Source organism: Camarhynchus parvulus, chromosome 1, assembly GCF_901933205.1.
Source record: "Camarhynchus parvulus chromosome 1, STF_HiC, whole genome shotgun sequence".
NCBI lineage: Eukaryota > Metazoa > Chordata > Aves > Passeriformes > Thraupidae > Camarhynchus > Camarhynchus parvulus.
In genome coordinates, this window is record NC_044571.1 from 5,325,654 (window position 1) to 5,467,684 (window position 142,031).

Sequence of the window (142,031 nt, forward strand, 5' to 3'; positions counted from 1 at the left end):
GTGGCCAATCTCTGGGAATCATCGAGACTGACGGAAGTCCTAATTGAAGTGGTCCCATGTCTTCGAGGACTTCATTGATCTTTCTGAGATCGTGCAACAATCTCCATGTGCCTGATACTTTCTTCTTGATGACAAAGACTGGAGAATTCCAAGGACTGTTTGTTGGTTTGATGTGTCCCTTCTGCAATTGTTCTTGGACCAGGTTTCTCAGCGCACTCAACTTTTTCTTTTCAAGGGGCCACTGATCCACCCAAACTGGATCATTCGTCTTCCAAGTCAGCTTCAGTGTGGCGAGTGCCGCAGTGACCCCTATGAAAAATCCACTTCCAACTTCGTTCCCCATTGTGCCAAAAGATCTCTCCCCCATACGGTGATGGGCTTCTGCACAACGAAGGGACGAATGATTGCCGTCTTGTTTCCTGGTCCTGGTCCTGTGACAACGATGGCGTTCTCACTCTGCAGACACAGAGAAACTCCCCCTATGCCTGAGAGAGATCCCAAGGGCGCAATCAAGCTCCAATCACGAGGCCAATAGATGTAAGATATTACTGTGACATCTGCCCCCGTGTCGAGCATCCCTCTGACCATTATTGTTTTTTCTCCACAAGTCAACCGACAAGTAACCGTGGGTCGATCTCGACCTATGTGTTTTACCCATGTGGTATGTACTTCAACATGCTCCTTTAAAGGAAGCCCCTCTTCATCAAACACTGGCATGACCTGTTCCATGGCGTGTGGTGGCAAGGCAATAGCTCTTGCTACCGGAGTATTTTCTGCCACAGTCATTGGTGGACGAAGAGCTCTTGCCAAGACTGTCAACTCTTCAGTCTTGTCTGCTGAGACGATCGAGGGATAGACAACAAGTCCAAGGATGCTGCTTCTGTCTTGACCTATAATTAAAAAATCTTGTCTCCTGGCTGAAGTCCCGTTGACACCTGTTGGTATCACTGCATGACTTTCATCCAAGAAACACACTAATTTGGAGGCTGCCAGTGTGCACTGCGCTCCTGGTGGGAGAAGTTCTGGGTCACAGGGGAGTCTGCTGACGACTTTGCTGAGGGCGTCTGCTTGACGTTGTCTGACAACTGTCCTGCCTGCTCTTGTGTCATGGCCTTCACTTGTGTCGTGGCGCGTTGACGATGTCCCGCGCTCTTTCCTCCATTTCCTGGACACGGTAAAGGATTTCCTTCCACGTCCGTTTGAGAATAACATTCTTTCTCGGAGTGTCTTCCTCTCCCGCATCGTGGACAGAGTGGCCTCACTGGTTTTGGCGCATGCATTTGTACTTGTGTTTGTGCGTGAGCTTGTGCTTGTGCTTGTGGGCAATTCTTCTTCATGTGTCCAAATGCCCCACATTTGTATCATTGTCCTCCTGATCAGTTGTTCTTCTTTTGAATGCTTGCAAGAACTTTGTCCATCTTCTCCGTTTGTTGTTGATGAAATTTCTCTAACATTTTCTCTTCTGACGGTCCTTTCAGTTTTTCTTCCCATTCTCCTCGCAACTCATCCTTCACGATCGACGCAACATGCTGAGGTGTTCCCACCTTGTTGCATGCCTCCACCATTTCCGCCAAGGATGGTCGTCCTGGCATTGCGGCAATGACCCGTTGACAATCTGGGTTGGCATTGGCATAAGCTAAATTTTCTAAGAGTGGTCTCTTCACTGCTTCATCGACTATCTGTCGATCCACAGCTTGTGTGAGTCGATCTATGAATGATGAGTATGGTTCTGTGGAACCTTATCTGACGCCTGAGAATGGAATATCTGGAACTGCTGCTGGAGCAATTTGTAAAATCGCTCTTCCTGCTGCTTCCTTGATGTCTCTCAACACTTGCCTTGGAAGTCTCACTGCTTTCTCTGCTGGATTGTCATCTGGAGGATCTCCTGCTAACTGTGCCACTGTGAGGTTTCCATTTGGCCCACCTTGGTATCCATTTCTCAATTCTTCGAGATACCTTCTCCACCTTCTGTCCCATATAAGATTTTGTGTGTCTGTGAGCATCATTGACACAAGGCATCGAATGTCGTAGGGTGTAAAGTCATACATATTGAAAGTTCCTGTCAGCGTCTGTTTGAAGTATTGTGATGTCAATCCGTACTCTCGGACTGCCTTTACTAATTCTTTGATCACCTCGTGATCCGTTCTTTCCCACCTTGGATTCTGACCCTGTGCATCGTAGGTGACTGGCATTGTGAGATCTGCTGGACCTTGCAATAGGCCTCTCTCTTTTGACAATTCTTGTCTGATGTTTTTCCAATCCATTGTCTTCACTGGCCTTTCTTCTTCTTTTCTTCTGGAAACTCCATTGGTATTTGCATGAACAGTGGAGTTTTGGAAGTTATTGGTATCTCTGAAGTCCACACCTTTCTCTTGATGAAGTCTTTGGCCTTGCTCCTAAATATTCATATTGAAATTCTGGTTGTTTTTCTTCTTTGCTGTATTAAATGATCGCAGGAAACGCTTTGCTGCTTCAGCTGCTGAAAACATCCACGCTGGCCCCCCTTCTGATGCTGTGATGTGTATTAATTCTTCTTGTGGTTGCGCTTCATCTGAGGTTTCTTGCGCTTCATAAAATTCCGAAGCTGAAGGATATCCTTTTCGCTGAGCTGCTGTTGATTTTTTTGTTGTTGTTTTCTTTTTATATATTTTTGGAAAAAATTGCTGCAATGTTGCAGTCCCACCAGCAGATGGCGCTGTGGCTTGGCCAAGCAGGTTCAGCATGTCCTGCATTGTGGTCATCCCACCACAAGGTGTCGCTGTCGCCCGCCCGGTCGACTGACATGGCGACGCGAACTCGCCTCGTCCCTGCTGCTTTTGTTTGACGGACTGAAATGCATGCAGCTTTTCGTGAGACAAGGATCGGGCTGCTTCTAGCTTTGCTGGCATTTGGGGTTGGACACGCGAACGCCTCCCTGGGGCGACAAAGGTCTGACCCGAAGGGTTGGGAACCGGAGGAACCGAGACTGGAGAAGGGGTGGAGCTCCCCGAACTCGAACCCTGAGCCCGCCTCCTCCTTGCCTGCGTCATCGCAGGGGAGCGGACACGCCTCCGACTACGCCCCCCCCGCTCCTGCCGGGCTTGCGTAGCCTTGGGCACGCCTCTCTCCTCCCCCCCGCTGACGTCACTGTCTCCGTCCCGCTCCGCCTCCGATGTTCCCTCCTCCTCGGACTCCCTCTCCTCGCCCTCGGACGCCGTATCCATGACTCCCGACGGCGCGCGCAGTTTCCCCCCCGCCTGTGCCTCCTTTTTTGCCGCGATCCTGGCAGACCTGCGCGGTTTGACTTCCGGGTGTGGGGTTCCCCCCCTGCGTTTCCCCACGGGAGCCTGGAGCTTTGCAGCTACTCCGGCTTGCTTTCCCCCCGTATCCGACGCAGTGGAATCGAACTCTGACTCCTCCCCGGGTCTCCCTGTCTTGCCTCTCGCGCGCACTTTGGGCACGGCTCCACCGGGGCCCGCTGCCGCCGCCGCCGCTGCGCATGAAGCAGTTTGAAAATCCCTGCCTCCCACCATCTCCGCGGCCTCCCCGCCTCCCGGCCCCGCCGCCGCTGCCGCCTTTGCAGCGCAAACGGGTCCGCCGCGAGAACGGCCTTCCCCCTCCCCCTCTGGCATCTCCCGGGTCCCTCTGCCCGATCCTGAGATCTCCCCCCTCCCCTTTTTCTCCCGCGGGCCGGTCAGATGTGCTGTAACAGCGCAATCTGATTCCTCGATCCCGCTTGGAAGTGAGGAGATATCAGAGTCAGACCCTGAAACTTCTGAAGTGTCTGAAATTTCCGGGTATTTTTGAGGTCCCGCAGCCCCTTGGGATGAGAGAATTGCAGATGGTGAAATCCCCCTTTTATCGGGGCCTGCCTCTTTTCGGGCAGCCGGGAGCAGAGCCAATCTCCTTCTCTGGCTTTGCTCCTCTCCTTTTTCCTCTGTCAGAGATCTGACAGATTTCCGCCGGGCAACTCTTTTAGAGATTGCCTCAAGCATAACCCTAGCTGGTGCTAGTAATTTTGTGGCTACTTCATCCCTTTTAACTGCTGAGAAGTAAAGATGTCTATTTATTTCTTGCCAAAAACCAACTTCAAACAACAGACGCGTCTCCGTATAAGGATAATTGCGTCTGACCCAAAGTAAAAGATCTTTGAGCTCCTTCTTAGAGATTGAAGGGGTTTGTGCTTGTGCCACGCCCTGTAGGGCGGATAGAATGGTCAGTTGTTCCTGGGAGAGTGTCCCCCCCATGTTCTTAATTCTGAACCTTCTTACCAAAGCGAGGTCGTCAGGGCAGTCTGGAAGTCCTGCTCACCGGCCTGCAGCTCACAGGAGGATGGATCCCAGGCGCGCCTCTGGGTCCGGTCCAGGCTGTCCTGCTACGAGTTCTTCTTCGGCGAAGGTGGGAGTGCGAGTTGACCTTGCGTGGCTGCCTGCTTTCCGCTGCTTTGGCTGCTTCCCAAGGAGGTTTATCGGAGCCCTCCTGGGAACGAGTCCAGCTCTGGGAGCTGCCCACTCGAAGTTTTTCTTCGGGTCCTCTTTGAAGCTGATCTGGAGCTTGTTTCGGGTCTTCTCTGGGTGCCCCTTGGGCGCCGCTGCCCTGGCTGCCCACCCAGGGACGCCAAGTCTCGGGGTCGGCTGCTGTTCTCTGCCCCCGAGGTGAGTTGGGTGGTCCAGGGAGCAACCCCAGGCTCTGAAGAATGAGACTGGACTCTTTGCTGTTCAGTCTTCAGGTTGTTTATTAAGTCTTATCTACAAAATTTTCTTCCTGCCAGACAGAGGTCTGACCAGCAAGGCAGCCACGATGCTCTCCGACCACCCCCAAGGCTGCTCCGTCTCTTATACCACAAATTACGTATATCATATTTACTTTTACCTCCCAATACCTATCACCCATGTTGGACAGTGCACCCCTTCCCCAAACCAATCCCTGAGTGCCAACACCACAGCAGAAGATGGAGAACAAGAAGAAGAAGGAAGAAGGATGAGACACGCCCTGTCCCCTCCATCTTGTCCCCATTACCTTTATACAGAAATTTTTAAAACTTATATTTCCACCCTGTGTACACCTTATAAAAACACCCTTCAAACCTGTGACACCTTCCAGCCCTCATACCAAACTGGCAATTCACTTGCAGGATCGAAATCCAGCCACCAAGTGTTCCGGGCATCATGCCAAGATCTCCGAGCCCCCTGACGGGGTTTCGGCTCTCGACGTGGTCTCGGGGGACTTCTCACATCCGGAGTGATGTGCAGAGTTCCCACACCCCTGCCCCCAATTAAAGTCATATTCATATGCAATGGAACTAATTTGGTTTTTGAATCAATGTGATTCTTCTGCGAACACAATTATTGAAACTTTTTTTTCGCTCTAACCCAAAACAGGGCTCTCAGCCCAACTTTTTCAATATTCCTGGAACAGGCAAGGCAATTTTCTGTTGTTTTTTTTTTTTTTAACTTTGGAAGCATTGCAATTCAGCAAATCAATTCCAAAACGATCAGGAGAAGTTTCTGAATGACTGTTACAGAGAAACAATCACGTCAGGAAATACTCAGAATCAACTCTGGCTCTGCACAAGGTTTTCTCCATCTGGATTTTGTGTCCCAGTGGAGTCCTGCCGACCTCGGGGAAGCTCCACACGGATCCATGTCAGGCTCATTTGCCTTCTCCTGGTACCTGCTCTCTGTCAGGAATATTTGGAGAGCCCTCCAGCTCTCCCTTGCTGCACACCTGGGTCTTTTCCAGTGGAAGCCTGGGTATGGATGAAGGGCTTGGCAGAGCAGGATTTCATGGCGAGCTGGGGTGCAACAAATAAATATTTTTGATGTTCAAGATGCAGCCAGGAGGCAGAGCTGAGTGAGGAATTGCAGTTCCTGTGCTTCCAAAGCAGCTTTAGGTCCATGGATATTGGAGTGGAATAGGAGCACATGTGGCTCAAACCCCAGCTCCTGGCCTGAGCTTGGCTCAGTTGGTCAGAGATTGGTGCCAGTGACACCAGGGCACAGCTCTGATCCCCACCTGGGCCATTCCCTGGGGAGCTGGACTCCTTGTGGGTCCCTTCCACCTCAGATATTCTGTGAAATAATCCATGGATTTGTTTCTGGAAGAATCACCAGCCCACCTTCCTGACTTCAGGAACTTGGCAGCCCATGGGATGAAACAAAGCCTTTCCAAGGGATGATAGTTGCACTTAAAACAAAAATCCACAACACCCCAGTGTTTTGAAAAATTGGAACTCATGCATTTAATTGTAATTAAAGTTGATTTAACATTTTATTTTCTGAAGCTGAGTCGTCTTGGGAGAAAAAAAATGAATAAGTATTTGTCTATGCAAGACACAAATGTCAAAAATGTGTGATTTACCCATCTTTAGGTACTGTATTGTTATTGTCCTTCTGCTTTCTGTTCCTTTGATTAGTCTCTTCAACCTTTCAGCCTTATATTTGGCTCAGAGTTGAACAGGCAAGATGTAGTTTTGAAATCCTGTTGGAAATGTAACTAACCTTCATTCCCTCATGAAAATCTCGCATGTTAAACAATTGAGTGAAATGTTTTGGTTTCCTAATAATAAATTCAAGCTCTCACCACCTCCTGAAAACAGCAGATCCATGAACATGCACGTGTGACTGTGGTGTGCAAACCGCCCAACCAGCAGCTGGATGCACTTTGCTCTTCCCCCAGCTGAGGACAAAAGCAGATTCATTTTGCCAAACTCAAATTCAGCATGGATTCCTTTACCCCCTCCCCTGCCCTTGGCATGCTCAACTCCTTCAAAGACCTTCTGGGCTGTTTCAAGTCCTACAGGAACCTGATGGTCCAGTGCAAAGTGCAGTGAAATTGGCACTGATGTGTTTTTTGGTGATTGCCCAAATCAGGTAATTTGTTCATTCCTGTCACCTGGAAATAAAAAATCCGTTCCTTTTCTGTGACTTAGTTCTTTAGGACCTGCTGAGTGATCACAGTTGGTTTTGCCAGAGAAAAGCAAGGTGTGAGAAGGCAGGGAATGCCTTTCCAACCTTGTAGACACCCATAAAGACTCATAGTTGGTGTTAATAAAATCCAGAGTGTGAGGTGGTGACAGAAGCTGCCCCTGCCCTGCCCAAGGATTGCAGCACTGGGTCTGTACAATTGACAATCTTTAAAATGTGAACCCTGTAACTTTTCTCTCTTTGGTTGTTAAGGGATTTTGAAGCAACTGATCCATCAAGGGATGAAATTAAAAATGAGAATATGCTTCATGGATGATTTATTTTTACACTGCTGCTCTCTGTGAACAGCAAAAGCACATTTTGGAAGCAAAGCATTTACATTGCTTTAACAGTATTGTTTGGCTGAAAGACAAATACGTTTTCAGGAAATCTTGAGCATAGTTTCAAACTATTTAACCAGTTCTTGGCCAGGGAAAATCCTTGGCCCTTGTATTTGTTTGGGGTTTCTTGTTTATGCAAATGAAGAAAAATGTTTACTAGTTCTTACCAGTGTGGGGATTTTTATTACACTTTTGTAATGCAGGAGCAGTTTGGATGAAAGAAAGAATTAGCAGGTAAATAGTCCACAATGTTTGTGACTTTGGGGTTTTCTTTTTGTTGTTGTTTCAAAATTATTAATTAAAATGGCATGGACATCAAACTTCAAGGAATGGTTCCAAGCATATATGGTAGTGACTTATTTGAAAACACTTCCTCTCTGCAAATCCCACATGTTAACTTGTTTAGCCACATGTAACACATTTCTAAAATTATCATGTTCTACCGAATCAGAAACCTTCAGGAAATGAGCAGCTCCTTTGTTACAAGATTCTTCTCAACTAAGAAGCTCAAACTCATTTCATATCCAGCGAGTTCTGCTCAGCAGAGATTAAATCAGATGTAGGTACTCTTGGATTTACTTTTGTTGAGTACTGGAGCATCATTTATTCCTGCTGGAGCATTATTTATTCCTGCTGTCTCTTCCCCAGCATCTGGCATGGTGACACCCACGAGTGCCTCCAGAAGGGAAAAGAGCAGATTTTGGATGATGTTTGTGGTTAGAGGGTTAATCTGTGGATAGATGAGCAGTTTGTGCTCTAGACAAAGGAGTATTTATCATTTCCTTGTCTGGCATTAGAGGGGTGTCTGAGAGTAGTGCCAATAACTCTATAACTGGAAATAATTTTAACTCCACTGCTGCCAGGGAGCAATTTTTTCCTTAATCTGAAATGAATAAACAGCCTAACAAACAAAAAAAATCCCCCACCTGTAAAGTACAAAGGGGAATGGCTTCAGACTGAGAGGGAGTAGGGTTAGATTGGATACTAGAAAAGATTCTTCCCTGTGAGGGTGGGCAGGCCCTGGCACAGGTGCCCAGAGCAGCTGGGGCTGCCCCTGGATCCCTGGCAGTGCCCAGGGCCAGGCTGGACAGAGCTCTGAGGAACCTGGGACAGGGAAAAGTGTCCCTGCTATGGCAGGGGAAGTTGGAATTCGATTAAGGTCTATTCCAACCCAAACCATTCTGTGATTATATGATTATGTCAACTAAATTAGGTCCCATATTGAGAATTTTTAGTTGGATGGTTTCAAATTCCCCTGAGAGATGAATCCCCTCTTCAAGAAGCCATTACAGGAATCAGAAGTAAATAGCTGTAAATAACTGGTGACCTGCTTTGCTTTTGTGGAGCATCAGTTTACAAAGTCCTTGAGTCTGCAGCTTAGGGCTGTTCCTAAATAACTCTCTTCATAAAAACCAGAGCAATACCCTCAAAACAAGGAAAAATAAACTACACACACAGTGTGAAATGAGGATTCTGCAAAAACAACCCAGCACTATGGCTGGGACACATTAGGTATTTACTTATCCATATATAAATTCATGCAAGTTCAGAGTGTGTGAGGTATGTGGGATTACATCTGTGGTGTATTTAAAACACAAAATTAAAAATCACCATTTATTTACCCTCCTAAAATCTGAAAGCAATGTGACCTGTGCAGGTGAAGTTTGGTTTCTCTTCCTGATGCAACTGAGCTGTGGTCTAGGGCTTGTGAAGTAATCAGGGAACATCTGTGGGTATTTCCCTTCTCTGTTGGACTTCGGGGTCACCACTGGCACAAAGCAGGAGCTGAGGCCCTTGGACCCACTCCTGAAAATTATTCCTTGCACATTTTTCATTGACTTGATCCTGAATCCTAAATACAAACTGATGCATACACTAAATGTGACTGTGGTAATAAAATTAATTTAGATAATTTTCACTAAGATCCAAGAATTTTTCAAGTTAGATTTTTAGTAGTCTTGAAGAAATATGCAGATCATACTGGGCAGGGATTGTCCCTCTGTGCTGGCCCTGCTGAGGCCGCACCTCGAGGGCTGGGTCCAGTTTTGGGTCCCTCTGTGCAGGAGGGACCTGGAGGGGCTGCAGCATGTCCAGGGAACGGAGCTGGGAAGGGGCTGGAGCCCCAGGAGGGGCTGAGGGGGCTGGGAAGGGGCTGAGGCTGGAGCAAAGGAGGCTCAGGGGCCCTTGTGGCTCTGCACAAGTCCCTGCCAGGAGGGCACAGCCGGGGGGGTCGGGCTCTGCTCCCAGGGCACAGGGACAGGAGCAGAGGGAACGGCCTCAGGCTGGGCCAGGGCAGGCTCAGCTGGGACAGCAGCAAAAATTTATTCAATTAAAGGGTTATTAAGCATTGGAAGGGGGCTGCTCAGGGAGGTTTGGAGTCCCCATCCCTGCAGGTGTCCAAGGAAAGCCTGGACAGGGCACTCAGAGCTCTGGGCTGGGGACAAAGTGGGGACCAGGCACAGCTTGGACTCAATCTCAGAGGATTTTTCCAACCTTCTGTGATTAAGTAACCAGTGATTGACTTTTCATCTCCAGGGTTGTGTGTGTCCCTCCTCCTGCAACCTCTCACTATGAGCTACAAACTATGGGCACTTCCCTTAATTTCTTAACATTCATCAAATTCTGTTTCCTCACATTTCTGCACAGCTCAGTTCATGGCTCTGTTGGGTCTTTAAGGTTTAGACTCCTTGTTCTCATCAGAGAGACAAGACAAGGGGATTTATTGATATGTGCAATTACAATAATTACAAATTCAATTACTGTGCAGGTTCCAATTTTTCTAAGATACTTAAAGTATATATAGTTCCATGGGCAGGATCCCAACTAAGGCCAGGAAGAAGAGAGAATATTTCTGTTGCCTTTTAGTTTTTTTTTAAATACACAAAAGAACTGTTTTGCACAGCTGATTCTGATTAAGTTTCTTAACTCAGTACTGTAGCTGGGTCAAGACCTGAAAGCTCTTGAAAATTTTAAGCATCATCACCAAATGAAATTCAAAATGGCAAAATTCCAAAGGTTTTGAGGAACTGGGTTGGCATTTGTTAGGTAATGCCTGTGCTGCTCTCCCAGCTTTCCAGATGCTGTTCCTGACTCACTTGTACACACAGGGACACTTTCAGCAGCTCAGGAAACAATAATTTTCCTCTAAGATCCTCCATTCTGCTTTCAAACAACTGGCTTGGCATTCTTATCCTTTTTTCCTTTTTTTTTTTTCCTTTTTTTTTTTTGCTTTCCACTACCTTTCTTTGGAAACTGGCAACAATTAATCTTTGATTACATACCCTGGACTTGTTTTTTGTGTCTCTTGAACTTCTGAACTGTGACTAGCCATGAATAATGACTCTGCAAATCACTCCAGGACTCAAAGCCAGCTGCTGGAAAAAGCCCAACAGCCTTGGAGAGCTGAGCTGTGGGTGCTGCTGTGGATGCAGTATCAGAATGATTTTTAAAAAGCTGATTTTAGTGTAGATGCACAGTGCTGAAGCTAAATCATAGAACAGAATCAATTAAGCTGAAAAGACCTCCAAGAGCACATAGCCCAACCTTTCACCAATCCCCACTTTGTCCCCAGCCCAGAGCACTCCTATTAAATCATAAAAACCCAAATACACTTGTGTTTGTGTGCCTCCCATCCCTGTGCAACTTGCTGTTAATAAATGCACTGCACCTTTGGCATGTCAGGGCAGCTTAAACATTCCTATAATGAACACATTCAAAAGTGTCAAATGTTACCTCTCTCCTTTGCCCCAAATTTCAAAGACAAATTATTTCTAGGGGAGTGTGCTCAGTCCATTACCAACAGTGAGTGACTGTGTTCTAATTTAATCAGGGGCTCCTCTAGGAAACCTCTGTTCTCATCCTGATCAGAAATCACCTGCCATGGATGATTTCTGATCACTGAAGAGCATAATAACTAAGGAAAAACCAAATGGCAAGCAGCCAGCCCCCCACACTGGGCTCTGCAAATGTAGTCTGGGTGCTAAAGCTGTCTGGTGAGCCACACCTGAGGAATTCACTTCTGGCAGGCTGCTGGAAAAGGTGGAAGGACTTGGGCAAACACTTCAACTTCTTAGCATAGCTGTGCCCAAAGGAAGCCTCCTGATGGGCTTTCATTCATGAATATTTGAATGTTTTACAGCTTCACGAGGCAGGACCTGAGAGGGCTCATCTAAGGACTGAGGGCTAAAGCATGGATCTATTTCAATCAATCATTTTATGATTAACAAATGAAGAAAGGCCCTGTTCCTTCCACAACTAACTAAACATCAGTGATGATCCTTTACAAAAAAACCCCAGAACCTGATTGCTCTGCGTGCAAAATGAGTTCTTTTTAGGAGCTGCAAATTTCAGCTTTGGTTTCAGTTCTCAGGCTCATTTAGGGATGCACAGGAGTTTGTGTTGCTTTGATCTTGAGAAACATTTACAGTCCTTCCCTGCAAACACGTGCCTGGCTGTGATGCAAAGTGACAGTGACCATGGGAAGGAGTAGCCACAAAACTCTATCCCTGCCCAGATTGGGGAAAATCTGACCTGGAAAAATACAAATAACACCAGCAATACTGTGTCCAAATTGCAGACAAAGCACATGGGGGATTAATACTGGAGAATCCAGGACATCACCCATTCAAACAAAGCATGCCAAACCCCAGGACATTCAATTTAAGTGAATAAATTCTGACAACTGATCACCGTGAGTTTCTAATTTTTTCCCTGTGCTGTTCATGGTAAAAGTAAAATAATTCAGCTTTCAGTGTGGTGAAATGCAGACAGAGATCCTGGAGACAGAAGGTATTTCACATCAGAGCTGGGGGCAGAGCAAAGAAACTGCACCACCTCCAAGGAGCAGCTTGCAAAGGAGCCAACAGGGACCTTTTTGCAGGGATATTTGGCCAATAACTCTCTCATTGTCCCCGTGCTGACACTGGGCACAGCAGACAATCCCAATATTATGCAGGGGCTGCCCATCTGTCGGTCATTCCCCCTGCTCCAAGGTTATCAGTCACACAAAGCAGGGAGCCCTGAGACAGATAAGATGTGTGACAAAGGATAAACAAGCCCAGGCAGCCCACCACCCTCCCCAGGCAGCGAGGAGCCTTTCCAAATCCCTCCTGACTCCCTCTGGATTATCCCAGTGCTTGCAAACCCCATCACTGCCCTTGCAAACCCCATCACTGCCCTTGCAAACCCCATCACTGCCCTTGCAAACTCGTCCCGATCTCCTTAAATTCCTGGCAGACACAAAAGGGAGCCAACCCCATGGATTCAGACACCCTCACCTCACAAGGGCATACAGGACGTGTAAACACCTGGACAATTTGTAAATTTGTAAATACCTGGACAGCAGGTAATTAGAAACCTGCCATGGGAAGAATTTCTTGTGCTGCTGGTGGACACCATGGGATGTCTGGTGTCTGTCTGGAAGGTGAACAATGAGCTTTAACCTCACTAAAAACTAAGATTTTTACACTGAATGGGGAAGGGAAGGGAAGGGAAGGGAAGGGAAGGGAAGGGAAGGGAAGGGAAGGGAAGGGAAGGGAAGGGAAGGGAAGGGAAGGGAAGGGAAGGAAGGGAAGGGAAGGGAAGGGAAGGAAGGAAGGAAGGGAAGGGAAGGAAGGGAAGGAAGGAAGGGAAGGGAAGGAAGGGAAGGAAGGGAAGGGAAGGGAAGGGAAGGGAAGGGAAGGGAAGGAAGAGAAGAGAAGAGAAGAGAAGAGAAGAGAAGAGAAGAGAAGAGAAGAGAAGAGAAGAGAAGAGAAGAGAAGAGAAGAGAAGAGAAGAGAAGAGAGAAGAGAAGAGAAGAGAAGAGAAGAGAAGAGAAGAGAAGAGAAGAGAAGAGAAGAGAAGAGAAGAGAAGAGAAGAGAAGAGAAGAGAAGAGTTTTCATTTATTTTTGGTCAAACCCCCTTCCCTGCAACAGATCATGGAGCAGCTGTGCTGTGAGGAAAGGCTGAGAGAATTGGGATTGCTCAGCCCAGAGGAGAGAAGGCTTTGGGGTGACCTCCTTGTGGCCTTCCAGTGCCTGAAGGGGCCTACAAAAAACATGGAGAGAGAGAATTTCCAAGGGTCTGGCGTGACAGGACAAGGGGGAACGGCTTCAAGCTGAAAGAAGGGAAATTTATATTATATATATGGAAAAAATTCTTCACTGTGAGGGTGGTGAGGCCCTGGCACAGGGTGCCCAGAGCAGCTGGGGCTGCTCCATCCCTGGAAGTGCCCAAGGCCAGGCTGGACGGAGCTCTGAGGAACCTGGGACAGTGAAAATTGTCCCTGCCCATGGCAGGGGAGTTGGAACTGGATGATCCTTAAGGTCCCTTCCCCAGTGGATGGAGACCCCTGCTGCATCCCAAAATCCAAATTCACCTGCTTCCTCCAACCTTGTCCTCACCCTCCACCTGAAACCCATTTGCTGACTGGGTTTTTTTGGCGGGGGGGGAAGGGGGTTGGGTTTGGGTTTTTTTTTTCAGCCAAACAGCATCAGACAGAGCAGAAGAGAAGAAAACTTAAATAATCCAAGAGACCTATTTCATTTAATGCATCCAGCTGTACCAGCAGCCAAGGTGGTTGGAGAGAGCCTTGTGTGGCCCAAGTAGCACTAGCTAACACAAGAGGAAAGTATGTGTGTCTTTATCAGTAAAGTCTTCAAAAGTTGACTGGTAACAATTATTTTATTCAATCCGTGAACAATTAACAATTATTTTATTTTATTCAATCCTTAAACAATAAGACAATTATTTTATTCAATCCTATTATTAAACAATTAACACATGTTAATAACACAGCCTGATGAAGCTGTGGGGTTTATATGTAGATATATTTAAATGTGTGTGTGTATTTGTAGATGTCAAAGCATTCAGAAGATGCAGCATTCTGTATCCTGTGTCTGTATCCAGAGCACACAGGCACTGAGACACATTGTGGGGCATTCCTGCTGAACTGGGACTCACAGTGGGGTCAGCCCTGGGTAGGATCAAGGTGGCTGTGAAGGACAGAGCCTTGAGTGCCACCATCCCCATGTGAGCCGAGGCTTTGCTCCGGAGGATGCAGACAGGAGAGGGGTTTATCTCCTAAGAACCCGGAGCTGTGCTCACCCACCAACTCCTCCCACCTCATGAAAAGGTTGGAGAGAAGGTGTCAGCCAGCCTTCTGATCTTGGTCCCACCGCATGACAGAGTTACAGGAACAAAAAGCCTGGCACCTGGGAGGAAGCTCATCCAGCGAGTTTAATACAAACAGCCTATATAAACACAAACACATCCAAAAGCAGAATCACCTTACAAATAAATAAACAGCTGTGTTTGCTCCAGTTACACGCTAGCAGCAGCCACTTTGTACCTGTGGAACAAACCTCACAAGCAAGCAAGCTCAGCCCCTGCAGACACCTTGCCCTGGCCTGTGAATGACAGAGAATGTGGCATCCCCCCTGTCCAGAGGGGAGCAACCCCCAAATCCTCAGGGACCCTTTGAAGCTGTTCAAAGGGTCCAAAAAGGAGACAGAGGAGTCCTTTTACGTTATTGGAGTAAAGGAAGAGGCCATGGGGCATTACCCTGGGATCTCTCAAATTTTTGGAGGACACAGCCTCCTTTTTATCCCAATTTCCCGGCCTCTTTTCCCTTCTCCCTTTCCCCATTGGCTGAGGTACTTGAGAGGTACAGACTGCCCAGAATGCTTGAGACCAGAGATTTCCCTCTAATGTATATTTCCCTCTATAACCCTCCTTTGTAGTTTTTAATTCTTATGGAACTTAGGCTTTCCCCCCATTGTTTCCTTCACCTTTCAACGCCCAATTTCATTTATCCGTCAACCCTAAAGTTCATTCGTAAAAGCAAAATCTCTTTTTCCATTCATCAATCAGTGAAATCCCATTCACCAACCAGTGGAACCCTCCCCATTGTTTATTTCATCTCTCAGTGCCAGTTTTATCTACCAACAGACCCACAGCTTGTAAAGACAAAATCTGTCATTCCTCTCAAAGCCTTTCAACGAGGATGCCCCAAAGCCAAGGAAGGTTTTGTGTAGCCATGGTATTTTTTACGAAAAATCCTTTCCTTCGGAGTTTTTCTCCTGAGAAGCTGAGAGGCCTCAGGAACAAAATGTAAACAATGATTATCTGCTGCTGTGGAATGCAACAGGTGGATCTGTGATTGGTCTTACGTGGTTGTTTCTAATTAATGGCCAATCACGGCGAGCTGGTTTGGACAGGGTGTCTGAGCCACAAGCTTTTGTTTTCATTCTTTCTTTTTCTATTCTTAGGATTTCATCAGAAGGCTTAGCTTTCTTCTATTCTTTTAGTATAGTTTTAATATAATATATATCATAAAATAATAAATCAAGCTTTCTGAAATATGGAGTCAGATCCTCGTCTCTTCCCTCATCCTCAGACCCCTGTGAGCGCTGTCACAGGCTTTGCTGCCGGAGGGAGCCGGGGAAGGAGAGCCTCACTCCTCGGGCTCTGCGCACTCCATCTCCCCGCCCAGGGCAGGGCACCGGCACTCCCGGGAGCCGCTGCGCACGGAGGACCCGGCGGGCACCGCCATCCCCTCGGGGTCGTAGCACACGCACCGGGGACATCCATCGGCCACCGGGCTGCCCAGGGCGCGGCAGGCGGGCTCGGGGCGCGGGCAGAGCGGGCTGCAGGCGATGTCCCCGCTGTCCCCGCAGCGGCACAGCCGCCGGGCGAAGTCGATGTAGAAGGAGCGGCCGGCGGGGACGCGGCCCCCGGGGAAGCCGTGGAGCTCGCAGTCGCTGTGCAGGTGCGGCGGGCAGGGGCACGGCAGCGGGCACGGGGGACAGCAGGCGGTGGCACCGGGGGCGGGCGTCGCCTCCGGGTCGCCCTCGGGGCACGGCGGGCAGGCCCTGGGGTCGCAGGTGGGTTTGGGGGATGCGCTGCGGAGCAGGAGGGAGGCGAGGCACAGGAGGAGGGCGGCGGGGAGAGGCATGGCTCTGGGGAAAAAGGGGAAAAATGGGAGCGGGTGTCACACTCAGGGTGGGCACACGCAGGGAGTGTCACACGCAGGGGTGTCACACTGAAGGGAGTGTCACACGCAAAGAGTGTCACACACAGGGTGGGTACACGCAGGGAGTGTCACACGCAGGGTGTGCCACACGCAGGGAGTGTCACAGGCAGGGAGTGTCACACGCAAAGAGTGTCACACGCAAAGAGTGTCACACGCAGGTGTCACACGCAGGGAGTGTCACACGCAGGGTGGGTACACGCAGGGAGTGTCACACGCAGAGTGCCACACGCACGGTATGTCACACTGAAGGGGATGTCACACACAGAGGGTGGCACACTGAAGGGGGTGTCAGACGCAGGGACTGTCAGACAGGGAGTATCACACGAAGAGAGTGTCACACTGAAGGGAGTGTCACACATGGTGGGCACACAGGGAGTGTCACACGCACGGAGCGTGTTACACGCAGGGGAATGTCACACTGAAGGAAGGGTGTGTCACACGCTGGGAGTGTCACACGCACACACAGAGTGTCACACGCAGTGTCACACGCAGTGTCACACGCAGGGAGTGTCACACTGAAGGTCCCGGGCCCCTCCACAGTTCAAAGCCAAGGGGATCAGCCCCAGCTCCTCGAGGAGCCCATGGCAGCAGGTTGGGTCACCCAGAGCTGCCTGTGCAGATTCTCAGTTCGGTCAAAGAAAGAACAAAGAATTTCTCCCAGGCCGAGCTTGGGAATCTTAGAGGGAAGAATTAAAACAATTATCATCTCTCTATCTCTAGCTATTGTTCACAGTTATGGTTCTGCCCAGGGTGCTATTCACAGTCACCAATGGTGTGAGATGTTCCTACTCTGAGGCCAATCAAGGATCACTTTAGCAAGTCACATTATAAAAAACCCTTTCCTTTCGTTAAAGTGAGCCCTCTGATCCACCTGAAAACTGGAATCTTTCTCTCCCTGATTCAACAGTGTCAGGTACCAGGGGGGTTTGCTCTAAACCAGAATCTCTCGTCCCCAAAGCCCACCCTGGCCGAGCCACAGTGCCCTCCATCCCCAGGGTGGGCACTGCTGGGCACAGCCCACCCTGCAGCACTCACTGAGCCTTGGCATGGCTGCCCCATGGCAAATGGGACTTGTTCACCCTCGTGTTGGTGCTAATAATTTACATTCCAATGAGTAATTAGTTGCTCCTGGAAGGCATGCAGGGCTCACAGAAGCACTGTCTGCTTTGGTGCTTTGTCCTGTGGCTGCTCCAGGCTCCAGGTGTGGGTGTCAGCTCCCAGCCTGTCCTGCTGTGCCCCTCACTGCCTGCCTTTCCCACCACCTCACTCCTTCAAAGGAAGCCAAGGGGGTCACTCCATCTCTATTTCAACTGCAAAAACCTTTTTCCTTAAGGAAGATGTTTCCAGTGTTGGGCATTCCTGTGGGACTCACCTCTTTGTTTTCCCCATTTCTTTGGCCAGCCTGTGTTCAGGGAGTCAGTCCTGGCATGAAATCCCCTCCCTGTGCCTGCTCCCTCCTCCTCTCACACCTTGGGTGCCCATGCTGAATCCTGTTCCTATTTAAAGGCTGGGAACGCTTTTTTTTTTCTTTCAGCTTTTCAAGACCCAGTGTTCCCTTTAAGTGCATTTTTTGGATCCCTTCCCTCTGTCTGAGTGCCCTTATGTCCTGGTGTATTAAATACATCTTCCTCCTTCCTGCACTGGGTCCTTCCAGCTCTGGTCTCTTCTCCCATTGCCACCTTTGATTACATTTCTGTTATCACCCTTTGATAACCCCAATTTCCTACTCTTGCAGGCATGCAACTACTTGCAGTTATTTCTCAACATCTTCTTAAACAAAAAACATTTGCAAGTTGCATAACCATTAAAAAAAAACTTGAAAGCACAGACCCTGTCTCTTATCAATTTGAAAAAAAAAAAAAAAGAAGACTTTTGAGCTTTTCTGGTTTTAAAGCAAGCTTTTGCTAGTTTAAGTTACTTAGACCTGTTTTGTCTTTGCTGGAGTTGTTCTGCCCCTTCCTTTCATTCACACATTTTAATCTGGTGGTTATTTGACTGCCATTCCCTGAGGACAGACACAGAACCCAGCTGTCACAGACATCTTTTATGAAAAATCCTTTCCTTGGGATTTTTCCTCCTGAGAAGCTGAGAGGCCTCAGGAACAAAATGTAAACAATGGTTATCTGCTGCTGTGGAATGCAACAGGTGCATCTGTGATTGGTCTCATGTTGTTGTTTGTAATTAATGGTCAATCACAGCCCAGCTGGCTCAGACAGAGACCCCAAGCCACAAGCCTTTGTTATCATTCCTTATTATTCTATTCTTGGCTAAGCCTTCTGATGAAATGCTTTCTGCTATTCTTTTAGGATAGTTTTAATGTAATATATATAATAAAATAATAAATCAAGCCTTCTGGAACATGGAGTCAGATCTTTGTCTCTTCCCTCATCCTGGGACCCCTGTGAACACGGTCACACCCAGCCATGCTCCCCATGGAAAAGCTGCTGCTGGACAGGAATTTCCTTCCCCAAGAGCTCCCTCCTGGCTGCCCCTGCAGACAGAGCAGGACACCCCCACCAGCCATCACCGAGCCTCACACCCCAACCTCACCAATCCCATCCATTGCCAAAACTTCCCACCCCACCCAGCAGCGAAATTGGGCGCCTCCAACAGAGCCAGTTCCCAGCAGAACCGCTCCATGGGAGCAGCATCACCGGGCTCCCGCTATGCCCTGGGGAAATGTCCATCCTCCCCTCCCTGCTGGGGGATGCAGGCTGGCCCTGCCCCGTTCCCCGTGGCCCCCGGGTTACCTGCAGGGTGGGACGGGCGCTGGGATCCGCTGGGATGCGCTGGGATGCTCTGGGATCCCTTGGGATGCAGCCCCGCTCCTGCCCGCACCTCTATTTATGTGTCTGCCCGGTGGAGCCCTGGCGGGGCGAAAAGGGAGGCGGGGAAGCCTCCAAGGTGCGGGGCAGGGCCAGCGAGATGCTTATCTTGCTCCTGGTGTTGGTTCTGTCTGAGCTCAGGCCAATCCCAGCCCCGTCCTGGCTCCCCACACCCCTCTGGGCAAACCTCACCGGGGTTTGTGAAGCACCATCAGCCCCCTGTGCTTCACAGACTGCTGGGGACAGGGACACCGGGGGCCACAGGGAGAGAAAAATGAGTTCAAAGCTCTGGGAAGGCAGAAATTCCCTCCCTGTGCCTGAAATGCAGCCAGCTCTGGGGTGATGCACCCCAAAATGCAGGAGCCAGGGGTGGGCGCTGACCTTCTCAGGGCACACACCGTCCCAGGACAGGGCAGCTCTGCAGCCTTTAAAGCCCTTGGGGTTTGTTTTCCTCTGGATTGAGCTGCAGGGAGCCAAGGCTGTGGATCTCAGTAGGGAAGGGATGCACAGATTTCGTGTGCCCTGACCAGCACGGGCAGCCTGAGCTTCTCCCCCGTGGTCCCTGCTGTGGAAATGTCCTGATGTGCTCATGATCTCCCTGGAAATGTGCCCCCAGCCCTGCAGAACAGAGGGGGCGGAGCAGAGGCATCTTGGGGCAGATGGGGCTGGAAAGCAGTGAGGGTTGTGGGGGCACACACGGCTCACCCTTTGGAGAACAACACAACACACACGCTGCTGTTCTCAAGATTGTTGGGAAGGATGAAAGTTTGACAAGAAAGTCTCACAGATATGAATGCTTGGCAGAAAGATTTTTCAATGTAGAGTCTGATGAAGGAATAGAGATGGAAGCAAGTTTTGATATAGAAGAAAAGAATTGCTGAGCCAGTCTCACTGGATAACCAAGGAGGCAAAGGGTGTGCTAGTTAGAAGGGCTTTTTATGACTTAGAGCAAAGGATAAACCCACCCCAAACAAGAAGATGTTTTTACCAAGCAGAAAGAGAGCACAGGCAAACAAGTCAGCAAAGATGCAAGTAGAAAAAAGGTCTCAGAATTTTCCACTGCAAGAAAACTGAAAAACAACTTCTAGCTTAAACTGTAATGTACTGACTTTTAGTGATTGGAGAACAGTAACATGAATATGGTAATTCCAGTAGTTATGATAGGCTATAGATAAAAGTTAAGGGATAGATTGGTTCTACTGTATGAAGATGCTCAGCAAAGTATAGAATGCAATGTAACCAAAACCAAAGGGTCTCCAGGGCTGCCTGCAGCTGGAGCTGACAGCTGTAGGCACAGCTCTGTCACCCACCACCCTGGACTGCTGGAACCTCTTGGATGGAATAAACTGCATTTTGGAGAGTGCCTGGAGTCCTGCATCCCTCATTATGGCTCTTACACAAGATGAAAAAAGAGGAGTTTATTTTCTGACTCTAACATTTACAGGTTTCCAAAAGTGACAGCGGATTGGAGGGTGACAGTGCCACCTCTCCAATGACACTGGACAAACCAACAGTCCATCAAATTTCTTCCATAAAAGAATGCAAAACAATGAGTTATTTAGAGAAAGTGTGTGAGAAAGTTCATTACAAGAATGTCAGCATCCAGAAGGCTTAGAAAATCTTAGAAAATCTTAAAAAAATCTTAGAAAATCTTAACAAAACAAGGTGACAGAGCAGGAGGTGCTGGCAGAAGAGCAGCAGGGGTGGACCTGCAGGTTGAGGGAGCTCTGGAGCTGGACTCTGCACTCAGGACAGTGGGCTGGGATGCTGCCTGGCCTTCATCCACCTCCTGCTCCCCTCTCATGGCTCCTGAAGCCTGGAATCCCCCATCCCTCTGGTCCAGAACCCCCACAGAGCTCCAGAGCCCCGAGCTGTGCGAAGCTGGGCAGCTGCCTCTCCCTGGAGACATAAAATACTGACAGGGACTCAATGCCAGGGGAAGGAAAAGGAACTCCAAGGCCTGTTTATCCAGAGGGGGTCATGACTGCCAGAGGACAGGCCCAGGGATGTGTGGGGAAGGGACAGAGGGTGGTGGGAGGGACACTTGGACACGCTGCTCCTGCCTCTGATGCTGTATGGGCACGGTGGGATGGTTCTGCATGGTCCTGCAGGGATTTCTGCAGACAACTCAAATGAAAACTCCTCCCTTGCCTCCTGAGGCATTTTCCACGCCAGAGACATGGTGGGCAGGATGGCACAGCCCTGTGGGACATCCCCAGGGTCACAGCTGGCAAACACCAGGAGACACAGCACCAGCATCCCTGGGCAGGGCAGTGCCACTGCCGGATGTGCCTGCAAAGAGCAGCCCCAGGGACAGGGGAAGGGGGCCCAGGAGGGCCTTGGTGAGCCCAGGTGGAGCAATCCTGGGATGTCTGGAGCTCACACCCACCTTTATTAGCTCCCACACTCATAGTTAACATAGAGAAGGAGTTGTAAATATTCGAGGTGGATACTCAGCGGTTACTTCACCTTTGCTGGAGTGCAGCTGCCTGTGCTGAAGCCTGTCTGCAGCTCACTGCCCTGCAGCCCTGCAGCTGCTGGAAGCCCTGAGCTTTGGGTTCATCCATAACAGCCAGGCTGGTTCAGATTCAGACTCAGTTCTGGGCTTCATGGAATTATGGGGACGTTCAGACTTACTCCTGTGAGTTTGGAATACGTGCATGGACTAACAGGCTTCACTTTGCCACAGAATTGCCAAAATAAATATGAAACAATGAGGGTTGAGCTAATCAGTTTGTTTTTCTGGACAAATATGGTTATTGCTCAAGCAAAAACTCTCAGAAAATCTGATAATAGCCCATGTCACTGAGGAAACAATGGACAGCAGAGACACTTTTCCTAAATGTAAATACTTCAGCATTTTATAACTTAATAAAAGTCTCCTACAAACTAGATTAGATTGAGAATTTGGAGTAGCCACTTAGCTGAAATTGAAATTGGTTGCTGCCATCTTGGAGCAGCTCCAGAAACTCATAGAAAGATTGTGAACCTCTCTGGGTCTTTTGAGAGCAATTCCCCCAAACTGGGTTTCAATGGCACCTCAGTTTGCTCCCCCAGCCCACTTTTGGCATTTGCTTTCATTTAAGTTTTTTGGTAGCCATGGCAAATGGCTCTGCTGACCATCATTGTCAGTCCCCAGAACACAATGGCCTGACAGCAGAATTAGGACCAGACCTTGCCCTCCCTTCCAGCCCTTGATAAGGAGCTCTGAGGATGCATATTCAGGGATGAAGCCATGGCCCCTCTCACTGTTCTGTCACTGAGTCTCTGCTTCTTGGGTTTGGGTTCCCTTCATTGTCCCCTCCCCATGCAGTAGGCACCCAGTGCCACCAACTCCCCAGAGGTGAGGAAGGTGCATCCCAAAGCCCCCATTCACCACCAACCCAGCACCTCATCCCCTCTGCTCATCACAGCCCCTGGCTTTTCCTTCCCACCCCTCCTGCTGACACCTGTCACCTCCTGTGCTCTGTGTCCCTCCCTCCCTGTTGGAACCCTGGATGCTGAGAATTTTGGGCTTTCTGTGCTGCCAGGCATTGACCCCCAAGAGAACACTGCATTTGACCTAAGACCTGGAGAAGCTTCCAAAATGGAATGATAGAACTGGGATTGTGGGTGTGGAGTTTGAATAGAAGTGTGCAATATCACAGGGTGGAAAACTCAGAGTTTAAGGGTTTAGAATATAGTAATGTAAAGCAAGATGGAGGTTTTAGGGCAGAGCTGGTCCTTCTTCTCCACCTTCTTCTCCTTCTTCTTCACCTTCTCCTCCATGGGTTTGGGTGGTTTTGTGTCATTGGATTAAAAAGTCCCCATTGTGGGCACGGGCAGTTGGTTATTGGGTTAAAAGTAAAAATAATTTAGGTGTCATTTCTTAATTGGACACTTTATCCTTAAAAAGCCATGTAGAGAAAGAGATAGGGCTCCAATTTTAGTTGGTTAAAGTGCTGCAGAACTCATGGTTTGTGAGACTGTAACAGAGACAAGAGCTAATAAACATCTGAGTCAGAACAAGAAATACCATCTCACGCATTTATTCCCGAGCCTGGCAATCAGAAGTTGAGACTCCACACTCTCCTGCTGCCTTCTTGGAGGCAAACACGCCCAGGGCTGAGGGGGAAAGGCTCCTGGGGGTGCCTGCAGCCTGCCTGGGGGGCAGAGAGGGGCAGGGGGTGCAGCAGTGCCCTGACTTGCCCCCAGCCCTGCTGCTCTGTGGCAGAAATGGGCTCTGGCCCCGAGGAGAACCCTCAGCAGCTGCACCAGGGGCAGTGCACAGGTACCTGCAGCTGCCAAACTCACCAAAGCTCCTCCTGCTAAACGCTGGGCAGGAGCAAGCATCCCCTTCCCATGCTGACCTTCCCACATTCCCTGCCCAGCCCTAGGAAGCTCCATGGCTGATAAACACAATTTCCTCAGTTATCTCCTCTTTAGTGACACTCTGGGTGGCGTTTGGCAGACAAATGTAACACATCACAATTTTCTCCTGGGCATTTTGAGAAACTTTTGGTTGCACTGGGCCAGAGGCTGCCTTGCCCAGGGGGTTTGGGCTCAGGGGGACACCCGGACCTGCTGGAGGAGGGGAGGCAGCCGAGCTGCTCTGCTACTTCTTGTCATTGCTGCTGACAAAGGTGAGGAGATCCATGGATGTGACCACACCGAGCACCGTCTGCTTCGTGGAGGAACTGCCATTCCCACTGACTGGAAGCACAGAAAATTCCAGTTTAGTGGCAAAAGAATCGAAAATAACACCACCATCACCCCCACCCTCACCACCTTCCAGCTGTGCAGAGGCTGCTGTGCATTTATTAAAAGAAAACCCTAACAGGGACAGCGTCTGCCTGAGCTCTACCTCCACAGAAATGATGATGGAGCCTCAGTCAGGTCACTGTGATCACACCAGAGAGGTTTTTGCTGCAAATAACCCACCTTTCCCAGAGCAGGAAACTTAATTTCCCAGTTGTTTTTAGCCAACCTCTGTTCCAGTCCTGCTCCTATCACCACAGAATTTTTCAGAGCAAACTAATGAGACTCTCTAAAAGCAGCAGTCAGGCACTTTTCTGCTCTGTTCTCATAACATCCTACACCACCATTAATGAAACAGCACTTCAATAATTGTTTTAACTGTCTGATAAATGTTTTCTTAAATAAAAATAAAACTAGCCACCAGAGCCCAAACACAAGATAAAATGCAAGCTCCAAAGGTGTGGGAAGAAAGTAATAAATAAGGGGGTAACTGTGACAGCATTAAAACAGCAGCTCTGGAAAAGCAAGCGGGTGTTGTTTGAAAATCAGAGCAAGAGCTGCTGCAGACAGCTGGCTGATATTTTTTGATGGGTGCCATTTAATTTGCTGATACCATTTAATTTATATCAAAACGTGATACAGAAGGATATTCCTTATTTTATGACAACACAGCTGAGAAAGGAAACTCTGCCTGGCATTAGTTTTGGTGACTGAATTGGAAATGTGCATCAAAGGCAGTTTTGAGTGACAGATTTTTGTTTGCAACCTGATGTGGGAACATGGATGGGCTTGCAAAGCTTCAGAGCTGATGGGGCTCTGGGGGAACAGGACCTGAGAGGGAAGGTTTGGGATGTTTGGGTTTTGGAGGCCCCAAGTTGAGCAGGCAGCCACCCACTGTTCACCTGAGGGATGCTTGGCATGCTCAGTGTGCAATCCCATCAAATCAGCATAATTACACCCTTCAGCCCTAATTCACAAGACCTAAACTTGGCTCTTCTGACTGCTTTTTGTGTTGCTCATTTTCCCAGCCAAGGCCAAATCTGTGCTCCTTTTGTGGTGTAATTGCACTGGGAAGGTGTGCCAGGTCAGATGTGCTGAGCAGCACCTGCCACCACACCTTTTTTGGCTCAGAGGAGGCACAAGGGGTGATCCCTGCTGCCACTGATGTGTCAGCAATCCTGATGCTGCTGCAGGTGACACTGCTGGGCTGGCTTGCACACCAAGGGGAAGGTGGCTGTGCAGTGGATTGAGAATAAAACCAATAAAACCTGCTTTAATGGTGCTGCCAGACTGGCACAGCATCCCTCCACCCAGCCATGGTCCAGGGCAGGCTCACACACAGCTGCCCCAGGCTACACCCAGTGCCCCTGGTGATCCACAGGGCTTGCTCATGGCCCACCCCAGTTTTCTCAGCTTTCTCATCTTAGGTGCCTGAAGTCCACCCAGGCTTTACCTGATGTGGCCAAATGCTCCTTCTGACCTTGCCCCTGGGCTACAGAACTCTACAGAGATCTCAAATTTCCCCCTAGCCAGCTTTGCCCCCTCTATCCTCATCCCTGTGGTGTCAGGAGGAGTCGTGGGTGAGGAGTGGGCAATTCCAGGGCTGTGCAGAGCAGAAACCTCTGGGGGCTGCACAGGTGCAGCAGCTGCACTGAAACCTGCCACAATCAGCTTGAGAATTTCCCTCTCCCCTCTCAAACACTTGTGCCAGGCCCGTGGGGAGTTCCTGCAGGTACCTACACTGCATCTGCTCGTGCACAACGATGGCAAAGTGGTCGTTCTCCAGGAGGCAGGAAAGCTTCCCAAGGTTGTCCTCCAGGCTGATCTAAACAGGACAAAATTTAACATTTAACCTTTCACTTCACCTGGCAGTGGCTGAGCTCTGATTTTGGAGGGTGCTGATTCCCCAGCTGGATGAAATCCCCTGTCAGTGCTTGGTGGGAAAAGCTCTGCAGGGCTTTTACAGGTGTTTGTCCTCACTCTCATCTCCAAGACGTCACCATGGCCCTCCCCACTCCTCTCTGCCTTCTCTTCTCCCAGCTCCTCTCACACCCCTGGTGCTGCTGGTGCCCCTGTCCCTCTGCCCCTGTCCCCAGCCAGGCTGACACCATCCCCAGCCTCAGTGGTACCTTGGAGAACTGGTCGTAGGTGACCTTGGTGACAGGGTCTGACAACTCCACATTTCCATCCTGCACAGAGCTCAGGGTGTTGCTGAGGGTCACCATCCCCAAAATAAGCCTGTAAGGGAACAGGGAGTTTTCCAGAAGGTCAGACCTGAGGTGGAACACACATTTTATGCAGGGGCTGAACTGCTCTGGTTGAAGTCAGTGACCAAATTGTTGCTGCAGTCAGGGGGAGGCACCAGGTTTCTCCTCACTTGGGCAGAACAAGGAAGTCTTTGTCCTCACCAAGCTGTTGGTTTCACAGCAGTTAAAATCTGCTGCTGCAGTCCAGGATTTAGCAGCTGGGAGAAGGAAAACCCGTGGGCTCTCCAGCTGCTTATTTGTGTGGGTTTCCTCCAGCTCTCACTCCCCTGGGCTCCCCTTGCCTGTGCACTGACCCAGCATCTTCTGCTTTGGTGGGCACTGGACTGGGCTTCAACTGGATCTTTTACAGGAGTTTTATTGATAAATCTTCCCAAGGAGGCGGATGATCTTTTTAAAATTATCAGAGTCCAACACAAGAGCTCCTGCTCTGAATGAGTAAATGGGACTTGAGCTTCATAATGACAGATTTTTCTGTACAAATGCCCATCTGCAGTGAGCAGAAATAGTTACCCTGACTCAGCAACAACAGGAGCTTGGTCATAACCCTTCTCCTGGAGGATCTCAATTGCCTTTTGACAGCTGACTTCTGGGAGGAGGATGAGAGGGGCCGAGAGATTCAGTTTCTGCACCTTGATGTTCCACCACCTGTTGGGAGACAAATGGCAGTGCTGAGCTCTGACTGCTGCACAGCTGTGGCCTTCAGCAGGGGACAAGGCCAGAGGAGATGAGGGACAGTCTGTGTGCCTGAAAAGCCAGCCCCACTCCTAGAGCCAAAGCAGAAATGCCACCACGGCCAGGTCTTGTTGAAGCCAAGCTTTCCCTGTGCCCAGTGTTCATGCAGCTCCAGAGGCAGGGATGAGACCAGCAAGCTGCTGAGCTGTCCTGAATCCAAGGAAGCTATTGAGGGCTTCACTTCAAGCTCAGAAATGGGTGACCTACCAGTTTCACTCCTTTGTTCTGTATCCTTGGTCCTCACAAGGCAGCATTTGCAGCTCCTGCAGGAGAGAGCCTCGCAGAGATGCTCGTGGGACTTATGAGGGACAAGCTGAGCTGGTTTGTGGGGCAGCACAAGCAGCTCCCAAACATCTCAGCCCTGAGTCCTTGCAGAAAAGGCAATGCTGGAGCCTGGAAAGGCCAAGAGCAACTCCAACCAGACACAAGAGGCCTTGGAAATGTGTTAAGTTTTTAGAAAATATTTTACAATAACTTTTGGTAAAGGAGAAGGTGACATCAGTAATACCAGGTGTCTTTAGGGTGAGACCAAGAGCTTTTCTAAACTGGCATTTGCCCAGCCACACATCAACTGGCATCAACAGTTTGCCTGTGACTCCCTGCCTGGAGGGGTCTCTTTCCCCAGGGTGTCCAAGGGACAGCAGAGTTGGCCAACTTTTCTCGCCAGCAGCTCTGGAAGGTGAAAATTTCCTGTTTTATGCCTGAAAAGAGCTGCAGAGCTGTTTGAAAGGGGGCTAGCTACAACAGGGACCCACCTCCCCAGCAGCCTGATGGTCTTTTGAACATCAGATGTGGAGTAGAGAGAGGTTTCCAGAGGGTTTAGGTGGCCTGGGCTGCCACGTGGGAGTGGATCAACTCCTTTGGGACAGAAACGGCTCCTTTATAGACTTTGATTGGAGAGCTGAGAGATAACCACTCAAAAGAGAGGAGCTGACATTACAGCCTCCCCAGAGGGGTCTGGACTTTACTGTGTTTTCCCTAAACACTAAAAAGGAACATTTTCCTTTGAAGATAACGATTTCCAGACTCAGAAAGCTGATTCCCTCAGCACAGTTTATCCCAGCAGAAGTTGTCTTACCAAGGCTTGTGCTCCTGGGCGTCATTTAGGAACCCATTTTTTAACATCCACTGATCATTCACAAATTTGGACCTAGAAATCAGCAACAAAGAGCAACTCTGTGAGGCTTCCAGAAGAAGTTTTGTGCAGCACACCACAGCACTGCCCCCGGGGCTCTCATGATTTTTGCAGCTGGCTGCTCTCAGCCCCTTTTAAGGTCAACAGGAGCATGGGGTGCTCAGTAACTCTTCGAAGCACGCCAGCTATTTGCCTTCCTCACTTTAGGCATGCAGGCTCAGAAAGTGCAGCTTGGCTGAGTGCTGCTCTGTGCAGTGAGTCAGAGAGGAGATAATAAAGAGGAAATAAGCCCCAAGTGTCCCAGCACCCATCCCCTGGTGGCTGCCACGCTGATGTGCTGTGATCTAGCTGCCCGAGGGCGACTCCCAGCTCTGGGCTCACTCCATGTGCCTTGCTAGCAGATTTATTGGGGTGGTTTTCCAGAACCCCAAGCACCTGGGCTCAGGTGCTGTCACAGGAGGCCCTGGAGCTCCCCCCCCGGTGCTGGGAGCAGAGGAAGGAGCAGGACACTCACATGTAGTTCCGGATGGAGTCGGGCAGGATGACAACGCAGCGCTGGCCCTCCTGCAGCTCCCTGGCAGCTCTCACAGCCGCAGACATGGCACTGCCCGAGCTGCCCCCTGCAGGGACACCAAGGACAGGGAGACAAGGGTCAGGGCTGCCCAGGGCCACTGTCCTGCAGTGGGAAGCACCGCACCTCTGTCCCAGATAAGGTGCAGAGGTGGCACCTCGCTTGGGACACTGGGATGGGAGGACAGTCAATCCCAAAGCCTTGTAGGGTTTAGAGTCAGGCAGAGGTGGGGACTGATGGGATGTGTTCATATGGTGGCTCTTGGGCTTTGGAGGCAGCATGAAAGTACCTCATGGACTTCATGAACCATTTCTTGTGGGCAGACCAAGAAATGGAGACCTCTTCTGAGAGGTGCCATGCAGGGACATTCAGAACACGCTGCCCACACCACACCCTCCCTTTGCATGAGCAAAAACCACGCCAGTTCTGGAGCTTCTGGCTGACATACTTGGCAGCCAAAGACTGGCTTTAAATGCACTGTAAAGACTGAAAAAAACCTCCCATAAACATTTCATTCATGCTTGGAATACCAGGCCAACATGATGGGGAGGCCTGAATGCTGCCCGTGTCTGTGTGCACGCATGTGGCTTGCTGCACGTAGGGAACGCAGGTCCCTGCTTTACAGAGGCAATTCCTCCAGCACCAGTCTGAGCACTGGAAGTCAGACACGTTCCACTATCTGTGTGCCAATTACAGCCTGCATTCAAGGCAGCACGTATTTTACAGCAGGTTAATTATCCCTGGGTCACATTTTTCAAACAAACGAGGAACGGCCCTGAAAAATGCAGCTCAGGGAACACGGAGCTGTTCACAAATTATGGTTGAGTTCAAACAAGTGGTTTCTGTTGAAACACAGTGACTCCCTGCCTGCTAGGTTAAATCAACATTTAAGTGTTTCATTATATATATATATGCTGATCTTTTCCAAAAGTCCCTGGATATGAATGCTCAGGGCTTTTATCAGCTGTAACTATGAGCCTACGTGGTGTCTGCTCCTGGGTGCCAGCCTGTGTCTGTTTGCTTGGCGTCAGGGAAGGCTGAAAACAAGGCTGATGATCTGTGGAGGCTCTCAGGGTACAGGCAGGGTCTGTCTGAGGGCACCTGTTCATTTTGGGAAGCCAGTGGGATCACTTACAGCTTGTTGGCACAGGGAGAAATACTCAGCAAGAACATCTCACACTTTCTTTGCTTTCAGGGCTTGCTGGTCCAAAGCTGGCACCTCTGGTGTGGCAGTGACACCGAGCACGGCCTCACAGAGCTGCTGGCAGAGCCCACCTGTCCTGCCCTGAGCCCCACTAATCCTCCCCTCAGCCTCTGTAACTCTACACTGCCTGAAGATCCAGTTCCACTGCAAAAGTGCTCCAGTAAGGAGAGAATTATTCCTTCTATAATTACTGTGGCTGGTGAGTCAGAGCACAGACCAGACTGGGGGACACACCTCTGGAGCCTGCAGTGACCTCTGCACAGCCCCAGGCTCAGCCTTTCAGCCCTGCTGACCCAGCAGACACAAAAATGCAGAGGGCACCTCCTCTGGAGAGTTTTGGTCCCAAAAGGATGAGGTTCAGAGGGTTTTGAAGGGGACAGACCGCTGTGGCTGCACTGTGCTTACCACACAACAAGCCCTCCTCTCTGATCAGCCTGCGGGACATGAGGAACGAGTCTCTGTCGTTGCTTTTGTACCACTGATCCACCACCTGGAAGGAAAGCATGGAGCATGAGGCTTGGAAATGTCATTTCCACGAGTCTTGGAAATGTCATGAGTCTTGGAAATGTCATTTCAGGCTGCCCTGACCCTCTGAGGCACACCATGGTGCTGATGCCCACAACATCTGGCAGCTCTGAGCTGCCTTCCACACTTGCTGAAAGCATTTGTCAGAAGATCCATGGGCTGGACTTCTTGCTTGCAGACACCCACACCTTTCCAGCACCCTTTCCTTGGAGAGTTAGGGGTGCCTGACAGGTCCAGAGTTAGGATGTGGAAGGGGATTTATGCTGTCCCAGGCCAGGGTACATTAATGATTCAGAATTTGCCAAAATGAGATCCATCTACAAGAATCAGTGTGGATTATTAAGGTGACAGCCCTACAGCCAGGTGCTGACAGCAGGGATGGAGTTAACACCTGGAAGCAGAAAGAGTCTGGGCTGTGAGGGACCTTTCTAGAATGAGGCCAGGGCAACACAGGCAGCCTGTGTTAGGGATTTAAAGCTCTGTGGCAGCTCATACACTGAGAGGGAACTTGACAAGAGCTGCAAGGTTCATGTTCTGCTGTCTTGCTTGGATCTTGTTGTAATCAAAGTTACTCAGTCCCCCCACAGCAGCTTGTTCTGCACTGGGAAGATACATTGGGGCCACCTCTGGCCTTGGGAGCAGGCTGGATGTTGCAGTGCACTAAATAATTTATTTAGCTGTTGTTTTGCACTGGGTGATTGGAGATTTGCACTGAGTAGTCCTGACAGCTGGATGCCAAGGCAGAGAGCAGGCAGAGGCCCCTCCTCTCAGGGTTACTCACTGATCTGTCGAGGACAGTGGGGATGAAGTCGTGCCCAATGCCCTCCACCTCGATGGTTGTGGTGTTGGTTTTGTTCATCTCGCTGGGCAGGGCAACGATGGAGCCATCAGGGTCCACACCAATGATCTGGGAGGGAAAGGCATTTTGTCAAACCAAAATGGGAAATCAGAAACTGCCAAGTACAAAACTCAAAGCAAAAGTTACCCACACCCTTATAGATGGAGAATGAGATGATTGGCTCTCACAATTAAAAGATAACTGTTGTGTGAATATTAATAAAAGCTTTAGTGATGTATGGTTATGTTATTGTGGTTTAGATGTCCTCTGTTCTCCCCACAGTTCCCTTTCCCCCTGTGTTGTTGCCATCACACAGCCTGGGCTGTCCAGCACAGGTACAAAGGAGCTGCACAGGTGTCCCTTGCATGGGGCAGCTGGGAATGGAAAAGATTGGGGGTGCTTAGGGGGTGAGGCAGGGCAACCCCTGAGCTCCAATGCAGTGACAGGAAAGCAGTTTGCACTGATAAATGGCAAAGAAGAGCTGACTGACAGACTTTGGGAGGGGCCAGGGCTGATGCAGCCCCCAGGGGTATAACAGACTGAGCATCCATCCTGAAGATCAACCAGCCACGTGGTGTGCATGAGGGGCAGTTCCCAGCACTTCAGCTTTTTCCTTATGCAGTCCTTTGTTGTATTTTTGTTAAGGTTTAATAAACATTTTTATATTTTCAAAGTGAGCAGTTGTTTCTCACACTTATCAGCAGTGTTTCCTTCCCCTGATATTCATTAATATTCCTAATTGCTAGCAGCATGGAGAACTTCCAGGATAAAAGGGTGCTGGTTTTCACTGTCTTCTTAAATAGATCCTAGGTAGCCTTCAGCTGTTGCACAAGTGACTGGTGGCTTAAAATGTTATCACTCTCAAGGTGTTTGTCATCACCCCCTTGGCAGAGCCTGCCACTTCCAAAGCCCAACCCTGAGCACAGTGCCAGAGCTCCCTAATCTGCTCTAGGTGAAGGCAGCAGTGAGCTCCAACCTGTGGAAACCTGTGGATGCACACATCCTTTCTGGATCCAGCTGTGCTGGCTGATGGTGATTTCTGGTGATTTTCCCTGGATATTTACAGCTTTGTGTCTGGGCTGAGGTGCCTCCCTGTCACTATGATATTTTCTGAAAAATCCTCTTTGTTTAGGATTTTCTTCTGGGAAGCTGAGAAGCCTCAAAAAAGAATGAAAGCAATAATTATCTGATTGCTTAGGAATGTAGTCTAGAAATCGTTTACCAACAAGTAAAGCATCTTTGATTGGTTCAATGTGAATTGTTTTTAATTAATGACCAATCACAGCCAGCTGTGTCAGACTCTGAAGAGTCAGTCAAGGGTTTTTATTATTCATTCTTGTTTAGCCTTTTGGTGTATCTTTCTCTTTCTTTAGTATAGTTTTATAAGATAATATAATATAATAGCATATAATAGTAAATTATATAATATAATAGTATATAATAGAATAGAAGTGTATAATATAATAGTATAGTATATAATATAGTATATATAATATACTACAGATAGTATATAATATATATATATAATATAATATAATATAATATAATATAATATAATATAATATAATATAATATAATATAATATAATATAATATAATATAATATAATATAATATAATATAATATAATATAATATAATATAATATAATATAATATAATATAATATAATATCAGCCTTCTAAGAACATAGAGTCAAATTCTCATCTCTCACCTCATCCTGAGAACCCCACAACACCACACATCCCTCAACACAGCTTTAGGTGCAGAAGCAACTACTGCCTCAGGTGAGCTGTGGGGTTAGGCAGGAAATGACATGCAGGGACGGGACAAGGGGGAATGGCTTTGAGCTGAAGGAGGATAGATTTATACTGGATAATAGGAAGAAATCTCTCATTGTGAGGGTGGCGAGGCCCTTCTGCCCAAGTTGTGGGTGCCCCATCCCTGGAATTGTTCAAGGCCAGCTCTAAGCAACCTGGTCTGGTGGAAGGTGTCCCTGCCGATGGCAGGAGGGTGGAATAGGACAATCCCCAATGTCCCTTCCAACCCACACCACTGTGTGATTCCATGAAAACCCCAGCAGTCCTGCCTCCAGCCTTACCTTGCACTCTGGGCACTTCTCCTTCAGCTTCCTGGCCACACCAGTGATGGTTCCTCCTGTGCCAGACCCAATCACCACCATGTGCACCTTGCCTGCAGACCAGGGGGCAGAGAGGTTTGCAAGGGCTCAGCACAGCCCCCAGCAGGATCTCCCCTTTACTCAGAGCCCTGTGTCCCCCAGACCCCCTGTGAGCAGAGGTCAGGCAGAGGGATGATTAAATTTCAAATGCCATAAAACACTGATGAAATCTGCCAGCTCAAATGGAGCCCCTAAACACAGGTGGGGGCTTCACCAAACACATGGTGGCCACAGCCTGGTCCTGTGCAGAAGCTCAGATGAGCTTGCAGGAGCTGAGCACAGCTGATCCTGCCTCACTGCAGGCAGCTGAAGGTGACCTCCAGATACCCCACTGCAGCTCTCCATGATTTCTGCATCTTTGGTTCTACTGAGCAGAGGGAACAGCATGAAGCTGTGTCAGGGGAGGTTTAGGTTGGATGTTAGGGAAAGGTTCTTCCCCCAGAGGGTGGCTGGGGACTGAACAGGCTCCCCAGGGCAGGGGTCACAGCACCAGCCTGGCAGAGCTCAAGGAGTGTTTGAACAAGGCTCTCAGTCACATGGTGTGACTTTTTAGGTGTGCAGGACCACAAGTTGGACTTTGATGATCATTGTGGGTTCTCTCCAACTCAGGATATTCTGTGATTCTGTGGCTTAAAGGGGAGGGAATATCTCAGCACATCCACCCCTTCAAACCACAGCTTATCAAAGCAAGTCACACACATGAATATCACTGACAGGCACAACCTGGCATCCACAGTGGAGGGAGGGCTGAGCTCTGCCCTGGCACCTACCTCTGTCAGATGCTGCCCCACTGACATGGATTAAATTATACAGATTTAGGGCTGGAAAGAGGAGAATTGGAGTCTGGCCTTCAAAACCTGATGCTGCAGCTGCATTGGGAAAGGGGGACCTGCAACCCACAGCTGGCAGCCAGCTGGAGCAAGCCCTGACACTGTGGAGGAGGCAAGGCTGGGACTCTCTTGTTGCCATTGATATCTGACTGCTTTACAGCTCTGATAACAGCTCTCCAGTTAGAACACCCAAGTCCTGGTCATGCTTTTGCAGTGCTCCCAGAACTGGCAATAAATGTCACTTCTATCTGTACAAACGTGGACTGGGATAGCCCTTTATCCTCCCCCAGCCCTCACTTCCAATGGCACTGTTTGGGAGGTTTTGATTTGCAGATGAGAGTGCTGGATCAGATGCAGCCTTGCCATGCCCTGGTGGATTTATATTCCCTTCCAAAGCCTCATGGGACCTCTTGTGTTCCCAGCTGGCAGGTCACTGTGGCCACCAAGAGGCATGTTCTGTCTCCTTTAGGTACAACCTGAGTTTCTTAAGCCTCTGGTGTCCTCCCCCAGGTTTTGCAGTGGGAGGGGAGAGCTGGGAAGCCCTGCAGGCTGAGGTGGCTCTGGGGTGGATTACGAGAGGTTGCCACATTCTGTGTGTCAGTGTTATTAAGATAATACTGCCTGCCCCTCCAAAGGCCCTTTGGGCTGTTTCTAGACATTGAGGTCAATAAATGATGTAAATGAAGCCTCTCAGGGAGGATTGCAGCCCTCAGCACAGACAGTACCTTCACACTGCTCCAGGATCTCCTCGGCCGTGGTGTCGTAGTGAGCCAGGGGGTTGCTGGGGTTTCTGTACTGTTTATTCCAGCAGAGAACAGCAGGGGTTACCTTGTGAAGAGCAGGTCAAATACCAACCCAGCAACAGCTCCTGACAGAGCTGTACCCAAAGCATGCAGCTGCCCAGGGGAAACCCACCCCACCAGGACAGGTCACAGGTGTTCCTCCTGTTTGTCACTTTGGCACAGATTTCCAAGCCCACTTGGGAGGTTAAGTGTTCCCACAAACACTCACTCTCCAGCACTTGGCGTCCATTAGGTGTGGGGAAGGTTCAGAGGCTGGGAACTGTGGCTGGAGAAGCTGTCCTGATCATCAATCAGCATAGATTGGCACAGATTTCCAAGCCCACTTGGGGTTTTTCCACTCTGGGAGGTTAAATGTGCCCACAAACACTCACTCTGCAGCACATGGTCTCCATTAGGGGTGGGGATGGTTCAGAGGCTGGAGAAGCTGTCCTGATCATCAGTCAGCTCTCATGCACAGAGGGACTTTGCAGCATTGATATTTGTGCCCCCCACGTTCGCACCCATGGACCAAAAAATGAACTGAAAAACTCATCCAGTCGTTGAGCTACTTTTTTTTTTTTCTCAGAAGGAAGGAGCTTGCCTGACTTTCCTGCACTCCAGGGGCTCCTCACTCAGGGGTCAGACCAAGTGCCCTCCTTGGTCCCAAGTGGACCAAGTTCCCTGCAGGAACCTCTGGCATGAGTCACCACGGTTTGCCCTTTACAACATGAGGTTTATTTTTGAGGCTGCTAGCTAGGCTTAAAAAGTGGGATTTTTTTTCAGGTCAAAGTTAAATCTGAAGCAATTTGAGGAGTCTCTGAATTGTGCAATAAAACCCAGCCTCACCCACATCCAGGCTTTGGCAGAAGTGTTGCAGGTTTGGAAGTGTCCCTTATTTTGTTTCTGTCCCCCTGTGCTTTGCAGAGGGGTGATTAAATTTCACATGCCATAAAACACTGATGCAATCTGCCAGTCCAAATGGAGCCCCCAAACACAGGCACACTTGGAGAACACCCTATAAACACTTTTGAGAAAGGCAGCCAGTGGAGGGATGGCCTTTACCTGGTCCAGGATATGAGAGTTTGGGATTTGACTTCTCAGCTTCCAGGCCACGCGGACGTTGGACTCGGGGGCATCAAAGCGAGTGCACGGCGTCCTGACAATTTCAGCACCCAGGGCCTTCAGGATATCGACCTTTGGGATGAAAAGAGGAGCTGCACACAGCTGATCCCACCCAGGGGTGGTAACCTGAGCCTGCAGGCCCAGGGCAGTGCCAGATGCCAGAGCAGCTTTGCATGTGGGAGGCATTTATCATGTGGAGATACAATGTCCAATTCTGGACTCTGCTGTCTCTGACAAGCTCCAGCAGCCCAGGGCCTCCTGCCCGAAGCTGGCACATGGATTTGAGCCTGGCCTTGTGCCCTATCCTACTTGGAGGGCAGGATGGTGACAGGGTGGAGGGAGGTGACAGTGTGCTGCTCCTTGGGGGCAGAGAGAAATGGACAGGGAACAGGGTCTCCTGTGTGCTGGGACTGGAGCCCCAGCATGCAAAGGGGAGATAAAAAAGCTGGTTTTGCCCTAAATCTCTTCTCTCCTCTCACCAAAATCAGGGAAAGAGCAATCAGCCCCTGGGAGATGGGGCTGTCAGTGGGACAGGGGAGTGTTGGGACACCTGGAGATGAAGCCCACAGCAGCTGGAGGTGGCATCTGACCCAGACTGAGATTTGGGTTGAATTGAGGGTGACTCTTTGGAGAAGGGCTTATTCTTGAGCCAGGTCAGGGTGCATGTTTGGCTGCACTGGCATGAGTTCAGCTGAGCTGTCTGTGAGGCCCTTGGCTCACCAGTGAGAGATTTCTGCCATCTCCAGGATGCTCTGGTCACCCGACCTTCAGCTCTCGTGCAAGTGACTTGAGACACCACCCTGAGAAACAGCTCAGGCAACTCTGAGTGTCTCCAGGTGAAAGAAAACCGTAAACACACAGAGGGGCCAAGTGACCTGTCAGATGTCAGAGGGGCAGTGAGCAGGACTGGCAGGGTAGCCCTGGCAGCTGCCTGCCTCTCCTGCTGTGCTTCACATGCAGCAGAGCCTGCTCTGTCCCCTGCACCCACACACTGTGTTTGGCTCTCCCAGCTGCACTTCTGACACCAGACAGCCACCAGGCCACCACAGGCTGCTTTTTTTTTTTCTCTCAAGAGGCAAAGTTCTGAATAGCAGCTGTGGCAGTGTGTGTGCAAGGCTCACAAGGTTCAAAGGGCTCCAAGGAGGGAGAGGTGGAGAGAGAGGGGGAGGAAGGAGATGTTCCCTGGCCATGGGGTAAAACCATAGAGAGAGCTCTGACCTTCTCCATGCTCATTTTCTCTGGCAGGACGATGATGCAGCGGTAACCCTTGAGTGCAGCCACCAGTGCCAGCCCGATCCCTGCGGGGTGGGGAGCACAGGGAAGTGGTTGGCACCACCAGAATTTGGCAATTTGGCAAGAGCAGCCCTGGATGGAACCATGGAGGGGTCACTGACCAGCCACAGGTGAGGGCATCCTCCACGAGCCCCCTGGGAGCACCAGGGAGGGTGGGAGGACGGGCTGACAGGCATGTGGAGCTGCAGCATCACTCCTGCTCCCAGGAGCTCCTCATTCTCACTGAGAGAATGAAGAGAGCTTTTCTCCCCCCACCGAGGCTCAGCCACCTTCCTGTGAGTTTGGAAACTCAGGAGAGAGGTGATTTTGCTTCAGGAGTGCCTTCCCTCCCCCTCAGTTGTGGGGGGACAGACAGACAGGACTCTGCACGTCACTCTATGGCACCTCTGCTCCAGTTTCACTGGGGTGATGGATGGAGCCAGCTGCTCCCAGCTGGAGCAGGAAGGTGAGGCAGCAGGAAGGAGCAGCCTGTCCCTCTGCCAGGGGCTGCAGGGAGCCTGGTGCCATTCCAGCTGCCCCAGGCAGGCAGGGAGCCAGTGTGATCCATGTGGGACACAGCTCTGGGGGAGCACAGACCCCCCTGGCTCCCTGTCTGGGGTGACACAGTGTGGTGGGGTGACAAGTGACACCGACAAGGGCAAAAAAATCACAGGAATTCTCTTCCAGCCCATCAGAAAATGGTGTCTGGAAACCTCTGAGAATTCAAAAGCTTCCCAGCCTGAAAACACCCAGGGTTGCCCCAGCCCCTGATGCTGTCTGCCTTGGTACAAGGAAACCTTCCAGACACATCTGTGCAGGTGTGGGACCCTCACAGGATCCTCAGGAATTTCAGCAAGGGATTTCACCTCAGGATTTCACCTCAGCATCCCAGGAAGCCCATGGCCACCAGGAGGGGAGCTGAGGGGAGGATGGAGCCAGAGCCCAACCTTGTAACCCCAAATGCAAATCCCTGCTCCTCAGAAATTCCCCCCTGCCCAGTTCCCAGGCAGAGGGAGCATCCCTGCCCTTCCCACCTGTGTTTCCTGAGGTGGGTTCAATCAGGGTGTCTCCTGGTTTGATAATCCCAGCTCTCTCTGCATCCTCCACCATCCTGAGGCTGATGCGGTCCTTCACGCTGCCCCCTGCATTGAAGTACTCACACTTGGCCACTGGAAAGGGGAACAAAGGGGAGACTCCATCAGGCACCAGCTCCCCCAGGCCTCACTGCAGTGTTAGGACACCTCTTCCCCCTCTGCAGGACTGTCCTTTGCTCATGGGAATGCATCCACCATCTGCTTGTCTGGGATTATCCATCAGCACAGAGTCCTTCTTTCCCCCATATTTCCTCCACCCAGGATGGGTTTGAAGTCAACCTGGACATGGTCATTGCATGGTGGGAGGTCCCACACTGGCACAACACCCCTTGAGGACTCTTCTGTGGGCAAGGGTTAGCAGCAGGGTCTCACTGTCTGTCCTGGGGCATTGAGGTTTCTAACAGATATCTAAAAAGCTCCCCTCTTGCAGGGGTGGGTGATCTGTAGTCCTGACTGAGGTGCCATAAAAAAATCCCAAACAATAGAAAGAACCTTTTCAAGTGTCAGGCCAAATGACAGGGGTTTTTTCACTGAGCTAGCAACAAACTGAGTAACTTTCCAAAGCACATTCAGATTGCAAGGCAAGGCCCATCTCAGTCCTCCCTGGGGCCTCCACACCACAGCATTCTTCTCACCAAGCCTTTGATGAACATCTGCAGTTGAACTGGTGCTACTGAGCTGTTTTATGGACAGCAGGGAGAAAAGGGGATTTCCAGGGGTGCTTTTTCACTTCACCCTGGCAGAGACAGCAACCTGAGGCTGAGAAATCAGCCCTGTACCTGAGCAGCCTGGACAGGAAAGGAAATCTTGTGCTCATCATTACACTTTATAATGCAAAGTGCCACAGCTCCAGCTGCACGAGGGTCCCTGGGGGCACAGAAAACACCAGGCAATCCCATCCAGCTGTGGCTGCTTCCTTTCATCCCTGTGTTTGCTGGGAAGGGGCTCTGTGCTGACACAGGACCGTGGAGCTGCTCTGCCTGTTCTGCTCTGCTTCCCCTCCTGTGCCAGGGGAGGGAGACACCATCCCAGAAAATGGGATCTGCCTGGTTTTTCCAGCACCTAAAGCACCAGCCAGACACACTCCAGAGGTGCACCAGGTGCTGCACATCTGTCCTCCCACCTCCATGGTGTCCTGGTGTCCCCTCAGCTCTCATTGTGGGCAGGGTGAGGCAGTGCAGTGTGCAATAGCAAGCCATGACTAAGAGCTGGAATCTTAGGGGAAAACCATCCTCGGTTTTCCAGCGTGGAGGCTGCAGGGCTGGTGGCCCAAGGATCCCAGATGCTGAGAAGGGATCAGGTGGGAAAGCCCAGGGTGCTTTCCCTGTGTCTGTGTGCTCAGTGGGGTCTGGCTGCCCTTATAGATATTCATGGTTATTTAATTTAATCATGTTTATTTCATAAATAACTGTGTGGTTCTCAGGTGCCACACAGCACTGCAGGGCTCTGCTGTGCCATTGCATTAAGGATGAGTGCTCAGCAAGTCTCTCCTTACTCAGCTGTGTGACACTCCTGGCACTCTCTGCCTCTCAGAATTTGCACTTCTGCCCAATTTGGATCAAATTAATTATTAGGGTTAGGAAATATAGGAAAGGGAGACTGAAAATTCCACATGCACAGATCTGAGTTTATCACCCTTGTGATTGTAGGGGACCAGCCTAAAGCCAAGCCTTACATGAGACAGCACCAGCAAACATCTCCTTAGGGAGAGGACTGAGATCCAGCCCCAAATTTAGGCCAGCTCTGCTCTGAGCTTATGCTGCTGTTATCTGGCAGGAGAGATGCCTCACTACCATTGCCCCCCTGCTCACTGCTGCTTGAAACCCCCTGTTTGGCCCAAGCAATTACTGCCTAGCAAGCAGGAGAGCCCAGCATGAGCCACATCTGCCCCTCCCCACCTCTGTTCCTCTCACAGAGCCTCTTCTGAAGCCCCCTCCAGCACCCCTCACCCTCACCTCGAGGCATGCAAAAACCTGCTGGCAAGGGGACACTCACAGAGCTCACACTTGAGCCCATAGGACTTCCCAATCTTGTTGATTTGGACCATCGGGGTGCAGCCAATTTTCTTGAGGATGTTGGGCAAGATCTTCTTTTCTTCTGTCCTGAAATAATGCAGGGAAAAAAAAAAGTCAAATCAAAGCTATTGTTCTGCAACATGAACCAAGAGAAAATCTGAGTGAGGTTTCAGCAGCTTTATCAAGGCCACCAAAAGACACCCCAACTAGGAGAAAAAGTCCCCATCAACAATTAGTGGCACCAGGAGTTAATTACAGTTCTCCATCATGAGTTATTAGGTTTTTAACATGAAAAGTAAGCTAATTAATTTTCAGGGTTGTTCTGAAATGCCTTGCTCTGCAAAACCAGATCTGTAATGAGTGAGAAGATGCTGGCAAGCCTGAGGATTTTATGCTGTGGGTGAGAAAATCAGGACACACAGCACGAGGCTCCTCCTCTTCTTCCCATCTTGCCCAGCCCCATCTCTGCTCCCCACATTTCCAGCTGCCTCTGGGCCAAGTGCTGCTGCCCAGGACTGCCAAACTTGCAAGGATGGCTCCATCAGAGAAGCCCAAACCTCAGAGTGTTTTGCAAACAGTTGAACCCCGCTCTGTGATCAGTGAAATCCAGCTGCCCACATTTGCCACTCGCTGTCAGGCTCCAGCAGGAGCCAAAAACCACAGCAAGAGCAACCTGAAAAAAACCTGTTTGCCCAAGACACTTTGCCAGGGAACTCACACCCCTGAGCTCTGTCACAGATTGACAAGGGCTGTGTTTGTTTGGGCCACATCCTGGTCACAAGCTGTCATGGTTTGATGCTGGTGCAATGCCAGCGCCCCCATGAAAATATATTCTCCCCAGTGGCTGCTGTGAGATGTGACCAGGAATAGAGCAAAGCAGGCTCAAGCTGAGAAATAAAGAAAAAAACTTTATTAACCTACAAGTACATGGAAAAAGGAACACACACACAATTCAGAATGAAAACCTTGCAAAACATTCCTCCTCCCTCCACCCAATTTCCAACACAGCACAGTGAGACAAAACCTTGGATTCTGCAGGTGTGATATCAACACCTCCTGCCCTGCAGGAGTGCAGGGGTTTAGTGAAGGTCTTTCCTACCAAGAGGCTCCAGGCTCCCTGCATCCCTAGCCCAGAAATGATGGGATGTGCTGTTACCCTTCCCTCTGTGGGAAGTGTTTGCAGTGGCAGGCTCCACTGAGTGCTGCCAAATGTGAGGCAACACTACAATAAATGAGCTTCCCCCACAGCTGCTCCAAAAGCCACTTTTGAAATGCTCAGGGATTTATTTTGGTGGGGCTGAGCCTTGGCCCCCTCAGGTAAGGTTTAACTGAGCCTGGCTCTCTTGAGAGTGACCTGAGTTCCTGCATTGCACATCTGGATTGCATCCTGCAGGTGCTGATGTCAGCTCAGGACAGCAGACAAGGATGGTTTTCCCCTAAGATTCCAGCTTTTAGTCATGGCTTGCTATTCCTTGAGATGTCCAGGGGAAAACCAGTCCTGGCAAAGGAAAGGATTCCTGCTGAGGTTATGCTGGGTCAGAACCAGCTCGAGGGGTGGCAGGACTAGTCTACCTCTGTATCTCTCAAAAGAATTTAAATATTTGATGTTCTTAATTAAAATAACAACCTGTCTCCTCCCTCTTTTTCTACCCCCAAAACTCAATCAGATTTCACCTGGGAGTCTCAGGAAGTCCAGAGATTTTTGCTCCATCTGTGGCTTACCCAGAGCAGGGAAACCAAAGCACCTCTCCCTCCACAACCTGCTGCAGAGCTGTGATGTGTCCCAGTGTGTTTTTTTCCCTGCTACACAATGGGTTATGGTTCAGCTCCTGCCCCAGCAGGGCTGTGTGGGCCCCCTCAGCCAGACTCCATTCCCAGAGCAGTGTTTGGGGAATGTCTCCCCACCTCCTGTCTGGGGGTGGGATGGGCCCAGCCACTGGTACCACCATGGCACCCTGATGCTAAATTGTTAAAAAAATATAATTTTATCCTGCTCAGAATGATAATTGAGTGGAAAAAAAATTCATTTTGACTGAAAATTATTCTCTCCTCGGGCACCAGCTGCAGGGGTTGCACTGAGCCATGCCCAGCTTGCTGGATCAGCTCCAGGGCTCTGCATTCCATCCATTCCTGCCTCCTGCATGGGCCAGACCCAGAGGCTGCTCTGGGCTACCCACATGCTGGTGGCTGTGCCCTGGCCTTGTCCTGCCTGGCACATGGTCAGGCACGACCATGCAGAGCAGTGCTGCACCTCCCATGGCCTCCAATCCCCGGAGCTGCATTCCAGGAGTTTTACTCCACTCGCTGGAGCTGGATCCCTGTTTCACATCTCTGCACTGCAGGACGTGTCTGCAGTTCCTCTGACATTTATGGGACAGCCTTATCTTTAGTAGCTTGTCTGTGTCTGGTTTGCAAGGTCATTAAAGCACCTCTTGTCAGGACTAATCTGGGCCCGCACGTCACCCTGGGAGGGAACCTGCTGCTGTGAGGGCAGGGACAGCTCTGAGCAAGCACTTTTCTCTGCACTGGGGCCATTTGCTGCTGATATAACAGCCCAGGCCCTGGTAATCCATTTTTGTGAAGACCTCTCAGCCATCTAAAATAAAATGCCCCAAACAAGGAGGTGCTCTGAAAAACACAGAGCTGTGACTTGAGCCAGCCACATCCTTCTGCAAAAATAAAAGGGAGTGAAAAAAGTCTTCTTGGAGATGGCAAAAGAGAAAAACTGCTTTTGCCATCTGGAAAATAAACCATCATTAACACAGCAGCTGGCTTCTGGCCATGACCATCCTGGTGTAACAACAACCTCCAGGAAAAGGTGCTGAGCTGCAGGACCTGAAGAAAGCAGCACGGAGGAATTACTTACAAGGGAACACAGGAGTGTGGAGACTTGCTGGCAGGAGTTGTGGCTGTCCATGTGCACCTACTGGGCAAGTTGGGAAGGATCCAGGTGCTGTCCTGACCATTGGCACTCCTGCCATTCACCAGGGGGCACTTCTTACCCAGCTCCTGTGGGGTGGAAACAGAAGTCACAAGTCACTGACATATTTCCTGAAAAATCCCTTTGCCAGGGTTTCTTCTCCTGGGAAGCTGGGAAGCTTCAGCTTCTCCCTGTTTTGCTGCTTTGGAATGTGATTTGGGGAATCGTTTACCCACCATGTGAATTGTTTTTAATTAATGACCAATGACAGCCAACTGTGTTGGGCTCTCTGAGTCTGTCACGAGTTTTTACTATTCATTCTTTTCCTGGCTTCTGTCTGTCTCTTTTCTCTTTCTTTAGTATAGTTTTAGTATATCATTTCTTATAATATAATAAATATGATATTATATGATATATAATATGATATGATGATATGATATAATATGATTAATATAATATTAGCCTTCTGAGAACATGGAGTCAATTCTCATCTCTCACCTCATCCTGGGGACCCTCAAAACACCACAACAATTAATAACCACAGTTACATAGACAGCTGGGAGAAAAATAGCTGCAGAAGGGGAAAAAATGGCATTTGGGTGTGAAGGGAGGGCAGCCAGGCTGCTTGGAGTATCCTGCTGGCATTTCAGCCACATGGATGTAGGTGGGTAAGGAGGTTGTAAGGGTGGAAGAAGATGAACAGATGAAAGGATGTTGTAGTGAGGTGACTGTGAGTCCCTTCTCCCACAGAGCACGAGGAAATGGACTCAAGTTCCCCAGGGGAGATTATACATTAGGAAAAAAAAATAAAATATGCATTAGGAAAAAAATTTCATGAAAGGGTTGTAAAACATTTGAATGGAATTCCCAGTGAAGTGGTGTAGTCACCATCCCTGGAAGTGTTCAAGGCTCCTGAGGAGATGGCACTTGGGGACACAGACTCATGGGGAACATGGTGGTATGGGTTCATGGTTGGACCTGATGATCATAATGTTCTTTTCCAACCTTAGCAATTGCATGATTCCATGATTCCATGACAAAGTTGCTCTTTTGGAGTGGTGTGCTAGACCCCATACATCATCTGAGCATCTTCTCCAGTACATCTTCTTCCCCATCTCAAAACCAGCACCTCCACTAGGAAATTTTATGCTCCTAATTTAATTATTTGGTCAAGAACAGCTTTTTTCACCCTAGCAGTGAAGAACCTGCAGGTAAATCCATCCAGCAATAATTGGAGAATGCTTTTATGGTGATGGTGGCACTTAGAGGTCACCTCTGCTCTGGCATCCAAGTGTATTAAAATTGAGAAAAAAGAAAAATAAAACAGCAAAGGGCAGCAAAGGTGCTTGGGGTACTGAGCAACTCCCACAGTAAAGGAGCTTAAAGAGAGGAGGATTCATCAGGCTGGAAATGAGACAAGAGGCTGGTGCTGAGAGCAGGCTCTAAAGCCTGGGGGAGTTGGAGAAGGTGCATCAAATAATCAGCAATAAATAATAAGGCAGAATGGAATTATCAGGAACAACTACAGAGGCAGAGCAGATAAAAAGTAGAATGGGAAAAGGGTTAAACAAGTTAGAAAGGGTTGAGTTCAGTAGCAGATTTTAAGCACACAAGCCCTGATGGCATCAGTGCTCTGCAGGAAGGCAATTTGCTGTGCTGTTCTCTCTGTATTGCTGGTGCATGTACAGACAAAAGGAGGAGTCTGGGCTTAAAGTTTATTTTCAGCATTTGCTGCTGAACAATAGCAGAAACAAATAAACCCAGAAAAGGGTTACATGCAGGTTTGGTGTGACCTCTCTGCTCTGATCCTCTCTGCAATCCATCCACCATGTGTGTGCTAAAAAAAAAAAAAAAAAAAAACAAAACAAATGGAGAAAAACCACATGAGTTTTGGTATCTGTAAGTTCCTTTTGTGGCTTGTTCACAGATGAATTTACCTTGATTCAACCATTATTGAATAAAGGGACCTTGAAACTCCACAGGATCATGGATGGAGACTTGTGTCTCATTTAGACTGATGATGAAAACTGCTGGTGGGCTGCTTAGTCTGCCCTGTCTGTCTCCTTACACCTCTGTGGTGGTGCATCCTGCAAGAGCAAGTCTAACCCTTTCCTTACCTTTGCTGCAGCAGAAATGGTCAAAGACATCATGCTAGACATTCCTTCTGCATTTAACTTCAGACTGAGAACAGGGACATCATTTTGCCATTGGACAGGACCAAGCCAGTGACTCAAAGAAGAAACATCTCATTTCTAAACACAGAGAACTGCCTGCAGCAGGGCCACAACTGCTGCCACGTGGAGGGACCATGGAAAATCCAGTTTAGTTGAGGAGTTTCATCTCCCCCCCAGGCCATAAAACCACAGCCCTGTCCTCCCTCAGCCCCTGGGCTCCCTGCCAGTAGCTGTGGCTCACAGTTATAGAATTGTGCTCTTTGTTGATGGAGTGACAAAACTATCTCCTTAAAAAGGAAATAAGCCCAGAAGTTTCTTTTCAATTAGGTGAAAAGGCATCTCATAGAACTTAAGAGATTTCACCTTAAACTTAAGGATAGCTAATTGGACAGAAGCCAAAAAGTCCTGCTTGGGCAATTTACTAGAAAAAGAAGAGAACAAAGAAATTATTGGCTTTTGTGAGGGCTACCAGGGACAGGAGGCCCTCTTGCACTTGTATTGGTTTTTCTCTGTAAAGAGTTTTGTTGTTTTGCCTTTTATTAAAACCTTTTTGTTTCCAACACTGCCACAAAAGCTATTCTGCTAATTTTATGCCTTCTAAGGTAGCTGAGCTATCTCAGGTGTGAACTATATCTCCAAGAGCTTATGAGACCTGGCTCACAGACACTCCTATTTCACACAGTGGCCAGCACACTGTTGTGGCTGAGTCCTGATTATCTGAATTCTTTGTGGCTTGACATATGAGCCCATGGGCAGCCTTAATTACCATTTCTGCCATCCTCCTCCTGCTTGCCTGCTCCTTTCACCCTCCTGGTGGGAGTTTCTCTGCAGCAGCCTGGCAGGACAGCCTGAGGAGGTCTGTGCTGTGATTCCTTGGTGGTTTCCACGCTGGATGGGGCTGGGTTTGGTCCCTGAGGGCTGGGCTCTCCCTGGAACACAGAAACACACCCCACACTGTTACTTCAGCAACACCAGAGGGATGGAACAGCCTGTGGTGAGTGGCTGAACCTTCTCCTTATCCAGAGGCCACACAGCATCTCTGAAATTGGAGGTCAACAATTCCCATTGCAACCTGGCCCCACAGCTAAAGCAGACAGAGAACTCTGGTTCAGCCCCACACCAGGTCCTCAGCCACCTTTTCTTCTCCAGAGACAGCACCCCCAGCCTCAGAGAGCAGCAGGAAACCATGAGGGTGCAGGGCAGGCACCCCAAAATGCCAAATCCTGCAGCCAACAAAAGCTCTCCCAGCAAACTTTGCCTCCCAGTGCTCATCCCCACCACTGCTGCTCACGGAGAAGGATTAAAGGGGAAAAAATGGTTCATTTCCTTGCAAGCCAGGATTTATGCTGGCCTTGAGTATATCTCCCAAAGCAAATCTGTGTTTACCTATCAAATTAGCTGGGAAGGAGCAAAAGTCACCTGTGGGTAAAGAAGAGATAATCCACAGTGTATCAGAGGTGGTCAGCAGGCTTTCACAACTGAGCTCACCAGTTACCACCCAAAATGCTGGCTGTTACAATTCCAGATATTGAGAATTTTAGATTTTTTCTGTTGAAAGACACAGGCTGTCAAGAGAACACAACATTTAACCTGAAGCTGTAGAGAAAACTTCCAAAATTGAATAACAGCATTAAGATTATGAGTGTGTAGTTTGAATAAAAGTGTGTAATATCACATAGTAGAAAACTTGGAATTGAAAGTTTTAGTATCTAGAGTTTATAGAATATAGTTTATAGAATAAAGTTTTAGAATATAAAGTTTATAATATACATAAAACTATAGAAGATAGTTTTTTAGAGAGATAGAAGTTTAGAGCAGTAGCTAATCCTTCTTCTTCATCTTCTTCATAAGTTTAAGTAGTATTTTGTAATTAGACAAAAAAGTCCACATTGCAAGACATAAGTAATTAGTTATTAGATTAAAAATAAAAATAGTTTGTCATTTCTTAATTAGATAGTTTTTCCTTAAAAGACCTTGTAGAGATAGATAGAGAACCATTTTGTAACTTGTTAGTGAAATAGTATAGAACTCACAGATTATAAGACTATAATATAAATAAAAAATAATAAACATCTAAGTCCAAACATAAAATTCCTTCTCAAGCACTTCCAATCCCAACCCTAACCCCCTCCAAAAAAAAGATAAAAAATCAACAGCTGGCAAAATAGATATTATGGGTGTATTTTTTTCCCCCCTTTTCCTGGTGATGCCCATCTCTACCATAATCGTGGTGGGGTGGAAAGGGACAAGGCAGGAGGGTGAAATTATTGGGGCTGCAGGGCCTCACCACACAAGGCCCCTCTCCCCTCCAGCCCTGGATCAGGAGGGCTTCAGGGAAGGAAGAGCATTGCTGGCTCCCACCTTCTAAAATGAGGTTGCATTCTCCTCACTGTGTTCGGTTTCCCTGACCTCTGAAATAAAAATAAGTCAAGAATGGGGTTTTCATTTATTCTCTCACCCAAAGTGAATGCAGACACATTCTCTAGACACCCAGGGAACAAAGAAGCCAGGGCTGGCCTTTGACTTGTCAACATCTACACCCCTCTCTGCTGGAGAATGCCTCGTGTGTCTCCTTAAGGGCTGGGCAATTCCTGGTGCTGCAGGAAGGGCATGAATGTCCTCCTCCCATTACAAAACACTCTCAAATCACTGCATTTCTGTGCTCAGAGCCTGGATTCATATTTACATTAATATATGTCAAAAACGCCACAGTGGCTCTGAAGGGAACTTTGAAAGCTGCCTGAAGTGCAGAACCCCCAGAACAAGACAGCAGATGGCCTGAAATGGCACCAAAGGATGGGAAAAATCCAGGACTTTTGGAGGCCTTAACACAGCACTGGTTGAGTTGGTCCCTTGCTGCCAGCCTCAGTGACATCCATCAGCACAGGCTGGGTGGGGTGTGAGGAGAAAGGACAGCCATGGACTGCAGCCAGGGATGGCTGAGAGGAGCAACATCCAGTGCAAACATCTCCCCACGCTGCCTCCAGTGCAGCTTTAGATCACAAAGTGAAGACACATCCTCTCTGGGTTACCAAAACTCTTACCTGTGTCCCAGAACTCCTCCCAATCCCTGGCTGAAGGCTCAGGTGTGATCTGGTCAGCCAACAAATACACCTGAGCCACTGCTGTGTCCTGCCACAGCCCCGTTACTCGCTGCTGAATGGAGAGTCTTGAGAGGGCACAAGGCTGGGCAAAGGATAAATGGAAATCTCCACTGGAGCTGGGAAGCAGGCCAAGAGACCAGGAATGATAACACCCAGCTGCTGCTACTTAATGAAAATATATGACAAGGAGCACAGGCTAACGTTTACAGAGCACTCTGCAGATAGGAGATTGCAGTTATCAGGTTATCAGCCTGCTCTGATAACTTCAAGGGGGAGAAAATCGAGATGCTCATTAAGTAAAGTGAGGGAACGCTTAGATGAACTCAGCAAGGCAGAAAGCAATGCAAGCTCGCTCCATTAGAACCAAAATGCCTTTTCCTTGCCTTATTCTGAAGAAATAGCATTGCTGCCATTGAGCAAGACAAATGCAGCATCAGTTTAGCAGAATGATGGAGTGACCCAGGCTGGCAGGGACCTCTGGAGGTCCCAATCCAGCCTCCTGCTTAAAGCTGGGGCACTCTACATTCAGCCCAGGCTGCTCAAGGCTTTGCCCTCCTTGGACCTTGAAAATCTCCAAGGATGGAGTTGTACAATCTCTTCAGAAGACCCTCTCCACCACCCCACTGACCTCGTAGTGTGAATCCAAACCCTCCCTCTTGCCTGATTCATTCAGGACTTACTGAAGGCACAGCCGCCCCCCAGGTGAGAATCAGCATGGGCAGCAGGGGAGGCCAAATTCCAGCTCTCCCCACAGCACTGAGGGTCCCCATTTCCCAGGGAGGGGACAGATGAGGCACTACTCACCCCTGCAGCCTGTCAGGCAAGTGTCTGGGCTGAGCCTGAGCCCCAGTTAATATGTGCTGGTGCTGGGGACACCTGCGAGCCGCGGGAGGGACGCGATTGGGTCCTGCCCCACACCTCGCTGTGCCCAGCGCCTGATTGCTCTGCAAGGGGAGGTGACTGGGGCATAAAAGAGCAGATAAGCCATTTATTGTTTGTTTTAATACGTACTTATCTCCAGGAGTGCTCTGAACCCTTCCCCCAGCAGTTTGGTTGTAGAAATTTCTTGCTGTTTTGGTTTCGTGTCTTGCGCTGGAAGTTAAGCCCAGCTCATCTGTGTCAGCGCGGGCCTTGCTGAATCAGGCAGAATTGGTGACAGAAATGGTATTTGGTGTTAGGTGCTGTCTGGTGGGGCCTCTCTGTGTCCCCTGGGGTCCCAGGGTCAGCCTCTGCACCACCTCCAGCCCTAAAACCTCTGTCTCCTGCTTCTCTTGCAACTGCTTTACTATTAAATCAGCTGAGAGCACTGAACAGCTTCTGCTCCATGGTGATTCCCAAACACCAGCTCCTGGGGATCAGGAAATTGCTTGGATGCAGATTTTGCTTGAAGAGGAAGAGCCCCTGAGGATTTTGGTCCCTCTTTTCCCCACTCCTCCCCAGAGCCAGGGCAGCACACAGAGCTGCCTGGTCCATGCTGGGGCTGTGCTCCTCCAGAACACAGTGGTGAAGGAGACTTCCCCACTGCTGATGTGATCAGGCAAAAATAAGGCTTGTCAGAGTGCTTATTTTGGAATTAAACTTTTGAAGACAAGACTGGTGTAGGTAATAGCAAAGGGATGACTTTACCTTTGGTCTTCTTGCAATAAATGAACTCTCTGGAAAACATTGCCAGAGATAATCCATCACAGAAAACTCTTGTGGGCTGTCTGATGTGACAGAGAACATGCAGCTCTCCTGTGAAGAATCTGCAAATAACCCCAACCCCAGCAAGAATTTTGTTTTCTGGGCATTGTAGTTACAGAATAACCCAGCCACCCCTTCCTGGTTGTCTCCTGCAGCAGTTTGTGCTCAAAAATAAGATTATTCCCTTCGCTGACCAAACTGCAAGAAGTGGGATTTTTTTCAGCCTGAAAGGAAACAAGATTTAGATGGGTATTGGAGGGACAGAAGACAATTTTGAAATAAAATGCTTCCTTTAGAGAAATACATTTTTAAATTAAATATTAAGAAAGAGAAAGAAAGAAAGAAAGAAAGAAAGAAAGAAAGAAAGAAAGAAAGAAAGAAAGAAAGAAAGAAAGAAAGAAAGAAAGAAAGAAAGAAAGAAAGAAAGAAAGGGAAAGAAAGAAAGAGAAAGAAAGAAAGAAAGAAAAGAAAGAGAAAGAAAGAAAGAAAGAAAGAAAAAGAAAAAGAAAGAAAGAAAGAAAGAAAGAAAGAAAGAAAGAAAGAAAGGGAAAAAAGAGGGTCTAAATGGTAAGTTTGGGGACTTTAAAAGAAAAAAGTCTCTTTTTTGGGGGGCAAGGTTAAAGCTGTTCACTGCATCTCACCAGAATGCTCAGGCTTACTTGCTGGCTGGGTTTAAACCACAATATTTTCCCCACCACCACCATCCCCAGAGCTGCTTTGCACTTGGGCTCTTCAGCATCACCAGCCCTGTGGTCACACACACAGGTTTTTTGGGTGTTTTGAGGTCAGCAGGTATTTTGGTGTGGGCTTTCCTGCTTTGCCTGTGCCTGGGTTAAGAGCAGAGGAGGAGCTGGGCTGGGGTCTGCACTGGAATCTTGGCCATGCTCCCACCCACACAAGAACACCAGGTATTTCACAGCCTGTACACATCAGAAAATCCAATTTTACCTTGTAATCCACAGTGCTGGCGTCACTAAATTTAAAAATCACAAGGCAGCACAGGGCACAGGGGCTCATTCCCCAGCAGGCTTGCACTGCCCCATCCTCTACCTGAAGAGCTTCTTTGCAGCATTTAAGCTGCAGGATTGCACTGGTTAACCTCAGCATCCCCAGGCTGGGAAGCAACAACTGCAGAGAGCAATCAACCAGCCAAAAAATGGGGGGAGGCAGCTGAGAACACTGGGATGGCTCTGGGCTTTCCTGAGAGGCTGTGACACAAAACTCCATGCCCAGGGAAAGGGACTCTGCTGTAAAAACCATCCAAAAGGCTCCTTGCAGAGGGAGTTTTAAAGTTCTCACCTCATCTTTACTGTGAGGGTGGGGAGACCCTGGCAGTGCCCAGAGCAGCTGTGGCTGCCCCTGAATCCCTGGAAGTATCCAAGGCCAGGTTGGATGGGGCTTGGAGCAGCCTGGGATAGTGGAAGGTGTCCCTGCCATGGCAGGGAGTGGAATGAAATGAACTTTAAGGTCCCTTCCAACCCAAACCATCCCCCTGTGGGGATGCAGCACCCAGGTTTTACTTTTGGGCACTTGGGAGGAAAGACCTGTAGTGATCACAGTCACCCCCCACCAGTGGTTTTTTTCCTAGAAGAGGAAAACAACCTGGTTTTAAAATGTTCCTGATTCTGCTGAACCAAGTGGGAAGAAATCCACATTTTCCCTCCCATGCAATTTAATATTCCAATTTAATATCCAAAATGGCTTTATCAAAGCAGTTGAAGCTCCATATCAAGGCTTGACAAGATGACAGGAGAAGGATTGGCAATGTTTTGGGAGGGCCTAGCAAGTAATTCAGGGCAGAACAGGCTTTCCTTGGTTATTTTTGGCCAGCAGAGAAAAAACATCTTGCTGTGAGGGCATGAGGTTGAAACTGCTTCTGGTTGAGCAGAATTAAATACTGTGAGTTGGAGTACTGGTGATGGTACCTGCTATCTGAATAATGTGGGAAAACTGGGAAAAGGGGAGGTTCTCACTTGCTGTTAAAAGGTTTTTTTACCTGTTCAACAGTGCAAAATGATGGCAGCTGAAACAGGATCCCAGCTGTCCCAGGCCAAGGCGGGAATAGGTTAGAAAAGTTACATTTTTGTTACTGCCTTGGAGCAGCCAATCACACCCACCTGTTTCAGGAGAGGTCACCACTTGCTTTTACTGATGCCTTAGGATTTCAGTTTTTCTATTTTTCATATATTTGTAATTCTGCAAATCTTCAGTGTACAACTCTAAACTCCATAGAGTGTTAGCTGCTGTCTTCACATTTTGGTCAGACAACACAATTCCTCTCCAGGCCTGGGGATCAAGGACACCTCACTGTCTTGAGTCCTAATAAATGTAAACAAAAGTGAGTTGGGGGTGTAAACCTGGGACAAATTACTTCATTACCTGATGCTGTTATTGGAAAATTAACCCCCAATGTGCAAATGGACCAAACTTGAAAAAATGTGAAAATTTCTTGGATGGACCCCACATCCATTTTGGGCGTAGCCCCTGGGGGGCTTTGTCTGCCCTAAATGTACCTGAGGGCCCCTCACTAAATCTAACTGCTTTTTATTCCCTTAATTTTGTCTGGCCTCTGTTTTTAGGTATTCCCAAAAAGGCACCAGTACAACCCCTGGAGTGCTCAGTACATCTGAGGAGCCTCCTGTGATGCTGCCTCTGCTGCTGGAGGCGGCACAGACACCCAGGGGGAGCAGAGCTGCTGGCAATTCCTGGAAGGAGCTCAAGGTACAAGCAGCTTGTGTCCTCCCAGCTCACCCTGTGTCCCCCCCTGCACTGCCAGACCGGCTCTGGGGCAGATCAGCTCGCTCCTGTGTCCTGCTGCACCCCCAGCAGGGTCTCACTGTGAATCCCCTGAAGCTCTGCAGCTTCCCCAGGGACCTGCAGGGTCTGAATGAAAGTTCATTATAAACTTCAAAATCCCCATCAGCCTAAAAATAGACTTCTACTCCCTTACCTTCTTCCCCACTGCAGTATTCGTATCATGATCTATCCTACAATTTACAACATGATATATGGCCTCAGACCCCTACATTGCAGGGCGTGCAGGCCCAGCTGGTGCCCTCAGAGCCCTGGCCCTGTTTGGCTGGGCGCACAAACCCAGCTGGCTGCCCCTGCACCAGGCAGGGAGCTCCCCAAGCAGCTGTGAGAGAAGCCATGGCACATTTTTAGCTCCTGGGAGAGCAGTGAAACCTGCAATGTGAGCAGCACCTGGCTGTTCCTCCAAGCTGAGGTGGATTTTTCCACAGGCCAGGGTGGTGGCAGGTGAGCTGGCTGCTCTCAGTGCCCTGGAGCCAGGTCCTGTGGGCTCTGCCCTCACCCTGCATCCTCCAGCACGTGACAAAAGCCAGCAGCACTTCCATCAGCAACACCAGCCTGGCTTGGTGCTTGTACTTTTTTTTTTATTTTTATTTTTTCTCCTCCCCCAAAGGGAATTTATTGCTTCCATAAGGCACCTTCCTGGACTGAAGTCCTCCCTTTATCTGCAGAGCCAGCACAGCTGATTGTACCCAGTAATTTTCCTGCTGGTGACCCAGGAGGAGGGGCTGGGGGACAGCTGGGTCCCAGGGCTGTCACCAGGCTGTGACTCAGCTGCCAGCAGCTCTTGTTGCAAAAACGGGGTTTGGGCAGTGCCCTGCTCCCAGCTCCAGCCTGGGGGTGCTGAGGGGCCCTGAGCCCTCAGGGGCTGCAAGCAGAGCCTGCTGTGGCTCCCCAGGGATTTCTGAACCTGCTGCGAGCTGGAACTTGATCCCTCACACTTCCTGCAGCTCTCTGTGTGCTTGGGCAGCCTTTGGCCTTTCGCTGAAATGGGCTCTCCACACACGGGAGGGATGCTGGCCTGCTGCCCTCAGGCTGGCACAGCAGGATCCCTTTTCCCCCTCTGTGAGTGTGTCCCCAAATATCCTTCATCTGCCTCATGATTGTCATTGGGGGACCACTGAAGAAAAGAGCCCCCCTGTCTAAAATCTCTGGCTCTGAAGGAGAAAGTTACACATGCCAACAAGGCCCTGAGACCTGAGGGCATTGCTAAGTTACTGTTTTCACAGGTGTATTTACTGTATGTTACACTGAGCTCAACAAGAAGAAGAAGACATTCTGACCTTTTGCAACAATAGCTCTGGGATTTTTCCCTACCTCTCGGCCTGGCTGGACTTCTCCTGAGTTTTGGGTGGTCCCCCCACAGAAGACCCCTCTCACTCGTTTGCAACCACTGTGACAGACAGACTGAGATGTAAGAGGCCTCTCCATCAAGGACTGAGACATGAAACCCCCATGTGGAAAGGCCTCTCTCCTCCTTCCAAGGACTGGGACTGAAACCCCCAACTCGGGGAGGTGTGTGGGGGGAGCAAAGCTCCCAAACTGAGATGTTTGCCTGCAGGATGTGACCACTGGACCAAGAAGACAATGGCTCTCGCTTACTGCTGAGAACATGGACTACCTGTTACATCTATTCTTTATTGTGTCTGTTTCGCCCTCCTCGCAATTTCCAATGGAGTTACCATAATAAAAACCACTGAGGTTTCAGGATCTCCCCGGATGTGACCTGGTAAGCTCCATCGGCTGGACATCTGTCACAGACATCTTTTATGAAAAATCTTTTCTTTAGGATTTTTCCTCCTGAGAAGCTGAGAGGCCTCAGGAACAAAATGTAAACAATGATTATCTGCTGCTGTGGAATGCAACAGGTGGATGTGTGATTGGTCTCATGTGGTTGTTTCTAATTAATGGCCAATCACGGCGAGCTGGCTTGGACAGGGTGTCTGAGCCACAAGCTTTTGTTTTCATTCTTTCTTTTTCTATTCTTAGCTAAGCCTTCTGATGAAATCCCTTCTTCTATTCTTTTAGTATAGTTTTAATGTAATATATATCATAAAATAATAAATCAAGCCTTCTGAAACATGGAGTCAGATCCTCATCTCTTCCCTCATCCTAAGACCCCTGTGAACACGGTCACAGACATTGAAGGACTTTGCCGCTCTACGTTTGGTAGCTATATCCCCCTCTTTCTCTCTCTCTCTCTTAATCCCTCTACCACATTTTGCTGTGGTCACTCAATAAAGGTGCATTTATTTTGATTATTACTGCAAACCCCTTGTGCCGCGTTGGTTTTTTTTGCACCCTGAGATTAATCCACGAACCATCACGAAACCCGTTCGTGACACGCTCTGAGGGGGCTGCCAAAAGGAAAAGCAGCAATCTGCCAGCAATAGCAGCATTTCAGGTACCACATGAGAAGGATGTGCAGGATGGAGTCAGCCCATGCTGCTGGACTGGGGTGAGGAGAGGAAGCTGAGGACAGACCATTGTGTGTGTGGGGAGGCACCTGAACACCCAGCATGAGGGCAAGGAGCTCATCCTGGCAGCTTGGAGACATGGAAAGAACTGCAAAGCCTCACACTGACAGCCAGGGGTCTTTTGCACAAATTTCTTACAGTCCAACACACCTACAAGCTTGAACTGGCATTAAAAAAAAGCAATCTTACAGTCTTAACACACTTAAGAAGCTTGAATTGGCATTAAAAAAAAATCTTACACACTTACAAGCCTGAACTGGCATTGAAAAAAAACAACCTTACAGTCTCAACACAAAGCTTGAACTGGCATTAAAAACACAACCTTACAGTCTAACACACCTACAAGCTTGAACTAGCATTAAAAAACAATCTTACACACTTACAAGCTTGAACTGGCATTAAAAAAATCTTTCTTACAGTCTCAACACACAAGCTTGAACTGGCATTAAAAAAAAAAAAAACAATCTTACAATCTTAACACACTTACAAGCTTGAACTGGCATTAAAACACAACCTTACAGTCTAACACACAAGCTTGAACTGGCATTAAAAAAACAACCCAGAGCCATTCTGCAATCAAACAGCTTTTATTGAACTCTTTGTATGGTAAATTTGTGAACATCTGTGCAATAAATACAGCTCGTAGTGGTAGCTCATTTTTCCCAGCTCCTTGAAGCATAAGGAGTCTTCCCTTTCCCTCAGTTGACACTGCACAGTAAGAAAAGCTGTTGGATGACAGGGGCAATGTCAGGAAACTTCTGACAGTCAGCCTTGTGTGAGATTTCCAGCAAACAGAAGTTCTCAGAAATGAGCTTGGTGGGCAGATGAGATTGGTCTGGCTGCTCAGAGGAGCCCCTGCTAGCCAGAGTTCTGGAGTCAGCCACAGCTTGTACAAGAAATGGGAAATAACACTGGACATGACAACGTGAAAATAAACCTTAAGTAATTGCCTGGTAAATGCTTGCAAAATATTGTACAGATTTTACTGAACAGCTGTCTTCAGGTGAGAAAATAAGAAGTATTTTTTGCAGAGCCAACATTAGGACTGATAATCTCTTACAGTGACAAACAAATACAGCATAAATTCTTGATAAAAATATCCATGTGCAAAATAGTTTTCAGGTTTAGTCAGTGCTTGCAAAAGCAGCAAAGGTAAACAGAAGATGCAGGCACTCACTTTAGGAAAAAAAATTAAAAAATACAGTTCTGTTCAGGCTCTGGCCTTCAATTTCAGGTAAAAGACTGAACAAACTGCAGTGTCTTTCTTGGTCTTCAGAGCATTTGAAATAAAGATAAGCCCAGTTTTAATCAGCCCGACCACAACTAACCAGGACTAGGCCAGCAATGAGGTTCTCAGACATGCAAAAAAGCATCACATTTAGAAGCTTTTGCAGAGGAACTTCAGCCCTGCTGGATTCCCTGTCCCCTTCCCTTTGCTGCTTTCACTCCTGCCATGGGAAAGAGCTCTGGAAAGTTTTCCAGTTGTGCAGCAATTCCATTTATTTACCCAGTTCCTCTGGTCTCACCATGGGGAATAAGAAAAGCCTTCTCCCCGCTGTGCCAGTGCAGAGGAGACAGCTCCTGTTCTTAGCAAACCCCAGGGGAGAAGGTGAATTTCTCTGGATCCTTTGGCTTACTTGGGATGATTTAGACTCCCACCCCCTGTTCCCCATCACTTCTAACCACCCCCTGTGCCTCACTCCACAATACTGCCAGTTTCCATGGCACAACAGGGATTAATGTATGAACAGTGAAGCAGAAAAACAAATTAAAATCTTTATACTTCTTTATAACTGACTAATTTGCTGTCCCACCTTTAACTCCCCTCTTGTGCTGCCCTGAAAAGCAGCTTTGCGAACCTCCTTCTACCATTTTCGTATTTCTTGCTGAATTCAGTTAGGTCAGGTTTGACAAGGGAAAAGGACAAACCTCAGCTACTCAAGCACCTCCCTCCCTGCTGCTGTCAACAAAGGTCAGATGGAAAATGGGGGGAAAAAATCAGATAAAAGCCAGTAAAGTAAATATTCCAAGTAATGCCAAAATCTAGCAGCAGTGACATCTACCATGGCAGAAGGAAATTCATCACTCTTTAGAAACTTTCAATTACTATTGAAGTTGTACATTTTTAGATTTATAGTAATTTTTTTCCCAGCGCCTTGGGAAAAGTTGCCTTAAATCTTAAAGAAGTGCATGAATTTAATGGCAAACCACAGTTTAAGGTAAGGATGGGTCACTTGCCTTCAGCAATAGCCCTAATCTGAAGGGGTAGCCAATTCAGGGCTTTTCTCCTGGAATGAGGCACTACAGGGTAGGAGCACCTGAACAAGACTTGGAAGAGTTCACAGCTCCTCAGAAATTATCTTTGGCTCTCCTGAAACAGGTACAAAAAAGGCACTCTGAGATAAATGGAGAGGGAAGATGAAGGTAACAGATGAAACAGCATGATTTAAAACTTCAGGCAAGATGCTTGATCTCACCTTTTAAATCTTTCCTTACTTGTGCTTACATATCAGGATACCATTGAGAAAAAAACCAAGTCTGTCATGGCAGGGAAGCTGGTGCACTGTGTAAAACAGAGTCACTGGCTGATGTTTGTCACTTCACTGCCATGCTTCTACTCAAACCAGCGTTTCCTCAGAGCAGAGCAAGTCTCAGCTTCAGCCCTGAGGATTTTTTCTTGTTTTACAATGATGCCACCAAAAGGGAAACTCTCCCTTCTTCTCCCCATGCCCCAGTCCCAGTTTTGTCTCCACACAGGTAATATCTAACTTAACACCCTTAAATGGGGGGGAGGGGGGGAAATCCAGAACTTTCCAGAGCTCTCTTGGGCCTCTGCTTCAGTAACTCTTTATTTCAACACATTATATGATTCTGAAACAACACTTTGGGAAGCCAGCCTTTAGCCATAATAAGTAAGGAACAAACCACTTAATTTAGGCAATATTTTTTACACATACATATATATATATAGGTAAAAAAATAAATTGTCTTGATAAGAAATGTTGCTTAGCCTGATTAAGAAACAAGATCCCAGAAGCTGGGCAATACAGCAGGACACACTGGCTGGATAGCTGACAGCAGGATGGCTAACTGCCTATTTTCAGAATTTAAAAAAAAAAAAAAAAAGGAAAGGAAAAGAAACCCATTCTAGTTAAGACATGAACCTGATTCTTCGTTTGAGGCTGCAGGATGCTGAGGAGGCTCCAGGCTGCTGCTGCCTTTAGTTGGATTTCCTCTCCCTCTCGCGCACGGTGACGAAATTCAGGAGGTCGATGGCTGTCACAATGCCAAACACCATCTGCCGCTTGCTGGAGGAGCCATCCGTGTGATCTGCAGGGGAAAAAAGGGAATTCTGGCTCCAGGAGGCACAAACAAACCCCCTCCTGTCTTGGTTTTAGTGTTTGTGAAATGGGGGGCTGAGCCATCCCAGCTCCACGAGCCTGGAAGTGTCGGGTGATCCTGGCACACAGAGCGGGAACACAAAAGGCACCTTTGGCCAAGAGTCACAGAGCAGTGACAAGGATTTTCAGCTCAGAAAGGCTCCTCATCAAAAGGGACACTGGAACTTTATGGAAGGAAGGATAAGGATCCAGTGGATTTATTGTTCTTGACACAAGTGTATTTTCCTCAAACATTAATTACTTGAAACAGCTGCAAGTGGCATTACTCCACTGGAACCAGGGGCCGCCTGCACGGCCCAATGGAACCACATTTTGAGGAAGAAATGTGACACAACCATCTTCCTCCATCCCTGTCAACAACAGAATCAGTATAAAACCCACAATACCCCATTTATAGCCAAAAAATGCACTAACCATTTAATCTTTGCTGCATTGAGAGCACAGGTTCAAGTGATTTTCTCATTGTCTTGGGACTTGACTGGGGAACCAAGTGGCCACACGACCTCTTGCCCTTTATCAATTGTCTAAATTCCAGTTCTTAAAGTCTGCCTGTACTGAGATGTTTAATCTACTTCTATTCTCAGTTTTTTCAGTCAGCTGGACTGTCCTGGGCTTTTTTTTTAACTCAATCTCTGTTTCACTGCAAGCTTCCAGTGAGACTCCAGGTTTATAAATGGTCAGCTCATAGCCAAGAGCACATCCTTATTGAGATTATCAAGAACAACCCCAAATCTGATGGCTTTTCTTTTTCCAGTTATAACTGACAAACTAAAGACAAATTTATCTGGCATGACTTAATATTGTTTTCAGTCTCATTTCTCAGTGTTTGTAACTTTGCAAAGTTGTCTCCTACTAGGAAGATTAAACAGGACAAAATGTTATTCACAGATAAGAGTAATTTGAATATTTATTTAGTCTTACTAATCCTAGGATGGTTTGGGTTGGAAGGGACCTTAAAATCATCTTGTTCCACCCCTGCCACAGGCAGGGGCACCTTCCACTCTCCCAGGTTGCTCCAAGCCCCATCCAGCCTGGCCTTGAACACCTCTAGGGATGCAAATCAGGCTTAGTAGCACATATTTAGACACAAAATGAGGATTTTGCTTCTTCAGAGCTCACTTTGTAATTCACACTCTCACTTGCTTCTTGTTGCCACTCAAAGATTTGCTCTCTCAAGGTGCAGCACTTTGTACTCACATTGAATTTGTTCATGAACCACCAGAGCAAAGTGGTCTATTTCCAGGATGTGAGAGAGTTTCCCCAAGTTGTCTTTCAGGTTAATCTGAGGAGAGAGTTACAGAACTTGAATAAAACAGTCCTTTCTATGTTTAGCAGTCAATAATCCCCATACACTTTGTACAGAGCTAAAATCAATACATCAGCATTTGTGTTCTGCTCCCACCTGAAGCACTAGAAAACACCAACAAATCAAGGCCAACTTTAAAGATCACTTTTCTTTGTTTCTGATTTCCAAAAAGCACTAAGCACCACATGAAGTTATTTCTTCTGGTTCTGTAAACAGAATGAAATTAATGAAGATCTGAAAAGTGCTAATAATCAAAGAAGGTCAAGCATTCCATGTGTCTCAACAAAAGAAGTGACCACGAAAGTCTTTATATTTGGTGATTTTATTCTAAAAAGATTGAAAAAGTGAATGAATCCGGCTGCCAATCACTGTGGAAGTGAAACTGATCTGCAAAGGCAGACAAGCCCAAACAAGCCAAAAACAAAACCAAGGGTGAAAGATTGCTCAGCTAACACAGGGTTTGGGTGCAAATCAAGGAACTGAGATTTAATAATTCATTTTCTTTGTGAAGCTCAACTTTGCTACGACTGAACAAGAAACCACCCTGTGTCAACTCTGAAAAAATACAGATATTTCCAAAACACTTCAGTTTCTGCAATCATTTTAAAAAATGCCTAAAACTGTTGAAACATGAGTTAAGAGATGAACGAAGCAGCAGCTCCAGGTGACTCTCCCCAGCACCCACCATCTGACATTCTTTTATTAAAGGAACTCACAGCAAAGAAGAGTCTTGTACTGCATGTTCAAAAAACCTCTCTGTGAGAAATAAATGCCACAGCATGAACAGTTGGGCTGCACTGGAGCACAGAGCTCTGTGTCCATACTGGGCGTCAAACACAGGCTGCTGGGAATCCTCTAAGAGACCTGCTATAGGAACCAATCCTTAAACCTGGCGGCCAGGAAAGGAAGGACGTGGGAAATCTGCCACGTGGAGTCACCCATCAGTCCCAAATCTGTCTTCAGGGACTGGGCAGGCCACAGAGAACCAGGACAAGCACTCAGCACTGGGACAACCATGAAGGCATAAAAATGCCTGGAGAGGCTCAGTGGAAATTTAGCAGAATCCCCACAAGAGCCTTCACCTGCTTGTTCAAGCTTCTTAAACATTCTGCCCATGGGTTTTTCCACATTTAGGCTTTGTTTTTAAGCTTACTAGGTCTCGAGGCAGTGAGTACTACACTACACATGACTGGGAAGCCAAACCACTGGAACTAACACCTGACTCCACAAGGATGGCTCCTCCCTCCACTAGCACTTGTTTGGGTTGGCAAATTATCCTGTGACTAGTGTTCCAAATCCCTAGAGCACAACTGGTACCAGGGACTTTCAAAAAAGCTCTAACCATCCTGCTTCCATTATAAGAATTATCATAAAATAATGAGGTGATCCTACCAAAGCTGGCTGCCCATGTTATAAAATCACAGAATGGTTTGGGGTGGAAGGGACCTTTAGGATCATCCAGCTCCTCTGCCATGGACAGGGACACCTCCTATCATCTCAGGGTGCTCAGAGCTCCATCCAGCCTGGCCTTGAATACCTCTAGGGATGGGAAATCCTCAACATCTCTGAGCAACCTAAAAAAGCCAAAACACCCATCTTTCCAATCTACTTTTGCCCTGGTTTGCAGGCTAAACCTCTTATTTGATGCAGCCATGTAGGATACCAGAAGTGATTTTGGTGACACAGATGATTTATTTTCCCAATTTCACTCATAAACAAGCCAAATCAGCTTGACTAAAGTGGCAAGAAAAGCAAAACCCACAATACTTCTGAGGTTATGTGCATTCCACCACGTTTCTCCATTAACCCATCAATTCAAATAGAAAAGAACCATTTTTAGTTAACATGTCAGCAGTACCACAAGCATGTGTCACTCCCCTTCCAGCCTCCACCAAAAAAATACCAGAAATAAAGGGAGAAGAAATGGTTAAGCTGTTCTTTGCTAAAGAAGCCTTTGAGCTGCCCATGGCAAGAGCCACAACCTCAGAAGTGCAAAGAATTGCCTGATGCAGCCAGCACCAGAGCAGCCCCAGACACCACCCCACACCACCAGCCCCAGAAACTCCTGAGGTGTCCAAGGGAGGCAGAACATGAACCAGGCAGTTGTGTTACCCACCACAGGTCCCCTTGATGCTGGATTATCTGTCTGGGGAGGAAAAAATAAATTCACATTTGTCCATAAAGAACCAGCACCCTTTGGGTGGCTCACAGGTTGAACAGAAGCATTAAACACCACTTCTAGAACACAGCACTCAATCCACTTTGGGACAGTGCTGGAACTTCAGTCCTGGTGGAAACTAAGTCAAGCATTCCATGGTTTTAAAAGGAAATTCTGTGCTCAGTAACAGCTGCTGGCTTGGCCCCAGGTGAACCTCACCCAGCCTGTGCAGTGTTTGCACACCTACTCTAGCATTGCAACCAGGAGCTGCAGAATACACCTGCCTACCTGCTGAAATTGCTTGTAGATGACTTTTCTGACTTCATCAGAAGGCTTAACTTTTCCAACCAGCAGCGAGGAAAGCATGTTACCCAGGGTAACCATGCCCAGGATCACCCTGGGGAAGGAGAGACAAGACAGGGATAAACAACACAAAAGCCTCAGGTGCTCCTGTAGAAAAAAACACCACTCCCAGCCAGCCTGGAGGAGTCAGTTCAGCTATTTCATGGTTATAATGCAGGATTATTGATGGCACACTTGGATTTTGTGTGTCTGCAGGAGAGAGTGCAGCTCTCAGAGGTGCTGGAGACTCACACACAAGGCAGCAGGTGCTGCAGGTCCTTCTAGCACCAGGACCTTTTCACCTCTGCTCCTTGCAGCTGGAGAGAGCTGCCTGCAATCTCAGAGAGCTTTTGGAAAGCACAAACTACTTCATTTTTTCACACTCCCATCTGTCCTTTTGAAAGGTGTGACAGCCAGAGACAAGCTCACCCCAGTTGGGGTCATTTCTCTTCTCCCTGTGAGGATCTACAAGAATTCATCCTTCAGGTCAGCACAATTGAGCAACTCCTCAATACTGAGCCTGTCTGCAGGAGGGCTAAAGGGTGATAAGGAACATTCCAACTTGCTGGAAAATCCTGGTTTATGGGGGTCACTGCAGCCCTGCACTGTAACACAGTGTGCTGAAGAAAGCTCTTATAGACGTGGGCACATTTGGGGTTGGTTGTTTAAAACAGGAATTTTTGCTTTTTTTAAGTTAAACTTGTATTATTAAAATAAATTAAATTATTCTGCAGAGACACAATGAGTAAGTAAAAACAATTCCTGTGTATTGTTTTTACTTCATGAGCAATCACCATCAGCTGTGTCAAACTCTGAAGTCAGTCACGAGTTTTTATTATTCATTCTTGTTAAGCCTTCTGTCTGTATCCTTCTATTTCTTTAGTATAGTTTTAGTATAGCATTCTTTAATATAATATAATATCATAAAATAATAAACATTAATAATAATCATTAGAATCATGTGAAGGCCAGGATAATCTGGCATGAAAACACCAAGCCCAGCACTGGTGTGTTCAAGGCAACACTTCTGAACTGTGTTAATAAATGAAAAAGGATGGCTGAGAAGACATTTTATTTCCAGCAAGCATTTAAAAGACATCCCTGAGGACCTGCTGAGGGGAGTGATAGAAATGGATGAAGAGTGATAGATGTGCACATACCCAGATTCATCAACAACTGGTACCTGGTCGAATCCCTTCTCCCGGAGGATTTCCACAGTCTTGGCACAGGTAACAGTTGGAAGCACAGTCAGGGGGGCAGAGAGGCTCAGCTCCTGAATGCTGATGTTCCACCACCTGGGGATGGAGTGAAAAACAACCCCATGAAAGTTTTATGGAGAACACAGAACCAGCCCTTGGTGCACAGTGGCCTCCAGCAGCACAGGAATGACAAAAGGCTGCAGGGAGAGTCAGGATTCAGCCAGAGTCAGTAAAGCTTCAGGGCTCTCAGGTGTTATTCCCAGCATCAGAAAGTCTCTGAAGTGTGAGATGGCTTGGAAATCAAAACCCTTTTCCTCATTTCATCTGCTTTCTACAATTACAGATAGTCAGTGGAGAGCACTGATCTCCCCAGTTTCATTATTTATCTCTCACACAGAAAATTTTGCACTTCTACTCAAAGACCCATCTTTTTTTACAGTTATCATAGACAACAATTTAGGGAAAATTCCCTTCTAGCTATGTAGACCTGCAGTGCTTTGCACTCAAGAACTCTGATTTTGGAAGGATTCTTTGCATATTTCCTTTTTTTTTTAATTCCAGATATAACGCTTTTCGTTAAAAAAACCCAATCATTGAGTACCAAATTTTTTGCTGCTGCCATACAACAAGGAAGGATGTCAACTAATTAAAACAGATTTGATTAATAGCTGCATAAGACAATAGCATGGAACATCAGCTAAATCAAAGGAGAAGTGTAAATTGAAATGAGCATTAAATTAGCAGCTGCCATAAACTCTATGGAATAGACTGATGGAAATCCAGATGGATCTGACTGGCTTACCAGGGTTTGTTGCCAAGGTCTTCTTCTTTCATGAACCCTTTCTGAATCATCCATTTGTCACTCAAGAACTTGGACCTGCAGAGCCCCAGGAAGTGAAAAGCTCATTAGCAGAGCTTGAACATCTGACAGCAAACAGAGGCAACTGTTCACAGCTCACTGCCACCAACAGATAAAGTGGAATTGGAAATTGGACATCACTGGCCATCCAAGCTTGGGCAGCAGGGACATGGAGAAGAAATACTCATGGGGAGAAAAAGGAATCCCACAGGAAACAAAGCTCCAACTGCATCAGTCCCTTGCAATATAACAGAGGCACAGCCTGGAATGGTGAAGTGTCTTGTCTGCAGCTTCTGTTTGTCTAATATTGAGCTGGATGTGACATGGGTGAGGAAACTCGGCTAAAAATACCGTGTTTTGGGGTATGTTTCAATGTGATTGGAGAAAAACTTCTCAGCACAGCTCAAAGCCCTGACATTTCCACCTGCAAACTCACTCTGAGTGGGGCTGCTGCTGCTGCAGGACTGCTGGATCCTGCTGTGGGCACAGGAACCCTTCCAGGACTGGGATAACCAGTGATCCCCACAAATAACACAGTGAAAGCAAGGCCTTTGCTGTGAGAAATGCTAACCAGTGATGATCATCTACTGAAATCAGAGCTCAGATTTAAAGGGGGAAAGATCCTCCCTGCTCCATATGCCAGACCCCTTTTAGACAGCTCAGAACTTGTGCCCCAGAGACATTCCTTGCTGGGATAACTGGGTTTTCCAAGGTCTGAGGGATTCCCTCAGCCCTCCCCCAGAGAAGAAGAGCAGCAGGTCCTTACATGTAGTTCCTGATGGAGTCAGGGCAGATGACAACACAGCGCTGACCCTCCTTCAGCTCCTTGGCCGCCTTCACAGCCACAGACATGGCACTGCCCGAGCTGCCCCCTGCAGAACACACAGCAGGGGCAAAACCATCAAACCACCTCATGGAAGCCAGCAGAAGGGAGGAGCAGACAGAACAGAGGAGCCCAGAGCGAGGAGGACAAGATGTGAAGTGGAAGGAGGTCTCTGATGTGCATCAGAGGAAGGCAGGGGGCTCCTGCCTGCTCTTACCACACAGCAGCCCCTCCTCGCGGATCATCATCCGGGCCAGGGCAAAGGACTCCTCATCATTGCTCTTGTACCACTGGTCCACTGCCTGGGCAGGGGCAGGAGACAGAAACAAGGCTCTGTTTAACTGGGGAGGGACAGGGGAACTGCACAAGCAGTGTGGGTTCAGCCCTGGCTCTTTGAGGGAACAGCTGAGCCCGGGGTTTCCATCCTCCTCTGAATGCCAAGGTGACATGATCTCTGCCAAGGTGAGATGATCACATCAACACAAGGGCGCCTTACTGGAACCCTTCTGTGAGAGCAGCCTCAGACAGCATCAGCTTCCTCCCCTCCTGAAAGGCATCCCAGGGACACAGGCTCTGCTCAGGACAGTCTTAACCCCTTTGTCCAGCAGGGGCTGGGATGCTCTGCTGGAAGGTTTGGTTTTGTTGCTTTGTGGGTTTTTTTGTGATTGGTAAGTTGGTGTTCTTTGCTGTGTGTCTGTTTTATGTCACTGTGATTTTTTCTGAAAAATCCCTTTGCCAGGACTTCTTCTCCTGGGAAGCTGAGAAGCCTCAGAGAAAAATGTAAATAATAATAATTATCTGATTGCTGCTCCCGTGTTTGCTGCTTTGGAATGTAGTTTGAACATTATTTACCAACAGGTGCATGTTTGATTGGTTTCCTGTGAATTGTTTTTACTTAATGACCAATCACCATCAGTTGTGTCAAACCCTGAAGAGTCAGTCTCAAGATTTTATCATTCTTGTTAAGCCTTCTGTCTGTATCCTTCCCTTTCTTTAGTATAGTTTTACTACAATAAATATAATATAATATAATATAATATAATATAATATAATATAATATAATATAATATAATATAATATAATATAATATAATATAATATAATATAATATAATATAATATAATATAATATAATATAATATAATATAATATAATATAATATAATATAATATAATATAATATAATATAAAAAATAAAAAATAAATTAGCCTTCTGAGAACACGGAGTCAGATTCTCAATTCCTCATCTCACCTCATCCTGGGGACCCTCACAAACTCAACAGTTTTATTTTTATTGTGTGTGTTTCATGACTGGTTTTTTTTGGGTGTGTTTTGGGGTTTTTTTAAGCATGAAAATGTGTGTGTTGTAGGAAAATGTTATCTACTCACAGCATCTTGACCTAGAATTGTAAAACTAATGTGGCCAGAAGCCTTTCAAGAGCTGTTTATGCTCATGTAAAGAACAGGAATAGTTCTGTCTGCCAACCCTTCCATTTCAGCTCAAAGAAATCCTCCCCCAAGTTCTCCTCTGCCTTTAACCTCAGTCCTGCATCCCAGCAGAGGGCAAACGGCAGTAAACCCAGCAATGTGACTTACAGATCTATCCAACACTGTGGGGACAAAATCATATCCAATTCCTTCCACTTCATACATTGTCTTGTCAGTCTTGTTCAGTTCTTCTGGTTCAGCAAGGATGGAGCCTTCAGGATCCACACCTATAATCTGGAGAAGATTTCCACTCAGGCCCCCAAGACACACAGCTTTGGAGAGCACAGCCCCTGTGAGCACTGGCCTTGTCACAGCTGCTGGTGGCACACAGCCAACCTGCTCTCCTGTTCATTTCCTCCTGGCAATATTCAAAGGTTTTGCTGCTCCTGGCCCCCTTGGAAACCCATCCCACCTCCTCAGGCTGATGGCACCACTTTTTCCACACATGGGTTTTGCTTGATTTAAACAGAAAACTGGCTTTCCCTGAGACATGGTTGTCCTCATTCACATGCCAGGCATCATCACAGACAACTCATTTTATGCCAAGTGCAAGCAGATCAGTTTTATTTTCTTTACCACTCCCTGCCTGTGTAGGAAAATTGAAGATTGAAGAGGGATCCCAAATTCTGTGAGGAAATCTCACATATCACACAGGAAAACACACAGGGCTGGTGTGTGCAGACACAATTCCACTGGGCAAAACCAGAGCTGCTGGGGAAGGCAGAGCCAGGGAGGAAACCCAAGGCTGCAGAGCACAGAAGAAGAAACTTCCAGAGAAGGAAGTTTCCCAGGCAGAAGGAAGTTTCGCAGGCACCCCATGGAGTGATCTGAGTGTCAGTGCTCATCTGCTGAGCCAAACCTGAGCTCTGGTCACCAATGGAACCAGAGCATGATGATTTTAGACACTCTGAAACCCTCTCTGCAGCCAGAGCCACCTTTTAACTGAGAACACCCAGGAGCTTCCCACAGAGAGCCTTACAAGGAGTGGGATGTGCCAAGGGGAGCACTAAAGGTAAAAGCAGTGGGGTTCTCACTTACTTTGCAGCCTGGACACTTCTCCTTCAGCTTCCTGGAGATGCCAGTGATGGTTCCTCCTGTGCCAGCTGTGGCCACCACCATGTCCACCTTTCCTGTTTAAGGGTGTGGGAGAGAAGTGTGAAATCTCCAGCAGAAGGATGGATTGAAAGCTCACTCCTAAGGATGGACTTTCTTCAATAAAAATGCACAAAGTGGCTGAAAAGGGCAGGGTAGGATTCTTTGCCTTGAAACTGCATTGCTTAATCATCATTTTCTCCAGCAAGGGTTTTGAAATGTTCACCCAGAGCTGGCAAGGCACCAATCTGTGGCACTTTGGACACAGCTGGATGTGGCCCACAGAGCTGACAGCTGCAGTTTTCCTGGTCCTGTATCTGCTGATACACATAACTCATTCTCTGAGCTAAACTGAGCAGCCCATTATGTTTGTTAATTAACTGAGTGAGTGCCAAGAGCGTGGGACAGGCAGGCATCCCTGGAGAGAAGTGTTAACACAACTACTCCCTCATTTTCATGTGAGAAAGGCTGTTTTGGTCACCAGCACTCAGAGGGAGTGTGGATATGATAGTTCATCCCTGTGTCACCACCTACAGCTGCTCTGGTGCATCCACATGACAGCTTTGTTAATTTAAAAAAAAATAAAAAGGATTTTTAAAAGGTTACCACACACAAAATCAATTGCTTACCAGCCAAAAGAATAACACCCCACCAAGCAGGGGTAACTGAACAGTGCCTGGGCTGTAAGGGGAAGTAAATAGAAACAAGAAGCCTAAATCTGGAACTCATCTGGACTCTCAGTTTGTGGGAGCGCTTGTAAAAATGCCATCAGTTTAACTCCAAGTTTGTCACAGAAAGACAAGGCAAATCCTCTGAACAGCCAGAGGAGAACCTTCCACGTGGTCCTCACCTTGATGTGAATGAATTTAATTGTTGATTTTCTTATCTGAAACTGCACTGTTTAATAAGGCAGGTCTGGAGCCTTCTTAGGACTCCCTTCTGTGCCCTAGGGAAATGCCCACATGCTGCAGCATCACAGGGAATGTCTCCAACAGCTCCCAAAGCAGTCCCTGAGCTGAGAACGAGCCCAGCTGAAGCTCAGCTGCCCAGAGGCAGCTCTGGAGAGAGCCCTGAGAGCCAGAGGGTGCTGCTGGTGACAGCTGTGGCACAGAGCAGCCTGGGCTCATGAGGAGCACACTAAGGAGCACACATCTGCACTCCTAAGTGAAGATGCTTCCAGTGTATTGGAGTAGTTGCTCTGGGAATGTTAAAACACCTATTTCTGTACTTGTGATCAAAGAATGACCCCATTCCATACCAGTCTACCTAAAAAACAAAGAATTCTCCATTGATGGAAAAAAAAATCATTACTATGACCACTTGTCACCATTATATTTTCTGAAAAATCTCTTTGCCCAGGATTCTTCTCCTGGGAAGCTGAGAAGCCTCAGAGAAAAATGAAACCAATAATTATCTGATTTGCTTCTCCTGTGTTTTGCTGCTCTGGAATGTGTTTGGACATTGTTTACCCACAGGTGATTGTTTCATTGGTTTCTGCTGTGAATTTTTTGACTTATTGGCCAACTGGGGCCAAGCTGTGCTGGACTCTGAAGAGACAGTCACAAGTTTTCATTAGTATCTTATTAGCCTTCTGTCTGTATCCTTTCTGTATTCTTTAGTATAGTTTAGTATAGTTTAGTATTCTTTAATACATGTATATATATTATATATATACATATATTATACAATATATTATAATATATTATAATATATACATATATTATATAATATAATATATATGATACAATATATAATATATTATAATATATTATAATATAATATATAATATATAATATAATATATATAATATATACATATATTATATATAATATATACATATATAATATATATACATATTTTAATATATAATATATTAAAGAACATTATATATAATATATATTAATGTATAATATATTGAAGAATATGACCTATATAATGTATATTAACATATAACATATTGAAGAATATGACCTATATAATATATTCTTTAATATAATATAGATTATAAAGTAATAAATTAGCCTTCTGAGAACATGGAGTCAGACTCCTCATTCCTTCCTTTGTTGGGGGTCCCAGAAAATACCACAACCACTGAAACAAGGTAACTCTCTAACAACACACAGCACAGTTATGGGGTTTGCTTCACCAAAATCCATGATTTTCTCATCTGAGGGCTCCTTCTCCAGGCACATAGGAGCCAGGGGCTCTTGGGAGGGGTTTGGCAGCAGAGCAGACCTACCATCACACTGCTGCAGGATCTCCTCAGCTGTGGTGTCGTAGTGGGTCAGGGGGTTGCTGGCATTGCGGTACTAAATTCAAAGGCAGATCAGAAGTACAAAAATCACATTTTGAGCGAGTTCAAAAACATTTCAAACAATCCCCAAACCCCAAAACACCTAAACATGCTCTCTGCAGAATGTTTCATTGTGCATTATCTGGAACTAGGCTTCCTAAGTGACCTAGCTCAAGCGCAGTCCTAAGGTGCCAGCACCCTCCCATGTCAAAATCAGCTCTGTCTGTGGGACAGCACTCCTAGCAATGTGACCCCTGGGTCCATTCTTCCTCACAGGATTGCTAGCTCAGTAGAAATAGACACCCTGAGTGCTGTAGTTCTGGCAAACACCAGCTCATTGCTGCTCTCTAGTGACTGTAAAAACTTCCTTTCCTACAACGTGGTGACTGCTCAGCTCCAGCTCCAGATTTGGGGCATCTTCTCCTCCAGAGACAAATGGAGAGTGTTGGACAACCCAGAGCCTCCTTCATGCTACACCTGCACCTCTGACACCCTGGCTCCCACCTGGTCCAGGATGTGTGCATTGGGGATTTCATTCTTCAACCTCCAGGCCACTCCCACGTGAGATTCAGGAGAATCAAATCTGGCTGTAGTTGGGGTCCTCACAATCTCAGCACCCAGAGCTCTCAGGACATCCACCTGCAGCAAATAAAGGTGGTCACAAAACCCCAAAACACCCTCAACAGGCCCCCTTCACCCCCGCAAGGCCAGAATATTTGCAGGATATTCAAAGCTTCAGCACTGTCTTCCTTCACGCTCTGCTCAGCAACAGACAGCTCACCTGGAGCACAGGTAACCATTTCAATGTGCCAGGCAAACCTCAGACTGTCTGTTTTTAAAACAATTATGGGAGTTTTCAAAGTGGCAGTGCTATGGGGATGAGTCTCTAAGACATTTTCTATCCATGGCCAGCCAGCCTGGATTTCTCCAGGCACAGGCAACAACACCTCAGCAGAGTTTTCCCTGGCAAGAGCCTGCACCTTTGTTGCTGAAGCCCCAGCACTGATCTGCAGCACAAGCAGACATGTTTATGTTTAAATTCTTGCAAGCAGAGGCATCTCTGACCTTCTCCATGCTCATTTTCTCTGGCATGACGATGATGCAGCGGTACCCCTTCACTGCCGCCGCCAGGGCCAGCCCGATCCCTGCAACAACAAAGGCACACAGAGCCCTCAGTGAGCACCAGCAGGGCACAGAACACACAGGGCCAGCTCTGGCACGCCCTGCCTTCCATCATTTCTACCAGAGGGGTGGCAAAGGGGATGTTTCTGCCTGTGGGTTTACAGGAGCCGATCCCTGTTTGAGGTTCACAGCCCAGAGAAAGTTTAGCCAAGGGTGGGGGAACTTGGCTTGTGCAAACTGCTGGCTTTGCCACATCACCTTCCTCCTCTCTCACCCACTTCATTTTTCCAGATGTAATTTGGGAAAGGAATGTGCTTTAAGCTGGAGGAGATGAGAGGAATCACTTTGATTCTGCCAAAAGGTCTGCAGAGCCTCTATTGACTCACTGCTGCATAAATCCCTATTTGTAATGTGCTGAAACTAAGCCCTGTCTAAAAACACATTATTTAGATGCTGTTGGTGGCTGAGGGTCTAAAACACTGTGTCAGCTTGCTGCAACAGTGAAGCACCCTGGCTGTTGGAGACAGACATCTCATTTCCACTCTGAACATCTCCACCTCCATCTCTGACTCCTGCCTGCTCACCTGAGGGCTCAGCAGAGCTGTCCCTGTGGGACAGAGGCTCACACCTGCTATCAGGTCACCTCTCTGTGCTGTCCCTGTGGGAGAGAGGCTCATACCTGCTATCAGGTCACCTCTCTGCTCACACCTGCTATCAGATCACCTCCCTGCTCACACCTGCTATCAGGTCACCCCTCTGCTCACAGCCGCTATCAGATCACCTCCCTGCTGCACAGCCTGAGCTGATCAGGTTGGCTGAGAGGTGTGAGAGGTCAGGCTGCAGCTCCCCTGCTCCTCTGGGCACCAGCACATGCAGCTCACCCTACACAGAGACCTGCTTGTTCAAAGCTGCCTCTGGTTTTGTGTGGGAGAAAAAATCCCCCACCCTAATCATCTTTAATTATTCCTGTAAGAGAAGCATAACCCACACCTAAAACAACTCAAGTACTCAAGTAGTGTTTAATATATTGGGAAGGGAAAGTTTTCTCAGTATATTATAGATAAATATGGATGACCAAATACACAAATAAATAAGGCAGCAGCAGCTTCATTAAAGCCAAAGGCTGAAGAGAAGTCATCCAGATCTTCCTTATGGTCTGTGATTAAGAAAGGATTTTGAGACCTGAACTCTAATACTTTGTACTTTCTGCTACTGACCTGGAAATGCAGCAAAACATCAAAACAGGACTTTGGCTGAGGGAGAACTGGGATGCAGAGAAGATAAAAATATAACACATTAGCTCTCACACTCAACACACCCACTAACTCTGAGCAGTAGAGAGCAAAAACCAATTCTCTCAGGTTACTGTGTGCCCTGCTCTTTGCTCTTTTGTGACAAAAAAAAACAGCTTGCTGAAGTAATTGCCCTGTATCTCCTACAGTTCTGCCTTTCTGGATTCTGTGGCAAGTAGAATCATTTATCAGGTACTGACCCAGAGAGAGGGATGTCACGGCAAGACCTTGGAGACTGGAGGAATGCAACACACAAGGATATTTTCCACTCCAGGCCATGGTTCAGGCAGAAGCTACAGCCACACTCACCAAGGCTTCAGCTGCCCTGAATGGCCCCAGAATCCCCTGAATGGCCACAGAAATCCCCTGAATGGCCCCCAAAATCCCCTGAATGGCCCCCAGAGCAGCTGCTGAGCCAACAGATGGGACTTCCCAGTTTCCTGCTGCAGCTGGGGAGCTGCTCACAGATCAGCTCATCCCCTCCAGTCACATCAGAACAAAACCTGCCTGCTCTGTCAGGAAGCAGCAGTGAGTAGAAGTCCAGAGAAGAGCTCAGGAGCAGGACCAGGCCCCTCTCCTGAGCACAGCAGGCAGGAGGGCAGCTTGGAGCTCACCTCAGAGGAGGCAGTGTATTAGACACTTAACTATTTCTATTTAACTGTATTATTAATTTTATATTTGACTCCAGGGGGAATATTCCAGGTGTGTTTGACTCCCCATGAGTAGAGCAGCTTAACACAAAGACAACAATGACACAGGAGCCCAGAGTTAACTCCAGACTGCTCAGATCATCCATGCTCTGACCTAAGGGGGCTGTTCCTTCCTCCAGCCCTCCAAGGAGGAAATGTGAACCCAGGTGGAATCTGCTGCCAGTCCAGGTGTGCAGGGGCTCTGGCAGGCAGTGCTGTAAGGATGCAGCTCCTCTCCCATCTCCTCTGCACCAGCAGGGAAAGGGCTGTTCCTCAAACCTGACAGAGGAACCATGGCACTTCCCCAGCTGAAAGAAGGGGAAGATCCAGATTCCCTCTGATGCCTCAGGTTTTAGCTTTTATGTTTTTCAGATTCTGTGCTGCTTTAGTGTGTGGGTCTGAGCTACATATGAGGGGATGGTGAGCTCTGTGCACAGAGCAGGGAGACAAAACAATTCCTGCTCCAGCTGGGTACCAAGGACAAATGATCCAAATCTCAGCCCAGGAGCACAAACACCGTGGGCTGCAGAGAGAAAAACAAGCAGGGTGGGACTGCCTGGGCTAAAGCTGGAATGGGACAATGAACTGCAAGGTGCAAATGGAGCAGAACTGATCCCAGGGACAGACCCCGTGCCCGGCCGTGCATTTTGGGGCCATTTTGGTTCATCTTGGGTGCAGCCCTGGCTGGGCTCTGGTGCTGCCCAAGGTGCATCCATGGAGGCCTTTTAATAAGTCCCTGCTTTATTCTTTAGCTCTGTTTGGTCTCTGTTCTAGGTCAGCCTGCACAAGGCATCAACACCAGCCTTATGGGTGCTTTTTTCCACAATAATTTCAGACTGACTTGAATTCCTGAGGACTCCTGCGAGTCTGGCCTTCCTTTCTTTAAATCAAAGAGGCTCTGCAGTTTAGCAGAACTCCTTCCCATCTGCTCTGGTCAGCAGAGACAGTTCAGAATTGTTCCAGGTGTGAGGTGGAAGGGGCACTGCTCCCTGCACCAGGCAGGAACAGATTCCCTTCCCTCCCTGCACCAGGCAGGAACAGATTCCCTTCCCTCCCTGCACAGGCTGCAATCTCAAACCTGCCTTTTCCAGGAAAACCACCACACCCTTTCCTCAGCCTCTGCACACCCTACCTGTGTTCCCAGAGGTTGGCTCAATGATGGTGTCCCCAGGCTTCAGGATCCCAGCTCTCTCAGCATCCTCCACCATCCTGAGGCTGATGCGGTCCTTCACGCTGCCCCCGGCGTTGAAGTACTCACACTTGGCCACTGCAAACACACAACCAGCAGGGCTGCAGGGCATTTCACAGCTCATCCAGCTCCACACCCTGCCCTGAGCACAGACACCTTCCACCAGAACAGGTTGCTCCAAGCCCCATCCAACCTGGCCTCAAACCCTGCTCTTGTTCCTTTCCCCTCGCTGTCTTCGTCCCTTCCCCTTTCCTGGTAAGTTCTCCAGCCAAAAAAGTTCTCATCAAACTGAACTTTCTCTCCCATCACTCCAGAACTCCCAGCATTAATCCCTTCACCACCTTTCAGCACTCTGATCAGAGCCTCCTAATATCTACAGTATTAATATACAGTATTGGCTGGGTTTAAAAACCCAACCAAACAAAAAAAAAAAAATCCACTGACCATTTCACCCCTTTAATCATTTCCAGTGATCTTTACTGATAACTGCAGAGCTGCATTTTGCACACACTGATGAATGCTCTGAATAGGAGAAGCAGTCAGAAACTTCACACAACTGCTTTAAATTTAAAAAATTATTTTCTATGAAAAACACTTTTGTGTTTTCTACAGAAATGGAAAAGCTGCAGGAATTGTTCTCATGAGGTACAAACTGAAAGATGTTTTAGATGACAAAATCCTAAAAACCAGAAAATTTGCCAAGGAAAACCAGGAATTTTTCCTCACCATTTCCTGCCAATCACCTGCACTCCTGTGGCCAGGTTATATGACACTACTAACCCAAGCTACCCAAGTTTCTGAACCAGTGTTTGTAGCTTGTTGTCTGCGTGCAGCAACTCACAGAGTTCACACTTGAGCCCAAAGTGCTTCCCAATCTTGTTGATCCGCACCAAAGGTGTATTGCCAACTTTATTCAGGATGTTGGGCAGGATCTTCGGAGGCTCTGGCCTGGCACAAACACAAACAAAGTCAGTGTATTCACAAAAGGGTCACACAACAACCACACAGCATTTATTGCTGTTATTTCTCCTTTTGTGGAAACCCAGGGCACCAGGAATATTTCTGTGTCTGCTCTGGGGTGCCCTGACCCCCAGGGCAGCACTGACTCTGACCCTCATCCATGGAGAAAGTTTCCCAGACTTCAAGATAGACTGGAATCCACAAAAGTGTGAAATAGATTATAGAGAGCAGTGTAGGTGTACCACTTGGTGAGAAATTTAGGTTTTGGGATTTCTAGTATGTTGTGGATGGAAGCAAGATGGAGGGCACAGGGTGTTGTCCTGGGTTTCTTCTTCATGCTTCTTCTTCCTTCTTCTCCATGGGTTTGGGTGGCATTTTGTAATTGGGCAGGAAAGTCCCCATTGCAGCTCTTTGGGGTCAGTTATTGGGTTAAAAGGGAAAGTAATCCAGGTGTCAGTTCTTCATTGGATAGTTCAGTCTTAAAAGACCTTGTACCAAGAGATTGTTGGCCATTTTGTGCCTTCTAATGAAAAGCTGCTGAACTCACAGTAGTGAGACTGTTTTACTGATGAGAAATAATAAACACCTGAGTCTGAACATGAATTACTGTCTCAAGTGCCTTCAATGCAGACCCAGAGAAACCCACAACTGGAACCACCACATCCTTTATCAGGCTGGTTATTTTAGCTATTTTAGTTCAAAGGAATATCCACTGGATACAACATCGCAACACCAAGTCCTTGATCCAAAACATGGATTAATCAGAGCGGGATTTGTGCTGAAAATCAGCAAATAAGGCAACACTTACAGGGTGGCATGATGATGGGGGGAGGCAGAGAGGGGCTTCCCGAGCTTCCAGGTGCATTTGCTGGGTGTGTCAGGGCGGATCCACTGCCTCTCCTTCTCATTAGCCTTGCAGTTCTCAGTGTCCACCCCACCAGAGACAAAATACTTGGCAGCTGCATGAGGGCACGAGTTGGTATCTGGCTTCTTCTGGGAAGGAAGAGTAGGGATTTCATTCTTGGGGGGAGGGAGAAGGAAAAGAAAAGGAAAAAAAAAAAAAAAGAAAAAAAAAAAAAAGGAGTTGATGTTTCCATGGTGCTATGAGGATGGGGAAGTGTTTCAGCATCACCTTGATTCGCCAAATCCTTATCACCAACACCAGAACCTGCACTGCAAGTCTGGGAGCAAAAGCTCACCACAGTGCTCTGCACAAAGACAATTTAAACACACGTGGCTCACTGCAACCAGCCTGCACAGACACAAAAAACCCAGGGCTATTCTCATGGGAGACTCCCCACCCACACCAAAAGCTCTCTGAAATAAAAAACAAAACCTCCCCATTCCAAGCAGACTGGAACACAGCGAGGCTGCTCGGTGGCCAATTAGAAATCTGTGCCAGAGGACTCTGCACGGCTGAGTGGCCACAGAGAACTCTCACAGAAAGGTTTCAGCAGCACCTTCCTCCAGCTCAGAGCCCTGTCCAGCCTGGCCTTGAAACCTCTTTGTCTTGGCCCTTCCCTGGAAAGTTCTCCAGGCAAAGAGAAAAATGGAAAAAAATTGGTAAAAATGGCAATTTCTCCCCTTCTTCAGCCTGCACTTTCACTCCAGTACTCCCAGCATTAATCCCTTCAGTTTATTTTATTTATTTTTATTTATTAATCCCTTGAATGGGGGATTAATAAAAGGGGAAATCCAGAACTTTCCAGAGCTCTTGGGCTCTGTTTCAGTTATTTCAACAACACATTTTATGATTCTGAAACACCATTTTGGAAAGCCAGCCTTTAGATATAACAAGTAAGGAACAAACCAGGTAATTTAGGCAGCATTTTTTACACACACATATACATACATAGGTAAAAAAAATAAATTGTCTTGATAAGAAATATTGCATAGCCTGATTAAGAAACAAATATTCCCCAAAGAGCTGTGAGTACCTTAGAGACAGGAACAGGCCTTTCTGATACAAACTTCTCCATGGTTTTTGGTGGGGGTGGTGGCAGAAGAAAACTGGATTTTCTTCAGGAGAAGGACTGCTGTGGGTCACAAGACTGGAATCCTCTTCAAAGCTGCAGATCATACAAGTTAGAAGGAAAAAAAAACCTATCAGGAAACTCTCTTACAGGAGCAAAACACACACATCTTTTTCATGGGGGGAAAAAAAAGAAGCTGCAAAAAAAAAGTGAAGGTGACTTTTATAAACAGGATTAAAAATAAATCAGGCAGCAGAGAAATTGTGTAGGATTGATGGGGGGTGCCCTGACCCTGTCCCTCCTGCATTGTTCATCTTCCCTCTGCCCTGTCCTCCACAGTAAGCACAAAACACCTTTTATCAGACCTTCTGCAACTCCAGGAGCTTGAAAGCCACAAAAAGTAATAGGGAATACTTCAGCTCACAGGAAATGCAGTCCTAGAGATACAAAGGGTGAAAGGGCTTCATGGTGCTGTCCCCAAAAGACCCTGTACACAACTCTGGAAGACTTTATCCAGGAACAGAGGCCTCTCCACCCTCAAGTAGAGCAAAATCTCCAAAGTTCCTGCCCAAAATTAATTAGTGTTGTATGCACAGCTTCAGTGATGCTGCATAAAACACACACAGCAAACACTTCATGCTTCTAGCAGCTTTTAGCTCCAGAAATTAGTAAATACAAAATAATAATCTCATTTCTCCTACCAGTTGTTCACAGAGCCTGGCTGCTTCCTATCAATTACAGACAAAAACCTGGCTGAAATCTTGGAAAGCATGATGGTTTCTTTCCCCTACTATTTGTTTTCTTCATCACTGTTTTGCAGCAAGGTTCAGCTCTTTCCATTACTGAATTTTGCTGGGAAGGGTCCCTGGCCTCATCCTCATGGCAGATGCACACAAAACACATATTTAAGACCTCACAGAGTTGAGAAAATGGGAAAAAAATCTGGATCACAGCATCAGTGACCTTTAGTATTTGATCCTGCAAGTTAACCCAGGCCACTAACCACTGCTGCTTTGGGCACTGCAATGCTTAAAGCATTTAAACTGCTCTCCTCTAGGGGGGAAAAGAACCCAAAAAAACCCTCTGAAAAGATCAACTTTCCAGACTAAGACTTGAAATAATTTTCCTTCAACAAAAAGATTTCCATGTCACCAAAATGATACAATTCAATTTAATCAGGTTAATACATGCCCAAGAGCCAAGATGGATTATAATAATCTGTCATAGATGGATTATAACCTGTCATAGATGGATTATAACCTGCCACAGACTACTGACCAGGGTTAGAATGAGAGACACCAGTCTAAAAAAGCAAAGATCCCATAAATACACAAAATATAGCACCAACCTGTCTTTGCTACCAGAAATCAGCTTACTCCCAGTTCCAGATTGAAACCCAGCCCTCATTTCTCTTTCTAGGATGCCTCTGGTTCACAGTCCAGAGTATCAGTGGGGGTTTTTTTGGGAAAGGAAAAGTACTGGAGGATTTTCAAGGTTGGCATGAAACACTGACAGTGCCTGCCTGTGCCACAGGTAACACTGACAATATTGACAAAGTCCAGCTAAAAAGGGGACCTTGCTGCCAAAGGGTCAAATAATTTCAAAATACAGGAGAAAAGCAGCAAGGGTTTAGAAACAGAAATCTGAGTATTTTGTTCTGCTTCCAAGTTATCATAAAATAAGAGCACAAAACCTTTAAAAGCTTTAAAACACCAGCTCTCAGTGTCTTTCAAGAGTGTCCAAACACTGAGATGAAAGAGGGAGAAATTCACTGCAGTAAAAAAAAAAAATAAAAATAAGAGGTTTACAGTATTTGTTCTTTGTATTGACTGCAGGAAAGAAATTAATGTGGCTCTCAAAAAGCTGCCTTTTGGGCTGGGCAAAGCAATAGCAAAAAGGCAAAAAAAATTAATAATTTACTAACAGCAACTCCCATTACTTCTTGAACAGCAGAAATTAAGGAAAAGCTGTATTTATTGCCCTCAAATAGGCTGTGAGATTCTCCCATATTTTCATAATGGCAATACTTGATGTTTGATCAAAGCTTCAATAATGGGGCTTCAATTCTGAACAAAAACAAGGAGAAGGACAAAAAGCTAAAAAACCTGTCACCAAATACTAATCTTAAGCAACATAATTAATTTCTTACAGCCCTAGGTGACACAAACTCAGCAAAACAGGGCCAGACATGGTCTAGGACATCCAAATCCCCACCCTGATCCTCCCTACAGACCCAAAATAGCACTTTTTGGGGGGAAGCAGGACAGGAGGATGGCAACTCTGCTTCTGCAGCTGAACACTGCTCAGCAGAGGCCAAGGGAGATAAACTGCAGGAAGAGCTGCTCATCTTTAGGAAAAAAAATCTGTCAGCCTGAATTTAATTTTCCTGTAAAGGGGAACACTCCCATAACCAGCTAGGGGTGTGGGTAGAGTCCAACTAGAAAAGCCTGACTAGCTCCTGCCATTATATCTGCATATCACAGAATCACAGAATCAGGAGGTTGGAAGAGACCTCTGAGATCATCCAGTCCAACCTGTGCCCTAACACCTCAACCAGACCATAGCACCAAGTGCCATGGCCAGGCTTTTTTTAAACACATCCAGAGATGGTGATTGTACCACCTCCCTGGGAAGAGCATTCCAGTACTTTGTTATTCTTTTGGTGAAAATTTTTTCCTGATATCCAACCTATACCTTCCCTGACGTAGCTTGAGACTGTGTCCTCTTGTTCTGTCAGAGACTGACCCCACCTGTCTACAGCCTCCCTTCAGGAAGGTGTACAGAGCAATACGGTCACCTCTAAGCCTCCTCTTCTCCAGGCTAAACAGCCCCAGCTCCTTCAAACCTCCCTCACAGGGCTTGTGTTCCAAGATCACATAAGGTAAAAAAAAAAAATAATTAATCAGAAAGAGAATTTACAAAACCACTTAAACCTAAGTCACAAATAGGAGTGGGACAGAGGGATGAGATCCAGAAAGCCTCATGGGCAAGGCTCACACTCCTGGGTCCACCAAGACCTAAATTATTTCTCAGCTCCTCGAGAACAGGACTGAGGGCCAGTGAGTGAAATCCTGAGCAGCCTGAGCTGAACCCAGCGCCCAGGTGAGTGAGGAGCTGCAGTTTCCATGGCTGTGCACAGTGTGTGCTCTCAGCACCCATGCACTGCACTGTTCAAACATCCCCTGGGCAGCAGCAAACAAGCTGAGCCTGGCCTGGAGCAGGGATGAAGCTGTGTGAGGCAGGTGTAAGAGCTGAATCTCAGGGAAACGCTGCTCAGGCTGGGATGAGATACAGAATTCTGCGTCTCACCCCTCTCTCTGCTGCAGCTGAGAAAGGGAAACTTGGTGATGATAAGCAGGTACAAATAAAGCACTGCAGAACAGTTGTTCTGCTCAGCCTGAGCACCACAGGGTATCTCTGTAGTAACCAGATGCAGCAGCACCCATCCAGCCTTTAGAAACACCACAGCTGGAACATGTTTTGTGGAGGTGACTAAAAACTCTACAACTTTGTGAAAGTTGTAAAGCTGGTATGTTTATTACAGTGCTGGGTGCATGTGGAGATTACTCTCCTTAAAAGACATTTGTACTTCTAGGAACTTTAGGGGTTTTTTAATCTTCTTCTCAAATGCATATGCATACAATTTCACAATAGGTTCATACATATTCATTTTTACGAATTTCGTGTGACATTTGCTGCTAGTTCTTCTTTATCAGAAACAATTCTTAGGTCAGGTTGACCTGCTCTCACAGCAGTCTTTCTGTTTCTTTTTATCACTTTTTGTTTCTTCTTTTTTTATTTCTGTCTTTCACTGAAGCAGTTTCTCTGAGTTTAGGCTTTTGCAGTCAGGCTAAATGGCTATGTTTTCTAACCACAGACTTAAAGATGTACATTTCACCTAAATCAAAATTGATTTCTACTCTGGGGAATTTTCACTTTGTTTCAAACAGATTAAGGAGGAAGTCAAACATTTGGGTTGTTTTGCTGCTGTGGTTTCTCTGTGAGTGTGTCTGTGTGTCCTTGTCACTTCCTCAGGAGCAGCCATCCCTCCTGTGCCAGGAGATATCAAGTGACCTGAAGCAACCTGAATTAACATCTGGCTCTAGGAAGAGATCCTTCAAGCCTCCAAAATCTTATTTCCATTTTCTCCTACAGAGCAGGTGAGAACATGCACATCCTCTCGATGATGACCCTTCAAAAGCCAGACTGGCGCACTCAGAACTTTCTGGAAGGAAAGGGGCAGCTCTTTAATGCCCTCACCTCTGCAACACTGCAAAGATCAAACTCTGGGAGCAAAGGAACTGCCATTGCTGTGGCAATTGTTATTCTAGAAACCAGCCAGGAAGAGGGGAGTGTTCAGTTTGCTGTGCCCCCAGAGAAGGGAAGCTGAGCCTGCAGCCCTCACACAGGTGTCAGACAGCTCCATCTCCTGAGCTCACCCTGCCTGGACTCATGTGATAACTCTCCTGATGTCTCAGGAGCACAGCAGCATTAGAGAGAAGACTGGAGCATGCTTTATCTGTGTTTTTACTGCTGCAGTCAGCTTTCAGTATTTCCTCCCTTCTAGTTGCCCCTCCTGAGCACACAGAGATGGACCAGCACTGCAGCAGAGCTCTTCATCTGCCCAGCCCACCAAGCTCAGGGACAGGAGGATTCCATGCACAGAAATTAAACAAATTACCCAGCAGGACAAAAAGGGAGCTGCTCTCAGGTTTTGACCAGCTCTGTAAGACAGGCAGAAGCACAGCACCCCTTCCCCAGCACTGGGCTGCCTCTTGCAGGGCTTCACAAGTTTTCCTAGCCCAGGGATCTCTGAAAAAGGCTGGCAGAGAGCTGGGCAGGAAGGCAGCTTTTGGCTGCATATTGGTGGGAAAAACCAGCTGCCATCATCACCCTGTGGAGCTTTCAGCAGGATCCCCAGGGCAGCCAGGAGCACAGTGCCTGGCTCCTGTGCTTTTAGCAGGATCCCCACTGCTGTGTGCCTGGCTCCTGTGTTTTTAGCAGGATCCCCACTGCTGTGTGCCTGGCTCCTGTGCTTTTAGCAGGATCCCCAGGCCAGCAGCCAGGGCCAGCCCATGCCAGCCGCCCTGGCAGGCTGCTGTGCTGCCAGTGCCAGCTCAGTCCCTGAGCCTGCACACTGCAGGACATGGGTCACTCCTGCCCCTGGCTGCCACCACCTCGTTGGAAGCAGGCTGTGGCTGCAGGGAAGCTGGGTACTCACACACAGGGCATGGCAGGGCACCAAGGGCCACCAGCTGCTCTGGAGAAGGATGCTCGGTGCAAATGCCCCAGTTCTGGGTCTGCACTGGCACCTAAATCTAAACCCTAACCCTCACCACTGCATCAGTGGTGATCTAAGCAGAAGAGAAGCAGCAGGCTCTGAGCAGGTCCCAGCTCCCCAGCAATGCCTTTCCTGTCCCACACAGGATCCCCACAGCTCCCCTGCCTCCACGCTCGGTGTTTTTCCGCCGCTGCACAGCGCAAGCGTTGCGGAACCACGTCAGATCAGCAAACAAACCCCTGGCAAGGGTGAGCAGAGTGAGCAACGCTGCTGGAACGGGGCCCAGAGCTCCAAAACCTCCGTGGTCAGAAGCTTTGGGAGCACAGAGATACATGGCAGACTGGATACTCAACCAGGAGCCAAAGAACCACTCGTCTGTCAACTTACAGCTGCTCCGAAACACCGGGAGCGTTATTAATATATTGGGAAGGGAAAGATTTCCCAGTATATTATAGATAAATATTCTCAGTATATTATAGACAAATATGGATGACCAAATGACTGCTACTGAACAGCTCCCTCAGGTCCTAGCCAAGTTCAGATCCCTCCCAGCTGGGGAGGGGGTAATACATGAAATCAAATGTAAAAAATAAGCTCCGTGGTCCAGTGCATCCGCCAAGAAAACCTTGCAGGAGAACCTCATGGCACCCAGGAGAACAATGGGCAGCGAGCCAAGACCAGGTGCCAAACGCCGAGAGAGCCCCAAAAGACACAAAGTCATCCTGGGAGCCGGCAGGAAAAGCAGAGAGCCTATCTCTGCTCCGGGCTCGGAGGAGGCGCTCCCAGGCACGGTCCCGGGCCCCCGCAGCGGAGCCAGCACCGCCCGGGGCGGCTCCGGGGCTCCCCGGCCCGCAGCTGCCTCTTCCTCCGCTGCAAAACCGAAAGAGAAACGCAGCACAGAACCACAGATGGGTCAGGATGGGAGGGACCACAGCGCTGCACCTGGTCCGAGCTCCCTGTTCCAGCAGAGCCGTCCCGGAGCACATGGCACGGGATGGCATCCAGACGGTTCTGGAATATCCTCACCCAGGGAGCCTCCGCAGCCTATGCGGGCACTCCGCTGCAGCCCTGCATGCCCCATCCATCCCCTCCGGGATGAGAGGCACGGCCACCCCCGGCTCTCACCCCCCAGATCCCGCTCCCGCGGATGATGCAACCTGCGGGCACCGGGATGCGCCGGACCCGCCCTGCCCTGCCCTCCGCTCCGGCCGCCACCTCACCCGCGCGATCCGCACCCTGCCCAGGACACCGCCGCTGCGGGGAACGGTGGGGATGGAGCCTGTGAGGAGGATGATGATGATGACGACAATGAGGGTGATGAGGAGGAAGAGGAAGGTGCGGAGGATGCGCGGAGTTTAAGAGGAGCCCGCGAGCCGCGGCCCCGCCCCCTGGCGGTCCGGCCCCGCCCCGGCCGCTACCCGGAGGGGGCGGGAGAGGCGCGGCGAGCGCTGATTGGTCAGCGCGGGGGCGTTGGCGACTCCGAGCCAGCCAATGGGAGCGCGGTGCGCGGGGCCGGAGCGCCCGGCGATGTCCGGCGATGTCCAGGGATGTCCGGAGATGTCCAGGGATGTCCGGCGATGTCCGGCGATGTCCAGGGATGTCCGGAGATGTCCAGGGATGTCCGGCGATGTCCGGCGATGTCCAGGGATGTCCGGCGATGTCCGGCAATGTCCGGCGATGTCCGGAGATGTCCGGAGATGTCAGGGGATGTCCGGCAATGCCCGGCAATGTCCGGCAATGTCCGGGGATGTCCGACAGTGTCCGGGGATGTCCAGGGATGTCCGGGGGTGTCTGACAGTGTCCGGCAATGTCCGGGGATGTCCGACAGTGTCCGGGGATGTCCGACAGTGTCCAGGGATGTCCGGGGGTGTCCGACAGCATTCGGCAATGTCCGACAGTGTCTGGGGATGTCCGGAGATGTCCCGACAATATCTGACAGCGATGTCCAGCCGGATCACCGAGGGAAACCCGGGGGGAACACCCAGGGATTACCCACAGGGCCACCAGAGAGTGTGTCCAGTTCTGGTCACCTCAGTTCAAGGAGGACAGCCAGGTGATGGAGCGTGTCCAGAGAAGGGTGAGGGATGTGGTGAAGAGTCTGGAGCAGGAGGAGCAGCTGAGGGAGCTGGGGGTGTTTAGCCTGGGGAAAAGGAGGCTCAGGGATGGTCTTGTCACTCTCTACAGCTCTCTGGCAGGTTGTAGCCAGGTGGGAGTCAGCCTCTTCTCCCCGGCAAACAGCAACAGGACAAGAGAAAATGGCCTGGAGCTGCAGCAGGAGAGCTTCAGGCTGGACATTAGGAGGAGGTCCTTCACAGAACAGGGGATTAGGCACTGGAATGGCTGCCAAGGGTGTGGTGGAGTCACTGTCCCTGGAGAGACTGGATGTGTCACTCAGCACCATGGTCTAGTTGACATGGTGGACATCAGTCAAAGGTTGGACTTGATGATCACAGAGGTGTTTCCCAACCTAACTGATCCTGTGACCCTGGAGAAAGGGCTCTGCCAGGGCACCTTGGGAGATGTTTTACTCATGTCCCCAAGGGCAGTGCCATAGTGGGGACACAGATGTGGCTGCCAGTGGCTCCTGAGCACAGCCTGTGTCACAGACATGTTTTAGGAAAAATCCTTTCCTTTGGATTTTTTCTCCTGAGAAGCTGAGAGGCCTCAGGAACAAAATGTAAACAATGATTATCTGCTGCTGTGGAATGCAACAGGTGCATCTGTGATGGGTCTCATGTGGTTGTTTCTAATTAATGGCCAATCACAGTCCAGCTGTCCAGACTGTCTCAGTCAGTCACAACCCTTTGTTATCATTCCTTTTCTATTCTTAGCTAAGCCTTCTGATGAAATCCTTTCTTCTATTCTTTTAATATAATTTTAATATAATATATATCCTAAAACAATAAATCAGCCTTGTGAACCATGGAGTCAGATCCTCATCTCTTCCCTCATCCTGGGACCCCTGTGAACACCATCACACAGCCTGTGGTAGTGGCTGCTTGTCTGGTTTGGGGGAATTCCCACTGCAGCTGAGGGGTCTGTGAGGGGCTTCATGCTGGGGCAGCAGTCAGCTGCTCCCCTAAAAAGGCCTTGGGGTTGTGCAGGTATTGCCCAGGTCAGCAGGATGGGAGAGAGGTGCAGGCAGCCCTGGAAATGCCCATCTCAGGGCAGGGAGCCTGGTGAATCATGGAATGGTTTGGGTCAGAAGGGAGTGAATGACCATCCTGTTCCAACCCCCTGTCATGGGCAGGGACACCTTGCAGATTGATCAGAGCCACATCCAGCCTGATCTTACACACTTCCAGGGATCCAGGGGCAGCCACACCTTCAGGAAACCTGTGCCAGGTCCTCACCACCCTCACAGTAAAGAATTTCTTCCTAATTTGTATTGAAACCTTACCTTCCTTCATCCTAAGACCATTGTGAGAATGTGACCATGAGTTATTCACCTGGGAAACAGCTCAGTGTCACAACAGCTCCATCATCCTCACTTTTGTGAACAGGGCTTGACGATGTAGAACACAGGGTGCAGGTGAATTTAATACACTCCATGCCAATTATCTCATGGTAATTCTTAAAAAGGTGCTCTAGATTATGCAGAAAGTTAAACAAAAAAAACCAAAAAAACACAGAAATCTTTGCATGAAAGCAGAAGATACTGAAAGGCCTTACCAAAGAGAAGCTCCTCAAGAACACAGCCTGTGGCTCTGGAAAGTCCAAGCAGCAATTTCTTCTGTATCTATAAAAAGTACCAATACAGAGAAAAACAGTTCAAGGCAGTTTATTTTAGCACATGAGATTCACCCTGAAGTGTTCCTTGTGTTTCAGGCCATGGAAGGAGTTGAGACAGCTGCATGTCTCCATCTGCACATGGTATATATTCTATGGAGCTATTTGGAGAATATTGCATGCTGTAGAAATAGGAAAAATAAGAAATAGGATGTTTTAATCAAGGGGTTAAAGTGACAGAAAAGACTTTCCAAATGGATGTGACTGCTCTAAAGCTGAGGGACCAGTTTCAGCATTAAAAAGTCAAGGGTTTGTCTCTCTGGTAAGAAAATGGAGCATGATTAGAATGTGGGAAGAAATTTCAGAAAAAATAAAAGGCAGGGAAAATACTGAGCAATTAAAAACAAATCAAGAGAAGAGCCAGATATTTTATATTTGCCATAAATAGAGACACTGAAGCAGCTGTCTCAATACATTGTTAAAAATTCACAACTTGCAGAGAAACATCCACATCAATGACAAATTACAGAATGACAGTCACAGAAAATTCTGAGTTTAAGGGACCCACAAGGATCATCAAAATACAATTTCTGATTGAAATTACACCATTTCTTCCCTACCCTCCATATTCTAATTTTACTACAGAAGAATTTACTAGAAAATAGTGTTCTTAAACAGAACAATTATTTACTCTAAATCATAGTTTGTTGAGTTAATTACATCTGAAATATGTTATAAAGTGACATTGGCATAAGTAACCATTAGCCCCACTGGTAAAACATCAGTTGGAAAAACATGTGGAATAAGATGGTGGCTTTCATCTGGTGCAGATAAATTATGGGATGGCACAGAGTGTGAAAATGGTGATGTTAAGGAGGAAGCCTGGCCCTTGATTTGGGTCTCAGAGAATGCCAGGGCACACACAAGTCAAAGCTATGCAAAAATCCATCAATATTTGGAACAGAAAGAGTGCAAGCACTGACAAACTGCAGTGGTAGCTGTAGTGGTTTTGGTTTGTTAATTTGAGATTTTCTGGTTAAGGATGTCTTAACATCCTTTAAGACTGATCCTTATATTCTTTTAACTACATTTGCTGCATAAGCAGAATCTGTAATCAGATTGAAAGGCTCCTGAAATAGCTGAAATGCTCTAAACTACTGCTGCTAATTTGACAATTTGAGGAGAACCTTGGACTGTTTGAATGCCTGATTCCCATGTTTTAGTTGTTTGGTCATGTCATGTTGTTACTGATTTGTGTGTTTTTCTGGAGCCATCAGTAAATACTGTTGTGGCATTTAAAGGCACTTCACTTAACATGGGTTTTTGTCTGAGAGATCCTTCAAGAATCCAAATCTTTTCTCTGAAACTCAGGGAAACTTTTCTCTGAAGCTCAGTTTTGCTTCCAACAGCAAGAGGCGTTACCTCTTTGCTGGCTGGAAGGAAAAAAATAGAGGTTTTTGGTTTCTTTTGCCTTTAACATGTGTTTTTCACAGAGGTGTGTACAGCTTTTTAGTGGTTCAAACAGATTGTTAATTACACAGAAGCTTTGTACCACTTCTGTGAATGCTTCTTATGCAAAACTACTGGAGTAGCCAAGGAGGGATATCCACACCTGTCACAGACATCTTTTATGAAAAATCCTTTCTTTAGGATTTTTCCTCCTGAGAAGCTGAGAGGCCTCAGGAACAAAATGTAAACAATGATTATCTGCTGCTGTGGAATGCAACAGGTGCATCTGTGATTGGTCTCATGTTGGTTGTTTCTAATTAATGGCCAATCACAGTCTGGCCATCTTCGACTGTCTGGTCAGTCACAAACCTTTGTTATCATTCTTCCTTTTCTATTCTTAGCTAGCCTTCTGATTAAATCCTTTCTTCTATTCTTTTAGTATAATTTTAATATAATATATATCATAAAATAATAAATCAAGCCTTCTGAACCATGGAGTCAGATCCTCATCTCTTCCCTCATCCTGGGACCCTGTGAACACGGTCACACACACCTTTCATGCCTTTCAGGAGGGACTGGAGTCTCAGGGCTTCTCGCTGGTCAGAGTGACCTCGAGATACATTAGAAAATCTCTTTCCCCAGCCTGTCACTTGAAGAAGGAGTCAGAGCTCTTAATTTCTCAGTCTCAAGGTTGTTTATTGTTCCTTATCTATAAAATATTTTCTCCTGTCCAGCTGAGGTCCACTCAGCAAGACAGTCAGAGGCACTCTGCCTGCCCCTGGGGCAGTGTTATGTCTTTATACTAAAAACTACATGTACAATATTTACAATTACTTTCCAATACCCATCACCTATGTTAGACAGTGAGCTTCTACTCTAAACCAATCTAAAAGTGCCAACATCCCAGCAGAAGATGGAGGCCAAGAAGAAGAAGAAAGGCTGGACATGCCTAGATCCCTCCATCTTGTCCCCCTGAACCCCCATTCTAAAAACCCCAAAATCTACTTTTTCACCCCATGATAGATTCACTATTATTCTACTTAACTGTCGTGGCTTGCAGATCTTCATCTAAGGTTGGTAACTTGCTCCATGGGTCATAATCAAAACCACAGGGGCACCTTGGGCTCTGTGTCAGGGTCTCTGAGCCCCCTGGCAGGGGTCTTGGCTGCTCAGGACAGCCAGAGGGATGTCCTGGGTTCTGACACTGGAGAAGAGACCCTGAGTCAGCTGCTGTGCCTGAAGAAGTGCCAGCCTTGCAGCAACCACTGCAGCTTCAGCAGATGGGTGTCAAGGTGTGGAATTGCCAGCATGGATGGATGTTCCAGATCCTGGGAGATGTAAGACAGACACCTCAGAGAAACTTGTAAGACCAAGTGACAGCTCCAAGTGTGTTGGAAACTATCTGAACATGATGTGTGAGGCAAATTAGAGGGATTTGTAATTGCAGCACAGCTCTGCACTCAAGATTCAATTTCCTTCACCAAGGCAGCAGCCAGGTGAAGAATGGTTTGGGTTGGAAGGGACCTTAAAGAAAGTCTTAGTTCCAACCCCCCTTCCACATGCAGGGACACCTTCCACTGTCCCAGGTTGCTCAGAGCCCCAAACAGCCTGATCTTGAACACTTCCAGGGATGGGGCAGCCACAACTTCTCTGGGCACCCTGTGCCAGGGCCTCACCACCTCACAGGGAACAATTTCTTCCTAATATCCAATCTAATTCTGCCCTTTTCCAGCTTAAGGCCATTCTCCACTGTCCTGTCACTACATGCTCTTCTGGAAAGTCTCTCTCCACTACAAGGGAGTTCTGGTGTACAAAATAAACTGATTTAAAAGATCTCCACAGCAACACCAGCCCACACTGTGCCATTGGCATTAAAGCCATTAAAATCAATCATGGTGTCTGGGAATGAATACACAGCACTAATTTGCTGCATTAGGGCTTAGCCCAGTCAGTGGGACACAGATTACTCCTCATCCCAGTTTTGAGAATAATTCCCATAAATCAGCACCAATTTCATAAGGAGAGCCACTTAACCCATTTCCTGAGATCTGGCAGTGATTGGGTTTTTTTCTCTTGCAAGGGACAAGAGGAGCTGCAGTGAGGGTTGGTATAAAAGCAAAATTATGATTTGATCAGCCTGGCAGTGAAGTGACAGCAGCTGGAATATTAACATGGAAATAAACAGCTTCTTTAGGTAAGCAGTGAATTGTGTTTTTTGTATCAGTGATGAGTAGACATGAGAAGACTGAAAGGTCAAGAAGAGGAACCCCTTGGAGAAGCACAGTCAGTGATCAAAGAGAGAGGTAGAAAAAGGTAAATGCTGTTGTGGCAAGATCACTGAAGGAGGAGATCAAGTGGAGAAGGCTTTTTGTGAGCAGCAACTGAAGTCACCAAAAGAACCAGTGGAGCTTTGGTGGTACCCAGAGCCCTTTTGGGAAGGGAGAGCAGAAGCCTATTGCACAAGTTCATGGAAATGTTTTTATGCAAAGGAGGAAAACACAGCCCAAAAAGAATCACTCCTTATTTTAACTGCATGGGATAAGCCACAATTTGGACAGAATCATATTTCAAAATTATCTTTGGCAGATAGGAGAAATCAGAAGAGAAAGTAAAAGAGGGAGGTGGCTGATAAGGGCAAGTGCTAAATTTTGCAGCCAGGCAGGAGGAATAATCTGCTTGAGTGGCCATTACCTGGACAGGAATTGTGTGGAGTGGAAGGCATGACTGCAGTGCCAGGCAGGCTCAATGTGAGTCAACAAGGCCCTGCTGTTGTGTAAAAAGCAAACATCATACAGGGTTAAGCAAACAGGGATCCAGGCTGCAGGACACCTGGCACTCCCAGCACCCACGTGCTCTGGGAGGTGCCTTGTCCCACCTGGAGTGACGTGGGCCATGTGTGACGTGGCCTGGGGAACACGAGAAGTTGTAGAGAGACATATGAGCCAGGAGTAAAGAGTGAAAGAAGTGAAGTTGTCAGAGAAGGGAAAACAGACTGTCAGTAACCTTGCTCAAATCAGCTGCAATTACTACAAGGGGAAAGAATATATTTGCTGCTTGCTCTGCACTGAAGGTTTATTCCCTTTGCTGAAGATGTTTTTTGGTGAGGTGTAACAGCTGCCACCACATGTGTGCTTGAGAATCTCAGGGTTGCCCAAAAGACTGGCCTCCTTGGAGACTGAGCAAGGAAGGCAATTAAATGTCTCTTTGTTGTGGTCATGAAAGGGTAAAATATAACAAGTTAAACCCTTGCAGAATGAAAAAATGGCCCAGACATTAACGAGAGTGTTACTTGGTGAGATTCTGGTGAGACTTTGGAACTTCCCTCACCCATCTCCAGTCCAGCACTGCAATAATTAATGTTGCATGCAATCCCCAAGGCAGTAAGGGCTGGCTGCTCACTCTCCACTGGTGCTTTGTCCAGAAATCAGTTCTTCATGTCCTGCCTGGAGTCCCTTTATCAAATGCTCTCTCCAGGACTTTTTTCCTACAACACAAGAGCAAACATTTTGCATGTTGACTGAAGAGGAAGGGAAAGGATGATGAAAGATGCAGGACTCTTTTGATCTGTGAGGTTGTCTCTCATTTCTCTCTAGGACAGGAGCAGCATTAGCTCTCAAGGAAATGGGTGGCAGAGAAGGGAGGAGCAGTGGTTCCCCTTGGCTCTTCCCCCAGCCCCCAGGCCCAGGAGCAGGCTGGTGCAGAGCCTGCAGTGGGAGCAGCTCCCTCCCTCTGCCTGGCCAGAATCCCAGACAGCTCCAGGAAGACAGTGAGAAGGATCTGAAACACATCCAATATTCAGCTGAATAGGTAGCAAGACTTGAAATGAAGCCAGGTGCTGGCAAAAGCACAGCAGGCCTCAGCCTGGCAGACTAAAGGTTTTTCCCTGAAAAACAAGGGGGCAGGGAGACTCCATTGCTCCCTGCTGCCTTTCTCCCCACTTTGTCTCGCTGCTCAACCAGAGCAGAAACTATTTTTTTCCTCCAGACTTAACTACACGTGCAGTCATGGAAGTGCAGAGCTAGAAGAGCCCTACAGAGCTTGGCAGACCTTTGTCATTAACACACGGGTTTGTCCCATAGGAACACTTGGATCACAGTATTATCTCTTCCTAGGGAAAACAGCCCCAGGAATGCTGTTAGGGCACTTGGATCAAGTGCCACACACAGAGGCTGCTGCCCACCCCTCACTCACATCCCCCCACTTCATCAGCTGTCCTGTAAAAAAAAATCTTGGAAAGCAAACACCCCAACATCACAAATTATGCAAATGTACCGGGCCGACGCTTGGCAGAGCACCAAGAAGTCGGCGCTTTCATCTGAACAGTCAGAGATAATCAGAGATAAGCACACCCTGCCCCCTCCAGCCTTTGATACCTCAAACGAGCCGCGGGCTACCGGAGCCAGGCTGCTGGCAGCTGCCCTGGGCTCTTGGCTGCCACCGTTCCACCCGATCCCACACATCCCATTTACAGTTGAAACTTGAGATCAATTGAATTAACTCCACTCCTGGCAGAAACCATCAGCAGGGAAACAGGGACCTGCTAAAGCAGGTCTGCTGCTGAAGAACCACAGGGCTGCAGAGTGGGACTGCGCTGGCCTCTTGCTCGTGGCTCTTCTGGCTAAGGTTATAATTTTGTAAATAATGAAACATGAAAGGTTAACAGAATGAGTAGAATTTGGCTGATGAGCACATTGCTGACAAGGAGGGACTGTCTACCTAGCTGAGGAGATTTGCTGAATTTTTCATACAAGTGCATTTAACACAATGAAAATCACGAGATATAAGAACAATTTGGAGACACTCTCACCACTGACAGTGCCACACGGGTTGCCCAGAAAAGTTGTGCACTCCCTGCCCGTGGAAGTGTTCAGGACCAGGCTAGAAGGGGCTCTGAGCAACCTGGTCTAGTGCAAAGTGTCCCTGCCCATGGCAAAGGGCTGGAACATGATGGCCATTAAGGTCCCTTCCAACTCAAATTATTCTATGATTCATAAAAAAACAGTTAATTGGCTGAATTCTAAAATACTTGTGGATGGTTTTAGAAAGCACCAGGTATCAATTCAATGTGAAGACACATTAATTTTTTTCCTACAGACATCTGGATGTAATTTTGGTATTTTTTTTTTAATTGAAATCCATTTGCTCCAGAGTAAAACTGTACAGTAGACAGCTCAGTCCAGCCTTGCAGTAAGTGATAAATGCAGCTACAAATATTCTCTCCTGTGACAGCCTTCCCACTCAGCCACTACTTCCTTACCAGCTAAAAAGAAAACACCAACCCAGCTCTGCTTTTTAGCTGGAACTTTTCCCGACCAGGACTGTTTTTAGGGAATCTTCAGTACAGCAGTGTCTGGAAAATGAAATTATTTACCCACAGCTGCCATAAAAGTAGTTTCACTTTTAATGTATTAGAGACAACAGATGCAGTTTAAGGTGCTGATGTTCAATCGTTAACACCCAAAATTTTGCAGCCTGGATGGTGCAACACCTGAAGAAACTATGTTTAAAAAGTCATGCCCCTCTTTGATTACCTGTTTTTTCAATTGAACACATTCCTTCTGTAAAAATGACCTTTCTTGTCCTCTGCAGACCACAAAAGAAATTTGTAGGTTCTTCCTAACCTTAACAGCCGAACCAAAAGCTTTATCAATTGAAAGAACCCAAACCAACCCTCCCCAACTCCTAACCCCAAGCTGCACTCTTAAAAATCCAACTTGATCGTGTAAATATTGAGAGCCTGGGGTTATTTTAGCTGAAGACATGCTTCACCAGCTCTGAAAAACAGAAGGCAAAGAATTGCTCAAAAAAATAGTTTAAGATATAAGAATTTAAAACTTTAGTCTGTCCTCACTAGATATTTAGAGAGCGGCATCCAATCTAAAGGAAAGGGATAATTTTTGTCAGATTCTTATAAAAAAAAGGCTTTATTTTGAACAAGATTTTTCATTTGGTTTTACAGTCTCAACATACATCATATTCATGGACAAGCAGCATTTTCACAGAATAAGAGCCAAATACAAAGCCACTTGGGATTAACAGTTTCAACCTAATTGACTCAGACTTCAGAAAATCCTGTATGCTGTCACTTATTTGAGGTAAAGGAATTCCATAAATTAAGATCCACTGTTCAACAGAAGAGTCAACAATGAAATATTTGAGAAGTAAGAACCTTGGGGAGGAGGGGGGAAAAAACCAAATCTTAAAGACACTGTGGGCAACAAAAGGAGGGGGAGGTAGGATTTCCACTTGGTTTGTATTGGTGAACGAACACTTGGGTCTGTCAGGTGTAAATGTTTAACCAAATTGGTGCATTTAAATTTCAAATTTGATGAATTTTACTGGTAGCACAGTCTCAAAAAGAGAACCTAACAAGATATGTCATGAGCTTAGTTCATATGCTGAATGCTGTCACTAGGCATCCATTAGAGTATCCAGTAAAATCCACTGCTTTCAGTGCCCATTCCAACATATTCCAGTTACTTGGGGAATTTTTGGGCAGCTGGGCAATCAGATCTACAAAATTATACATTTGGTAGAATTCTAGAATGCTTTCTTCAGTAAAATTGTATTAGGGGAGACAGAAAAATCCACCTTCCACTATCTGTTCATGCAAAAATATACCTGTAGTGAAACAGGATTTAGATAAACAGATTAAAGCCATTACAGGGACACATCTGTACTTGTTTTAAACTTACTTTATAGAACAACTAACTTTTAAACTAGCTTTATAGAGCAAATCTTAAACCTTTTAAATACTATCCACATTGTATTAGATACTGTTTAAAAACCAAAAACTATCCTCACCTTTTGTAGTTTGAGATTTAAATTAGCTCACCAATAATCCTTAATCTCATTTAAGAGAAATATGAAACTGGATTAATATCCTGTAAACTCTAAGAACTAAATTATCCATGTGAATTCCTAATGCCCAGCAGAAATACATTTCATCTCAGTCATTTAATGCCAGGCACTGCTCAATTTCCAGTAAAGCATCGTTTGATTTATGTACTTACAACAAAACATCATGTGGAGATGGGCTTCACTGCTTGAGTGATATTTCTTCAAAAAGGGTCCTGGCACACCAAGTTCCAAAGTCTGGTTAGCCAAACCATCCAGTGGGAACAAAAAAAATTCAAATTGAACTGATACAAGAATTTAGTTTAAGAAGCAAAGCAGATTAATTTAGAAAAGCTCATTTTTGATACTGTTTTGTTTTCCAAGTTCCAGTGAGAAAAATGGTTTATACTTAAGAGGCAGAAAGAAGCTGGTTTGTTAATCATCTGACTATGTGATGCATCCATATATCCTATTTCCATTTGTTTAAAAAAGAATCACCAAGGAGATTTATCATTTAGCAAGTTATCTGGCTCAGAACTAAGGAAGCTCTAGCAAATTCTCTCCCCCACTGAAAAGCTGTGTTTTATTGCGTAGCTTTGTGTACACACAGTTCTGTTTTGCAGAAATATGGTCAATGACCAAAACTTCTTGCTACATTACACTTTGAATAAAAGCAGACATGAATGAGGTGAAACTGCAAGTCAACCATTGTACAAACTGTCTCAGAGTGCCAACATTTCCACTTGAGCTTTAATGCTTTGAGACACAACCTACAATGTTCAGTGATTGAGCAATTCCAGCTCAAAAAAAAAATAGTATTTGTGAAGGAACTGCCATCTGTCCATTAGCTGTCATCACACTCCAGACCATCAGAAAGGTGGAAATAGGATTTATTTTCCACTAACATCCAATTAGTTTTCTATGGCCTTGAATGCTAACAAAATGCTCTTTATTAAATGACAGGTAGGAGAGCATAGATTAGAAAAAAATCTGTTAAGGACTTTGATCCTTGCATTCAGGACCTTGCATTTCCTTCAATAGCACTTCTCTATTATGTTGCATGGAGCATAATTTTGGTGGGTTTTTTTTCACAAAAGCCTCACCTGCCTATTATGAATCATTGCAATAAAAATACTATCTTTTTCCACACTGCACTAGGCAACTTTCTTTCCAGCTAAAGAAAGGAGTTTAGTCAAGAATTATAAAAACCTGAACTATGAACTCTGGCACAGCCAGGAGCAGCCACTCAACTATGCCAGAGTGCTTAGAAAATAGGCAGCCAGGAGTAGCAACTCAACTACTCCAGAGTGCTTAGAAAATAGGCTTTAGATTTTACACCAAGAAATTGGATTTATTGTAAATGCCACAGTCACATTGATAGACAGAGCACAGACTTCTGGTAACAAACAAACATACATTTTTGTAACTAAGCATTTCTACTCAGTAAATAAATGCATTTCGCACAGCCTTCCTCTTAAATGTGCCTAAACTAACCTAAATAAGCAGACAGCATAGCAGAAAAGGGAAACTTATGTAAGTAACTGTTTCTTAAGCAGTATATTATTTTTACTATGTATATAATATTTTATATTATATACACACACATTTTCATCAACAGTTCAAATTATACCCGAATAAAATTAAAAAAAACCCAAACCAGAACTGGCGCTCCTCCAATACATTTACCACCTTTCCCTCAGGCAGGCTTATCCAGGTATTTGTCAAGATAGAGGAATGACAGTTAAAAAGACTCCCCCCACAAGAAACAAGTTACACAAAGAATACTGTATCACTACAAATTTTTTATTCAGAAGCCCATCTTTAAAAAAAATGTCATTATGAACTTGTTTGGTCAAACTACAACACTTTCTAGCAGACATACAGTAAAAATGGCATGGCTCAGAATCGACCGGATCGTTCGCGATCCCTTGACCGCCTCCTGTCACGCTCGCGGCCGCCGCCTCCTCCTCCGCCGCCACGGCCGCGATCTCTGGATCGAGACCGGCGCTCGCGGGACCTCGACCTGGATCGATGCCTTCAAAGAGAGTTTGGACATTTTATTGTTTCACCCCAGGCAGTGATTTACTTGCAGTACCACACAGTGGAACATGTGATTAAGAATGGGAGTGATGAGGGAGAAGAAAGGCAGCGTGTCATTAGAAGGATTGGTTAATTGGCACTCGGGCTGCAAAGCACGATGTATTTACAAAGTGCTCAAATTTCATGGTGGGGGGTCAGCACAAACAGGTACAAGAATTGGCTGCTCCCTGCAGTCATCTCTTACAATGGATGTGCAAACCCTAAGGAGAGGCATGGTTACACTGCTGTTATTTAAAGCAGAAGAAGGGGACACCTGCTTTGGCAGACAGGAATAGCTCTTAGCAACACGCACCAAAAGCCTACAGCTGCTTCTAAGTCCACTTGTATTAAATCAATTGCATTAAGTAGCAATTACAATCCAGTTCTCTGTTGTTGCTCCCTCTACCTGATTTCTACCCCTCCAGGACACGAGCACTGGCAAATTATCTTTCCTGCCTCTTAGGTTGATACGTTCAGGAAGGGAGCTAAAACCACCCAGAACACACTGCTAATCAGAGCCACTACCAATCAGCATTACTAAACCTGAGAGTTCCAGATTTGTAACAGTGATCAAAAGGTTAATATAAAAACACACTTGGTCTTTTTCATAAAGCATTCAAATACATGAAAAAATTACTTAGCCACAAATACATGTGGCTAAGCAACACAATCTATGTTTTTCAAAATTAAATTCATCCTTACAGATTCTGAAACACTGCCAATTAGAGATGTTTACAGGAAAAACACATTCACAATCTCAGCCTCCTTGATTGAGAGAAATCTACAAAAATCATACTCTATTATAAAAGCAAGATCAAAGATTTTATATGCCTATTCTAAACAGCAAGGTCTTAAATGCAACCAGATTGAATCCAGTTCCAAGTGAACCATCATAGTAACAGCAGTGGTAAAAGCCTTTCTGCAAGGTACCTCACTAAATGAATAATTTAATACATAATGAAATGTCGTTATCCATTTTTTTTATCATTAAGTGAAATTACTTCTCCTTTCTCCTACTGGGAATTCCTATCCAGGTACCCACTGTGAAGCTTTTAAAAGTGAGCTCCATACAGTGACTGGCTGGTATTAACAGTAAGAAATAAATACAGGCTACCACATGTCACCATTAACAGTTAAAGGCAAATAAAGCTGGGTCCTTAGTATAATCTGTAGATATTCTTGACTGCACATAATGCTGAAAGCTCCAATCTGATGCTGCCAAAATGCCCACACCAAGTAGCCTGCACCTAACAAAGGCCATGAGCAAACATTTAGAAGAGAATAAAACAGAAGAAGCATAAAGCAACTTCTACCAAGTGATGTCCATCTGTACCTGAACAGGTAGGGCCTATGTCCTCAATAACTCAGTGTCGTCTTCTCCTTTGAACCCTGTCTGCCACTCCAACCTTCAGAATCCATAGCATTGCAGAACAAGAAGCACCATGTTTTTAGAGCCCTACTCCTTTGTTGGAAACTGGCCACTTGCCAGCATGACTTGATGCCCTTTGGCATGTGCCAGAAATGTGTCAGAAAAAACAAGAGGACTTGGCACAAGCTGAAAGATTTGCCTTCAGATTTTTCAGCAACTGATCCTTAAATTACTTGTTTTAGCAGTGTTTAAAAACAAACTTACTTTTTACGACGCCGCCCATACAACTCCGCGCGCCTTAACTCTCGAGAAATGGGCTTCAAATGCATAAAGTTGCAGAAACCTCCTCGTGTACACTCTCTGAAACAGAATTCAAGAGGCACAGTTACAATTCCCAGCTCTGCACTATCTGCTAAGACCTCAACACCTCTAATATTAAACACAGTAAATTACGAACATCATTTACTGACACTGCTGCACTTCTAGGAGAAAATCCCCAAAAGATGGCAGAAGTCAAGAGGTTCACTGCAGGTTCTCTGACCGTGATATTTTCTGAAAAATCCCTTTGCCAGGATTTCTTTTCCCGGGAAGATGAGAAGCCTCAGCTTCTCCATGTTTTGCTGCTCTGGACTGTGGTCTAGACATTGTTTATCCCAACATGTGAATTGTTTTAATTAATGGCCAATCAGGGCCAGCTATGTCCGACTCTCTGAGTCAGTCATGAGTTTTCATTATTCATTCTTTTTAAGCCTTCTGATGCATCCTTTCTCTTTCAGTATAGCATTCTTTTAATATATATTATAAAATAATAAATCAGCCTGCTGAGAACTTGGGAGTCAGATTCTCACCTCTCACCTTGTCCTGGGGACCCTCACAAACACCACAGCCCTCCACACTACTAGTACCTGAAGTGGTTTTCTTCCTGCACTCAGCTCCACGAAATCCACACCCAAGCACCCTCCCTGCTGCCCAAGGCAAGAGAAAGGCCCTGCTTTATTTACCCCATCTCGTATTGACGGCAGCAGGCCTCTCTGAAGTCAGTCACAGGGGAGAGCTCGGCATGGATGGGCTGCCCGTTGAACCAGCGATTGTTCAGGTCGATCACGGCCTTCTCGGCATCTTCCTCACGGCGGAACTGAAAGCAAAATCAGCTTTTCAGAGAAGCAACAGCAGGAGATAAAAGATTCCTATCACATCAGTTGTGTGATAGCTGAGGCTCAGGGTTCCAGTAATGAAATTAGAAGCTACTTCAGATTTCTTGGACAGTCCATCAAAGCTTTTCATTAGCTGGGACTCAAGGGCTAATCAAAACATTGATTTTCCTCTTCATTATGCTCTGTTTGGTCTCTCAAGTGGGAAAGTTAGTCAATACAAGATACTGTGTTTTCTTAGTACAGCTTTAAACCAAGAGAATGCTTATAAATAGTTTCTGTAGCACCGTACTCCTGATGTAATGCATTTTTTCAAACATTTAAGAGAAATTTATATAAAAACTGGAGACCGCATTAATTTAAATGAGAATTTACAAAAATCAGATAATGTTTTATGATGTAATTATATGTATTATGTATTTTAATGTAAATTTTAAATTTGAAATGTCTTTTCACAGGGATTTTTTTAAAACAAGTTTTTTTTCTGATTATGACCTACACAGTAAAGAATTTCAGGTGTGAAAATACTTTCCAGCTGAGGGAAAGTACAGCCAAAATATTCAAAGGAACGCTCTCACACCTCCCCCTCACTGTGAACACACAGTAAAATTTCTGCAGGTGACAATTTTGTACTCGTTATTCAAGAGATACCAATGACCTTTTTAAAAGTTAAACCTAAGTGCTCCAGTTGCACGTTGAACAGAACAGGTACTGCCAAATTTAACTTGGTCACAGATACTGTGTTTAACTGGGAAGTTAGAAAATTACTGCACCTGCGGTGTATAAAACCTCTCTCACACTGAGGTGCTTCAAGGGCAGCATGATGCTAAACTAATCCAAACCAACCCTGCCAAACTAAACAGTCTAGTAGTGGTGACTGTTTATAACTATGTAAAAGAAAAAAAAAGTTTATATTTCTGAAAATTACATGGATTTTGACTATCAAGAAAGCTTCTCAAAATTCATTAAAATTTCTTTTGGATTCCTTTAACATTTTTACTCTAAATTGTGAAGTTGGAGAATAGCTTATATACTGAAGAGCTTTCCTAGTAAAATGTAATCTACAATCACACAGCAGCTTTTACAATTCTAAATCAATAAACACCACCCCCCCGCTTGAATGAACAACTCCTCATCCTACCTTTACGTATACATTTCCAACTAGGTGATCTCCAAGGTTATCACAAACGTTCATCTCCTCGACTTCGCCGTATTTCTCCTCCATTTCTGTGAAGACCTCCTAAGCACAAAGCAATCCAAGCACAAGTTTGCAGCACATTACTTGTAAGTACACAAATATTGCATCTACCTCTAAGTAAGTATAAAAAAAGACCTTCCTTGGAAAAAAGCAAGATCACTTGATTTTTTTTTTTTTTTTCATTTTGGGATTTAAAATCAATACTTTCTTGGCCATCTATAAGCACAGCACTACCAAGATAGAAAAAAAACCTATGGAAAACACACACAGCATTTACAGAATACACAAGATGCACTGAAAACACAACACAGAAACTCTGATGCTAGCTTCAAGTACCTTGTTTTTATATAAATAATTGAGAATACTTAAAACTTATTTTAAAAAGGAGATTATGCAATCTAAATGCTACGTCACTTAAACTGCTGATGTTAAACAAAGACTATTTCAAGCAGTCCAATTAAGGTCAAACTAACCAATGGTTACACCAGGAAATATTTAATATAAAGCTGTATGTTTTATAGAAACACCCAAGGAAATAAAGTGTTTTTTTCCTGAATCTGTCCAATTGTGCTATCCACTACATCCATTTAACTTATCTGTGGTGACAAATCCAGGGACACTGTAATGCACCTTTACATACCTCAAAGAACTCATCATAATGTTCCTGCATTTCAACATCGCTCACAGCACCTGCAAAAGTCAAAGAGTCAGAGTGATTAGAGCCTGCCAATAAGGAAGGGGAGATTTTGATCAAACTACAAAACAATCTAGAGAGGCCATCTGGAGCATGAGAGACACCATATAGCATGGAGCTAACTAACAGGAATATTGCAAAATAAGGATGTGTGAAGAGCTTTGAGTCCCCAAAGTATCTGTCAAAATATTACATTGGTATGATTAAATCAAAGCAAGTTTTAATCAGAGCCAAAGCAGTATGCCACAAATTTAAAGGGGAAAAGAATTACTCTGAAATATCACTTAAAATTTAATGTATAGTCCCACTCTCTAGCTACCAACAATTTTACCTAAACAGAAGGCAAGTGCTTTGTTACAATTCCATACCTTAAAATATTACTAAAATTTAGTATTCCTCTTCCTAATAGCAGAAATTTATGCCTACTTCTCCAGCATATCCACTAGAATTTGAGAGCTCACAATAGCCCAGATTTTATTTTGAATTTGCTGAAAATAGTCATTGAAATGACACACTTTTCTCAGTGCCCTCAATGCTTTGCAACAGCGAGCCATTTTCTAGTTTAAGTCTGAGTGTCACTCCATTTTTCTGTAGTCCTGCAGAACACCTTTCAGTGCAAGACAAGCCAGCCTTATATTCAAATTAAGATTATTTTCATGCTACAAGCTGGACTTCAAAAACAAGTGCTGCTTGCCTGCTGCTACAAACACAACATAAGTGTGGCTTCTTTTTCAAAGCATTAAATGTATAAAAATCAGTTTCATTTATTTCTTCCAGTCTACAGCACTTTTAACAAGCTGTATACATTAAAGCCATTAGATTAGCTCTTCAGCAGTTAAGTGGTTTATTAAGATCAAGCGCAGCAGTTTTACAACAAACCCTGCATTTTATGCTAGAAAAATGTGCTAGTGTTTAAAACTACAAACCAGACTGGTTTAGTTAACAGAATGTGAAAGACAAGAAACTGAGCCAATAAGGCTGAGTTTATTCATTTTCAGGCTGGTATGAAAAAAATTTCTGGCTAGTATTACCACTTGGACAAACTTTATGTTTTTCTTCAAAGGCTCTAATATTAACCAGCCACACTCTCTGGAACTGGTGTTCTTCCACCCAGCTCACCTCCACAGGAGGCTAAGGGGCATTTGGTTTATAGTTTAGGCTGACAGTGTTTCTGCATTTGAGACATGTTTGCTCTTAAGAAATTTCTTCTCCCCCATGGTTATAGCAAATTAAGGAATATCAAATATTAAACCAGTAATTCTAGGCAGTTTAATACTTAACTATATTCTCAAGGTTCTGCCAACATCACTGATAACAGCTTACTAACACCTAAGGATTTTTGGTTTTGTTTCTAAAGGTATCACAGGGGCTCTGGAAGTCTCAGTGGAATAACTACTTTTTACCAGATGGACAAGTGCTAAAAATGTTTTTTGGTCAAATTAGGATATCACAGGCAACAGTTATTTAATGACTACTTCAATGACCTTCTAAAGTGGGAAGTATACATATGACAGGTTTTACAAACATCAATATTCCAGGGCTAATGGTATCTGAACCATGAGAAGCCCAATTACTAATTAAAATACTCAGAAAAACTATTGCTGTTCCAAACTAAGGTTAATCCTCTACGACGGCAATAGAAAGGAAGACAGTTAAGCAACAATGACAAGGCATTAAATAGCTACCCAAGTTATCCATTTAAAATACATGCAATACTTAAGTAGGGACAAATATCAAAAACCAAGGAGCCAGGAGTTTCAGCAAACCTACTGCTTGCAGAGCTCCAGCTCTACCCCAGGAGGTACAGTCAGGCTCTGGCACACAGCTACTGGCTTGTCACAACAAACTAGAGTTGGATACCAGCATTTACAACACTGGAGGATCTGTGCAGGACTCTTGCAGCTGTAAATCTAAACAGCTCCACAGACCAAACTGCTGTAACTCTGTGCAAATTAGTTACCAGCGCATTGAGAGTTCAGGGAGAGCGTGGAAACACCCAACCAGAAATGTTTTGGTCTACTGAAACAGCATTAACTACTAAGCATCTGCAAGGAAAGAGCCTACGAACCAATGGAACTGGTCAAGCATCTAGACAAAATGACACAGCTCATTTACATGTCCAGCTTGACTGTGTGACAAAAAGACAAATTACATAATAGAGCCATTATTGCTTTTAGAAGCAAGAAAGACAGTGTTGACTGTTAAGTTAGTGGCCGATTCACAGAGCACTTCTAATCAAATGCTGGTAACTAATCTGAACTGGTCTATAAACCAACAGTCAAAAATTAAAAAAAAAAAAAAGAATAGCCAAACAAAGCTTTATTACCACACAGTAAATACTCACTTCAACAAGAAAGATTAGTTAGAAAAGAACACCGACCCTTTTTTGGTTCTAAGACTTTTTTTTTTAATCTTATTTTAATATCGATGATTCAATTACAATGATAAATCAGTTAATCGCCGATCAGCAATCCTGGGCATTAATTGCTGCCAGTCTCACAGGAGATGTGTTTGCTTATGCCCATTTGTATCTCAGGAGGAGTCATTAAATTACTTCATGACCATACCCAAATGCCTTCCCCTCCTCAAAAGTACTTTAAAAAAATACTTGTCTTAGGTAAATATGCCAAATGGCATCAGAATTTGAATTTTCAATATATGGAAAGAATTTTAAGCATGCACCCATCCAAAAAGGACAGCTGCCAGAAGGGGTCAGTCAGTCATGGTGTGTTCTTCCAAAGTGCACTCCCTAAATGGAAGCTGCATTAACCTAGGACAAATTTATGCATGCAGTCTGAAAAGTTTCAGTTCAAGTTCTCTTAACATTTACAGAGCAGGACATTTGTTCTGAATGAAGTCAATGTGTCACTGTCCTGCTCTTTCCGACAGTGGAACCTAATGGATAGCACAAAACATACAGAAAACCATTCCTAGGATGCAGGCAACTGGCAGGGAGAGAGGTGACAGGAAGAAAGCAGTGCAACCAACACTGCTTCACGGGGGAAGTACAATTTTAACCCTTTTTGATCTAATAGCTGGTATTCAGATTGCCCCATAGTTTCGGGAGCAGGGAGGAAGGTAGTGGGACAAAAAAAAATTGGGGCTTTTTTTTTGGGTTTTTTTTTGTGTTTGTTTTGAACACATGTAACGAAACGTGGTCAGTTTGATCTGTTAAACTAAAATGGCAGACCAGTTTAAGTCGACACTGAGCTCTGACAATCAAGCCCAGGGAACCAGTGAAGGAACTTGTATGAACTTACAGCGCAAACCGTCAGCAGACTGGGAAGAGTTTTGAGGGTTACGGTAAATGTTCAAGAGGGCAATGGTCTGAAATACAAAACGCAACAACTTTATATTATGGAAAATAATTTTAACAAGAAACTGGTTTCCTTTAGGGTCGCTTTAGTCGAGTCTGTGCTGAAAGAGAGGTGGTTATTCTCTCCCAAACAGGAGAACTTGTACTTAGCTGGTGACCTTTCTATATCAACCTAACACTGTAAAGTAATAGAGATTTCATGATACTCCATTATTGTATTCTTAATTTCACTCTATTCACCAATATTACTATAAAGGGGTTTTGCATGATTTCAGACAACTCTGAAAATAGGTGGCAGCCAAATGCAGCAGTCACATTACAAGCATAATAATTTTAATTTGGTATTACTGAATGGCTTCTTAGTAGCAAAATCCCAGGAAAGGAAGTAATACAATAATTAGAGCATAACATGAAATCTCCATTTTCCTAAAAAGTTAAGATGAAAGAAAACCCAGTTTTGGGACTTACCGTACATATATACCTATTTTTTTTTTTTTTTTTGTGTTACATCAAGAATTTGAGAAATGTCTGCAGTTTAACCCTTTCAAAAGAATGCAGTGTTACCAAGTAACCAAGTTTCACTTTGCAGCACAAAAGGGAATCTGCATCAAGTCCAATTTGTGCAGCCCTTTCTGCACTCAGAATTGCAGACATTCCACAAATTCTTGATCTGTGCGCAAGAAGAGTTCCGTCACTTGTCCTGTTTGCAACAGCTTTATGTCAGCAGCTCAGAAGCCAACATTATTTTATCATAATTAGGAGTGGGCTCTTTAACACCATTCTTTAAAAAAATTTCTCCAACTGTGGGACTTACAGTGTGAGCCGTCAGCCGTCTGTGCACTGTTTTGGGGGTTACGATAGATGTTTTGAATCAAGATGGTCTGCGGGGAAAAAAAATAAAAAGGGGAATTCTACTGGCTGCTGTGCATATAATAGACAATTGCAAAGAGACAACTTGTTTGCAAACAGCTAAAAGTCATATTTTATCCTTAAGATTTCCTTTTGTATTTGTAGAGTATCTTCCAAAATTGCATCCAGACCATCATATTATGAAAACAGTTTTAATTAACCACCAAGAAAGAGCTGCATTTGTCTCAACAGCTAGCCTCAAAATGGGAGGTGTGAGGCCCAGTAACCTAAAATGTCACACGAGGTACTCTGGAGATGCCTAAACTTTTGAGAGCAGATTCACTACTGCAAGTCTAGGGGGGAAAAAAATAAGTGTTACGTGCACAGCATGTAATACATAATGTCACAGTGTCCAAAATGCTACACCAGACCATAAGGCCTTTAGGCAACTGCTACATCTCGTTTTGTGCATCAGGGTTTTCTTGGTGGAATTTCTGTTTAAATAATATAATAGCATCATAGGTTCACATGTTTCCGATCCTTCAAATAAGGACAATATCCTTTTAGCCCTTCTGCTTTTTACTTGAAGAATTAGCCCAGGCAGACTTGAAACCTTACATTTGTACCGTTCTTCTTAAAATCAAGTTGTCTGAAAAAACAAACCATGTTTAAGTTAGTAAACTAATATTACAAAAAAATTCCAAACGTCCATATCACTGTAAGCAGCTCAAAAATGGAGATTTGATTACTTAAAATACAAGCTCAATGTTAGTCAGTATGAATGGCAATCCCCAAGTAACTTTAGCTTAGACATTATTATTATTAGTCACAGTAAGAATACAGAGCTTAAAGAAGTCAGAGGACCAGCAATGTCACATCTACGGACACTACCCATTTAACATGTAAAAAAAAAATACAACTGTACCATCACATTTAAAATCACACACTTGTTTTATTACAGGTCCAGCCATACCAACCAAAGTTTTGTGCTTCTGTGGCCCAGGTTTAAACTACCTGTGCTTTAGCCTACAGCTGGAGAGTGCCAGAAACAGGCATCTTGTTAGGGTGTTTCTGCTGATGGGGGTAATTTGATCACCCTGGATTGTGTGACCTTTCCTAACACAGCTCTTCTGTAAAGCAGCTGCACCAGCAAGAGCTGCACAAGGTTAAAACACTGTGCTGGTAACTTCCCATTAGCAGGATGTTTGCTCTGTTTTCTATCACAGCTGATTGTCAACCTGCACACAAATAAAGATTTCTGCAGACCCCACACAGTGCCAGGGACCTGGGAGATGGCACAGCACAGCTGCCAGCACGAGGCTGTGCAGTCCCAGACATCCCTGGCTGAATGGGATGTGCCCTGCTGGCTGACCCACTGCAGCTGGCATTGCTAAGCACAGCCTAAAGCAAAGCTAAAGGCTGCTCTGACAGAAAGCTGTAGTTGCACACAAACTTTTATTGGTAAAAAGAAAAAGTAAGATTTGAGGGTTTTTTTTGTTGGGTTTTTTAACTTAAAAGACAACTACTGTGGAAACTCTCAGCTTTAGGAATATTTTTTCCTAGTCAATGACCTAAATTTAGTTCTCTAAATAACCAACTGCACTTCAACTTGTGCTCCATGTAGGTCAGCAACATGGGATAGTTTTGAAAATGGACAATACTCATTTGAAATACAATATCTGCATTACAGAATTTTAAAATCCCAGAAGCAAAGAGGTGTTTTTGTTGCTTAAGTACCAGAAGTCCCTATGCACCACTAACCTTGACATTCTCCCCTAGAAGTCCCCCTGCTCACTCACAGTTTACCTTGATCCTAGCTCTGAACCTGTCACATGGATACTACTCCCCTCCCTAATTTCTCCCCAAACCAGCATCAGCTCACATTTCTCATCAACTCTGCTCCTAAGCAGATTAAATGAACTTGCAGGAGACCCTGCAGTTATGTGAATTGTTTCTATGTAATGTTAAAATTACTGCAGTTGAAAAATGCAGTAACTTTCAAAGGCACTATTGCTCATGTACAAAATTCCCAAAGAAATTCATCTGTGTACCTTGACAATCAGCATTGATAGAAAGAGGGGAAAAATACATTTCTCTAGGAATGTAATTTGTGAATATTGTACAGCTCATAATAATAACAATAATGAAAACCCTGTCACTCCCTGCACCTTTTCAGATTTATTTTTATTTCTGGCAGACATGCAGTCACACATCATGTCTCTTAATAATATTCACTGAGCCAAAGATTAAACAATCTGTCATGCCAATTGACAATTCACCCTCAGCAACCAGGCAAGTTGTTTTCAATAACCATTTCTTCCACATTCAAAGGAAGTATGCAAGTCACTCTTGAAACTAAAGAGCCTGGGTCAGAGAGCAAGTGTAATGACAGATGAGTCACTTTTATTCATTAATTAGTTTTCTTTTATTATATGCATAAAAGATTGAAGTTCCCACCTTTGGGACAGGTGGAATGAGCTGCCTTTGTCTGTGATTTAAGAACTCTGGGATGGTTTAAGTGCCTGAACACCACTGAGAAGGCACACTCACCTGAAAGTTAGCACTGGTTGGTCTCTACTACAGGCAAGCTTACAACAGCATCGCTTCCTGCAGCCATTAAGGGTGACAGGAGATAATTAGAAATGCTGGGAGAAGTAAATGGAACACCCCAAAAAAAAAAAGCAAAGACCCAGATAAACTGGGGCTAAAACTGAACTAATTAATCTGGAGCTTGGTAATTATTCACTTGTATCTGAGAATCTATTGTTTTAAAGAAGCCAGAGTATATTTCCACAAGAAAGAGAAAAAAGGGGAAACAAACCTGGCTAAATGTTGGTTTGTTGTGCAACCGAGAACATCTGTCTCCATGGCGACAAGCTCCAATTTTGAAATAAAATGAGCAGTTGACTCTGCAAGAAAAAAGTGAATAAGGTAGTTACACACTGGCACAGAAACCAACAATTTGAAAAAAGCCTATGCCCTAAATGTCTTTATCTTGATGTGGATAAGTAACACAGAGAAAAACCCACATCAAAACTGTACAGGAAAGCATTCCAACCAACCTGTCCATATTCATTCCTTTTACCCCTAATTCACAGCCAGTATCTGACCAATTTCCCCCAAAGTGGCTTCATGATTCACCACACACAAGTGATCTCTGGTTTATCTTCTGCTTCTCCATTCTTGCCTGTACATCAGTTTCAGTGGGTGATGGGATGGAAAGTAACAAGAAAAACGGTCTGAAAGTGACACTGGGAGCTCTGTGGCTGAGATGATGCAGCCCCGGGTCCAGGCAATAAAATTTGATTTAAAACTGACACAGTTGCACCTCTCTCACGTTTATAAACCACCTGTTTAAATCATACTCTAAGGGTAACTCAGGCTGCTACCAACACAGTATCCAAATAATTCAGGGAAGAGAAAATCATGTTACAGAAAGAATACACATAAACAAAATAAATCCATTTAGTTAAGCTATTTCCATGAATATAATGAATGATTTTAAGAGTAAGCTGCTTTTTGTTTTAAACCACAAGCTTTTCTTGAATGATCCATCTCAGGACACCTTGATAATAATCTGGATTTAGAAATGCTACTGAAACTCCCACAAAAAGGTGTAATTCACATAGTATGATGAAAGAAAACCACAAGGAGTTTAGTTACCTTGACAGGGAAAGGCAAAATTCTGAAGGGCAAGGAAACTATGATGGGCTATATATGGGTAAATGAAATATTAGAATTCTCCTGGAAGAAAAATTATTATTCCCATAATTAACACCAATTATTTTACACAGTTCTGTGTAACCAACATCAAGTCATGGAGGGGAGAATTATTAAAGTACTAAAGCACATCTGATCTCTAGCAAAGCATTCTACTGTAAAATTGCAACATGCTCACTCTTCATTATGTTTTTGAAAACAAACACTTAGCATGATAAAATACTTACTGTCTTTTCTGAACTCTAACCTGAAACAAAAAGAAATACCTAACTACAAAATTTCCAGTAGTGCCTCCAACTTCAGCACCTTCTGGAAGGTTCCGTTTGCTTTTTTTAACAGAAAAAAAGAGCTGCACAGGAATTTCATGCCTGATTAAAACTCTGGAACTGTAATGCATTAAATTCCTATGTATCTCCTTTGTGTGAAAGGATGCTACAGTAACAGAGCTCAAAAGAGAGGCTGCCGACACTGCTTTCCTGGAATGGCAGCGCTACAGAGCAGAGCAGAAGCCCCACGGCCAGGGGCTGACAAGAGTAATTTAGTCCAGCAGCACATCGATGCCCCCTTTTCATTTTTACGAGTGGAAAAACACGCCGGTTTGGTCAGGCCGATGGTGACCAAATTTTCGTTAGGAGGGTTTTGTGTGTGTGCTTCCAACAACCAGAGAAACTACAGGCGTTCCCGGACGCGTGGAAGGCTGCAGGCAGAAGCCTGTAGGATCAGGATGCAGCAGTCGGGGAAATCCTCCGCACCCTGGGGAGGGGGGAGAAATAACCAGTCGCTGTCCTTGCAGCAGAGCGGGAGCTCTCAGGCTGCTGCGAGGCTCAGGGACACGAACAAAAGGGGGAACAGGAGGAGGAGGAGGTGGCGCTTTCTGGCAGGAGGCGGCGGGAAGCTCCGGCACCCAGCGGCCCCGGCAGGAAGGCGCAGCCGCGGGGGGAAGGGGGGGGGGCGGAGGGAGGACGGGGGAGGGCGGCAGCGCGCCACGAGGCGCGGCACACCCTCATGGCGGCCAGGGGAGGGGTGGGGAAGGGAGGGGAGGGAGAGGAGGAAGAGAAGGAGGAGGAAGAAGTGGGGGGGGGGGGGAGGGAGTGCCCGAGAACGGCCCCGGCCCGGGAGGGGGATGGGGGGGCAAGGGGGAGCGCGTGGGCGGGGCCGCCGGGCGCGCGCGCGGGAACGCGCGAGACCCACGCGCCGTCGGGCGCGCGCGCGCCTGGAGGGGGGGGGGGGAGGGGAAGGGCCTGAGGGAGGCGATGGCGGGGGGGGGGGGGAACGGGGAGCGCGGCCGCCTCTCGCTTCCCTCTTCCCGCCGCATTCCAGCGGGATGGGAAAGGCGGGAGACGTGCCCCCCGAGGCGGGAGTGGAAGAAATGGGCGAAACGGGCCGGGGGTCCCCCCCGCAGGGAAGGAGGGGCAGGGAGAAGGGAAGCAGCGCTGACCGCCGCGATCGGAACAGGCCGCGTCCCCGCGCAACCCGCTACGGGCCTCCGGCCTCCCCTCGAGCTTCCCCCCTCCCTCCCGGGGGTGCCGCAGCCGCGGGAGCGGCGCGGGGAGCGGGGGAATGGGGTCACTCACTTGTCCTTCTCGGTGCCGAAGATGGAGGCCAGGTACTCCGCCATCTCCCACCGCCCGCCCGCCCGCCGGACCGCCCCGGCGCCGCCGCCGCGTCACAGCGACCGCGCCGGAAACGCTGCGCTGAGGGAAGGGGTGGGGGGAGAGGAGGCGGGTCTGCGCCACACGCGGGGTCGCAGCGGCAGGCGCGCAGGGGCGGCGGGGCGGGGCCGGGGGAGGAATCTCTAGGCCGCGGGTTCGAGTCCCGCCCCCGGCAGCGGCTGAGGGGAAGGAGCTGAACGGGGGTCGCGGCTTCCAAAAGTGCTGGAAAAAAGGGATTCTCTTCAAGACCGTGTTTGTGTGAGTGGGCACGTTCTGAAGGGGTTTAAATTTAAAAAAAAAAACCAAACAAAAACAAACGCACAACCTTGCTTTTGAATTAAAAGCAGAATAGAACCAAATTCTTTCTGATCGTTGTTTTGGGAGTGTGAAAAGCGCCAATCACTTGTTTTTAAAATTTTAAAAGTTTAATGATAATAAAATGGTTATAAAAATAGCAATATAATTACAGTAATAAAAATTTGGACAATTTGGATTTGGACAATATGAGACAATAAAAGCAAAGAGTTACAGATGTCCGGGTACCACTTTCTGGGCAAAATAAGCCCGAAAAAGGACACACGGTAACAGAGGATTAACCCTTAAAAGTAATAGTCTGTTGCATATTCATACACTCATCTATGATGCATAAATTCTATTCAAACAAAGGATTCTGTCTGGGCAGTGTCAGCTTCTTCCTCTGATTCCTGATGACATCTTCAGGGCTGAGCGAGGTGGGAAGAAGTTAATTTCTTCTGATAAGAGGGCAATAAATTCTCTTTGAAAGATTTAGGTGTCCTGTGGCTGCTATCTGGTGCAAGTAACTCATTCCTTTCTTAAAAAAAATCTCACATATATAGTTTCTATTTTAACATTATGGTATAACCTAAACTATATTTAACACGCCACTTAAGAAAATTAATACAGCATTACTTTCTAACACAACACGTATAATATTCATTTTAATATTTGCGAAAAGCCAGTCATAAAATATGCATTTTTCACAGGGAGGTTTCATGGAATTACAGGCCAAAAGCTGCAAGGCTGACCCAGTGAACTGAAATTTTTGTGATGGAGCAGCAATGCACATGGTAGAGTCCAATACTGTACATCACTGAAAACCACATCAGGAAATAAACTTGCTGGTTCTGCTGATTCAGAAAACAAGACGGAGTGCTCAGCGTGCGACAAGTAAAACTCATCTCAGACATTTTGCTGTTCTCTGAAGCAGTAACAAATGCACTCCACAGAGCTCACATCTCCAGTTGGACCATTTACAGAATCATGGAATGGTTTGGGGTGGAAGGGACCTTAAAGATCATCTCATTCCAAGCTGCTGCCATGGGCAGGAACACCTTCCACTATCCCAGGTTCCACTCCAAGCCCCATCCATCCTGACATCTCCTGCAATTCCTGATCTGGTTTGAGCTGTGCCCTGTCTCAGGACAGGGACAGACACTGCTCCATGTCCTGCCGTGTTCTTTCTGTGCTCTTTGGGGATGTAAAGCTCACCTGCTCCCTGCTCCTTCCAGCAAAATTGCACTGATCTTTGCTCCAGTGTTGTTGTTAAAGCCTTCAGCTGAAATATGTCAAGATACATTTTTTCCTGGGGAATCAAGACACGTTTTCAATATTTTAAACATGCTGTGTTGTGTGCTGGTGTGAGTCTGGCGAAGGGATCTCTGCCTGGCATGGTAACAGCAACCAGTCTTTTTCCACATTTCCATTTTTTTTATACCTATCTGCAAATCTCAAGTTAGTGATTTACTGTGGGTTGCTCTCTGCCCCAAATTGCTCAGCTCTGTTGGGTTAAATGCTGCCACAACCTCTCCTCTGTTTTGCTCTGCCTCCTTAAGGCCCACTGTCATCAACCCAGGACACCCAGATCTGGCTTGGAGATAAAAGGGCACAGAGAAAAAATGAGGAAGGAAGCAACTGGTTTTAAGAGTGTAGGAAAGGCAGAAAAAAAATTGTGAAGCAAAAGAAAGCAGTGCTTGGATACAGAAAAAAAGATTAAAACAAACACAGAGGCTCATCCAGGGGGGTCAGTACATGAAGTACTTAAAGCATTCACTGGAAAATAGCACTTTCGTGTTGCCAGAACCCAGAACTATGTGCTAAAGAGGTACCTGGAGTTCCAGGCCAGTGCACAGGACTTGTTTTCTCAGGTTAAAGGGATTTTGCTAACAGTGCATATGCAGGGATAATTACTGACCCACACCCACCAGCCCTTTGAACAAATTTGCCAGGACTCTGCTTGACGCCTCTTGGAACAATGCTAAGAAAAAGGGGCACGGTCGAAGCCTTACAAAAAGGTGCTGGAGGCCAGAAGTCTCCAGTCAGTCGAGTTCCGGACCCGAGTCGGGCAGTGCGCGCGGCCAAGATGTCGGGCCCGGGGCTGGTGGCCGGTGATGTTGTGGTGGATGTGCCGCCCTACTTCGACCAGGCCTACGTGCAGGAGGCGGCTGCGGCGCTGGTGGAGGAGGAGACGCGGCGGTACTGGCCGACCAAAAGCTACCTGAGCTACCTGCCCGCGCACGACTACAGCGCCTTCGAGACCGAGACCATGTGGAACGAATTCGAGCGCCTGGCGGCCCGGCAGCCCCTGGAGCTGCTCAGTATGAAGAGGTACGAGCTGCCCGCCCCCTCCTCCGGGCAGAAGAGCGACATCACGGCGTGGCAGGAGTGTGTGAACAATTCCATGGCACAGCTGGAGCACCAGGCCGTGTGCATTGAGAACCTGGAGCTCGTGTCCCAGCACGGCTGCAACGCCTGGAAGGTGTACAACGAGCATCTGGTTCATATGATAGAACAAGCCCAGAAAGAGCTTCAGAAACTGAGGAAAGACATTCAAGACCTGAACTGGCAGAGGAAGAACATGCAGCTCACAGCTGGGGCTAAGCTGGGAGAGATGGAATCCACGTGGTCTCTCTTGTCAGTAAAAATTATGAGATTGAACGAACCATTGTGCAGCTGGAAAATGAAATTTCACAAATCAAGGAGCAGCATGGGGAAGCAAACAAGAAGAATATCCAGCAAGACTTTCAGTGAATTAATCCTGACTTGTCTTAGCGCTGCATGTGTTAAAAACTACATACCAGACCCTTTGTCTGTTGACACCTCTAGTTGCAGTTGTGTGAGGTGGCAAAAGGGTATCTCCATCCTTTCTTTTTCTTGTTTTAAATTCTAGGAGGAGGTAGGGTGGACTCTAAACATCCTGGCAACCACCCTGCTAGCCTTAAATCAATTCCCTAGGGGAGACAAGACAAAAAGCCCTGCCCAGAGGCACTGGGCCACCCAAGCACTAGAGGAAGGCCCACAGGTCATAAAAAAAAAATGAGCTGGGAGAATGGGAGCAGGGTTGGAAACTGGTACTCACAGGGTGAGGGTACGCAGCTGTTAAGAAAAATGGTAAAATTAAATGGTGCCCGCTTAAGTCAGTCAAACAGGACCTTCAGGGTGAAACTAATAAACCTTGTGAAGTTTATTTTGCAGGACTGAATCCTTAAACACCCCCGCAACCCGTATACCCCGTTTCCTGAAGGCCATGACAAATCATCAAGCAGCTTGACAGCAGACCATACCAGGGTCGTGAGAAACTCCGTGGCCAAACTAAAAGAGACACTGGCACAGAGAAGGACTGGGGAAGAGGCTCAACAAAAATATTTTCAGACATGGTTCAAAGTTTTGAAGGAATTCAGTTGTATAATGGTCTGATTGCCTAAAATGTAAGTGATGTCCATCAAGTAGAGTTTGAACTCTGGCCAAGTTCTGGCTCTACTTGAATGGAATAATCGACAATCATCCCAGAGGTTTTCTGTGTCAAAAAGTTCAAAGGGAATTTGGAGGACCATGAATCCGGACATGAGTTCTCCAAATTCTCTCTTGTTAAAGTTCATCAGTTGTTGCAGACTCTGGGATGATAGGTCAGTGTTGTAGTGACCGGCAGTCGTATGGTTTCAGATCATCAACTGTGTTACCTGATTGATTGATTAATTTGTTTCTGATTGATTTTCATCCCAAGCATCAACAGGGAGAAGCCTCTGCAAAAGTGCTAGAAAACTAAGGAAGAAGTCCTGCAAAGATGTTTTCAGTCATGGTTCAATCAGTCCCCCTGACTGATCACCCTTGATTCCAACCTATTAGGCCCTCTTGCTGCAATGCCCCTGGCATTGATTATAGGCCTTACATTTTAAATAAGTTAGTATTGTTTGTTAAAAATCAGTTAGAAAGAGTCAACATTTTGTTTGTTAGACACAGTTGCTTTAAGACAAGTTACGGAAATGTTCATTGTTTTTACCAGTTGTCGGTTGGTTACCACGTTTCAATTCGCTAGCCTTTTTGTTTTTATAGCCTTTATACTTTCTGTGTTTTTGGTTAGTCATAAGAGGGGGGGGAAATGTGGGAGATCAGGGACTGGCCGCAAGATATTGCGATGTCACAGGCAGACAGAACCCTTCCCCTTTTACCGTTAAACCGTTAACCCCTGTTATAAATTACTCTGTCCAACCGTTAATAAACGCCATTTACCGTCCACCGCATTGGTGTGTGCGAGTACTTGGACCGAGTGGCAAGAGGGTTGCTGCCGTGCCGTTCCTGATCCAGGTTGCCACGCCTCAAGCGGAGGCAACAGCACAGCTGTGAGGAAAGAGAGCCAATTTAAGATGCAATGTCAAAAAATCATCTGAGAAGGCAGCCTGTGTACATTAGAACAGAGCTGTAGCTGGGAACCACATCTAATCTCCTTGCATGCCTATCCTTCACTAATCACCATGGTTATATAAGCAGATCTTTGACAATATCCTCAATTATAGCAGCCCCAGGAGAGGCTGCACAGCCAGCAGAGAATGGTGAGGGTTTTGGAGCTGTACCTTCCACGTGGGCCTGGGGGAGGACTGGCTGTGGCTTTGTGTCATCTCTTGGGGCAGCACTGGTGGGGTAAGGAAAGGAGGGATAAAAGAGGGGAAAGGAAAGGAAATTTCAAGGAAATTTCAAGGAAATTTCAAGGAAAGGAAAGGAAATTTCAAGGTAAGGAAAGGAAAGGAAATTTTAAGGAAAGGAAAGAAAATTTCAAGGAAAGGAAATTTCAAGGACGGGAAATTTCAATGAAAAGGAAATTTCAAGGAAAGGAAAGGAAATTTCAAGGAAAGGAAATTTCAAGGTAAGGAAAGGAAAGGAAATTTCAAGGAAATTTCAAGGAAAGGAAAAGGAAAAAGGAAAAGGCTTCTCCCATTCTGTAGCAGCAAGCACATGGGGACAGAGCCTGTCTGAGGCCCCCAGGGAGCCCTGGCCGTGTCAGAGCTGTGAGGATGTGAGGACACTGCTCTGATACTGTGCCTGAGGTGCACTGGAGCAGCCTGGCACCAGGAGCAGTCCCTGGGCTTGGATGAGTGGCAGGGCAGAGGAGAGAGATGCTGAGTCAGAGCCTTGGAGAGGCAGCAGTGCAGACACTGCAGAGGGATTTGTGTGCCTTAGGGAAGCTTTTCCTTGGAGAGGCTTTGAGATCCAGCCCCTGATTAGGAGCACTGCTGATTTATTATCTGATTTATTATCTGTTAGGGAGAGATTTACAATTGTAAACCAGGAAAATTAATAAAGTTTCAGGGCTTTTGAGTTCAACACAATATTTGCTGTGATTAGAACTTTCATCCAGCAAGCTGCTGTGCAGCCTGGGGTCAAGGCCATCATTGGGGCAGTTGCTGTTTGTAAAAACCCTCTCTCCTTACAAGCCAGACAAAAAGGCCATCCTCCCCCCTTTACAGAGGAGACAGAGAGAGCAGGTGATTTTCCTAGCATCAAAGTGGGCAGGGGATGAGCAGAATGGGGGTAAGAATTTAGGGATAGCCTCGTTGGCTCAGATGGAGGGTTCAGCAGGCTGCACATGTGTTGCAGTGTGATGCAATTTCCTGTTTTAGCTATCCCAGTCCTTTCCCAGGTGTGGCAATACCTTTTCCCTTCCCCTCCCCTTGCCCCCTTGCTATGCGCTGTCTGTCAAGCTTGACATTCCAGCAAGGGCGTCCGTGGTCTGGTTGGTGAAGTTCAAAAGATGCTTCTCAGCCCTGGGGTCATTGGCCTGGCCAAGTGTCACTTGTCCCCTGGGACCCCTCCCACCTGGTTGGTGCCATACCTGCCCCTTTCCCTCCCTCCTCTCGAGCTTAAAAGGATGCTGAGACCATGCGGTTGGGATTCTGTGGAGCTGTTACCAAGATTCAGAGATCTGTGACCCTGGAATAAAACTCTGGATTAACCCTCCGGCAGAATCCGTCTCCTTTTCCTCTTCACCTCGCCTAAAGCCCTTCCATCAGAGGTAAAACCTGAGTTCCTGCTTGCCTGGCCTTGTCCAAGTGCCTAGCTGCAACATACAGCTAGCCAGGGGTGTCTCTGAGGTGAAACACCACAGCTGCTGCCTTTGGTCAAGCAGCAAGGCCCAGAAGAGCCCAGGCATGTTCCACCTGATAATATTGGGATCTTATTCCAATACACATGCTGCCTCCTTGCTCACACACGAGGCAGCAAGACCTCTGAGCTGGCTGTGAGGGTGAGGGGACAGAAAGAGGAATATTCTGCGCTCAATTGTGAGCGCTGGTGTGAGGAGGTTTGTGGCCTCCTTCATGACTCAGTGCACAAGTAACATCTGGTGCCCACAGCTGCAGCTTCACTTCTGGCTCCTCCAGAACCGCTACTTCATTTTTTGATTTTCTTACCCCCCCCCGTGTTAACACTATCCTTATCTAGGTGCAAATCACTTGTTTTCTCCCTGTTTTGCCCTCCCATGCCCCCTTGCTAGGCAGGAATTCCAAATTTTGTTGAGGATATGTGCTAGCCTGGCCCAGGAGAGAAGGTGTCACTAGAGACTGTAGCAATTCCAGCCTGGCAGGAGAGCTCTAAAACCATGTGGGTGTTTTTACAAGGTGAACCCATCCCTTGGCCCCTCTCTGAGCTCATCCCTGTGCTTTCCCCCAATGTGGGCAGTTGGGCAGCATCACTGTGCTGTGGCCAGGGGGGATGGCATCCCTATTCACCAAGAAAAGAAGAAAAAACCCATTTTTTCTGCTTTCAGTGTGAGTATAATCCTGGCTTTCCTGCCTCACACCTCCTCTCTCAGCCTTCTGAGGTGCTGTCCAGGGCTGTCCCTGGTCCACCTCCACACTCCAAGGGCCAAAAGGATTCACTGGAAAATAAGCAAAGTCCATCTCATAAGCAAACCCAGCTGCTCCTTTGAAGGAAATTCCTCTCTGAGCTGTCCTGGGCAGTTTGGATGAAGCATTTTGTGGGAGCAGCTGATGTCTTTTGACCTTTCTGAGTACTCTTTGAAGAATTCTCCAGGTATTTCCTGCTTGCTGCCCTCTGGTACTTTGAGGACCAAGAGGACACCAAGGCAGTGAAAGAAGAGAATTTGGTGGAAATCTTTTATTACATCTCTCCTCCAATGACTTGTCCAGTGCCCCTGAGCCCATACAAGCTCCTTGCACAGTGTGGTAGTTTGAAATAACTTGTTTTTTTGGCGAGGAGGAAAAAGGGTCAGAGTGGATGATTTTCCTGAGTGCTCTGACATTTGGCCTGCAGTCAGCCCCCTACACACAGGAAAGCAGCTTGCAGATCTGCTGTGCCCATCCCATAATTTTGATTGTTTTCAGGCTGTCTGTTTTTCACAATATATGGCTGTGGTTTCCTGGTAGAGCAGGACCTTGGCTCACATGGGCTCAGCCCAGGTTTTAGGGGCAGGGTTCCCTCCACCCCTCCCAGATTTTATTTTGTTCCATCTCCCACAGATGTGGCCACATTGTGAGTGCCTTGAACTGGCTCAAATGGCCAAGTTAATAAGTGGGATCATTTTATCTTGCATTTTATCAGGATGGGAAATGAAACTGCACTGCACAGACGGGAGCACACTGCAGGAGGAGAAAGGGAAATCAGGAAGGATGGGGTAGAAGGAGAAGAAAGAAAAGAAGGAAAAGAAAGAAAGAAGACAAAGAAAGAAGAGGGAGAAAGAAAGAGAGAAAGAGAGAAAGAGAGAAAGGGAAAGAGAGAAAGAGAGAAAGAGGGAAAGAAAGAGGGAAAGAAAGAGGGAAAGAAAGAAAGAAAGAAAGAAAGAAAGAAAGAAAGAAAGAAAGAAAGAAAGAAAGAAAGAAAGAAAGAAAGAAAGAAAGAAAGAAAGAAAGAAAGAAAGAAAGAAAGAAAGAAAGAAAGAAAGAAAGAAAGAAAGAAAGAAAGAAAGAAAGAAAGAAAGAAAGAAAGAAAGAAAGAAAGAAAGAAAGAAAGAAAGAGAAAGAAAGAAAAAGAAAGAAAGAAAAGGCTTCTCCCTTTCTGTAGCAGCCAAGTTGTTCAGCTCAAGCCTGTCATGGGACTGTACCCTCACAGTGGAGCTTTTTTATCAGCAAATATTAAATCTAAAAATAGCAGGTGTTTCTGCCAGAGAACCAGAGCAGAGGTATCAAAGAAGGTTGTTGTAGGAGGGCCAAAAACCTCCTGCACATTCCCTTTGCTGTCTGCAGTTGAACTCTGCTCATAGCTCCATATTCACAAAAAAAGGGATCATGCCAGACTTATCCTGAAATATATTGTGAAAAACATCAGTCACTTGTTTTTAAAATTTTAAAAGTTTAATGGTAATAAAATGGTTATAAAAAGAGTAATATAATTAGAGTAATAGTAATTTGAACAATTGTGATTAGGACAATGTGAGACTATAAATACACAAAGAGTTACGGACAGTCCGGGTACCCTTTTCTGGGCAAAACAAGCCCAAAAAAGGACACCCGTTAACAGAGGATTAACCCTTAAAAGCAACAGCCTGTTGCATATTCATACACCTCATACATGATGCATAAATTCCATTCAAATACAGGATTCTGTCTGGTCAGTGTCGGCTTCTTCCTCTGAATCCTAACGGCGTCTTCAGATCTGAGGGAAGCAGGAAGAAGTTAGTTTCTCAGATAAGAGAGCTAATCTAATAAATTCCTTTTTCTCTGAAAGATTGAGGTGTCCTGAGGCTGCTGTCTCAGTGCAAGTACTTCAATCCTCACATATATTTACAGAAAATTCTTTGTTTGGGGAAAGAGCCCAGTTGTAACAGAAAGCTGCAGAAAGACAAGGCACCACACACCCACAGCAGGCTCGCTGCTGCTTGCCCTGCTCAGACGAAAAAAAAAAACAAAAAATCCTCCCCCAAATCCCCTGGGAGATGTCCTGGCCAGTGAGGGGACGCAGTGCAGATGCAGAGGCTGCACGTCAGGTACTCCATGGGGGCTCTAAAGCTTTTCTACCTGTGCTTTAGTCAAGAAGCAGCCTGAGTTGTGTGCTGGACCCTTCTGGCTGCAGAGGTGCTGCTTTCTTTGACCCGCACACGGAATAATCGCTCCGCAGATGCTCGGGGGATGCTCGGGGAAAGCCGCAGCTCCAGGGGGATGCAGGAGTTCTCCATTGCCTTTGCTGGGGCTCCCTCCGCTGGCTGGAAGGGCTCGGAGCCCGCAGCGCTGCCCGTCCTTGGCAGGAGCTGAGCCGGGCATCATCCAGGGCAGGATTCCCACTGAGAGGAATAGCGGATTTGTCTTTACAAACAAGCTGGGGGTCTGCTGGTAGATAAAACCAGCACTGGGAGATAAAAGAAACAATGGGGAGGATTTCACTGATTGAGGAATGAGAAAAAGATATTTGCTTTTAAAAATAAACTTTAGATTGGCTTATAAATGCAGTTAGACATTGAAAGATGAAAGAAACAATGGGGAAGAAAAACCCCTAAATTCTGTAAGAATTAAAAGTGAAAAAGGAGAGTTATACATTAGAGAGAAATCTCTGGTATCAGGCGTTCTGGGCAGTCTGTACCTCTCAAGTACCTCAGCCAATGGGGAAAGAGAGAAGGGAAATACAGCTGGGAAATTGGCATAAAAATGAGTCTGAGTCCTCCAAAAATTTGAGAGACCCCAGGGGAATGCCCCATGGCCTCTCCCTTTATTCCAATAAAGTAAAAGGACTCCTCTGTCTCTTTTTTGGACATAAACCTTTGGTGTTTGTGCATTAATTTTCCTAACACCACCAGGACCCTGCTGAGTGCATGGGGCTCTCGGGATGGGCACTGAGGGGACAGCAGAGCCCAGAGCCGGGCTGTGAGTGACCCTGAGCTCCAGGAACAGGAGATTTGCTTCAGCAGGATGGTTTCTGCAGTGTTTACTCTCCCCAGTGCAGCTGCTGCTGCCCTGTCCCCACCAGGAGCTGATGTATGATAATGTAGATCCCACAAGGAATTTTATGCCTCCATTTCTCTTGCTGGCACGTGAAACAAGGTGCCAAGGGTTGTGCTGCCTGGATTCACCTCAGTTCAGAGGTGCTGGGTGATGTCAGAGTGGGCTGCTGTGTCCTCTTGGAGCTGTGGGGGTCCTAGGGGAACAGAAGATGCTTGTGAGGGGACCCAGGTGTGGGATTCACTTAGGGGCAGGAGGGAGGGATAACCTGGGAAAAGCTGCTGGCATGGGAGCCCTTAGGAAAGCGTCACCAGACCAGCCTGAGTTCACAGAATTCACAGAATCACTGGGTTGGAAAAGATCTTAAAGATCATCAAGTCCAGCCCAGCCCCAACCCCTCAACTCAACCCTGGCCCCCAGTGCCACATCCAGGCTTTGTTAAACACACCCAGGGATGGGGACTCCACCACCTCCCTGGGCAGCCATTCCAGAACTTTCTCACTCTTTCCATAAAAAACTTTTTCCTGCTATCCAACCTGTATTTCCATTGGCACAGCTTGAGACTGTGTCCTCTGGTTCTGCCAGCTGTGAGGTGACATCTCCTGGTGCAGAGAGAGAAGCAGGATGGTCACAGCCAGGCCCTGAGAGGGGATGGGAATCCCCTCAGGAGCTCTCAGGGTGAAAACAGGATCCCCTTGCTGTGTGTGGAGTGCCTAAGAAAGGCTGAGGTGTGTGAGCTCTGCCCTCCTGGCTCCCAGCAGCCCCTCTGGAAGGCAGAGAGCTCCATGGAGGCTGCTTGGAACCCCTCCTGCTTCCCCAGGCAGCCAAAGCTGGGCAAGGAGAATGCAGTTTTGCCATGGGGTTTTGTTCAGGGGCTTTTTGTTCCCGGGGCTTCCCTGTGCCCTGCACAGCTGCACTGCATGGGTGTCTGTTGGAGCAATGGGGGGCAGGACGGTGACATAGACAAGAGATCTCTGCAGCCAGGTCGTGGAACTTGTGGTTTATTGCAAAGGGCCTGGGGGCAGGGCCCTGCTGGGAGCTGCCAGCCACAGCTCAGAGCAGGCCCCAGAGAAGAGAGGGGGAGAGAGGATGAGGGGGTAAGAGAGTAACAGGGTAAGAGAGTAAGAGGGGAAGAGCGTAAGAGAGCGAGGTTCCCGTTACAATACAATAAATCATCTTCTGTGTTGAATATTCTAATTTTCACTAACCAATCTAGTACAAGATACAAATCCTATAGCATTTACATACAGCCTGTAAGATACCATACTGTGTTACATTTTAAACCCTAAAAACTCTTTGGACCCCTTCTGCCAGGCTGGCAGGGTCTGCTCTGACCCTTGGAGCTGTCTGCAAGCAGAGGGTGTTGTCTAATCAAAAGGGGATTACCTTCAGGCAGCCATACCATTGTTTTCCCATTGTTCAGTAACTGAGGGATCTCAAAGCTTGCTTTCATTTCAATCTCGCTTATAGTTTCCATATTCTCAAAATCTTTTGCCAGACAATCATATTTATAAGGCTTTCCTGTTTCATTTTCCCCAACAGGTGTCCCTGCTGTGCTCTGCTCATCCTGCCTTCACGCAAATCCCTCACAAAGTGAGCAGGAGGTGGGGGCCAGTCCTGCTCAGACTGTCCCTGATGTGAGCACACAGATGTACAACAGGCAAACCTGCATGTGGGGCTGTGTTTGTGACCTTGGTTACCACAGGTGAGGAGTTACACCTGCAAAAGTGATGGCAGCGGAAACCTGCCAGCAAACAGGCTTAGAGGGGCAGCCTGAGGTGAAGCCTGAGCCCAAACTCTCATTTCTCCCCTGCCAGCATCACCCCTCAGAGCCAGGTGAGCTGCTGATGACCTTAGCTGAAGCCAGGCTCTGCTCTCTGCACCTTGGAAAATTTTACCTGAAGTCAAGCTGCTAATTTTCAAAGCAAGGAGCTCTAATCCTGTGAAAATATTATTTCCAGTTATGCCTTGCAGGATGGCTGATGCAGATCTTTTAGTCAGCCCCGTGTGAAAGCACAGGCATCAGAGCTGCTGCCTCTGACGCAGCTCCTGAGCTCTGGTGCCTCGTGTGAATTCTTCCCATTGTTGTTTTTGCTCCTAATTTCAGGGCAGTCACTGCAACAACAGACTTTGCTGCCACCTGACTAAGGAAGCAATGAGGTTCAGGAAGAAGAAAAAAAAATTAAAAAGAAAATTAAAAAAAAACCAGGTCAGTGTTGTTGCTAAGCTATATGTTCTTAAAGCATTTCCCAGCAGCTTAGCAAGAAGTGAATGTTCACAACACCCAGCAGAACTGTGTTTTTGCAGAGCAGGGCCCAAGATCAATAGTATTTACAGCACTGGTTTTAGCACTGAGAAGCAGCTCTAGCTGAAGAAACACCAGCTCAGGAAGTAACACTTGGGGTGTGAATGTGTTACAGGAAACCCACGCAGCACTGCAGGGCTGTTGAAATGTCCTTTGGGTGCTGTTGAAATGTCCTTTGGGTGCTGCACCACCTGGGTCCTGGGAAGGATCTGCTCTACTCTGGATTAGCAAAAGACAAAGGGAGCTTCCCAGGAGCCCACTTGTGGGGTTAGATCTCAGAGCAGAGCAATACTGAATGCTGCAGTAATACTAGACAGCAGTTTCACCACAAGATTAAAATCTGTTTGAAACAACCACAAGCACTGGTTCCTGTTAACTTTGTTGGTATGGGAGAGCTGGGAGGTGACAGTGTCATGAAGAAGGAGCCCGAACTGTGCTAGGAGGCAGCTGAAGGCACAGCTGGCACAAGGCTACTCAGCCATTTAGCCCAAATTAAACAATCTCCCTGTGCATTCACTGATGCTGCTGCTGCTGCAAGGTTTTTTCCCACTGCACCTGGAGCAGCTTTCCTGCAGCCCCTGGGCTCAGCTGTGCACTGCTGATTTCAGTTCTCTGGCCCAGTTTGTCTCTGGTTGTGCTGAATGGCCAAAAGCCTCCCCATGGACCCAGTGCAGGAGCCCAGGCAGCTGCTGGCTCTGGGCTGGCAGCTGCCAAAGGACCTGGGCTCCCTCACCTCAGCTCCCCCCAGCTCCCAGACTGCAGACCCCCTCCAGGCTGATCCCAGAGAGATTCCAAAGGGAGGCCAGGATTGCTCAGGAGACTTCAGAACCGTGCTGCTGCAATCGCAGTGAGCTGATCTCACAGGTCCCAGTGAGTTTTCCAGGTCTCATCTACCCCAAAAAGGGCCTGAATTTTATTTCATTACTGTCATTACCAAAACAAGAGATGAAAGTGCTGAAGGTGGAGTTAGACTGGAGGGAGCCTGCAGCAAGGGGCTCCCACGAGCCACTGATTCCTTGCCTCTGCTTGGGATCTCTCCATGGGCCTGACACACCTCTAGGGAAGAGGCTGTTAACCAGAGGCTCAAAGTGGCTGGCTGCACGCTCAGCTGACACCAAATATTAGATTTTATTAAAAAAAGGAATCAGTTGTTGGCCCAATAAGTGCATGCATTAACTACAGTTTTGGAAAGCCCAGTGTAAAAGTTCTTTTGAAGGAAATGGTGTCTGTGGTGGGTAAGCAGGTTGTTCACCAGCCTGAAGTGAATCTTGACACAGCCAGGGAGTTGTGGGCAGTGGCTCCATGTCCAGCTGCAGGCTGGGATGAGGGGTGTCCCTCAGGGCTCTTGCATGGCTTCCCCAATGGCACAGAGAGCAGATCCTGGTCACCCTCAGCATGTTTACAGGGGATGGGAAGCTGAGAGGGGCAGGTGACACTATGGAAGGATGGGACCATGCAGAGGGACCTGAGCAAGCTTGGGAAGTGAAAGCACAAGAACCTCACAAGGTTCAACAAGGCCAAGTGCAAGGTACTGCACCTGGGTCAGGGCAATCCCAGACACGTGCACAGAATGGAAGAAGAATTTGCTGAGAGCAGCCCTGTGGAGAAAGACTTGGGGATGCTGCTGCACATGAGCTGGCCATGTGCACTGGCAGCTCTGAAACCCCCCATGTCCTGGGCTGCAAAACAAGGGGGTGTCCAGCAGGCCAAGGGAGGTGATTCTCCCACTCTACTCTGCCCTCATGAGACCCCCCTGCAGTACTGGATCCAGATTTGTGATCCTTGGCAAAAGAAAGTCCCATTGGAGCAGGTCCAGAGGAGGCCATAAAGATGATGCAGGGACAGTCCTCCTCTCTACTTTGCTGTAGAGAGAGCCTGAGGGAGCTGGGATTGTTCAACCAAGGTCTGGGGAGACCTTGTTGTGGCCTTTCAGTATTTAAACTGAGTTCAAAAAAAGGAGGGAGTCTGATTTTGTATAAGACAATGATAGGACAAGGAGGATTGGTTTTAAAATAAAAGAGGAGATATTTAGATTAGATATTGGGAAGAAATTCTTTATGTGAGGGTGGTGAGGCCCTGGCACAGGTTGCCCAGAGAAGCTGTGGCTGCCCCATCTCTGGAAGGGCTCAAGGCCAAGTGTTCAGGCTGGATGGGGCTTTGAGCAAAATGGTCTAGTGCAAAGTATCTCTGCCTACAGCAGGGAGTTGGAACAAGATGATCTTGAAGGACTTTTCCAACCCAAACCATTCTGTAATTCTGTGAATGTGGGAATCACCTCCACAAGGTGGGAGAGGTTCCTGGACTACCTCTGTGGCAGTCATTAAACCCAACCCCTTCCACATCTGCAGTGGCAGAGCAGCAGCACATGCCCATCCCAACCCTTTTCCACACAGGCTCTGTGCCCTTTGTCCCTCTCAACAAATGGGAGCAGCAGTGAGCACCCTAAGGCAAGATCCGTGGCTCTTTAATCACTCTGCCAATGCCTACAAAACAGCCGGCTTGTTTTATTCCCCCCATATAAACTGCTTTCCTAAGCAGTTGTCTTCGCTGGAATGTCATGGGAATCTTGCTGTGTTTCTAGACCAGAAGTGGTCCTAAAATCATGGCTGCAAAAAATGTCCTGTTAGCAGAGCTTGGGTATTGAGCAGGTATATCAGTGCAGGCTCACCTACAGCTGCTGTCTAATTACACATTCCACTAAATAGCTGGATTAACAAAGTCAAACCCTACAGGCTGTCATTCCTCACTCTGTTTTGATGTGGTATGTGAAAAGTGCATATTATATGTCTCTATGCAGATATTTACTATATGTATTATGTCGTATTGATTAGTAGTGCTGTATTAACATTTTAATAGTATGTATGTTAAATGTAGTTTTGTAGTTAAAATGTAACTTTTGTCGTTAAAATAGGAACTATATATGTGGGATATTTTTTTAAGAAAGGAATGAGGTACTCACATCAGATAGCAGCCACAGGACACCTCAATCTTTCAGAGAAAAAGAATTTATTGCTCCATTTTCAGAAGAAATGAACTTCTTCCCACCTCACTCAGCCCCGAAGACACCATCAGGATAAAGAAGAAGTTGACACTGACCAGACAGAATCCTTTGTTTGAATGGAATTTATGCATCATGTATGAGGTGTATGAATATGCAACAGGCTGTTGCTTTTAAGGGTTAATCCTCTGTTAACATGGGTCCTTTTTTGGGCTTATTTTGCCCAGAAAGGGGTACCTGGACTGTCTATAACTCTTTGTTTCTATTGTCTCATATTGTCCTAATCCAAATTGTCCAAATTATTATTACTCTACTTATATTGCTATTTTTATAACCATTTGATTACTATTAAACTTTTAAAAAATATAACAACAATTGATTGCCGTTTTTCACATGTAGATAGTGTGTGTCTGCTCCTGAGCTCTCCTACATTCTGCTAAAGGTCAGGAAGGAAAAACTTGCTGCTCTGTTCATTTTTCCTGGTGATTCCCCATCCCTGGTCTATCCCTGTGGCCAGTGGAGCACAGATCCAGCTGGGAGGGGGCTGTGTGTGCCACTTTTGGGCTAGCTGAGCCCTTGGTGCAAAGGTCAGAGCATGCCACATGTGGGAGGACTGGAGGCTCCCAGGCCTTGGATGCAGCAAGCTGAGGAGGGCTCAGGCTGAACCTTTCAGCTCTGGATTCTGTGCAATGACTTTTAGGCTGAGGGTCACGTAACAAGGCTTTGCTCTGGAGCTGAACTTCCCATTGCACTTGGAAGGGTTTAGGGAATGAGCTCAGGTTGAGAAGTCATCCTGCAGGGGTAGGTTAAAGCCAGTGCTTACCTCCAAAGGGTGCTGCTCTAGGAGATGAGCTAAAGAAGTGTGAAACAAGGCAGCAGCACCCCTGAAACCTCAGCTCTTTCCTTTGCACCTCCTTTTGTTTGGTTGATAATGTGATTTCCCTGCCTCTTGCCTATTTGCACCAGGTATTAGAAGAATAGGGCCCACTTCTTGGGGGCTGCTTGGGAAAATCTAATTGTCTATGGACCAAAATGGGCTGGGAGATGAACACTTTGAAAATCAGATTGGATTTAAGGGTGAGAATAAGGCATCTACATTTGTCCCTTATGTAGGGAATAACAGACAGCTAACAGAGCAAGTCACTGGGATGGATGAGATTCCTGATTAATTCAGGTCTTCTTGCCAGTTTGGGTGCTGGTGCTTTTCAGAGGTTTGGAAAAGCCTTTTACAGTGCCTGGGAATGGTAACAATGACCCTGCAGAACCCCTTCCAGAGCTGGGCAGATTTGCAGACCCTGGAGCACATTTTGCCTGAGTGCTTTGTAAAGGAAAAGCCAACTCTGCAGTGTGGCAACCTCTGGGAATAGATGTTAAATGGATGTAGAGCATATTGTGATCTCAACTGAGGGCTGCACATTGGGTCTGATATGCTGTGAACACACTGGAAAAACTGCCAGCACTACAGTTTCTGGGGATAAAAAGCCACTGTAAGCCATGGAGCAGCCACATTCAAACCCTTGGAATAACATTCACTGGAGAAGTGCAGCGTCCCTTCTGCTTGGTGTTGTCAGGAAAATTAATCCATAAACATCAGACGTTTATGTCCAAAAGAGACAGAGGAGTCCTTTTACTTTATTCAAATTAAGGAAGAGGCCATGGGGCATTCCCCTAGCATCTCTCAAATTTTTGGAGGATGCAGCCTCATTTTTATGCCAATTTCCCAGCTGTATTTCCCTTCTCTCTTTCCCCATTGGCTGAGGTACTTGAGAGGTACAGACTGCCCAGAATGCCTGAGACCAGAGATTTCCCTCTAATGTATAACCCTCCTTTTAAATTTTAATTCTTATGGAATTTAGGGTTTTCCCCATTGTTTCTTTCATCTTTCAATATCCAATTTCATTTATCAGCAAACCTAAAGTTTATTTGTAAAAGCAAAGATCTTCTTCCATTCATCAATCAGTTTAACCCTTCCCATTGTTTCTTTTATCTCTCAGTGCTAGTTTTATCTACCAGCAGACCCACAGCTTGTTTGTAAAGACAAATCTGTCATTCCTGTCAGCATGAAGACATTTATCACAGGTCCTTACTTGGTCTGGAATTCTCAGGTTCTGGGAATCCCAGAGGGACAGATGCAGTTTTTGGGAAGGTTGTCCTCAATTTCTTAAAGATATCCTGCCAATCTTTTTTGATGTTTTATTGATCACAGCGGGTGTTCTCTTGGCTGATTTTCTATTTCCTCAGACAAAGTGTATCTTTGAAAGTCAAGATAACCCATCCCCCTGGATCAGGGCTTGCAAATAAAGTGTCACAGCTGCAGCAGTGCACAGTGGCTGAAGGACTGGCTCATTCACAGTTGCAGCCTCTTGAAACTCTTGTCTTCAGAAAAAAAACAAACCCAAATTCCAGGAGAAGGTGATGCATGAGAGGAGAAACAACATGCCCAGGGACTGCCTAGGTTTAGTGGTGTGGGTTAGAAGAGCAGGAAGAAGGGTGCTGTGTGCCAGAGTGAGTTGTGAGACTCTCAGGAATACTTTTCCCATAGGAAAAGTCCCTTTGCCCTCTGTGGATGCTTTCTTTATACACATTTTGAGTAGGACCAGTACCACAGCCAGTGTGGCCATGCCTGGATCCCCTTTTCCCCTTTCCAGGCTAATCAGCACCAAAGTGTGAATGTGTCCTTGCAGGTAAGGATTGTCTCCTTCCACCTGGGAAGCAGTGCCCAGCCTCGAGAGGAGCAGAGCTGATGGAGCCCCCAGGACCACATTTTGTTACCACAGGGATGATTTAATGTCATGATTTAATGTAATGATTTAAATCATCCATAGGGATGATTTAATGTCTGCCGTCCTTCTCTTATCCCTCCTGTGCTCCTAGGGCAGGAGCCAGCTTCCAACACAGGCTGGGACAGGAAGAGGATAGGCACAACAGGGACACAAAAGCAGTGAAATCTTCATGCCCTCCAGAGAATGGTGATGTGCTTTTAACTGGATTGGGAAAAGCAGGCAGCTCTTTGGAAGCACCAACTCTTTTAGGAACCCTGGAAGAGGTCTGTAAACAGCACAGACCCAGAGGAAGGCTGAACAGCACTGACAGGTTTTAATCACTCCACAGCACAGAAATACACAGATTTCCCGGTGGATAAAACTAGAGTCAGAGCGAGAGAAGGACAAGGCTTTGGAGGTAGAAAGGAAGGTTAAACACGCTCAATCAGTGGCAAAACAGTGGCTATCACTGAAGGAGAGTTACCTCTCAGATCTCTCTGTGTGGCTGCAGAACATTCCTCCTGTTGTGCTCTAGGTGGAGAAAGAGCGCCAAGCCTTGGGCAACCGACTGCAGTTTCATTTGCTCATCTGCCTGAAAAGCTGTGAGAAGGCTCCAGAGCCATTCTCCTCCATCCACAGCTGATCATAAAGTGCATTATTTAAACCTTTCTAACTGAAAGCACCCTCTTTTGGGTCACTGAAAAGCCCCTCTGTGATCTACAGGTCACTGTGTCAGCCTAGGGAGTGAGAAATGTTATTCAAATACTTTTATGTTTGCACGCTGAGAGTTTAGATTTGGGACCTTGCATTTAAAAATGATTGTTCTGAATTTCCCTATGTTATTGCACCCACAGCTGCAACTCCCCTCCACTGCACCACTTTTCCCAGAACTAACATACAAATTCTTTTATATCTTTTACTCAGCAGCTGCAGCAGGGATTTTTCTGTTTGCTTGTTTTCCCTCACTATATTTGGTCCCCCAGCTATGACCTTTTGGCAAAATGCATACAACATCTGGGAAGGGAAAAAAAAAAAGAAGAAAGTGAAAAGAGGGATTGTTTCAGACTGCAGATGCTGCGACAATCTTTATCATTTAACCTTAATTATACACAGCAGAGCCATGGCCATTGGTGTAGCGTCAGCAGCACCAGTGATCCCATCTGCTGTGCCTGAGCACAGCACTGTGCTGTGGGTTAAAGTCTGGGGAATTCTCGGGATTTCTGCTGCTCAGAGTGACCCCAAGATACATTAGAAAGTCTCTTTTCCCAGCCTGGCAGTTGAAGAAAGAGTCAGAGCTCTTCTATGCTCATTCTCAAGGTTGTTTATTGTTCCTTATTTACAAAATTCTTTCTCCTGTCCAGCCGAGGTCCATCCAGCAGGACAGTTCCAGGCACTCTCCCTGCTCCCAGGGTGGTGTTATCTTTTTATATTAAAAACTACATGTACAATATTTACAATTACTTCCCAATACCTATCACCTATGTTAGACAGTGAACTTCTACCTTAAACCAATGCAAAAGTGCCAACATCACAGCAGAAGATGGAAGCCAAGAAGAAGGAGAAAGGCTGGACATGCCCAGGTTCCTCCATCTTGCCTCTTGAACCCCCATTCTAAAAACCTCAAAAATTTATTTTTCACCCCATGACAAATTCACTATCATTCTACTTAAACTTTCTTGACTTGTAACTCTTCATATAAAGGTGGTAATTTGCTCCATGGGTCAAAATCAAAGTCACAGGTGCCTTGGGCTCTGTGCCAAGGTCTCTGAGCCCCTTGGGCAGGGGCTTGAGCCATCCAGGACAGCCAGAGAGATGTCTTGGCTTCTGACAGGGAATGTGATGCTCTTCAGTTTGATTTTGATTGTCCCTTAGTCTGCATCTCCTCTCTTGGAGCATGCTCCAGTCAGGCCTGTATAATGGATATTTTCACCCCCGACGAAGGGGAGAGAAATGATGCATCTGATTTCATCTTATCAGAAGGCTAGTTAATTGCTTTATTACACTATATTATTCTATACTATATTACACTATATTACATTACATCTAAACTGAATCTGCCAAGCACTCAACTGCCCAGAATCTCCTGACTGTCACCCAACAGTCCCAACTCACACACACACTGGGCCCCGATAGACCAAGGGAACAAAACCCCATCACTTTGGGTGAACAATCTCCATATTGCATTCTGGTTTTGCACAAACACAGGCACAGCAAATGAGATAAGAATTGGCCTTCTCTTCTCTGAGGTTCAAACAATGTGAAACCCAGAAATATTCTCGGGAAGAATTGTGCCTTGCTTTTCTCTGTGAAGAGAAATGTAGCTACATGTTGGGACCCAGGACATTCCTCTGACTGCTCTGGAGGGCTCTAGACCCTGGCAAAGGGCTCAGAGACCTTGGCATGGAGTCAAAGACGCCTGTGACTTTGATTTTAGCCCATGGAAACAATTACCAAGTTTGTGAGAGAAGTTACAAGCCACAAGAGTTTGAGTAGAATGATAGTGAATTTGTCACGGGGTGAAAATGTAGAATTTTGGGGTTTTAGAATGGGGGTTCAAAGGCAAGATGGAGAAATCTGGGCGTGTCCTGTCCTTCTTCTCCTTCTTCTTGTCCTCCATCTTCTGCTGTGATGGTGACACTTTTGGATTGGTTTAGAGACAGACTGTCTAACATAGGTGATAGGTATTGGAAAATTATTGTAAATAAAGTACATGTAATTTGTAGTATAAAGTTAACAGCACCCCAAGGGCTGTCGCTGGGCCACAACCCAACCTGCTGGACAGATCTCAGCAGGTCAGAGAAAGAATGTATTAGATAAGAAAATAAACAACCTTGAAAAGCAGAACTGATGAATCTCAACTTCCTCTTCAGTCGCAGGGCTGGGAAAAAAAGACTCTTTAACACATCGGGAGCCATTTCAGCAACACGGAACCCGAGAGCCACCGAGGCCCGTGTGCTCTGTTTGCCTCACAAGCTCTGAGAGAGACGTCAGGGGGGATTTTGTGGCTCTGTTGTGACTCTGGGGACGCAGAGCAGCCCTGGAGCTGAGGTGAGCCCAGCAGAGGAGCCCTGCTGGCTCAGGCTGGGCTGTGCGGTGACGCACGGAGCCGGGCTCAGCGCGCCGCTCGCCGCTCTGCCGCGCTAATCCTTCCTCCAGTAACCCCCAGCACCTCCTGCTAATGCTCATCCTCACATCAGTGCACACAAATCCAGCAAGAGGATTTGGGAGCAGCTTAGACAAATGGTTCATTAGGGTCTTTTCTCTGCCAAGGGATGTTTTTTTTTTTTTTTTCTTTCTGAGCTTCCCATCACCGAGCTAGAGTAAAAATAAATTCTCCAAGTCACCAGACAGCTGCCACCCTAACAGACTTGTCTGGCATCCAGGCGTGAGGGACAGGGATCATTATCCCATCAAGAGATGGCTTTTTTTGCTCTCAGTTAGGCTGCTGGATGGGCAGAGCGGGTCCCTGTGAGCCAGATAAAAGCTGTGATTGTTTTTTGTTTCTCCTCAGCATGGGCAGATTTGCAGATCTTGTGGTGCTGCTCAGGTACTTCTGAACCTGGTGGAGGTTCAGAGATTCACTCCTGTGAAGAGTCCTGCTCCCTGGAGCAGTCTCTGGATGTGTGCTGTTCAATCACTGTAGGTTTTCTAGTTTAATTTTAAATAACCCAATCATACAGATAGCCTGTGTGCACACAGAATCTGCTGGAGAATCGAGTTGGTTTCAGTGTCTGTGGTACCAGCAGGTGTCTCAACACCTCCCACTCTGCAGCCTGAGTCAGTAACAAGCCTTGCTTGTCCAAACCCCCTTCATCAGTGTCCCTGTAAGATCTGATACTGCCTTCTTGCCCTGTCCACCATCTCTGCTAGGCAATCTGCACTGACCAACAGCTCAATTCCCAGTCCCCCATTGCACCTGAGCACTAAACAACTCCTGCAGCATCACCTGCAATCAGGCAGCTTTTGGAGCTTTCCTGGGTGGCTCAATGATTCATGCAATGATGTCTGCATTCAATGTTTAGTGCTTCCCCTCCAAGCCCTGTCAGAGAGAGGCAGACTCAAACCAGGACTGGGTTGTTACTGCACCATCACCAAGTGACTACAGGGTTTGCAGAATGCCTTGTCCTGATCAGACCACTCTCTTTCCATGGTATCTTCTCTTCCAGTCTTCTTTCCTCCAAACCTCCTCCTCCTGCCTCTCCTTCCCCACTACATCACCACCACTTCCCCCACACCAGCAGATAAAGCCACTTTTCTTCCTGGCTACTCTTCTTGCTGGCTACCCACCCCTCCCTGTATTCCAAACTTTCCCAGTGCAAAGGCTGGGTATCAATCCTTTGGAGAAGAAAATATCAAACCTTTGGAGAAGAAAATTCTATATGATCACCCTGCAGTGGGCTCTGTAGAATGATCTGCTCAGTGCAGGAATACTCATGTGGACTGTTAAGAAATAACCCACATGTAAACAGTCAAGAACACTGGAAGAAAAAAGAAAATTACTCTATGGAGTCAAAGTTATGGCAAGTTGTGATTTATTTTTGGAGAGGTCTCTATCTAAAGAGATATTTTATTTATTTAATTTTTTTTTTTTAATTTTTTGAGGTTCACACCAAACCAAGAATGGACATAATTTCTCCTTTCTTTAGCCAGATTTTAATTCCTCCAGATGTTGCCTCATTTGCTGTAATTATTTGCTTTAGACAAGTAAACATCACGTCACAAAACAACCCTATGCCCTCAAACTCTGAAAATAAAAATGGGTCTAATTTCAGAGCCAAGGGAATATTTTATACAAGGGGCCATGGAAGGCTCAGGGAGATGAGATCTGGTTGCAAGGCAGGGGAACTCAGCAGCAAGCTCTCTGGAGTTGCAAGCCAGATAATTTTATTTAAAGAAAGGACCAGGGGAGTGGAAAGGGCTGAAATTGTACCTCTGCCAAGTCATTTTACAGGATGATACTCACCTGAGATCTACAGATGGGGAGAAGCATCACTGCTAAGCAGCTGTAAACTTCCAGACCTGCTCCTGTCCCTGTTCTCCTGCTCTCTGGGTGTGTGTGAGATGCTCTGTCCACATCTCCCACCCTCTGGGAGCTGCAGCAGGCTGGGAAGCAAAGAGCATCTCTCATTCCCTATGCAAATCCATTGATGAAAACATAAAATGCATTGTGCTGCTAAAACTTGCTGAGCTTGTTTGACTAAGTGCCAAGGATTAGCAGCACGTAAATTCACCATTGATTTGACAACAATGATATTATGTGCCCTAAACACTGATGGGATTTGTTCAGTGTTTAGGATGTGGGCTCTGATGTGGAAAAAAGGGATTGCTAGTAATTTTTTAAGCCTCTTTGGCTGCACCAAGGCAGACTGTTGATATTATATAAATTCTTTAGATAAAATAAATATCAGTCTTAGGATAAGTGGAGTGGATGTTTAACTTTTCCAGTGTACAGCTGAATTGTAAAGCTGACTGTGGGTTGCTGTAAACTGTAAAATGAAAATTGCCCCATCCCTCTAAAATGGGCAAAAAGGTGATGTCGGACTAGAAAAAGAATCACAAAGGGCAGCAATAAAACAGATGATTATGCCTTAAAAGTGGTGAGGTGAAGATTTCTTTGTCAATAGAAAACCAAAAATGTCCCCTCCACGACTTGTCCCCGCTGTGATTGTTCCCTCCCTGGCTCTGGTGTTCAGCAGCTTTGCAGCCACATTCCCCGTGGGACAAAAGCCATGTCAGCATGAGTGGGGACCTCCTGGGACAAACCTGGGGTACAGGGCTGGCCATTCCTTAGGCAGGAGCTGCAGAGGTGAGGGAAGGGAGAGTTGTGGTTTGCACCAGGACAAGCTTGGCCAAGAGTCTGGAGGGCAGGGGCTGCTCCCCTGCTCCCAGCTGGGCAGCTCAGGGCTGTTTGAGAGGCACAGGAATTTGCAGGGTTCTCAGGGATATGCTGGTCTCTCTTTACAAGGAAAGCAAGCCCAGTTTGGTGGTGATTTTTTGTTTGTTTTTAGGGTTTTTTTGTTTTGTTTTGTTTTGTTTTTTCAAAGGTGCTCAGCATGTAGTGACCTCCCTACTAACTGGCTTCTTTTTTTTTTGCTGTGAACTATCCCCCAAGAGTTGTTTTCAAGTGTTCTTTGCTTTTAAAAAGAATCACTGATTAATCTAATTAAAAAAAAAAATAGTGCCTGCCATTTCTCATGCCAGGCCTGCCTTGCACTGCCCTGCAGCCCCAACCCCAGATAAGCATCGCTCAAACTGCACTGATAACGTGGCCTCCCTTCCTCCCATCCCTTATAAACTTCAGCAAGATGTCACCAGCGTCCAGAACTCATCAGGATCACTGCTTTCCTGCTTTCCATGGTGGCTGGTGGGGAGAGAAATGAGTCTCACTGCTGTTAAGATCACCTGCTCCTTCCTCCATCAGCATCCCAGGCCCACCGTGGTGGAAAGTTTTGAAGCTCCTGGCCATGAAGAGCAGGAAATGAGTCTTATAAAAAAAGGCTCTTCCCTTAAAAAGAAAGAAAAAAATGCTCTGTGGTAATTTCTAGGAAAAGCTTTTAGTAAGTGCTTAGCAGCCAGAACTGATAACCAGGAGTGAGCCTGCCCTTTGTGCTTGACTGCCTGCATTCTGACTTCTATGACTTCATACTGACTTCTTGCATCCTTTCCAAAGCTTGATCTATGCAAGATTAAGAAAAACATGGTCTTTTGTTTCTTTTTCCCACTCACCAGCTTTCTTACACGCGTTAAGTGGTATTTTCTACCACAGCAAGAGGGGCAGGAAGAAAACTTGCAAAAAAATCACATTATTATTTACTCTAGCTTTGTGTCCCTCTCATGATCTTGGTTTTGTAACTCATAGATTTCTATGAAGTGGAAACAGTCTGACTGGCATGCTGCAACAATTTTATCATTAAATATTGCCAGAGATTGCTCAATTCCTTATATCATCACTAAACAGCTGACATCTAAACACAGAGGACCTTTTAAATGAATACAGTTGTATTTTGGGGGTAGATATGTGTATTTGAAATAAAAAGGACTGGGATGCATTCCTGTTTTCCATGAGAACTATCTGAAGAGTTGCATCCTCTGCAGGGTGACAGGGTGGGGTATTTGCTGGGTCCCCAGGATGGAGGACTTGAGAATCTGACTCCCTGTTCTTAGAAGACTAATTTATTATTTTATGTACTTATATTATATTAAAGAATGCTATACTAAAACTATACTAAAGAATAAAGAAAGGATACAGACAGAAGGCTTAACAAGATACGAATGAAAAACTCGTGACTGACTCCTCAGAGTCCTGACACAGCTGATGGTGATTGGTCATTAAGTAAAAACAATTCACATGAAACCAATCAAACAACCACCTGTTGGTAAACAATGTCCAACCACATTCCAAAGCAGCCAAACACATGAGAAGCAATCAGATGATTCTCTGAGGCTTCTCAGCTTCCCAGGAGAAAAAATCCTGGTGAAGGGATTTTTCAGAAAATATGACAGTGACAACAGGGTACACCTGACTTGAGCAGAAATGCAGGTCAGAGCAGAGTCTGCCTTTCTTGGCCCTCCTGGGGCTGCAAAAAACCAGCTGGGAACAGGAACCTCCCTTCTGTCAGCAGTTCAGAATCTCCTACAAACCCTCCCCAGTCACTGCTGACCAGCCATTACACCTGACCAGTGACTGCTCCACTTCAAAATTTGCTTTTTTCTTCACCCTGGGCTCGCACGGAGCTTGGCAAAGGGGATGGAGACAGCTCTGGGCTCTCCTGGAAAAGGGAGGTGGGAGTCAGTCATGGAGACACACTGAGAGCAGCTAAACACAAGCAAGGGCTGGGATTGCTGATGGCAGCTTTACTCAGGAGCATGGGCTGGGATTTCTTCAGTTTATCCTTTGCTAAATGTCTCACTCACCTGCTGGCAGTTACACATCATGGCTTAGGAAGGGATTATTTGAAGGGTAAGCTGGACAGCAGAACACTCTGGAGGAATTTCTCAGTTTGACTCATGTTCTAAACTTGCAATGAATCTTTGGGAAAAAAACTGCCTTTGATGCATTGCTCTTGGATGTGCTCATGACCATATGCATTAATTTTCTTCCATTCAATTTCTGCCAACAAATCTCACTGCTGTTGCTCAGCAGGTGATAATGATGCTCAAATGTTGCGTGTCTTGTGAGGTCTGGTCTGCTGAACTGATGCAAAATGATCGCTTTCTCTTCTCATACCAAATTCCCACTGGATGGGGTTCATCTCAGCAGCTTTGCCTGGCCAGAAGGAGATTAGATTTAGAATTGCCTCCTCAGGTCCCTCCTGAGACACAGGCACTGCTGAAAGGGGTCTCATTTCACCTTTCCTTCCCACCCACGTGATGATGTGACCTTGAGGCATCTGTCCCTCCACTGACTGCACAGGCAGCATGGACAACTCATCTGAACAGGACACAGAAGGTTTAGGCCATTGGAAGTCACATATGATGCATCTCAGGAGATTGTTTTTTTTTCCCCAGACACATACAGGCAATGTGAAGTCTGCATCAGAAAAAAAAACACCCTGTAAATGATGTTTACTTTTCAGTGAAATATTTTTGCCTGCAAAAGACAAAAATATCTGCCTAAGACATATGGGTATGATTAATTCTAGGGAAAACCATGAAAATGTAGGTCCAGAAGAAAGTAAAGACATAAAACCACAAAGCTGGCTGATGCTTTTCAATTATTTAAGTATGTGGTAATATACATAAATTCAAATAAAATTCACTTGAAGGCATATTTCTCATTTTTTCTCTAAAGAGCCAATTCCCTTCATCTCTCTGAACATACAGAGGGCTCTGGTTCCCTGTATGTTGCCCACTGGCACAGCTGCCCAGAGAAGCTGTGGTTGCCCCATCCCTGGAAGTGTTCAAGGCCAGGTTGGATTTGGCTTAGAGCAGCCTGGGCTCCCTCCTTCCTCCTGGCCTCAATAATCCGAGGAATAATCTGGGGAACACTCTGAAGGTCAGAGCTCAAGGGTTTGGCAGTTTTGTGAGGACTGAAGGATGCTCAGAGAGGATCCTGCCATTGTGTGCATTGCTCCCTGTGCTCCCACCATAATCCCTGATTTGGGAAACACAGAGAGAATGTTCCCAACACACTTTAGGGATGGCATTCACCCCTCACCCCTCACCTGGGGCCCAAATGGTCTGTCAGACCCCCAAATCTCATTTTCTGTGTGAGCACAGTTCCCACAGTTCCTCTACCAGCCAAATAAATAACTTGCTTTGTGTGTTCCAGTGAGTGCTTTGGGATTTGAGCTTGTTCCTGTGTCTCTCCTCTCATTTTTCCTCTTACCCTGCACATCAGGTGATGCATTCTGCATCTCATTTATCCACCAGTTGGATAAATACAGGTTAGCAGGTCTCTGGAACTGGCTGGCTGCGGAGAGATTTTTTTTTTTCACTGCCAGGACAAATCTCACAGAGTTCTTGAAGAAAAAAATCTTGGTAGTGCTTTATGACTCGTTTGCTTCCCCTTAATTCCTCAAACAAAATGACAGATTTGGTACAATGGGAATAAATGAGGGGTTAGGTCTCTCTTGTGGTTTTTCCCTCCATGGCTTGAGGAGGGATTGATCTCTTTTTGACACCTGATTTTAGAAAATCCTTCATGCCAAGGCTTCCATGGGGCCTTTTCTTGCTGGAGCTACATAAGGTGGAGCCCAAGCTCTTGCCTGTCTTCTTAGCAGCCTTTACTGTGGTTTGGGTGTTTTTCTGCTCAAGTTTTTGCTTTTCATGAAGGAAAGCCTCTGTAACAGGATCTCCTGGTTCCTACAATTCCTCCAAGGCCAAGGATTTTCCAAGACTACACGGGGCCTGGATACCAGGTGATTCCCAGCTGGATATCACTCAGTGCTAGAAAAGCCCCAGTGCTTTTCTCAGTTCAGCTCCTCTGGCCTGGAATTACCTGGCTTCTCCCAAAGAAGAGGGCAGGATCTCAGCCACCCTTGGTTTCTTTAGTCCCTGACAATGTGAGAGGATGATTCAGCCCCTCATATCTGAAGTGCCTTCTGGAAGTGCCCTCTTCTCTTTTCCTTTTGTTCTCTGCTGACTGCAAAAGGTGCACAAGATTCCCGGCATGGGTGTTTCTGCTGCTCAGAGGCTCCTGGAACACAACCCCTGCATCTCTGGATGGGATGGAAATGGGTTTTCAGCCGTGGCCACAGTCTGTGAGCCCTGCTGTGGAGCTGGGCAGCCTGGCTGCCCTGTCAGAGCCCAGCCACCTCAGCTCTCTGGCAGAGCCTGCAGCTCCGGCGGCGGGCACGGTGCCCATTGCCCGGCAGCCCAGGGTGCCAGCTGAGCCCTTAAAGGAGGCTTTAAGGGAAACAGAAATGAAAAACAGCTGTAACCAGAAATGCATGTTAAGCAGGATCTGTGCTGTGACACCATGAGATAAATGGATCTCCCACATCACTCCTAAATCAAAACAAGGACACTCTCAAGAGCAGCTTTGGGACTGATGTTATGGTGGGAGACCAAGCTTATTTTTCTTCCTTTCTTTCTTTTGCGAAAGCATTTTTTGTTGAAAGTTTTTGTTTTGTCAGACAAAAAATTATGCTCTGCATCATTTATTAGCCCTGCTTCCCTGCCAGTCCTGCCATGATCCCTGTGCCAGGGACATCAGGCCCCTCTCGAGTGGCAGAGGCACTTTGTAGTGTGTTACAAAAAAGTTTCCCCTTCTTCAACCTGAATCCGACCCTTTTCCCTTGCTTGGAGGAAAGCTGTTGCATGTATTTGGAAGAAATATTGAGTTTCTGCTTCAAGGCGGGGGCAGAAAAGAAGCAAATTAATGAAACCCAAGATCAAGTTATGAAGACCCATGGAGCAGATCTCTTTCAGAAGCATCTTTGAGTTGCCCACCAGGGTGTCCTGCTCAGCCTGCTTGATTCCACAGGGGACATGCCAGCACCCCTGGGCACCCTGTGCCTCACAGCCTGCTGCCTGGCATCATCCCTCCAGGACATCTGGCACCGATTCCAACCAGACTGTCATTTCCAGGTCAGTCTCCGCATTTCTGCTGACCATGTTGCCTCCATCATGAGATCATGTCTTTCCAGAGGAATCCTGCTAATGCCTTCATTCTGCCAGGCCGGTATATATAGGGGGAGCTTCCCTGGGGCTGCACTCCAGCCAAGGCATCGCTGTCTCCCCAGCAGCGGCGCTGCCCCTTCTGCTCTCCCCTTGCAGCCACAGGTCTCAGCAGCAGCAGCAGCAGCAGCAGCAGCAGCAGCAGCAGCATGGACATTACCATCCAGCACCCCTGGTTCAAGCGTGCTCTGGGACCCCTCATTCCAAGCCGTTTGTTTGACCAGTTTTTTGGAGAGGGTCTCCTCGAGTATGACCTCCTGCCTCTGTTCTCTTCCACTATCAGCCCCTACTACAGGCAGTCCCTCTTCCGCAGCGTGCTGGAGTCAGGCATTTCAGAGGTAAGGGCCCTTTGATTTCCTCTCCTTTCCTTCCTCTCCCTCCTTGTGCCTCCAGCTGCTCCTCTCCACCCACATCTCACACTTCCTGGACAAGGAAGACCCCAACCCACCCACCCCTTCTTTAGCACAAAGGGGAACCCTCACTGGGGACAAAGCTTCCCTTCGAGAAACAGGAACCATTTTGGCTCCTTTTGAGGGTTGTTTCCAACACAAGAAGGCTGGTTTTGTTGCTCTGTGCCCCACCACCTGTGTAGTGAAGAAGAGCAAGGCTGCTCCCAGAGTAAGTGCCTGTGAGGGCAGCTCGCCATGGGAGCACAAGCGGGAGCTTCCTTCACCTTCTCCTCCACCTTGGGAGCTTGGTGGTTTTTGCAATCCCTCACTGAAGGACCCCAGAGCAATTTTCTGAAGGGACCTGTAGGGGAATGTGTACCTGTGGGGGCCGTGATCTGAAATTCAGGTCCAGGTGTTTTCTGTAGCCCTCTCTTACTGCTTTCCTCCCAGAGCTACGACCACAATGAAACCACTGAAAGGACAAAACACGTGCTCCCAGAGAATCTTACACTGGTTTCCATCCCCTCTCTGTGCCTGGTCCATCTGGCAGGTCACTGAATCCTAAAGGCTCTCTGGCACAAGAATAGCAGCAAGGATAATAACATCTCTCCCCAGAGCAGTAGCCAAGGTTCAGACACCAATCATGGCCTCCCAGTGACCCTGACACCTCCCACAGCCTCCCAGTGACCCTGACACCTCCCATGGCCTCTCACTGTCCCTGGGTCCCCACAATGGGAAGAAAACCCCCACTGAGGCCCATAGTCACAGAAGGACAAAGTGCCAGACCACCCCTTTTTTGTCCTTTGACCTGTGGTGATGTTGGCTGTGCCCCACAGCCAGAGCTGGGGCCTCACTGTGTGACAATGCTCGTTTCAGGTGAGGTCTGATCGGGACAAGTTCACAATCATGCTGGATGTAAAACACTTCTCTCCTGAAGATTTGAGTGTGAAGATTATTGATGACTTTGTGGAAATCCATGGCAAGCACAGTGAAAGGCAGGTAAGTGGAAGTGATGGTGATGGTGGAGCAGCTGGGGAGTCCAGCTCTGTTTTCCTTCTTTCCAACAGTTCTCAGCTGAAGGAAAAAAAAAAAAAAGAATATATCAGAAGAAGGAGTTAATTATGAATTGTCATTATTGGCATGGGCTGTTTCCATAGAGCCCCCATCTGATATCTGACAATA

The 142,031-nt window shown here is 46.7% G+C and overlaps 4 protein-coding genes and 1 pseudogene across 12 annotated transcripts in view; 2 read left to right on the forward strand and 3 right to left on the reverse strand.

Annotated features, from left to right (window-relative positions):
* Nucleotides 1–23,715: 23,715 nt before the first annotated feature.
* On the reverse strand, nt 23,716–53,280 carry LOC115908189 (cystathionine beta-synthase-like). Its single transcript, XM_030956639.1, is given in 19 exon segments — nt 23,716–23,813; nt 25,599–25,683; nt 25,988–26,096; nt 26,636–26,770; nt 27,936–28,007; nt 28,507–28,612; nt 30,173–30,257; nt 31,074–31,199; nt 33,228–33,319; nt 34,861–34,930; nt 35,980–36,111; nt 37,258–37,337; nt 38,346–38,480; nt 40,401–40,507; nt 43,287–43,429; nt 45,458–45,521; nt 46,281–46,410; nt 46,413–46,474; nt 53,252–53,280. Coding segments are annotated over 19 exon segments (1,860 nt in total).
* Nucleotides 53,281–57,760: 4,480 nt separating this feature from the next.
* On the reverse strand, nt 57,761–84,426 carry LOC115902200 (cystathionine beta-synthase-like). Its single transcript, XM_030945542.1, has 17 exons — nt 84,274–84,426; nt 77,737–77,868; nt 76,608–76,819; nt 75,681–75,787; nt 74,783–74,917; nt 71,613–71,692; nt 71,052–71,186; nt 70,494–70,563; nt 68,201–68,292; nt 67,271–67,396; nt 65,895–65,979; nt 65,621–65,726; nt 64,798–64,872; nt 63,957–64,091; nt 62,743–62,851; nt 60,188–60,272; nt 57,761–58,919 (listed from the first exon to the last, which is right to left on the reverse strand). Exons 2-17 carry the CDS (start codon nt 77,776–77,778, stop codon nt 58,810–58,812), a joined length of 1,704 nt encoding a protein of 567 aa, XP_030801402.1. The 5' UTR covers nt 77,779–77,868; nt 84,274–84,426; the 3' UTR covers nt 57,761–58,809.
* Nucleotides 84,427–94,131: 9,705 nt separating this feature from the next.
* On the reverse strand, nt 94,132–111,128 carry U2AF1 (U2 small nuclear RNA auxiliary factor 1). Of its 9 annotated transcripts, XM_030943860.1 has the most exons (10): nt 111,019–111,102; nt 108,546–108,633; nt 108,275–108,331; nt 105,690–105,756; nt 104,820–104,886; nt 101,506–101,555; nt 100,809–100,907; nt 99,518–99,651; nt 98,781–98,876; nt 94,132–97,103 (listed from the first exon to the last, which is right to left on the reverse strand). In XM_030943860.1, exons 6-10 carry the CDS (start codon nt 101,533–101,535, stop codon nt 96,968–96,970), a joined length of 495 nt encoding a protein of 164 aa, XP_030799720.1. In that variant the 5' UTR covers nt 101,536–101,555; nt 104,820–104,886; nt 105,690–105,756; nt 108,275–108,331; nt 108,546–108,633; nt 111,019–111,102; the 3' UTR covers nt 94,132–96,967. The 9 variants fall into 9 exon arrangements, with proteins under 9 accessions (XP_030799720.1, XP_030799677.1, XP_030799687.1 ...); XM_030943817.1 differs by lacking the exons at nt 105,690–105,756; nt 108,275–108,331 and adding an exon at nt 109,672–110,197 and having other exon boundaries at nt 111,019–111,104; XM_030943827.1 differs by lacking the exons at nt 104,820–104,886; nt 108,275–108,331 and adding an exon at nt 109,672–110,197 and having other exon boundaries at nt 111,019–111,104.
* Nucleotides 111,129–113,430: 2,302 nt separating this feature from the next.
* Nucleotides 113,431–114,144, forward strand: LOC115904383 (annotated as a pseudogene).
* Nucleotides 114,145–140,600: 26,456 nt separating this feature from the next.
* CRYAA (crystallin alpha A) overlaps nt 140,601–142,031 on the forward strand; it is a 2,592-nt gene continuing 1,161 nt past the window's right edge. The window contains exons 1-2 of the mRNA XM_030953385.1: nt 140,601–140,798; nt 141,726–141,848. Of these exons, the coding sequence (XP_030809245.1) occupies nt 140,610–140,798; nt 141,726–141,848 (312 nt within the window). The 5' untranslated portion in view covers nt 140,601–140,609. The remainder of the gene's footprint in view (nt 140,799–141,725; nt 141,849–142,031) is intronic.

What these genes read in the sequence shown, in the direction of transcription:
- LOC115902200 (XM_030945542.1), bottom strand. Translation starts at nt 77,778, where the DNA reads ATGGAGAAGTTTGTATCAGAAAGGCCTGTTCCTGTCTCTAAG. An exon ending in GGCCTGTTCCTGTCTCTAAG is followed by an intron (nt 76,820 to 77,736) that starts GTACTCACAGCT and finishes CCTCCCCCCAAG; the next exon opens with AATGAAATCCCTACTCTTCC. An exon ending in GACTCCATCAGGAACTACAT is followed by an intron (nt 64,873 to 65,620) that starts GTAAGGACCTGC and finishes GGGGCTCTGCAG; the next exon opens with GTCCAAGTTCTTGAGTGACA.
- U2AF1 (XM_030943817.1), bottom strand. Translation starts at nt 109,841, where the DNA reads ATGCATTACAGTTCCAGAGTTTTAATCAGGCATGAAATTCCTGTGCAG. An exon ending in ATTATGATGAGTTCTTTGAG is followed by an intron (nt 100,908 to 101,505) that starts GTATGTAAAGGT and finishes CTTTGTGCTTAG; the next exon opens with GAGGTCTTCACAGAAATGGA. An exon ending in TGCCGTCAATACGAGATGGG is followed by an intron (nt 98,877 to 99,517) that starts GTAAATAAAGCA and finishes ATTCTGTTTCAG; the next exon opens with AGAGTGTACACGAGGAGGTT.